Genomic DNA, 144,179 nt, shown 5'->3' with positions numbered 1-144,179 from the left:
ACATCTTATGGAAATCAGGGTCTCTTTGGATAATGGGGATGAACACATCTTCCAAAACCTTCACATACCATTTGGTAGTCACTGTGCCATCAAGGAATATCACACTGATTATTCCATGACTGTACATTGCACAACACACAGTAATCTTTTGAGGGTGAAGAGACTTCTCGATTGCAAAATTCTGATTCTCAGTTCCCCAAATGGGCCAATTTTTCTTATTGACAAACACATCCACATGAAAGTGGGCTTCATCACTTAACCAAACCATACAGCGCATACTAATTCCCATCATGTCCCACAGCCAACTGTGCAGTTTGAATGTCCTAACGCAAACCGTGCAGAAGTTATGAGAATATTATTTCACATAGTTCAATAATTCCCTGTACTAATGGAACAAATGGTAAGGTACATTCCTTGGATCCTGTTGCCTGGTGTCTGCCACAGTCTCTACATGTATGGTTGCTCCCCGCGTCCTTGTATTCATAGTCCCTGTCATTTAAGTTCAATGAAGATGTCAAGAACTCAGAACACCTGTCAATATTTATGTAATGCATCCGATTGCCACACACTCCAGTGGAGCAGACTGTAAGGTGGCGTGGTCTCCTGACCTTCATTTTTCACATATTATGACCTCACCATCGTATTCTGCGTATGAAGACGTTTAATTCGAGCCCAAACTCGATAGGATAGAGTCAGTTTTACACACTGCCATTTCACCGATATGCAAATCTAATAAATAAATCGCAAGTGCTCACTGAGATTAAAAAGTCAAAGCTGACGTACACAAACACGATGGCTAGAGGAGGTTTTGTTTGGTGGAGGCAACAAGCCCGCTGGAAAGTCCGTAGGAGGGTGAGTGAGCATGCAGCTGCGCCAGCCGGCCGACCACCCAGGGACTAAAATAGTTTTTGCCAGAGAAAAGGGATAATGGCCTGCGTGTTCACCTTAAAAGCAAACCCTGCTGTATTGTTTGGGATAGCCCCAGCATACGCGTTTTTTGATGGACCTACTGCGCAGTTTCAGGGTTCTCAAAGATGGACAGTAAATGCCTAACGCAGATGCTATATATTTCCGGATTGGTCGGCTTAAACGGAGCGTCATTCTCCCATTTGTAAGAGTAAAGCTGATTGGCGGACTGTTTCTGATGCAATGAGCCGGAGGAGTGAGGGTAAGACAGCGGATAATATACCCTTTCGCTTTTTGGGTGGAGAGGGGTTATTCCGGTAATGCTCTTGAAGCGGGAACACGTAGTGGGAGCGAGTGCGCTCGTGCGTGTAGGCAGAGAGCAAGGAACAAAGTCTATACTCAGTACTGCACTGAGAGAGCACCTCTGTCGCTAGCGAATCGGAGTGATATCTATATTGAATCGCTTGTGAATAAGCATTTGTTCACTGTGTTGGCCGTGACACTTAATGCGCGGTGTGAACACAGACAGAGTATTAGTTAGCACCTCATCTGCATCTACATCTACGTGATTACTCTGCTATTCACAGTAAAGTGCCTGACAGAGGGCTCAATGAACCACCTTCAAACTGTCTCTCTACTGTTCCACTCTCGAACTGCACACAGGAAAAACGAGCACTTAAATTTTTCTGTGCGAGCCCTGATTTCTCTTATTTTATCGTGATGATCAATTCTCCCTAAGTAGGTGGGTGCCAACAGAATGTTTCTGCAATTGGAGGAGAAAACTCGTGATTGAAATTTCATGAGAAGATCCCGTTGCAACGAAGAATGCCTTTGTTTTAATGATTCCCACTCCAATTCATGTATTGTGACTGTGACACTATCTCCCCTATTTCGCGATAATACAAAACGAGCTGCCCTTCTTTGTACTTTTTCGATGTCACCCGTCAGTCCCGCCTGATGCAGATCCCACACGCACAGCAATACTCCAGAATAGGGAGGACAAGCGTGGTGTATGCAGTCTCTTTAGTATACCTGTTGCACCTTCTAAGTGTTCTGCCAATAAATTGCAGTCTTTGGTTTGCTCTACCCACAATATTATCTATGTGATCGTTCCAATTTAGGTTATTTGTAATTGTAATCCCTAAATATTTAGTTGAATTTACAGCCTTCAGATTAGTGTGACTTATCGCGAAATCGAAATTTAGCTGATTTCTTTTCGTACTCATGTGAATAACTTCACACTTTTCCTTATTCAGGTCAATTGCCACTTTTCGCACCATACCGATATCTTATGTAAATCATTTTGCAAGTCGTTTTGGTCATCTGATCTGCAAATAATCAGGAACAATAGAGGGCCTATAACACTTCCTTGAGGAACGCCGGATATTACTTCTATTTTACTCGATGACTTTATGTCTATTACTACGAACTGTGAGCTTTCTGACAGGAAATCACGAATCCAGCCACTGAGGCAATACTCCGTAGGCACGCAGTTTGGTTAGAAGACGCTTGTGAGTAACGGTGTCGAAAGCCTTCTGGAAATCTAAAAATATGGAATGAATTTGACATCCAGTGTCGATAGCACTTAGTACTTCATGAGTGTAAAGAGCTAGTTGTGTTTCACAAGAACAATACTTTCTGACACCGTGCTGACTATGTGTTCTTCATAATGTTCGAATACAGTATATGTTCCAAAACCCTACTGCAAATCGACGTTAGCGATATAGGCCTGTACTTCACAGGATTACTCCTACTTCCCTTTTTGGGTATTGGTGTGACTTGAGCAATTTTCCAGTCTTTAGGTAAGGATCTTTCTGTGAGCGAGTGTATATAATTGCTAAATAGGGCGCTATTTTATCAGCATACTCTGAGAGAATCCTGACTGATATACAATCTGGACCGAAGCCTTGCCTTTATTAAGTGATTTAAGCTGCTTTGTTACTCCGAGGATATCTACTTCTATGTTTCTCATCTTGGCAGTTGTTCTTGATTGGAATTCAGAAATATTTACTTCGTTTTCTTTGGTGAAGGAGTTTGGGAAAACCGTGTTTAATAACTCTGCTTTAGTGGCGCTGTCATCTGTGACTTCACCGTTGTTATCGCGCAGTGAGGGTATTGATTGGGTCTTGCCACTGGTGTGCTTTATGTATGACCAAAATCTCTTTGGGTTTTCTGCCATATTTCGAGACAGAATTTCGTTGTGAAAATTATTATTGAAGTAAGCGTCATATTTCGAGCTTCTGTAAAACTTTGCCAATCTTGGGGATTTTGCGTTCTTTTAAATTGGGCATGCTTTTTTCGTTCCGTCTGCAACAACGATCTGACAAGTTTTGTGTACCTGTGGTGGACTGGTTATCTGACCGGTGTACCTCGCCAATAGTTAGACTAAGGGCAGATAGGAGTCCTTGACTTCATCAAGGTGTAGTGAGAGTTCGATTGGCGAAGGTCAATCCAGATAGAAAGAGATAGTTTTATTATTTTTCAGCGGCAAACGACGCAGGCAGCAGTCGTCGCAGCTCATGGTATTGTGCGCTACAGCGTAGGCGAGCTCCATCTTTCCTCCATAAGAAATAACATACTTCATTCACGTCATTCCATTACATTTCACACGCGACAGCTTCGACCGTACTTAGAAAATTGAGTAGGCGCGGCTCTCAGCCATTCTGCTGAGTAAAACATTCTTAAAGATAAGGGATAAAAGAGCTTTCCCACACTTTCTGTATAAATTTCATTAACAGAAATCATATCCATAAGAGGTAACCTCCTGTTCCGAAAAGAACCTGGAAATTTGTGTATCAGTTTATAAATAAAAGATTCACTTGATTTTCTCAGATTTTGCAATAAATAATATTTTCCGTTCGTTTAATGTTTTTCTCAAACTAACTAGCAATACTTCAGTACCCAAGTATCCCACTAGTTACGCAAGAAAATAGAATATTTCTGTGTCTTTTCCTTACAGCGGACGACTTCAGAAGATATTTATTGCTGAAAGTTTTTCAGGCATTTTTGGTACGTTAGGAGTGTCTGTCTGACTTCTGTAGTATTGTGTGGTGGAAATTGCTTCTTGCAGGAGCCAGAGGGTACTTGTGAGATCAATCCGTTGCGCAACTCGTCAACATTAACACCCACATACTGACAAGACAGGGAAGGTTGCCGTGGAGGCCGACATTCGCCCCAGTAATTTCGACGCTGTCGTTCTCTGTCTGTTACACCCTGAACACTATGCCGCAAAACATTGGAAATTGGATAGAGGATTCCGAGAGACAATACACCGCAGATAGAAGCCCATGTCCAACGCTGTCAGCCACCATGGCAATAGAGCATTCCACTCATAGTAGACAAGGGCTGTCTGTCCACCAAATAGCTGCTACAATAGTGAGTGCGGCAATCAGTCATCAATTAATATCAAAAACGAAAGGTCTCAAATTGCATGCCGTCTGTTCTCATACAAAGCGATAGGTGCCAGCGACTGTAACTTAGACGCTCTGCAGTGTCACTGGATCACACTTCCAGAGACAGGTTGCTACCCTCATTTTGTTCCTCAAGGCAGTTCTGCATCCCTCTAGGAGCTTGTGTGCGTAGCTTTGGTCACCCTGTATGTATATCTGAAACCAAAGGTGATATACATATAGTTTTTCTTCGTGTTTTGAATCCTGCATACGCTGCTACGAGTGCTATACAGAGAGTTTTTTTTAAAAAAAGAATGACCTAATTTCAAAACTCCATTTTTATTGATAACAATATATTACAAATATGAGATAAATTGTAAAATAAGCACAAAATTTTTAAAGTTTTAACTTTGCTATTACGAATGCTATAAGTGTCCACCACCAGCAGCACAAACAACCTCTAGACGAGAGCTAAGTTCGTCATAAACTTTACACAACGTATCTGCTTTTGCAGAAGTTATGGCAGCTGTTATTCTGTTCTTCACTTCTCCTATGTCATGACTCACAGGGGAGATGAACACACTTTTCTACGCATATCCGTCCACCCCCCACCGCCTAAAAAAATGAAATGATCGTGTGGCATTGACGACCGGGAGGCCCCATCCGGGGAAGTTCAGCCGCCGAGTTGCAAGTCTTATTTCAGGTGACGCGACACTGGGCGATTTTCGTGTCGGTGCTGACGAGATAATGATGAGGGCAACACAACACTCAGTCCACGAGAGGAGTAAATCTCCAGTTCAGCCTGGAATCTAATCCGGGACTGCTGCGTGGTAGGCAAACACGTTACCACGCAGCTAAGCTGGCGGACATATCTCCACAAAAAAAGATCGCGTGGGGTCACGCCTGGCGATCTTGGGCAGCTAAGAATGCAGGGCTGCGTCTCAAGGTCCTATGCGCCTTATCCAGCGTTGAGGCAGAGCGTCATTGAGAAACTTATGTACGTAGGTTAAACTTAAATAGTGGCAACACTGCTGTGTCGCTGATAGCACACGTTGTTGACATATCTACCTTACCTCCGAGCGAATGGACTCGCCCGTCCCACGTTACCGGCGTGCGCACAGTCGAGGAAAACAGTCACTTATGAGCGAGCAGTTGAACGTAACGGTGTCACTATGTTTTCGAAACAGGAACAAGGGAGTTGGATCAAGACTGAATATGCCAGAGGTCGTGCAGCACGACAGCACGGGGAATCGGCATTGCCGTACAGAACAGTGGCGCGACATGCGCGGGCGTCTACAGCGCAGACTGTGCCTGTTCTGTTGGGTCGATGGGACTGGGAAGTACTGCACAATCCACCATACTCCCCGGACTTACGTCCTTGTGACTTTGATTTGAGTCCGAAGATGAAGGAACCACTTCGTGGCATTCGCATTTGCTTCAGAACTGTTCAACAGATTCGACAGTCAGCAGACTGCTCCATTCGCACCATCAACAGAACAGGCTCTGCCTTCCACACCGCTGGCAACGGGTTCTACACAACGCCGTTGACTACTTGAACGACAATAGCAGGTGCAAACATGTAAATCTTTAGTATCGGTTGTGAATAAATAGTTGCCAGTATTTAAGTTCCAACCCTCGAATATTGTTGTGCCAGTTGGAGGGAGTTCCAATCTGTTGGAAAATGCCATCACAGCCATTTCTGCATTCCAGCCACTGTGTTTTCTCAAAAAAAAAAAAAAAAAAAAAAAAAAAAGAAGGAGGGGGACCATACTCTTTACCATTAGAAATGGAGCAAAAAACGTTCACTTTAGGAGAGTCTCTTTCGCACTCAATAATGTCCTAAGGGTTCTGGAGTCTCCAATGTGCACATTATATCGATTTACTTCACCATAAAATGTAATGTTCCTTCATCGCTGTAAATTAACCGTGGAAAAAATTTCTTATCTTCCATGTCCTCTAGCAAAGCATTGCTAATATCATCTCGTTTTCTTTTATCACCAACCCGACAATTTCCACTAATTGTAGTCTCTATGGTTTATAGGCCAAACGATACCTCAACTTTCACCAGACAATCGTATGAGGTACTGTCAGTTCTGTATTTGCATGGTAAGTAGAATGTAATGGAGTCCACTCATATGTTTGCTGAATTCTTTCCAATGTGTCAACAGAAGTGCAGAGTCGACCTAGACTCTGTCTTTGCGCAAGCATCCAGTCTCTTCAAATTGCTGATACCAATGACGAATGTTTTTGGGCGCAATGCCAAAATGCTGATGAAAACTACGCTGGACCGGAATTGCTGACTCACTCTTTGCAAATTGCAGCAAACAAAACGCATTCTTACTTATGACTAACTGCAAATTGAGAAGACGCATTGACTGGCATCTGATGGCGATTTTCTGAAGCACTGGGCCACGTCCACTCAAACAACACACATTCCCTTGAAGGCACATCCCATGTTTCGTAGTTATTCCCATCCAAAACTAGGTCATTCTCTTTTAAATAGTCTGTACATTAACGACAGTTTAAAATAGCTCTGTATCAGTCGAATAAAAACACTTGCAAGATGAACATAATAAACTGCACATCTTATCTCACCTCCTCCTCAAGGCATGTGGAAAGTAAATATTAGTAGTGGTAGTTATTGGAAGTATGTGACCATACATGTGTATCTAACACATTTCTTCATTTTCCTGCAGGACAGGGAAAGCAATCACAACAGCCATCAGATTTTAGAATTATGTTATATAGTACAACATGAAGTTTGAACATCAGTGATAGCAATTGTTTTAGTGTAGGGATGACGTCGGACTGTGGTTTCTACTTAGTGCTGGCTTTCGAAAATCCTCGACACAGTGACACCAAAGTCGAAATATCTACGTATAAATGACTGGATTTGCTATCAGGAACTTCAGTGGAGACTACCCCTATGTTTAATGGCATTGGCCAAGCTTCCTTAGTGATACTAGGTGACTATACAACTGGCTCAGGAGAGTTCCCATGCACGATTACAATTTATAACGAAAAGTAGTACATATGTTTGTAGAAGAAGACATTTAAAAGCTTAATGTATGTCAGTTACACAATTCAGCATACTACAGACAGGCAGCGAAGCTTACAGTCATACATGTACAGATTCTAATGTGGACAGATTCTAATGTGGACCAATCTGAGTTGGAGCACCACAATCCTAATCTGTTCGAAGAAATCATCGCACAACAGTATGATGCATGCCGTGTATCGGTACATAGGCATATGTATGAACCAACCATGCCTGATGTGGGAACCCTACTACAAGCCTATTTAAGCATGTATATTTATCCTTGCATATGTAAGAATTTATAAAGGAATAAAAGTGTAAGAGTGGTATGTGTTTTCTTTCTCTATAAAATCCACTGTATGCTAGTGTGAACCTGTAGTCATCTCCGTGGCTGAGTGGATGAAACATCCTTGTCACAAGGACTTCGCAGTAACTCACTGGTCCTGCAATGACACTGATACCAAAAAGATGAAAAATGGATCACTGCTTCATGATAACATATGTGCTTTGATTATTGAGCCTTCTGACTGTGTGAAGACTAATATTGTTCAACCAATGTTAACACATCCTATGGGGGTCTGCTTGGAGCATGTACATATATTTTCAAAAACATTATTTCATCCAAGTATCAACTGTTGCAGGAGATTCTACATGTCACTGATAGTGTACCGCATTAAGCTTTCAGCGAAAGCAGCGATGTTCCATCACCTGGAAAAGTAAAGCAAACAGTGTATTCATATTTGACGAAGTTGCAGATGAAAATCAGGATGACATCTGGAAATATACGTGCTCTGGCCATCACATGAAAGTTGATACAGACAAAACGTCCAGGAGTTTCTGTTTAAAAGATTCTGTTCCAGCAGGTAGCTACGTCAGTACATTGTTTGCTATGGCTAAGTTTGCAATGATGTCATGTACTAATTCCGAGAGTTTGATGCTTGGGTAAAGCATCCATCTTCATCTCAATACAAAGTCGAAAGTCTTAATTCCTCTATTGAAAATATCACTGCAACTCTTAAACGTAATACAACAGGAATTCAAACATCGGGAGGTCCTCAAAACGGTAACTGTAAACGTCCACAAAATTGAAAAAACATTAGAGGATATAAAAAATACCTTGTTTAAATGTTGAGAAAAGAAATGCATAGGAAGAAAGCATTACAACTATTCTAATGTTAATCAATATATAAAGTGCAGAGATTGAAAAGAATGAATGAGTTTTTTATAAATGAAAAAAAGATTTCCATGCATTAACATGTACAGAAGTTGTGCACTATCTTGAAGTTAGTTTAGTACGCAGTAGCACCTCAACAAAATGCAGTCTTCAAGGCACGTAAGGCTATTCGTCGTAATTTACGACTGTTATAATTAGGACAGTTGGAGTGAGGTCATTTTCTCACAGTGACGTTTAGCCAGTAACTGGAAGCCTTTAACTGTCTCACACAAGAATGAAGGCGGAAGAGGAGGAGAAAGAGAGGGATATACTACTACCGATTACATTAGCCATCACAGAGCAAGTAAAATACATAGATCATTAGGAGTTACCATGTATTAACTGTGTTTGTTGGAAAAGCATCCTATATGCTTAACAGGGCATTTAATACATGTTGCAGAGAAGGAGTTTGAATGAACGCCTGGATTAGTGGGTCTGACACTCTTGAAAATTTCGAATCCTAGAACGTATTTCCTGAAAGAAATACGAGCATATGCTGAAATATTACGTATAACTAATTCACACAGGCTAAACAACACTGAAGACTGAAATGAAATATTTGAATATTATTTAACCTACATTAGAAACTGTACATAGCGAAGGTAAAGGCATCGATATCCAGCAGAAGAGAATGAGCAGTAGATGTCTGCACTAAAAATGCTGTGGTGGCCCTAAAAAAATCATAGAATGGTTACTGCTGTAATCGCATGGCCCAGTATAGGGAATACTGCTCACACGAATGAAATCATACCAATCATTTAAGGGCTTCGAGAGAGAAGTATTACTGAGTAATTGTGGAGTCGGTCACCCTAGAGCTCCATGAAACAGTGCGGAATACATTCACATACAGGCGTGTTATTACACTGAAGTGCCAAAGAAACTGGTGTAGCCATGCGTATTCAAATACTGAGATATGTAAACAGGTAGAATATGGTGTTCCGGTCGGCAACGCCTATATAAGACAAACGTCTGGCGCAGTTGTTGATCTGTTACTGTTGCTATAATCGCAGGTTATCAAATTTAAGTCAGTTTGAAAGTGTTGTTGAAGTTTGCGCACGAGCGATGCGACACAGCGTCTGTGAGGTAGCGATGAAGTGGGGATTTTCCCGAACGACCATTCCAAGAGTGTACCGTGAATATCAGGAATCTGGTAAAACATCAAATCTCTGACAACGACGACTGAAGAGAACAGTTCAACGTGACAGAAACGCAACCCTACCGCATATTGCTGCAGATTTCAATGCAGGGCCTTCAACAAGTGTCAGAATGCGAACATTTCAACGAAACATTATTGGTATGGGCTTTCGGGACCGAAGGCCCCCACTCGTGTACCCTGCATGACTGCATGACACAAAGCTTTATGCCTCGCCTGGCCCCTTCAACACCGACATTGGACTGTTGATGACTGGAAACGTGTTGTCTGGTCGGACGACTCTCGTTTCAAATTGCATCTAGCAGCTGGGTGTGTACGGGTATGGATACAACTTCATGAGTCAATGGACCCTGCACGTCGGCAGGGGACTGTTCAAGCTGGTGGAAGCTCTGTAATAGTGTAGGGCGTGTGCAGTGTGAGTGATATGGGGCCCCGGATATTTCCAGATACGACCCTGACAGGCGACTCGTACGTAAGCATCCTGTCTGATCTTTTGCATCCATTGTGCATTCCGACGAGCTTGGGCAATTCCAGCAGGACAATGCGACACTCCAGACGTCCAGAATTGCTACAGAGTGACTCCAGAGGCACTCTTCTGCGTTTAAACACTTCAGCTGCCCACCAAACTCATCAGACATGAACATTATTGAGCATATCTGGGCTACCTTGCAACGTGCTGTTCCGAAGAGATCTCCATCCCCTCGTATTCTTACGGATTTATGGGCGGCCCTGCAGGATTCATGGTGTCAATTCCCTCTAATACTCCTTCAGACATTAGTCAGTCCATGCCACGTCGTGTTGTGGCACTTCTGCGTGCTCGCGGGGGCCCTGCGCTATATTAGGCAGGTGTACCAGTTTCTTTGGATCTTCAGTGTATAAATGGTTAGTACGATTTATGGCATAAACATCTCGTAGATGTGAGGCAACATTCATGAGTAAATAAAGGTATCAAATATATTTTAATAGTTATGTACACATGTAGGAAATTCATAATGGATATATCTGCGATAATGAAAAGGTAGGTATCGATATATGAAAAAACTGTCAGTTGTTGAACAGTAGAAGTTTGTTCAAGGAAGTAGCTCCTTCCCTTTAATCACTCTCGTTTGTCCGTCCTCACCAAACAGACGCAATACGAGTAACTGGCTTGTTTTTGAAAGGTGTCTACCGTTGACGTGGTCACATATATACCCGTCACGTACGTTTTCGCGAGTCGTTTTTTTCTGTCGGATTGGTTTCGAACAATGTATGTTGCCCTTCCTGACGCACCGTCTTTAGAGACGGTGCATCGGGAAGGGCAACATCCATTGTTCGAAACCAGTCCGACTGATTGCGGATCGCGTCTTAGTGTTTGAGCACTGTATTCCGAATAGAACCTGTATCTTCAAATCTTAAGTCCAATTCAGTTTTGCCACCGCCATTTACGGTAGAAATTAAAGTAAGACTTTTCACTGTCAATCTGTTTATCGAACAACGATATGTTCACCAGGATCCACGGCCTGATACACTCACGAATCAGAAAACCACAGCGGTTTCATTTTTTTTGCTAACAGAATTCACATTAATACCCAACGAGATAATTAATATATTTGCATGTTAATCCAATACGTCGTGCTATCGCCTCTGTGGTGTGTGTTTTCGGCGGCACAACTGTAATTCATGCACTGCGCACTATCGAGCAATTTCAGTTAACTCTATCATTTTCATATTTGCACATTGCTACCCAATGAAGGATACATTACGCTGGCGACCGCAACAGACGATTTCAGGTATTGCTACACGTTTTGTGAATTGTAATTACTGAATGTACATGTATGACACATTATTTCTTTGTTGCATCTTATACATCGATGCCACGCCTGATGAGAGGAAAAATAATATAAAAGGCAGGGAAAAAAAGGGAAGAAAGTATAAAATTATACTTGCCACAATTAGAGAGGAAAACATTCAGCTCATCAAAGAACAGTTTATCTGTTAAGGGCATTTTTGGTTTGCTTCTTAACATCGGATGTCATGAATCCTGAAATCTGTCGGAAAATCGTCTTATCTCATCATTAATTACATCAGCCAGCAAATTGCAAGAAATTGAGTTCAGAATTTGTGACTTCAAGATGGCTGCAGGCGCGCGTAATGTAGTTGAGATGTCGATGTGAAGCTAATTTGTTTGAAGTTCTAGTGCGCTTCTTCTAGCAAGCTGAGTGGAGTGAGGTAATTTAATATTGCCAACTGTAGTATTTATAACACTAGTGCAGGAAAAGCGACTGAATCATATCCTAGAATATATTTTGCAGCATGACTATAATTCAGCAAATACAAATCATGGAAGCTACAAATAAATAAAGTTCACTCCGTCTTCAGTCCATGAGTGACCTACCGGGACCATCCGACCGCCGTGTCATCCTCAGAGGAGGATGCGGATAGGAGGGGCGTGAGACAGCACAACGCTCTCCCGGTCGTAAGATGGTATTCTTGACCGAAGACGCTACTATTCGGTCGAGTAGCTCCTCAATTGGCATCACGAGGCTGAGTGCACCCCGAAAAATGGCAACAGCGCATGGCGACCTGGATAGTCACCCATCCAAGTGCCGACCACGCACGACACCCCTTAACTTCGGTGATCTCACGGGAACCGGTGTATCCACTGCAGAAAGGCCATTGCCCAAATAAAGTTCAACGCCTAATAAGTGTCGAAAACGACAATTTGGAGAAGCCGGACGCCGAAATTGTAGGCGCGGCTACCATTGAGATCGAGGCAGAAACTCATGCAGATCCTGTAGAAACAGTTCCGTAACAACCGCCTGTAGAGCCAGATTCTTTGATTTCGTTATTTCAAAAAATAGAAAATACAATAAAAAACAATTTCGCGCTTATGGCACAGAATCTTGACAATAAAACAGAAGTCCGAATAAAAACAGAATTTTGAGAAAGTAACAAAAGAACCATCTGAACAAATAAAGAGCCACATTTCACCGCGACTCAAAAGGACAGTCGGAACAAATCACCCCAAATTTCACAGCAATTAGTACTGACATATATGCATTACAATAAGCATACGCTGAATAACGCAGACATTAAAGAAATTGTTGGGTGAAGTAGACATAATGAAAATAGAGCAGACAAGTATGGAAACTTCAACACAGCATCATACAAAGCGGTTCCGAACTTTAGCTATGAAACATGAAAACAAAATCGAAGAAAGTTTTGAAAGACAGCGTCAGGAACTGGCAAATGATGTTTCCACATGGTTGAAGGCACAGGAAAAGCATATAAATGATTCCCTTAATACAGAACTACGTGTGGCAGCACAAAATGTAGCTCATGAAGCAGTACGCGAATGTAGTACCCCTAGTAATCGTGTGACACATGAACTGGAACAAGTCAAAACACAAGTCAGCTACTTACTGTAAGAAATAGCCGCCATAAGAAACATTTAATACGAACCAACAATAGACCATGTAGGTAATGCACCCTGAAACGAAAGAGGAAGGGTGGGAGCAGGAACAATTAGCCCATGCACAGTCAATTCATTTTAGTGTAAAGTAAAAGTGCAAGACTAAAAGTGCAATACTGCATAGCAGTAGATTTATTGTGGGACGTGTATGTGAAAACGTCAAAGGAATTATTTTCGTTACGAGAAGAGAAGGGCCAGTCAAAACGGCATCCATGTTAAATCCTTCATTGCAGTGTAAGTTCATCTATTAATTGCCATAAATTCAGAGTTAAATGGAACTGATGTATGGACTATTTATTTATTATAGAATCTATGTCTCACTCTTTCATGAAGTTATTTAATTTTCTTTATGTTTCTGCCAAATAGATAGTTCACAGTCACGAATTCTTTCGTCGAGATCGGACGGAAGTTGCATGCAGCGAAATATTTTCTCCGCGCCATATTCTACTGGTAAATGGATGATAAACTACGGTCCCTTAGGAATTTCATGTTGAGCTATCCAAAAATAATTATATTTTGAATAGGCATTTACTCTCCTCTGCAATACAACTTCCGACTGATCAGACGATCCAACAAGAAACAGCCGCACACGGTCGGCGTTCGCAAATATATTTCCGCCGCTGATTATAGCTAGATGTTACAGCACAAAAGTAAACATAGTAAACATATTGTTATAATTAGCGACTACGAACGGGGACATTTATAACTATATGTTTATGTATACACATTACGTAAACATATCGTTATAAATGGTAATGGGAATCCACAGGGAAATAGTAATCAAAACTGGCAAAATCAGCGAGGGAGCGCCTGGGAACAGAATAGACAAATAAGTAATGCTTCTCCCCACGCGAATCCAACAAATAACGACAGAAGCAGGCAAAACAGCAGCCCGAACTAGTCACAGTAAAGTAATCCGGATGGGCTATCACAACAAAACCAATTACCCAAACTGGTCACAGCAAAATAATCTGGACTGGGTATCACGACAAAACCATTCAGTAAGATCAGCAGCCTTCACTAAACCAAGGAGAATCGACAATCCAAAGACGGCACAGTGTAGCCTTCCAGTACTTTTAGAGGAATGGTGTGAGTGATTTATACAAGACGACAAAATAAAAATGCTGCGGTTTAGGGATGACCAGAATATTCGAAATGAATCGTGTGATGACACAGGCAAGGAAAAAACGAAAGATCTGGTAAACACAGCTCCGAATGCAAACATAGAAGGATTTTCCACTGTCCTGTAACTGATGCTGGAGTTACGAAGAATGTTATGAGTAGCAACTTTAATGATAAGCTCATTGACAAAAAATGTATACCAACTTTACCCGCGCAAAACTGCAAGATTTCAGGTGCTATTGGTGCTAAATAGCAGACTGTAAAATGGTTGATAGATAACGCAGCCATATGTTTCACGTACCTAATAGTAAAGGGTCTAGCTGGGAGCTGCGTAACTGGGGCAAAATTCTTGAGAATAAGTGACCTTTCTCGTGGTGTATGGGTTTTAAACGCTGATGGCGAAGAAATCGTTGTAGAACTATTAAGGACGAAAGCACATGGCAGATACTGCCAAAGGAGAAGGCTAAAGTTAATACAGAAGAAATTATTGTATGTTAACGAAATATGGTCTCACTACATGGATGGCCGGAATCATGCTAAGATAACAGTACCGATGTGGGAACAAAAAAGAGTGGCGTTTGGAGTAAGGTATCGCAGCCCAGTGCCTCAACGTGTCACAGCAAGCAAATCTAATCAGTTTATTTAATAAATATACGCAAGTATTTTCGGAAAAAACAGGTATTCCAGTATAATACCACACAAGGTCGATTGTTCCTCAACATACCCCTTTCCATGGATGAAGTGCGAGGCTGTGAAAAGAGAATTAATGAAAATATATTAACTGGGCGATTATAGAATTGTAGATCTTGCCATACTACATTCTCTTACTAATATTAGCAGTAATATTTTTTGTAATTAATTAGTTACATATGTAATGTTATGTACATATTACTGTGAACTAGTAGTAATAATGAACATGCACGCTTCTAATATCTGAAGTATGTTATGTACGAACTGACAATAATAATCTGTATATAGTTTTTTATAGTGTAAGAAACATTTTATTTCAGTGGAAATGTTTTATGTCTAATTTCAGCAGAAATATGTATGTTTAGTGTATAAGTGTGTGAGGAGCATGTGTAACCACCGTAACAACTGATGCGTACAAGAACTCTTAAGCAAAAATATGTAAGTTTATTGTTTTATAAAGTGGGCTACTGATTCAAGCATATAGCAACCAATACTGGAATAATGACAAACATTTTTATCCGCTACCTGTGTGAAAGGAATAATAGCAATAAAATTAAGGCTGTAGTTAGTATCTATGAGCTAGTGACTGTAAGTTGTCAAGGAAGCTGAAGCAGTCAAAGGGCAAAGTGATCTTCACTATAGAGTAAGAGAAAAACAAAGGTTACATGTATATACATGGTAGCTTGTAAATATGTAGGATAAAAGAAATTTCAGCTAGTAGATAACTAACACTTTTATGAATGTCTTTCAAGCTACTAATAGGTAAAACTACATACAGATGGGCTACAATAGCTTTCCTCTGGAATTAAGGATTAACTCACTTAGAGCTAGTAGGATTTGGCATTTTTGTGCTACCATGAGATCTCTTTCGTCCATACTGTAGTATGCTACTATCCTTGAACACTATTTTTGTGGAGGGAAAGGTTTTTTGAGACTAACCAAAAATTTCTTGCCTAAAGAAAAGTTTTTTTCGCTATATATTTTAAAATATTTAAAAACTATTGTAAATGAAATGGAAAGAACTCTTATCTGTGGAAGATAATAAGATTAACAGGTATTTATATTCCAGTGCAAAGATCAGTGAAGAATGCAAATCAATGTTCACTTACCTTTGGTGAATAGCGAGCTGTGATGTATGAAGTTAATTCAAATCAGATTCTACAAAGGACGAACTCCTCAAACAAATGTGATATACTTCTCACAATGGTAATGCTGAACAGGTCCAAACTATGAACACTATGTACTATTGTGAACAATGTGCAACTAGGCTAACACTGTATGCTCTTAACAATGGAACTGATAATACTCGGCAGCTGTCACATTCAAAATGCAAAAGTGTGTAAACATGGTGGCAACTAAAAAAAACTATCATGCAAGGACAACTGTAAATAGTGCTTGTGACAGTGAATTCAACATGTGTGGGCACAAATCCACAACAGGCATCTACATAAAGAGTTGCATAATTTTGCTGTGAAAGTCAAAGAGAATAAACTTTTAATGAAAGTAGTAATAATAACCATTATATAATGAAATTTTCCAATGCCAAAACATGGCTCAAAAAAGAATAAAAGTATGCATGTAAAACAGATATATTACAATATTGTGAACTACCAAAGGGATGTACTAATGATATAGTCATTCTTTCCACAATATAACTCATGTTTTGTAGAAAACTGATTTGTCATGTATTTAACTACACGGAATGGCATCTCAACATGAAGCAGAACTGCCCATCGCTCTGGCACCTGAGCTGACATTTGACTGTGTTTCGAGGCAAGCCAGCTCGTGATCACTCCCTGTGAATGAGTGGCATGACATCATAGCGGCACATCGACATGTGATGCCGACACTCAGTGATGCTTTGTTCCTGCTGACAAGGAAATATTGTTTGTATAATATTAGTTAAAACTGAACTGAATATCAAAACTGTGTTAATCAATGCTATCAAATGTAACATTATATGTGAACTATTTCGTTCTAATATGAAAGATTTCAAGAATACAGTGAACTCTTTGGTCTTGAAGCAAAGAATATAAATTCACTGTGTACTCCCGAACAAATGGTAATCACTGTTATAACAAAAAAGTGATCAAAGACTTTTGCTATTAAATATCTAATAAAGGAGGTTCACTACTCCAGCAGCAACTAAAGAAACATTTTATTGAGTTATTATTGTATGTAAATATATCTGTGACATATATTTTTATTCAAAAAATTAGTGTAATTCTGGGAGCCTGAGCGCTCACACTGAAGTTTTGTTCTCTGTTTCTCTTCGTACCACGCCCGAATGGATGAATTCATTAACAGCAAATGTTATTGGGCCATAGCTAAATGTATATACATTTCTGACTTCCTGAGCACATCAGTTAAATATTCAAACATATGCTCCAAAGTGACAACTTGTCAATTTATAAAATAAGTACACAAAAAATAAATGTGATCAGTTCAACTGAACAAGCCCCATTTAATTAGTTCTCTTGGCTGAACCCTGTAAATAACCATAACTTCCAAGTTTCAGGGGGGGGGGGCAATAAATTGTAAGAAATAAAATATAATGACATTCGTTGTTATTTATCCATACTGTCATAATAAAATGTACACCCATCCAAGTCTAAGATAAACAGGGAATAAATGATTCAGTAATGCTAAGAAGACAAGATATCGATATATGGAAAAACTATCAGTTATTAAATAGTAGACGTTTGTTGAAGGAAGAAGTTCCATCCAATCAATCACACTTGCTTGTCCATCATCAAGGAGAAGTTGCAGGTATGAGTAACTGGCAACTCTTGTACTTTATATTATTCTGATTATAAATTGGCATGTTTGTCAAAAGTGTCTACCGTTAATGTTGTCACCTATAGATACCTCACATATGTTTTTATATTGTGTACTTTTTGTTTTAGAGACAGTGTGTCAGGAAGGGCAACGTACACTGTTTGAAAGCAATCACATGGAACGCAGATCGCATCTTGCTGCTTGAGCATTGTATTTTGAATAGAACGTGCGTCTTTAAATAAAAGGTCTGATTCAGTTTTGCTGCTACTATTTATGGCAGACATTAAAGTACGGCTTTTCACAGTCAATCTTCATATCGAAAAATGGTATGTTCATCAGCCTGATGCACTCACCAATCAGTAAGCTATGGAGATTTATTTTTTGTGTACAGGAATTCACGTAAATACTCAAGGAGATAATTAATATGTCTGGATGTAAATCGAACACGTCGCGTTATCGCTTCTGTGATGTGTCCTTCTGATGGCAAACGTTTGATTCAGGCATGGCATACTGTTGAGTTATCTTTTTCATAATTTTCTCACTGCAACCCCATGAAGGATACAGCACACTGCGTTTGAACAACTGGTGCACGCAGGGAAGAATCACTGCCCAGACAAACTTCAAGTCGATCAGGGGGGCTAGTTCTGCAATCAGTACGTTCGGGCAGTAATGAATCGATATAAAGTACAGCACTCCGCGACGTTTTCCATTGACTGAAACTCGTTACCAACAAAGCATCAGTCAGACGACGGTAGAGAAATGTCCTACGAGTACTTAGGCATCTGGAGCCTTCGACACCACCTCGGTGGATGCACTGTGTGTGTTGTTCAGAATATGCTCCATAGATATCACGATCAAATAAAGGGCTGCACGATACTGCTTAATGATTGAGAGATTAGATAAGGTACACTCAATAACTGATGTACAGACGCAAACGAAGCATCATCTTAAAAGTAGGCATTTGGACACAAGGCAGGGTGCGAGAGATGTAAGGGATAAGGAATGTAGACTGCACGACTTCCTCCCTGACATGAGCAACTGATAGTGAAACATATCGATCTTAGCCATGGTGGTATGCAAGGCGCAGATATAGTTTTGCATCACCTAGGTTCCGAGAGTTCCGGAACCTGTACAGAAAATTGGAATGGAGATCAACACAAACATCATTTCCGCCCTTTTTATTGCTCATGAAAACCACACATTGCACGTTGTACTATCATACAGCGAGACCTTCAGCGGTGGTGGTCCAGATTGCTGTACACACCAGTACCTCTAATATCCAATAGCATGTCCTCTTGCATACATGCATGGCTGTATTCGTCGTGGCATATTACCCACAAGTTCATAAAGGCACTGTTGGTCCAGATTGTCCCACTCCTCAACGGCGATTCGGCGTGGATCCCTCAGTGTGGTTGGTGGGTCACGTCGTCCATAAACAGCCCTTTTCAATCTATCCCAGGCATGTTTGATAGGGTTAATGTCTGGAGAACAAGTTGGCCTCTTTAGTCGAGAGATGTCGTTATCCTGAAGGAAAGTCATTCACAAATTGTACACGATGGGGGCGGGAAATGTCTTCCATGAAGACGAATGCCTCACCAATATGCTGCCGATATTGGTTGCACTATCGGTCGGAGAATGGCATTCACGTATCGTACAGCCATTACGACGCCTTCCATAACCACCAGCAGCGTACGTCGGTCCCACATAATGTCACCCCAAAACAGCAGGGAACCTAAACCCTGCTGCACTGGGTGGACAGTGTGTCTAAGGCGTTCAGCCTGACCAGGTTGCCTCCAAACACGTCTCCAACGATTGTCTGGTTGAAGGCATATGCGACACTCATCGGTGAAGAGAACATGATGAGCAGTCCATTTGGCATGTTGTTGGGCTCATCTGTACTGTGCTGCATGCTGTCATGGCTACAAAGATGGACCTCTCCATGGAAGTCAGGGGTGAAGTTGTGCATCTTACAGCCTATTGTGCATAGTCTGAGTCGTAACACGATGTCCTGTGGCTGCACGAAAAGCATTATTCAGCATGGTGGCGTTGCTGTCAGCGTTCCTCCCTGCCATAATTCGTATGTAGCGGTCATCCACTGCAGTAGTAGCCCTTGGGAGGCCTGAGCGAGGAATGTCGTCGACAGTTGCAGTCTCTCTCTATCTCCTCCATGTCTGAACAACAAGGGACCGATGACCTCAGCAGTTTGGTCCCATGAGATCTTACCACAAATTTCCAAATTCCGAACAACATCGCTTTGGTCCACTCCGAGACGCCTGGACACTTCCTTTGTTGAGAGCCCTTCCTGGCACAAAGTAACAATGCGGACGCGATCGAACCGCGGTATTGACTATCTATGCATGGATGAACTACAGACAACACGAGCCATCTACCTCCTTCCTGGTGGAATGACTGGAACTGAACGGCTGTCGGACCCCCTCCGTCTAATAGACGCTGCTTGCTCATGCATGGTTGTTTGCATCTTTGGGCGGGTTTAGTGACAACTCTGAACAGTCAAAGGGACTGTGTCTGTGAAACAATATCCATAGTCAAAGTCCATCTTCAGGAGTTCTGTGAACTGGAGTAATTCAAAACCTTTTTTGATGTGTGTTTATATAAAAAGGGATGTTACCTCTTACGTGACTCCTGACGCACATATGAGTCACATAAGATGTAACACCCCTTTTGTTTCGTGAAAGGTTACTCATATTGCAATGCGGTTTTCGACAAATGTTAGAGCGTCGAGGGGCACGTATTTTTTTCTTTGGTTAATGTATTTAGCGCTAGTATCAAAGGAGATATTGAAGTAAGTAGGTTTTATTTTAATGGAACTGTATACTTCTTATAACTGCATCCAATCACTCTTGAGAAGACGATTAATGTGATATAGCGTTTTTGATGTTGACGTTAAAACCTGTCGCAAAAAAATCCGAGAAATGTATTAGAATTTGAGAGCACGATGACTGGAATCAGCATTAGCGATGCGAACACCACTAAGCAGACCTCTAGTGTTACACTGTGTCAGAATGTCAGCACATTTTCCTGTTTACTTGTCTGCACTGCAAGCCGCTCATTTCTGCTCCAACGTTACTTGCGTACAGACATGTACAACAATGGGAAGAAGTTGGATATACTACTTCTACACTGAAAAGCCAAAGAAACTGATACACCTGCCTGATATCGTGTAGAGCCCCCACGAGCACGCAGATGTGTCACAATATGACGTGGCATGGACTCGACTAATGTCTAAAGGCATCACAGACATGCTCAATAATTTTCACGTCTGGGGAGTTTGATGGTCACCGCACGTGTTTAAACTTAGCAGAGTGTTTCCAGAGCCACTCTGTAGCAATTCTGGACACTTGGTGTGTCCCATTGTCCTTGAATTGTCCGTCGGAATGCACAATGGGCATTAATGGATGCAGGTGATCAGACAGGAAGTTCACGTACAAGTTAACTGTCAGAGTTGATGTATCAGGGGTCCCATATCACTCCATCTGCACACGCCCCACTCTATTACGGAGCCTCCACCATTTTGAACAGTCCCCTGCCGACATGCAGGGTCCATGGATTCACGAGGTTGTCTCCATACCTGTACACGCCCAACTGCTCGATAAAATTTGAAATGAGGCTCGTCTGACCAGGCAACACGTTTCCAGTCATCAATAGTCCAATATCGGTGTAAATGGGCCCACGCGAGGGGTAAAGCTTTGTGTCGTGCAGTCATCAAGGGCACACAAGTGGGCCTTCAGTCCCAAAAGCCCATATCGATGTTTCGATGAATGGTTCGCACGCCGACACTTGCTGATGGCCTAGCATTGAAAGCTACCGTAATTTGCGGAGGGTTGCACTTCTGACACGTTCAACGATTCTCATCAGTCGTCGTTGGTCCCTTTCTTTCGGGATCCTTTTCCGGCAGCAGTGATATCGGAGATTTGATGTTTTATCGGATTCCTGATATTCACGGTACACTTGTGAAATGGTCGTACAGGAAAATCCCCACTTCATCGCTACCTTGGAAATGCTGTGTCCCATTCGAACTCACTTAAATCATGATAACCTGCCATTGTAGCAGCAGTAACGGATCTAACAACTGCGCCAGATACTTGTCATATATATGCGCTGCCGACCGCAGCGCCGTATTCTGCCGTTTTACATGTCTCTGTATATGAATACGCTTGCCTGTACCAGTTTTTTTGGCGCTTCAGTGCATACGGTGAACATAAAAGAAATGCCGTAAAAACAGTACAGCGGTATAGGGAAATCTATACAGATCCCAGGTAGTTGCACCAATTATCAAGACGCTAGTGCGGACAGACTGCTTGAACTTCTAAAAAGAGCAAGAAAGAAAACTGCAACTGACAGAGAACATGTAACGCCGGAAATGCATATCCTCCTATTTACATCTATTGTACTATAAATTTTTTCCTTATTTTGTTACCTGAAGATATGACATTTCTGTGTATTTATATATTGTAATTATTTTACTATTTGTATATATATATTTATGCATTTATGTCGATTTATAATTGGTTTGTTTTGTAATTACTATTTGCATTTTTACACTGGGTCTTGTGTGGGGAAAACTATGCTATCGAACGATTACATCGATCGGTCGTGTGGAGAACCAAAGTGTTTAGGATCTTTGGTAGTGTTAACTCTGTCGCATGGAGTGCGGGCAGAGAGAGTCTGGCTGGAGTAGGGCGGTGGAGCAGGTGTGTTGTGTGACGCTCCCGCGAGTTGCCGCGCTTTCGGGGTTTGGCAGCATGTAATTGCGCTCAACTTACTATGATAGTTTCTGATACAGTGTCGCGGACGGGAAGCATTAGCTGGCGCACATCAAGAGCCCGTTTCGCCTGGTGACCGTGTCGAGAAGAAGGCGCGCCAACATCCAGCTTCTGCAACAGTGACGGCCGACAACGAGTGACTGTCGCCACCTCCCCGATCGACGACTGCAAACCTTCAATCAACCAACAACGAAGACTAAAAGCACGTAAAGTTTTAGAACTGTATGGCAGACCTCAGCTTTTAAAACTGTTGCATCACAAAAATACAGCAACTCACCATGAACCTTTGTTGCTCATTGCCCCAATTGCGTTACCAAGCAGGGTCCCTTCCTTTTCTGGAATGAACCCGAGTGTCGTTGAAATTCAAATGCCAGCATTAAAGTAATATCATTCCATTTCACTGTTTTAATTTCAAAATTCAGTTAAAGTATTCATAGCTGGCTACAATATTTAGATTACACAAGCGCAAATTAAGAGTGCGAGTTTTGTTACCGTATTTTAGCTTACCTGTGACTGCAGCTCAGCTTGGTATGTACTAAATTTTACTATTGTTAATTGTTCAGAATCATTTAATTCAAGTTCAAGGTTAAATCCCTTATTTCTAATATGCGTAGATTCAAGTAGCTTTTGAAATGATTGTTGGGGTAGCCCAAGACTAACCTTATTTTATTGAATTTCGTAGTGCTTCAGAAAAAAAGTTCACTATTAATTTAAGTCACTAAATTAACTTTCAATTTTCCGATCTTATTAATTCTTTTGCTAAATTAAGTCAGAGTGTAGCGAAATTTATTACTTCTGGCAAACATTCAGTTTCCACACAACACGTGTCAACCTTCAGTTGCCATGCTTGTAGTGCTAATTATATGTGCATTAATCTTTCATTTTCAGTTATTATAGTAGTTGTCCATAGGACTGGCGACTGTAATTTTCCCCAAATCTTAAATATCTAGTTAACGCCAATTAATTGTTAGCGTAACGACCGCACATTTACTTTCTTTATTAATTTTACCCTTTTCTCAAAATTAATTTCCACTAATTTCATTTGCATTTTTCCTTTCATTTAAATGTAACCCTTTCCTCCCTCTTTACCAACAAATTAACTTCGATGACGATTGCTTTTCCCAAATTTCCATTAGGTGCACGTGGTTTAATTTTTCACTGTCATTAAGGTCGATAAGTGAGGGGGAGGTTACAAACACGAAGAAGTTGTTCTGGTTACGAAGCTAATGAATCCGCACAATGGTAAGAGACATATTGCCAAGGAGTGTGGAATCAACCAGACGAGTGTCATTCGCATCCTGCATCGACAGAATTTCTATCCATATTATCTGTCACAGCATCAGGCTCTCGACGACCGTGATTTTGGACATGTTTGTACGGGTGCACGATAGGAAGGTATCTAGGAACCGCGCGAAAACAGAAAGAGACGAGTGTGAGTAAAATACACAAAATAGGAAGATAAAACAGTATATAAAACACAGGTAACAAAAGTTGGAACACTATGTGCGTATCTGCACAGAACCCTGGAACGAAGTATTTCGTCAGTAGTAAAACATTAACGACACAGGAAGAAAGTTGTACAAGGAGCTAAAACAATATAGCAGATGGACGTGGCTGGGTGATCACAAGAATAAAAAATTTAGAAGTCAGCCAGTCCACAACACACTAAAACCTCCAGCCTAAAAGTTTAGGCCAGAGTCCACACACATCACAAAACTTTAAAACCTTAGTCACACTTGTCTCATTAAAATACAGGGCCGATCCCCACCAATATTTGGTTCTGCCCTTGCATCACGATATAAAATGCAATCTGTTAAAATATTGCGGATAGAGATGTACACGCCACAAGCATCACAAAACGGGGGATCCTTTCGCCGTTGTAAAAAGCTATGTGTGAGAGGGCAGTGCCCAGTTCTAAGACAAGTGAGGGTCACTTCATCCCATCTGAGCAACTGGCTGGAGGAAGGCCACGGCCAGGTTGTCAACTTCGCCAACTGCAGCTTATTGGCCGTCACCGCCAGCCATTCCTCATCCCACAACGGGATGCACTTTCAGTGTTGTGCAGAAACGACAGCCTGCAAGGGAATAGGTCACTGTGCCGCATTCTGTCCTCTGCAGGCCTCCTTGGCTGCCTGATCAGCCTGTTCATTTCCCCATATCCCTACATGTCCTGGCACCCAACAACATGACATCTGCTTAACCTGCCGTTGGAGCAAGTGCAGTTGGTCATATATCAGCCAGATCAACTCCTCACCTTGGTACAGGTTTTGTAACGATTGTAAGGCACTAAGGAAATCGTAGCAAATGAGAAACCACTTGCCCCGAATACGACACATGTGCTCCATTGCCTTCAAGGTCGTGTGGAGCTCTGCTGCGAAAACGGTATACTCATCAGGAAGGCCAATCCTGGTGACATGGTCGGGGAACACGACAGAGCAGCCAAGGAAATTCCCTTGTTTGGAGCCATCAGTGTACTCTGATGTGAAACCGTGATGCACATCTAAAATGTTAAACAGAGGTTGAAATGTAAAATCTGACGTATGATCTTTCTTAAAATTCGTCAAGTCTAAAAAAATCTGGGCCTCCGGAGAAAGCAAGGTGGAAATCTGCTCCCATCGCGATGTAAGACATGAAGACCAGCCACACCCACCTCTAGAAGGCAATCCTGTGCATGAATCCCATATGGTCTTGTTGCCTGTTGCCAGTTACGAAAAAGCCTTTCCAGTGGAGACTGAGCAACGGTACGGTAGGCGGTTATGTATGGTGCAGACAGTGTTTTATACGCCTGGCGCACCATAAGTAACTGTAGCCCGATGTGAAGTAGCGGTTCACTAGTCTCTGCACAGAGGCTTGGTACAGGGCCTGTTCTGAATGCCCCAGTGACTAACCGAATCCCTTCATGATACACCACGTCCAACATCTTTAAATAAGAGGGTCTCACAGACCCATACACCATGCACCCATAATCGAGCCGAGGTCGCACAGATGCCCTGTAAAACCGGAGCAAACAAGTCCTTTCTGCTGCCCATGTACTGTGGCGAAGGCATTTTAAAATACTTAAAGCCTTTAGTGACCGTTTTTTCAGGTCCTTCAAATGTGGTAACCACGTAAGCTTAGAGCCAAATATGAGGCTCAGAAACCTCACTGCGTCTCTTTAAAAGTAAGGACAGTGTCCCTCATCGTCAACTCAAGTAAGTTTAAAATGGAACGAGAAAGGTTAGAAAAAACACGCACAGACTTTTCGGTGGAAAACTTAAAACCACTCTTCTGCGGCCATTCATCCAAACGTTGGAGAGTTAGTTGCAATTGACGTGTTGTCATTATGAGGCTTGAAGAAGAGCAAAACACAGAGACGTCATCCACAAACAAAGAACCCTGGACAGGACATTTCACTATGGACATAATGCTATTAATAGCTATGGCAAAGACCGTCACACTGAAAACGCTACCTTGAGGTACACCGTTCTTCTGCTCAAAGTGATCAGACAGGACGTCACCCACTCGGTATGAAATATCGTGGCCAGAAGAAGGACAGAATAAAAATGGGAAGACAACCACGAAAACCCCATTCGTGGAGCTCCTCCAGGATAAGATGCCTCCAAGTGGTATCATAGGCATTCTCGATGTCAAAAAAGAAAAAAAAGACCTAGAAGTTGATGCCGACGTAGGAAAGCCTGTTGTATAGCCAACTCCAGGAGGGCAAGGTTATCAAAGGTGGAGTGGTATCATCTGAACCCACACTAAAAGCGACTAAGGAGTTGCCTGGATTCTAAGATCCAGACAAGACAGCAGTTGACCATCAGCTCCAAGGTCTTCACCATACAGCTAGTGAGGGCAACATTGCAGTAACTACTTGCTCATGTTCGGTCTTTCCCAGGTTTTAAAAGAGGTGTTAAGCGGAGGCAGTGGCAGTCTTGCACTGATATTTTTTGTAAATCCATATCTTTGCCATTTTTTGTTCTATCTCATTGAAATTTTGCACTCTTATGTATAGAGAGACCTAATATGATTTTTTTTTTAAATTCAGAGTTTTTAATAACAATCTAATGCAGTGAGATAATTTAGAATTTTTTATTGCATTATTATTTTAAGGTACACTTTCTCATAATTTCGAGGCAAATTTGGCAAATTTTTTTAATGGTAAAATAATCTACACTAATAGTTCTACAATTAAGTGCAGTAATCTTTTGGTACATTAATGCTATTATTTTCTGTGATATTTTGGATTCGAACAATTTTTACAAGCAAACTTTTCAGTATATTATCAACCACAAAACTGTGAATAATATCTCGAAAAAAAATTTTGTTCCACTTAAATATTGCTTCAAAGTAAAAGAATAGGTGTGCCACATTTCATTGTGATCCTTCCAGTAGTTTCTGATATATGTGTTCCTAAAGCAGAAAACCTTAAGTTGCAGAAAAACCATTTTAAAGTTTGGATGAAATGTAAAAACAAAACAAAAAAATCTATCATACCTTAGCTAAAACTGCCATTATCCATATTCCTCATCATCCTCTACAGCTCTTTTAGCTTCTGTGCTCCTTTGCCTAGCAATTTTTTGTGTGTTCTGGACTGAAGTCTCCGCCTTCGCGATTCTTTGTTTATCGATGATCCGCAGTATCTGCTCAGTGAAGACTCCAGGTGTAAAGCCCAACTTGCTGAGGGTCATTAAACACTGCTGCAGCTTCCAAAGCCGAAATCTTCACCACCAAATTGGAAATAAACACAGTCTTTGGACATCCTTTCCAAATAAGAGCATTGAAACTTTCTTTTTGGTTCTGTGTTTTCCCATGCAAACATTTTTCTAGCAGTTCTGGGGAAGCCAGTGCTCTAAAAGTTGGTTTAATGACCATTTAAACTTCATAAGGAAGGCTATTTTTATGAGTATAAGCTTCCCCACTTTCCCTACTTTTCAAAAATTTGCACCATTCATTAGAACAGAGGCCATGTTGAGGTGTAGTGTCTGTCGACAAATAATGAAACAAAATGGCCCACACTGTCCAAGCATGTGAGGTTACTTCTAATCGCAGCACCATAATAGACTTGTAGGCTGTCAATTCTCTTCTTTGTTAGTCTGTTTTTACCTCCCAGTGGCTTCCCATCCTCTAGTAGCTTGCCTTTATTGTCTGCAACAAGTCTTCAGAGTCGTCCACCCATCCTCTTCTGAATATGGCCTAAGCACTCCAATTTCTCAATAGTGCAATCTTTTCCATAGGGCTGACTTTCAACTACATTCTTGAAAGCACTAGAGTCTCCACTCCTAAATACTGTACATATCTTACGCCATACTTTTGCAAAGATCTATGGAAAATGAATTTCATACCTGCAGCTTCCATCCCACCACTCGAGTCTGCATAATTTCTGCTACAAACAGCTTTATGGGCTTCTTGCCATTCTGTTTATTTACCTGCATCAATATATTTCTTGTGCAAGGAACATGCAGAACAACATTTCGACCTCACCTCTAAGTCTAACACTTTTCGAGTGTCAACACTAATGGTTGTTGAAACTCCATGCAGTGAAGTACACCCCCTCTTCATCCAGGAACTGTCACAGGAAACTGCTATATCGTTGCTATTAGTTGCTTCACAATTTTCTTGAATTGCCCCCAGGACTGCCATTTTCATGCTCTCTTCACTTATTTCTGCAACTGCATTGAGGAGAAAAGTATTCATTGCAGAAAATTTTTGGGGAGGACCAGGCGTGTTCATAATACCACATAAAAGGTTTCCGACATCTCTTCCAATCCTTATATATCTTAGTCCATAAGCAAATCTCATATTGGTTTCATAGATTCTATTACTGACCTTTCATGTCTTGAATGGTCTGTTAGCATGACAGTTTTGACACAAAATGTGCAATGTGTAAACCAAATCTTCTCTCTTTCCATCATCAACCAAATCCACATTTCCTCCACAAACAGAGCACTTGCAGGCTTTTCTAAGTGCTTCTGCCACCATTTCCAGATCCACAATTCTGAAACCTGAATTTCTGTCATGATTTGTTTTTTCTGACACAATCCCTGTCTCAAGTTTTATTTTAGATGCACTTGGAGACAAGCTAATGTTTGCATCTGCAGGCCTGACCCTAACCTCAATGTCAGTTTTTCGCTTTATATTGGAAATATGGGACTCACTATATTTTTTAAATACTTTACCTGGCCTAGGCATTGTAAAAAGGGATCAACAGATTCAACCTTGCGCAAAGAATGGCACAATAAATCAAGCATCACTCGAATTACACTGAACAGCACAAAACTTGTTTACAACACTCCACAGCCTTCTATACCACATTGATTGAACCAGAAAATGTCTCCACAGTCTTCTTTACAACACTGTTGTTAAGTATACAAAAAATCACAGCCTTCTAAAGCTATATTTTCTAGGTTCACAGGCCAAATTCTGCAATAAAATGTTTCCTCCATTTGGTACATTGAAAAGCGGTCTTGGCGCATTACACTGCTTAGGTTTTTAATTTTTTATGCCATTTGTAGTTAGAATTTCAAGGAAAACTTTTGGGATGATAATCTCAATTATATTTACTATCAAATAAGCAAATAAAAATATTTTGTGAATTTTTCATTATTTCTGCCACCGTCTCCCCTTAAAATTGCCTCACACCACAAGTTGGGAAAGTGAGCTGACGCCCAAATGGCATTAAAAAGTGGAGGAGGATATCTTTGTTTCACCCTGTGAGGTGCCACAGCATACTGTAATGGATCCTGTCGTAACGAGGGGATGTCACGAGACACAGACAATGCGGAATCCAACTCCCACACGGAAAATGGGCAGCTGTAATCTTCATCAGAATCCTGACTGGCTGTTACAATAATTGTGCCAAAATATGCCACCACAGTCTGGGCAACATCTTGCGGATTGGTTTGAAGAGTGCCACTCCACATTACAGCAGCCATGGGGCACCTACCTCCTCTCCCAAAAATTCTCGTGATGGTCTCCCATACAACAGAACTTTTGGTGGTATGATTAATGGTGTTCAGGAACTATTGCCACGACCTCTTATAGCTCTCGAATAATTCATCTGCACCTACATCTACATACATACTCCGCAATCCACCATACGGTACGTGGCTAAGGGTACCTCATACCACAACTAGCATCTTCTCTCCCTGTTCCACTCCCAAACAGAACGAGGGAAAAATGACTGCCTATATGCCTCTGGACGAGCCCTAATCTCTCTTATCTTATCTTTGTGGTCTTTCCGCAAAATGTAAGTTGGCGGCAGTAAAATTGTACTGCAGTCAGCCTCAAATGCTGGTTCTCTAAATTTCTCCAGTAGCGATTCACGAAAAGAACGCCTCCTTTTCTCCTGAGACTCCCACCCGAGTTCCTGAAGCATTTCCGTAACACTCGCGTGATGATCAAACCTACCAGTAACAAATCTAGCAGCCTGTCTCTGAATTGCTTCTATGTCCTCCCTTAATCCGACCTGATAGGGATCCCAAACGCTCGAGCAGTACTCAAGAATAGGTCGTATTAGTGTTTTATAAGCCGTCACCTTTACAGATGAACCACATCTTCCCAAAATTCTACCAATGAACCGAAGACGACTATCCGCCTTCCCCACAACTGCCATTACATGCTTGTCCCACTTCATATCGCTCTGCAATGTTATGCCCAAATATTTAATCGACGTGACTGTGTCAAGCACTGCACTACTAATGGAGTATTCAAACATTATGGGATTCTTTTCCTATTCATCTGCATTAATTTACATTTATCTATATTTAGAGTTAGCTGTCATTTTTTACACCAATTACAAATCCTGTCCAAGTCATTTTGTATCCTCCTACAGTCACTCAACGACGACACCTTCCCATACACCACAGCATCATCAGCAAATAGCCGCACATTGCTATCCACCCCATCCAAAAGATCATTTTGTAGATAGAAAACAACAGGGGACCTACCACACTTCCCTGGGGCACTCCAGATGATACCCTCACCTCCGATGAACACTCACCATCGAGGACAATGTACTGGGTTCTATTACTTAAGAAGTCTTCGAGCCACTCACATACTTGGGAACCAATCCCATATGCTTGTACCTTAGTTAGGAGTCCGCAGTGGGGCACCAAGTCAAAAGCTTTCCGGAAGTCAAGGAATATGGCATCCGTATGATACCCTTCATCCATGGTTCGCAAGATACCATGTGAAAAAAGGGCGAGTTGCGTTTCGCAGGAGCGATGCTTTCTAAAGCCGTGCTGATGCATGGACAGCAACTTCTCTGTCTCAAGAAAATTCATTATATTTGAACTGAGAATATGTTCGAGAATCCTGCAAGAAACCGATGTTAAGGATATTGGTCTGTAATTTTGAGACTCCATCCTTCTACACTTCTTATATACAGGTGCCACCTGAGCTTTTTTCCAGTCGCTCAGGCCTTTATGTTGGGCAAGAGATTCGCGATAAATGCAAGCTAAGTAAGGAGTCAATGCGGTAGAGTACTCTCTGTAAAGCCAAATTGGAATCCCATCAGGACCTAGCGATTTATTTATTTTCAACCCATTCAGCTGCTTCACAACCCCAGGAATGTCTATCACTATGAGTAGTGGGGCAAGGGGGACATCACCCCACAGGTTGCCCTGAAAATTCCGTCACGATGACGTCATTCAACCCCAAGGGGGTGTAACCCCACTCTCCATTGTTGCCAAATTTATTCAAGATGGCGGCGATGACGTCATCCAAGATGGCGGCATGTAGACTTGGCAACATTGCATGACGTCATCCGAGATGGCGGATTTTGGCAGGAGAATAGTCCAATTGTGCTACGTCCACTAACCTAACCTCAAGAAAAAATGGCGGGAAGTTGAATTTTGGCGGGAAAATAGGCCAATTGTGCTATGTCCACTAACCTAAGCCTCCAGAAGAAAAAAAAAGGCGGCAAGTTTGAATTCCAACAGGATAATGCATGCAAAGACCGTACTTGTCTTTTTATTACTATTGATTATCATTCATTAACATTCATTATTATTTATTATTTTTTATTATTATTTATTATCATTTATTATTATTTATTATCATTTATTATTATTTATTATCATTTATTATTATTTATTATCATTTATTATTATTTATTATTATTGACCTGCCTCCACTAGAAAATTACCTCCAAATTCAAATTCCAACATGATAATGGCTGCAAAACCTTACTTTTGTTTACTATTCATTGTCATTCATTATCATTTATTAACATTCATTAAAATTCATTATCATTCATTATCATTCATTATCATTTATTATCATTCATTATCATTTATTATTATAGGCCTACCTCCACTAGAAAATTGCGCCAAATTCAAATTCCAACACGATATTCTCTCGAAAACTGTACTTCTATGTATTATTATTATTTATTATTTAACCAGGATGTCCAATTTTCTCGGTGAGAAAGCCATTCTCCTTACATCCATAACAAAAATCTATCACAAGTTCAAATCCCAACACCATAATTGATCACATGTACGAGCTTTCTTCCTCACTTAACTTTTTTTCACTGGTAGCCTATCATAATTGCGTCAAATAACAAACTGCACTTATAGTAACGCAATTCATGTCCTTTGATTTTGCAGGGGGAAGGGACTGAAGACTTTATTTCAAGCAGTACGCTCATCACTTGTTCTCCAACACAGTCAGCACACACATCTTTGATATCGCAGTGCAGTCACCACGACGTCCGTGCTCCAACTGAATTAGTTCAAATCCTCGCCACCCCCTGGTCAGCGCACAGAGACACTGCCTACGCATGTCACGTGAGGCGGCCGGCCACTAGCGCGGGGGGCGAGCCCAGCGATCGCTCTCACATCGTAAACATGTTTTCGCTGGACACGTTGGAACTTGTCGAGTTTGACTTCACAGCGGCTCCTTGTCCGCTCACCACGTGCATTCGTCGCCTCCGCACGTTTCCCGCCAAAATTGTCTGCCTCGGAGCTGAATCACACAACGGTCGGCCGTTTCCCTGCAACACTTTCGGCGCCACGTTCAAACCTGTCGATGCCGACCGCTCACCGTCCACCACGTGTCCCTGTGCGAGCGAGAATGCAGTGCTACACTTTTGGCGGCAAAGTTTGCTCGACAGTGGAATCCGCCATGACTATATAACAGCACGTTTGGACCGCACTAGAACGCCCGCTAATTGACTCGCTCTCGCGCGCGCGTAGTAACTGTATAATCCCTGGCCGCCGCCCCGCTTACGTCACATACCCTCCATACACGCGACGGACATAGCCTTCTGTAAATACGTGGAAAATGACTCTTTATTTCAGACATTGCGGTCATGCAGGTGTGTCCCAACTGACTTCTCCATGCTCACACAGTGAAACTCCAGAGCGCAACTGACGTACGCGCGGCTGGCCGAGCCTGCTCCATCAACAGCTCCCTGGCCGGCTGACGTCAAGCGATCAGTGGTGCCCGCACACCCCCACGGCCAGCGCAACAGGTAGCCGGTGAGTGGCACCTCAGAGTCCGACTACGTAAACATCTATCGGCGCCCGCGAGCACTTAACGCTGGACACGATTGAACCTGTCGTCCACGTGCCGGACAAAGGATGCATTTGGCGCTAGAGTTTGACCGACAGTGGAATTCACCATGACCGTGTAACAGCGCGTTTGCTCGTCGCGAGAACGCTCGCTAATTCACTCTCACCACCCCGCTATATTAAATAATTGAATTTACAATTTCATATACGTATGCAAACGCGTTCATCTCCCTAATTTGAACCACTTTTCGATTACCAGACCACCACCTCCTCCTCCTGGGAACCAGCGCCAAGTTTGAAATCTGCCAGTAAACAAAGCTCACTTGCGCTTCCGCCAGCAACCTAAGAAAATTGTTTCAAACTAAGCCACCAGCACTCAACCTCTTCCTACACGTTTCTGGTAAAGGGACTCACCCTGCACTAGGTCCATGGACCGAGGAACGAATTTACTTTATTTAGGAATGGAGTATATGTATCACACAGACATGTCCCACATCGTACAGACCTGCATAACTCATTTATAATGTTCTAGACACACGCTTGCTAATTGTAAATAGTTAAAAATAACTCATAGCGAAGCGTACAGACATGCGAACCGCTCGTAAATAATGCAAAACATTTACCTCTAAATAGCAAAATAACTGCTAATTTTCGCAAATAATTTCAGTGCATAGGCTGATGGAAGGAAGAACGAGTGTACTTTATTTATTTGGGAGATATCTTTTTGAAACTTTTGCTTCTCATAGGTTTCGGTATGTAAGGCTGGCATAAGGCAGTTTCTGAACTCTAGTAGTGCACTACACTTGGCAACACAACCACACCCATCAAGATATTCATTCCAGACTTGTAACTCGTCTACAGATAAATTTGTCCAGTTATTTCTCTACTCACTCACATTCTGACCAGATTGCCGTTATTGCGCAAAAGCAGCTCAGACTGCGCTGTGCTGCTCGGGGAAGTAAGGAAGGGCTGCACTCTATTTATCTGGAGCCCTTTCATTTAGTCGTGGAGTATATTTGTCACAAAACACCCGCACTGGTCCGACTGTGGTCATCTGACACAGGCCACAAACACGTAAATAACTCCTAATTTCACCACACAATAGCAAACAGCTCTTAAATAATGCAGTACACAATATCAGCAGACGAGCTCTGTACTCTTAAACTCTCCAAATACAGCACTGCACAGTGCACAGACATGCTCGCAAAATAGTCCAACAGACGCGCCCAAACACCACCAGCTACCAAACCGACCAAAAGTCTTTGCTCGGCCTCGCCCAAACATGACCTCAACACAGTCGCATTCGCACCTATCACCGGAGAAATTGATATCGCCTATGTGCCTTAGATTACGTTCCAAGGTAGGCCGCGCGCGCATGCGGTTGGCGGGGATGGGGATTCCAGAGTCTCCAGCCAAGTTCAGCTTCCGAGAGCTCGTGACAACCGATACATGTGAAAGTTGCATTGTTCTTCTCATGTATACCGCCGGCATCTCAGGTCTGGACCTCCTTCACGTCTATTCTCAGAATAGCTCATAGCTCGTTGACACACTCGATTAACGCGGCCGGGAAAACTTTTACTACTCGCATGCAACCGAGATGGTGACGGAAAAACCAAATCACTCTGATCTCCGCTGCAGGCGCGTGTAATCATTGAGAACACTCTATTTATTTTTTTCGAACAACTTATTTAACCATACAGTATATCTATCACGCTATCACAAAACACCAATCCCAGATGTGCCCTGAGCCATGTTGAACAGCCCACAGACACGCACCCAATCATAATTTCAGTACACACTATAGCAAAATGCTACTAAATAATACATCACACAGATGTGTAGATACGCTCAGTACTCGTAAACTATCCTAATAACGAATAGCAGAGCCTGCAGATCCGCTCGCATAATAACTCAGCAGACGTGCGCACGTACCCCCACTCTGCAACCTGCCCACAGGATCGTCAAGTCACCCATCCGTCTGATTTCAGACCTCGCACAGCCCCTGCTCGGCTTCCGCAAGCGTGAGTTGGCGCGGTCAATGCGCTCGTCAGCGGTCAAAGCACACACATACGTCCGTCCAGGACCGCGATCCCGAGCCGCGACCACCAAACGCAGGTGAAAGTCAACTTTATATCAACGTAGCATAATTCCAAAGCGCAGCCTCCATACGCTAGACACATCATATCAGCACGCGTCTTTACCTCCTATGACACTGTAGCACACTACACATTGCTCCTCACAAGACATTACACGGCCCTTTAACTAAACATAACTACACATCCCTGCTCTCGCCTCGTCGCGTGACCAGCCATCTAAAAACCTTCTCAAAATTATTCCTACTTTGCAACATTAAAAAAAAAGATCTAATTTACACCTCCCAGCGCACCTAACCTCACACCCATCCCACCATCAACATACGCAAACGTCCTCAACCCTATCTTGACACTCATATATCACCCCACAAACCATTCCCATCAATCAATTTACCGTTCTCATCCCCTCTTTTAGAATTACAAACGTAGCCTCCATCTAAACACCATTCAACTCATCTTTCTCGCACTTTCAACAGTAAAATTAATTTTACGCACACCCAGAAATACCCAACGCAATTAAGGAGTCAAACTTTTATACAGAGCATCTAGCACATATTTACCACCCCACCTTCAATTAAATATTATTACCATTGCCACAACATTCTGCCAGCGCTCGATTTGTACGTACTTTTCCGCTCTTAACTGTTGTCACTAGCGATCGAATATCATTATCTATAGATTGCAAAAATTTCCACATAAGAAAAATCTCGCCCCACCGTTTAGAGACTCCTATATGCAAACACATAGCATCATTCAACTATCACTTGCTCTTATCTAATAACACATCCATCAGGTCTGGGAGCAAGGTCATCCCTTTCTTTCTTTCTTTCTTCCTTTCTTTCTTTCAGCAGCAGACAGCTATTTTTTTTTCTTTTTTTTTACAGTGGTAGCTAAACTGCGCCATCAACTTAACATCACCATTTGTGAAACATATCTTCAAATACGTAAACACACTTACTCAATTACACAGCGGTCCCGCTGAGGACGTGACCTTCAATATTACAGTTCTTAATCCAATAACCACCGAAACAAGTACTAAATGCTCAAACTAATCCCATAGTGCCTTACAAAGCGAGTGTCCGAGCGCCGCCGGGGGCATGTCAGAGCCACATAGCTGTCCATCTAAACAGCTGTCCACTCAGCCCAAGGACCAGAATGCTGAAGTGGGCTCTCCCTATACCTGCTCTCTATCTATTGTCTAACGACATACAGTGTACAAATGGATTCCTGAACAGCGCGGATCTCTATCTCCCCCTTGCATCTCCAACAGGACATGTAAACAGTGTCTCGCCCAGCCAGCGAACCTGATGTCATTCACCCTTCACTGATAATTTCCACTCGCATATATAAAACCATATTCACTCCTGCCAAAACTCACTTAATAATAAAAAAGCATTCTCCCTTTCTAAGTATAGATGAGTATGCATTTATCTTCACCCATCTGATCTCTGCAATTTAAGTCGGTAAAAGACATATCTATTACCTTCTGCAACCTGTCTATAAACAGAACGATCTCAGTTACTACAACAGGACCTTGTTTTGACCATTCGCCGGAAATGCGCATAATGTTGTACGCTTCAAACTAGGTACAAGTACAACAGATCCTCAACACCCTATCATCTTTATCCTCTACCATCAAACAGTGAAAAAGTCACGAAGACACCAATGCGATCCTCCTCCAGCACGGACAAACGGAATTCACAATACTCGCCCCGAATAACTCAGAGTGCAACCATCCAAGAATTACTAACAGTTCACCAAATCTAACACCTCAAACTAGAAATGCCTATACGAACAAGATCATATTAAATATACACACACGCTGCAGAGAGCCCTTTAAAGTTTGATCACCCATACTCTAATCGAATGAGAAGCTGCCTCTGGCCCTTGTTCAAACAGTGTTTTCTAACACGCTTTTGCACACTGCCGAGCATTTAGTCTTTCTGCCGCGACTTCGAAGTCATTGTCCAATTCCAAACAGACATTAACACGGACTGATGCATGGTCCCTCACAGGAAACTATACCTTGTACCTTATAAATCATATTCTTTCAGTCGATAGCATAACATTGAATGATTTTAAATAAAGGACACTCACAACACAAGGAAAATAGAAGAGCCTGCTGGCGTTGTAGCCAGTTCCCTCGAAAGTGATTGACCACCTCTACATTTAAACTCATATGTCGCAGTGACCGAATAGTTCATAACTCTGCATTCAATTTCTAGTGATTGGTCATTTTTGCACACAAGTACAGGATCACCGTTTTCGTTGCTAGCAACCCTGGAAGTTGCGGTCCGTCAACCAAAATTTCTCCCCCAACTCAAGCAAGCATTGTCAGTCAATCATTACGTCGTACCCAATGCACAGATGCGATGGATAAGACACCACCCATCTACTGTAATATTATCCATCACAGCTGATATGGTGAAAAATTTTACAGTAAGTCCAACACTGGCCAATCATGTGACAGCTTGTTTTCTTAATTTCAGTATCATAGCTAAACCATACATCCTCTACTTTGCAAGTATCATTGCAACCATTCATAGATGACTGCTCAGCACGTTCACTTAATTCTCGAACACATAAAGACGATCAAATTATACCAGACAAAGCTATTTTGTGGAGGTGCCTGGATACGTCTTGGTTAGATTTAGAGACAATTTTAGAACACAGAACGATAACTTATGTCGCGGTCGCATGGATGAATCTGACATAAAATCGAAAGAAATGCGAAAACTGATTAGCGCATAGATATAAACTAACCTAATATACACCGAAATGCGGTGAAAATGAGAACGTATTTGATTATCTTCTGGTTCGCAGTGGGGAGGGGTGGGTGGGGGGGGGGGGGAATTTGTACGTGGAGTCATGGAGTCAAGTATGCGGCGACAAGAGTAATGCAGGAAAACGATGACTTCGAAGCGAGCCGAATAAGGAAGGCAGTCAATTTTTTCTCGTTGAGTTCGTATTATAGTGTATGTCTACTGAGGTAGCAGTGATACACGCGAGTTGAATACTGTATTTGATGCTTTTCAGGAGGACAGAGAATCATTCACGTCTAAACTTACTCACATCTGTGTTAAATCATAACAGAGGGTGTACGGGATGATCGATTGAGACAGAGCTGCAACAAGGTACGATTCAAAGGTTGACTCATTTATTCTAGAGGAGGACAAGTTGCTGAAGGTAGATTTTTTTTCCCGTATTCTATTTGGATGCTTTAGTCACGTGCTGTAGCCAGTCGTATGCGGCTACGCGTTCGGTATGTGGTTTAAAGCGCTGTCTACTTGCGATCGTTAACTGTGAACCCGTCGGTCATCAGAGGACTTCTATCTCATGTGTGATGAAGGTTGACGCATTCTTCTAAATGCACATTGATTTACGCGATCCCCACCCTGTCGCATGCTTGGTGTTAAATCGAGACTTGAGCGTCGTAACTAAGTTAGCTGTGGGTATTTGTGAGGGGCTGTAATCATTGTGTACACACTTACCCGACAAACGGGTGTTTACAGAGTCGGTGATGGGATGACTTTTAATTTTCACATGTTGGACGCAGCTGTTTACGTATCTGTTTGCTTGTAGGATGTACCGGCTGCTAATAACTATCATTTTTATATAGACCTGATGGAGTAATAGTATTATTTCTGACTCGTGATCTGGTGTGATCATTGGGCACTAGACGTGTCCGCAGGGCTATATTGGGTTCGTATCATAGAAAGGAAAAGTTTTACGATTGGGGTAGAAATAGCTCAGCGTAAGGTGACCGGGGAGAAGGATGTATGTCTGGCAGGACGGAAGAGTAAGCGATCTAAGGGTATTGGCCGTTTTTAAGTGCTGAACGTTATAGTCTTGGGACTGTGTGTGTGTGTTTATGTTCTCTCTCTGTCTCTCTCTCTCTCCTACTGGAACCTTCGATGCACCGATCATGGACTCTAGAACAATACTTTACACATGATAGATTGGATGAATTGCTTAAAAATCTATCGAACTACGTTGTGTATAAATATCGCTCCGTTCTTGTTCTTCTTAACTGTATGCTATTAAATTAAGGCACTTTGAGATCTGTTACGATAGATCGATATGGTGTGCTAAGCTTCAAGACTTGGTTACATTTCGAGAAATGTGGTGCACTTGGATGGATTAGGACTAGGAAAGCTCTATTCAGTCAAGAGAGGTGGAGTGTAGCTGTATTCGTCTGCTCAGTTGAGGAATAATTGGGTAGCGATGTTACGGGGTAGGTAGGTCAATGTCGAGGTGAGGATGGTCTTTTAACGTAAGAGGACTAGATAGCTCTGTGACCACCATACACAGAGAGATTGATCGAGTACTATGCGACATAAATTGCAGAGATCAGATGGGTGAGGATAAATGCGTACTCATCTATGCTTAGAAAGGGAGAATACTTTTTTATTATTGAGTTTTGGCAGGAGTGAATATGGTTTTATATATGCGAGTGGAAATTATCAGCGAAGGGTGAATGACGTCGGGTTCGCTGGCTGGGCGAGACACTGTTTACATGTCCTGTTGGAGATGCAAGGGGGAGATAGAGATCCGCGCTGTTCAGGAATCCATTTGTACACTATATGTCGTTAGACAATAGATGGAGAGCAGGTATAGGGAGAGCCCACTTCAGCATTCTGGTCCAGGGGCTGAGTGGACGGCTGTGTAGATGGACAGCTGTGTGGCTTTGACATGCCGCCGCCGCTCGGACACTCGCTTTGTAAGGCACTATGGGATTAGTTTGAGCATTTAGTACTTGTTTGGGTGGTTATTGGATTAAGAACAGTAATATTGCAGGTCATGTCCTCAGCGGGACCGCTGTTAATTGAGTAAGTGTGTTTACGTATTTGAAGATATATTTTTCACGAATGGTGATGTTAAGTTGATGGCGCAGTTTAGCTACCACTGTAAAAAAAAAAAATTGCTGTCTGCTGCTGAAAGAAAGAAAGAAAGAAAGAAAGAAAGAAAGGGATGACCTTGCCCCCAGACCTGATGGATGAGTTTTTAGATAAGAGCAAGTGATAGTTGAATGATGCTATGTGTTCGGATATAGGAGTTTCTAAACGGTGGGGCGACATTTTTTTTATGTGGAAATTTATGCAATCTATAGATAGTGATATTCGACCGCTAGTGACAACAGTTAAGATCGGAAAAATAGGTACACATCGAGCGCTGGCAGAATGTTGCGGCAATGGTAATAATATTTAATTGAAGGTGGAGGTGGTAAATATGGACCAGGCTTTGAGTATTGTCATATGTGCTTGATGCTCTGTATAAAAGTTTGACTCTTTAATTGCGTTTGGTATTTCTTGGTGTGTGTAAAATTAATTTTACTGTTGACAGTGCGAGAAAGATGAGTTGATTGGTGTTTAGATGGAGGCTACGTTTGTAATTCTAAAAGAGGGGATGAGAATGGTAAATTGATTGGTGGGCATGGTTTGTGGGGTGATATATGAGTGTCAAGATAGGGTTGAGGACGTTTGCGTATGTTGATGGTGGGATGGGTGTGAGGTTAGGTGCGCTGGGAGGTGTAAATTAGATCTTTTTTTTTAATGTTGCAAAGTAGGAATAATTTTGAGAAGGTTTTTAGATGGCTGGTCACGCGACGAGGCGAGAGCAGGGATGTGTAGTTATGTTTAGTTAAAGGGCCGTGTAATGTCTTGTGAGGAGCAATGTGTAGTGTGCTACAGTGTCATAGGAGGTAAAGACATGTGCTGCTACGATGTTTCTAGCGTGTGGAGGCTGCGCTTTGGAATTATGCTACGTTGATATAACGCCACTCACCGGCTACCTGCTGCGCTGGCCGCGGGGGTGTGCGGGCACCACTGATCGCTTGACGTCAGCCGGCCAGGGAGCTGTTGATGGAGCAGGCTCGGCCGGCCGCGCGTACGTCAGTTGCGCTCTGGAGTTTTGCTGTGTGAGCATGGAGAAGTTGGGACACACCTGCATGACCGTAATGTCTGAAATAAAGAGTCATTCTCCAGGTATTTACAGAAGGCTATGTCCGTCGCGTGTATGGAAGGTGTGTGACGTAAGCGGGGCGGCGGCCAGGGATTATACAGATATTACGCGCGCGCGAGAGCGAGTCAATTAGCGGGCGTTCTAGTGCGGTCCAAACGTGCTGTTATATAGTCATGGCGGATTCCACTGTCGAGCAAACTTTGCCGCCAAAAGTGTAGCACTGCGTTATCGCTCGCACATGGACACGTGGTGGACGGTGAGCGGTCGGCATCGACAGGTTTGAACGTGCCGCCGAAAGTGTTGCAGGGAAACGGCCGACCGTTGTGTGATTCAGCTCCGAGGCAGACAATATTGGCGGGAAACGTGCGGAGGCGACGAATGCACGTGGTGAGCGGACAAGGGGCCGCTGTGAAGTCAAACTCGACAAGTTCCAACGTGTCCAGCGAAAACATGTTTACGATGTGAGAGCGATCGCTGGGCTCGCCCCCCGCGCTAGTGGCCGGCCGCCTCACGTGACATGCGTAGGCAGTGTCTTCGCGCGCTGGCCAGGGGGTGGCGAGGATTTGAACTAATTCAGTTGGAGCACGGACGTCGTGGTGACTGCACTGCGATATCAAAGATGTGTGTGCTGACTGTGTTGGAGAACAAGTGATGACCGTACTGCTTGAAATAAAGTCTTCAGTCCCTTTCCCCCTGCAACATCAAAGGACGTGCATTACGTTACTGTAAGTGCAGTTTATTATTTGACGTGATTAGGCTACCAGTGAAAAAAAGGTAAGTGAGGGAGAAAGCTCGTACATGTGATCAATTATGGTGTTGGGATTTGAACTTGTGATAGATTTTTGTTATGGATGTAAGGAGAATGGCTTTCTCACCGAGAAAATTGCACATCCTAAATAAATAATAAATAATAATAATACATAGAAGTACAGTTTTCGAGAAAATATCGTGTTGGAATTTGAATTTGGCGCAATTTTCTATTGGAGGTAGGCCTATAATAATAAATGATAATGAATGATAATTAATTATAATAAATGGCAATGAATGATAATGAATGTTAATAAATGATAATGAATGACAATGAATAATAAACAAAAGTAAGGTTTTGCAGTCATTATCATGTTGGAATTTGAATTTGAAGGGAATTTTCTAGTGGAGGCAGGTCAATAATAATAATAAATAATAAATGATAATAAATAATAATAAATGACAATAAATAATAATAAATGATAATGAATGTTAATGAATGATAATCAATAGTAATAAAAAGACAAGTACGGTCTTTTCATGCATTATCCTGTTGGAATTCAAACTTGCCGCCTTTTTTTTCTTCTGGAGGCTTAGGTTAGTAGACGTAGCACAATTGGCCTATTTTCCCGCCAAAATTCAACTTCCTGCCATCTTTTCTTGAGGTTAGGTTAGTGGATGTAGCACAATTGGGTTGTTCTCCCGCCAAAATCCGCCATCTTGGATGACGTCATCGCCGCGATCTTGAATAAATTTGGCAACAATGGAGAGTGGGGTGACACTCCCCTTGGGGTTGAATGATGTCATCGTGACGGATCTTTGAGGGTACCGTGTGAGGTGATGCCCCTCTTGCCCTAGTACTACTATGTCCTCCATACGGGAATCTGTACAAGACTCAAACGGCGGTATGTTTGTACGATCCTCCCGCGTGAAAGATTTCTCAAATGCTAAATTTAAAATTTCAGCTTTCGTTTTGCTGTCTTCCATTGTCAGGCCAGACCGATCAGTGAGTGACTGGATGGAAGCCTTCGACCCGCTTACCGATTTGATGTAAGACCAGAATTTCCTTGGGTTTTCAGCAAGATCTTTTTCTAAGGTATGACGGTGGTAGTGGTTGTATGCTTCGCTCATCGCTCTTTTTACAGCAGGACGAATCTCTAGTTACTTTTGCCTGTCCTCATTCTCCCCACCTTTCTTGTACCGCGAGTGCAACTGCCTTTGCTTCCCGAGCAATCTCTGAATTGCGCTGTTAAACCATGGTGGGTCTTTTCCATCCGTAACCCACTTTTTCAGCATATACTTGTCCAATGCGTGATTTACAATGTGTTTAAAATTAGCCCATAATTCTTCCACGTCCATCGTACCGGAAGTAAATGAAGTCGATTCAAGTACTAAGTGGGATGCTAACAACTTCTTATCTGCTCTTTCTTGTAAGAATACTCTCCTAGCCTTCATGCCGACTTTTTAACTTTCGTAACCATAGTCGTAATGACAACATCATGATCACTAAACCCTGTCTCAACACTGACACTGTCGATGAGGTCTGGTCTGTTCGTGGCAACCAGATCTAAAATATTTCCATTACGCGTTGGCTGTCGATTTAGCTGCTCAAGACAGTTTTTGGATAATGTGTTCAAAAGTAATTCACACGACGGCTTGTCTGTACCACCTGTAATGAATCCATAGACATCCCAGTCTATACTAGGTAGGTTGAAGTCGCCACCGACTAATATAGCATAATCCGGGTACTTCTGTGATACAGAATGTAGACTCCTTTTGAATGATTCTAGAACTGTCACGGTGGAACCTGGTGGCCGGTAATAACACCCCACAATTAACTTTATTTCCCCTAGCCCTGTTAAACGTGTCCAGATAACTTCACAATCACACTCTACTTCGACCTCAGTAGACACAATATTTTTGTCAACTGCAATGAAGACACCACCTCCTAGGTTGTCTAATCTGTCTTTCCGATACACGTTCCAACCCTCACTAAATATTTCCGAACTTCCTATCTCAGGGTTCAGCCAGGACTCTGTCCCGAGAATAATTTGCGCGCCACGCGCTTCCTGGAGGGCAGTAAATTCAGGAACTTTATTCCGAACATTCTGAAAATTTACTGCTAATATCTTGATAGCTGAAGTGTCTTTACACTGAGCGCGTCTTGATTTCCCTGCCTGCACGTTGACTGGTGAGTGTTCATTAGGACACCTTGCACTACTGCCTAGCCTAAAAAAAAACCCATATGCACCCCACAAGTACTCTGCTACCTGAGTAACCGCTTCCTTTGTGTAGTGCAGCCCTGGGCTATCTAGGGGCGTCCTACAATTCCCCACCCAATAGCGCAAGTCTAGAAATCTGCAGCCACGACCGTCACAGAGTCGACGAAGCCTTTGGTTGAGACCCTCCACTCGGCTCCAAACCAAAGGACCCCACTCCACTCTGGGAACGATGCTGCAAATAGAGAGCTCTGCTTGCACCCCACGTGCGAGGCCAGCAGTCTTCACTAAATCCGCCAGCTGCCTGCACGAACTGAGGATCACCTCAGAACCCAAGCGACAGGCATCATTGGTGCCGATGTGAGCAACTACTTGCAGACAACAGCACCCCGTATGCTCGATAGCCACAGGCAAGGCCGCCTCCACATCTTGGATGAGGCCGCCCGGCAGACATTTTGCCCTCACCACCCAAAAGGCTGCAAGATTCTCTGCAGTTGGCCGACACTTGAAACTACGCAGAGCTGCATGCTTGGTCCTAATTTTAGAGTGGCATTCGGCACTCCACCAAGGGACAGGCTGCCTATTATGTTCTCCCAAGGTCTATGGAATGGATGTTGCAGCGGTGTGGTGGTTCATTTTGGTAATACGATCCACCTATGGCTTGACAATCGCATAATGTTCAAATTCGGCTACTTGGCTATAAAGTATCCAGTCGGCTCTACTGAGCACCCATCATGGCAGTTTGCTTTCAGGTTCCACCCCATCGGGCAGGTAAATCCAGATCGAGAAGTGATCACTTCCGTGCAAATCATCGACCACTTCCCGTCGAGCAGTGTGAGTAAGAGCTGGAGAGCAAAGCGAGAGATCAATGGCAGAGAACGACCCAGTTGCCATGCAGAAGTGAGTGTTCTGTCTCGCATTTAGCAAGTATGCACATGATGACACGAGAAGCCTCTGAATTGCTGTACCCCTGGGGTAGGCAGTTGCAGAGGCCCAAAGTACATTGTGTGCATTTAAATCACCACAGAGGATGAAGGGGCGGGGGAGCTGTCTAATAAGGTCGGTTAGGGCCTATTCATCAAGTGTATCATGTGGGGCAACTAAAGGGAATATATTGTCAATGGATGACGCACATGCACTGGTACAGCAACTGCTTGCAAAGTCGTGAGAGAGGCGAGGAATGGTATTCGGTACTGACGAAAATACCTAGGCCTTCTCTAGCTGTCTTTCCACTCAGGTCATCCTTTTTGAGGAGTACATAGCCTCGTAGCTCAGGGGTGTAGGATTGAAGGAGATGAGTCTGCTGGAGACACAGACACATTGGTCTACCCTGAGATAAGAGACGGAGTTCCTCCACATGCGTCCTGAACCCCTGTAAGTTCTACTGTAGGATGGGAGCCATTTCACCGACGTCGTTTTAATTTACCCCTATCTTTGCACTGCAAAGGTGAAGCACTTGTAGAGTGAGGGGGAGTGGAGGGGCTGCCTGGATGCAAGGCATATTCTCCGCATCAGTCACACGTGAAAGAGTGATGTCTGACGGCGCTCAGGACAGCTTTTGACCCAAACGTAATGGACCTTGAACCTTTCCCTGTACTCGGTCCCTTCCAGGATGAGGGGGAATGTGGGCTTATCGTGTGCCTTCTTGACACCCACTACGGAACTATTTCTGGTCTTTTCTGTGGCGGCTGCTTGGATTGACTTATTCTTACTCGTTTTGTCTTGGCATGTACACATGCAAGTACAGGTGCTGGTGGTGGATGGTTGTACACTGGACGACGTCTGCGTCGAGGCCTCGACCTTAGGAACAAGTTTATTCACCATGGAAGCATAAGAAGTGGTAAAGACAGAATGTTTCGTCACCTTATAAAAACTTAGGGAATCCGCTTGCTGACTTTTAGCTCCTGAATTTTTCGCTCCTCTGCAAAAACAGGGCAGTGTCAGCTCCAGACTTGGTGACTCCCAGAGCAGTTAACGCAGACTGCTGGAGACAGACATCGCTTCACTCCCGCAACTCAGCGCTGTGTGATCAAAGCGCTGGCTTTTGTAGCACGGCATAGGGTTAGGTACGTAAGGCCTAAGTATAAGTCAGAGGAAACCTGCCATGATGTGGTCAGGCAACGCTGGAGAATTAAACGTCACAATGGAGGTGGCAGCCTTCTAGATTTCTCCATTATTCCTATGCATCCTTTGCTCTACATCCACTATCTCCTTTAAGGCCCACTCCTATTTAAGTTCAGCTATGTCGATGTCCATAATGTCATGGCATGTAACCACACTATTGCTAGAGTTAAGGGAGTTATGCAGTTCAACAGTTACATCATATTCGTACAATTTTTCGGTCTTCATAAGTAGTTCCACCTACTTTGCCTGTTAGTCTCTATCAGTAGGGAACCATTCCGCAGCCGCTTGATAGTCTTCAGGCTTCCAGCAAGTCCTTCCAAGCCTTTATGTAATAGAAGGAGGACACTTTTTCAAACGTCCCCTCCTTCCTCTTAATGACCAAAAACACATTTTGAGCCCTGTCACCATAATTGAACTGACGCAGATTTCCAGGAGGGCTAGCCTCTCTCATTCGTTTGGAGGATAGAGTGTGTGAATACTCCCAAGCGGTACACTCTTCCCACTGGGAGAAGAAGAAGATTTCGAGGGTTCCATCTCTGTCCCAGGAGCAGCTAGGGAAACAAGAGTCTACTCAGACAGAGCCCTGCATGCCTGAGTAAGCCTTATAATACTGAGGTGCGACAGGTTCCCCAGAGGTTGCCCGCTAATGACTGTCCCACCTGAACAGCCATGTATCTCATCAATGTGCAGCATACCTTGAGATTGAAAGGTTTTTATAGAGGCTTTTACCATCCTCGCGATCCAGGTGGTGAAGCCAAGATCTCCATTCCATGCAGAACACAGCCCTCCACTGCCGCGCCATACAATGGTCGTTGAAGCATTCCCAGAGCTTACAGTAACAGGAGACTGGCCGCACTTACCAAGCTCCAGCTCAGGAATCCTGCGGTCGCCATGTCTGTACTCAGCAAACGAATGCTGAGTCCCTGAGGGTGGATAAAACGAAATTCTCTTGTCAAATGGCTTGCGAGGTTTCCCGATTTGACTTCTCTTGATTTCTTCCTTTGGGGAGCACTCAAAGAAACAGTCTATGACTAAGCCCCAACTACGCCAGACGATATGTGCTGCACCATATCATCCACTGTAATTACATTTGTTCATCTTTCTTTCGAACGGCGACTGAAAATGTGCCTTTCAGTTCATGGTCAACAGTTGGAACACATGCTTAAATAAAGGATAAAGTTACTTTTTTGGACGACAAAATTTCTGTTATGTGATTTGGATGGTTACCAAGTCATTGTTAGTAAATTGTTTCTTTCATTTACGTGTGTACTAAATTGTATTGTAATGTCACATAAGTCAACAGCGTGTACTGCATGTAGCTGGTAACACTGCCGTTACGCCCTTACCTTCAGTATGAAACAACGTTTCGTTAAGAACAATATTTATGTTGCGGTGTATAGGTGATCACCAAAGTATTTTTAATGAAATGTTTCTTTCAACGAATGTATCACGTATGTTATAATTTTGAGCAGTGTAGGTAGAAAAAAAAAATGGCTCTGAGCACTATAGGACTCAACATCTATGGTCATCAGTCCCCTAGAACTTAGAACTACTTAAACCTAACTAACCTAAGGACATCACACAACACCCAGCCATCACGAGGCAGAGAAAATCCCTGACCCCGCCGGGAATCGAACCCGGGAACCCGGGAGTGTAGGTAGAGACAGTTGTCTGACAGCACATATTTTACCTCTAAGAAGCACACAGGCACGTACAGGAAAAGATAAGTCAAACCTTCCTTCTAACGTTTAGATATTCGACATAGTAGTTGCTTTTTGCAGCGTATAAGAATCAGCAGTTCATTTCTCTGTTTCAGCTTGCTCAAATCTGGGAGGAGATAAAAATGTGAAATGCTTTTCCTAAGCCCTTTGTGATACGCTAGACTCTAGCCTAGATCGCATTACCATATACAACATTCGGAGGTGAACCTGCATCTAGGTCGTAAATTGATTCAAGGGGAAATAAAGCTTTATTCTCGTAGAGCAGGCCTACCTTAACGGTATACCCCCACGCAGCCTGGTCCAAGACGCCTGCTTGGCAGTATTTACACCGACATACTGTTTCCGACCATTGTGCTCTCACATTTTAGGTCATCTGTCCAATTTTTTATGACAGGTTTCACCGTCAACATCAACAAATGTTGTATCACTGTAATTGTCTTCTCAAGAGGTGTTGAATGCAGTTGTAAAAAGTATGCGGTTCCATTTAAAAAGACGTACTTACTTCAACATCTCGACTGGTACCAGCGCTAAAAACGTTAACCAGACAGAAACATACGCGCCCCTCGACGCTCTAAGGGGTGTTGCATATTGCGTGAAATTAATTTTTCTGCAGTCATTGTCACGCATTAGAAATATAATTTTATCACAATCACTATTACATATGATCCGATGAAAGCTTCCTCTTGCGTTCCCTACAGAAGACATCCAACACTTCCTCAGTGTTCATCGTAGATGCTACGTCTATGCATTCTGTTTAACCGATATTCTATCATCCTGCTGAAAAGAAATGTCTTCAGGCGGTGAAATATTGAGAAAGATCTCTCTGCAGTGCTGGTTGTTACAGAAAATGTGCACCATAACTGACACAAAATTAATACTTAGCACGATCGTTGCTCTTTTATAAGGCTCTACAAAGTACTGGAGACTATTTCATATTTTCGTCACTTATTGCCAAATTTGTCGCTCGTCCTTCAAAGCCACAAAACAAGGGAGATTTTCTTTGTATGGTTCAAATGGGGTTCAAATGGCTCTGAGCACTATGGGACTCAACTGCTGAGGTCATTAGTCCCCTAGAACTTAGAACTAGTTAAACCTAACTAACCTAAGGACATCACACACATCCATGCCCGAGGCAGGATTCGAACCTGCGACCGTAGCGGTCTTGCGGTTCCAGACTGCAGCGCTTTTAACCGCACGGCCACTTCGGCCGGCTGTCATACTACAATATGGATCACAAAAATCTCTAACGAAGTTCCACGAGAACATATGTTTATCTTTTATTTTTCACCATAATCACCATTTTTGTGATGTCTTTCGGTTTCGCTACACCAGGTGTAATCAAAAGACAAAAAAGCTAAGCATAGCTCTCGTGAACTGTCGTGTAGACATTTTTGAAATCTACAGTTTCATACACGCCAATTTGGCGTAGCTCTTATTGCCTGCACAACGTATTGTAAAAGAGTGCATTGACAACAAAGATTTTTCAGCCTTGATTCACTGTTATCGACTATTATCAACTCTGCCTACTGATTTAATTTTTTAAAAGTAGCCTATGTTCTTTCTCAGGGTTCAAAGTATCTCCATACCAAACGTAATCAAATTCAGTTTATTTATATAAATGTGTGGTGTCTGTTCCGGGAGAAAAAGGGTCACCAGGTACAATTCGCAGCTGTGATACATATTATGTAATTGAAGAGTGATGGAGGTGAAAGGAAAGGAAAGGGAAGGAACTAATGATGTTAATTGCATCGGTACTTTATGCCGAATGAGTCGCGACAAGTCAAAACGTGTGCTGGACTGAGTCTCGAACCGGGGTCCCCTACTTACTAGGCAGTTGCGTTCAGCTTTTTTTTTCTTTTTCTTTTTTTTTTTTTTTTTTTTTTTTGTTAATATCATTTTGCTTGTTTTCGTTCGTTGTATCTGCTCGGGGCGGACGTCGCATGACACCTGATTCAGTTCGTTGTTGATACATTAACTCAGTTCTTTTATTACAGAGGGCAGCTAACCCTCTGACCGAACACGCTGGGTTACCGTGCAGGCAAGCTTTGAGCCACCCAGTCACATTAGTGATCGCACATACGCAGACTATCTCGATACGCTCGCCGTTTGATCCACGTTCCAATATAGTGTTAGGTGTTCACAATCCCCGACTATTCCTCCATGTTCACTAATTTAAGATTCCCGCTAGAAGTTGTTCATCGAGGCGAATTAAATATATGAACGTGCGGTGTATTTTCTTTTGGAAGAGCAACTGCCTAATTGATAGGAGATTCCGGGTTTGAGTCCATATTTTCACTCGTCGTCGCTGAGTCTACATAAAGTCCCGATGCAGCTCATATCATTAGTTCCTTACCTTTCATTTCCTTTCTCCGCTCTCCAAATTCAGTTACGTACCTTTCATTTCCTTTCTCCGCCCTCCAAATTCAGTTACGTAATAAATTCTATTCAGTGGTCCTGCCTTGAAAAGGTGACAGATAGAGTTACTTTCATATTTATACTATTGGTGTCTTATGGATTACTTATTTTGCCTTTCAACAAGACGTGAAGTGCCAGTCATGACTGAAATACGCTAGTTCCTGATAAAAACTTCAAACAGGACACAAGGCACTATTTACCAACCAGAGAACATTGGCGAAACCGAGCATGGTGGGGCAGTGGTTAGTACAATGGACTCACATTTCGGAGGACGACTGTTCGAACGCGCATCCATCCATTCTGGTTTAGGTTTCCCGTGATTTTCCTAAATCGCCTCTGGCAAATGCCGGGATTGTTCTTTTAAAAGGTTACGGTCGACTTCCTTCTCCATCCTTCCCTAATCAGATGGGACCGATGATCTCGCTGTTTGGTCCTCACCCCAAAATCAACCAATCAATCAACTTTGGCGATGTCAAGGCGCACAGAATAACAAATGTACTGATTGTAAGAACTCTGACTACGATGGAAATCGAAACGCGTAGCTTGAGATAAAGGTGCTTGTAATAGTAACTCGTGGCAGTACTATTTCTTACTAACCAGGAAAAGAACCCCGACAGATCAAATATTTACTGAAAATATCTGAATGTGTGAGCCTGAATGCACAAAGTAAAATATTTAACTGTACTTCCATAGCGAGTAAAATCGACACAATAGCTCATTTATCTGCTACACAATTACGATACGATATACGATGTCATGTTTCCTTGTACTTTTATCGTAAAAATTAGCAATTGCGCATAAGTACTACCGACAGCTATAGAATGAAATTACGACAATGAAAATTTGTGCCACACCGGGACTCAAACCTGGATTTCCCGCTTACCAAGAGCGGTCGCCTCACTTTTTTTATTATTCCACAAAAACAGTAACAAAAATGGCTAGCTTACAATGAAATGACGTAAATTAGGTGGCAGATAATTGTAGTCATAAATTACAGCATTCATAGAATGAGGAATGATATTCAGTTTTTAGCAGTAGCACACATTTAGCACCTTCAATGTAACCTTCAACTGGTGGCAGTTCAGCATGCTCATTTTCTTCTTTTGTAGCCTAAGGTTCCTCATCATCATTTCTCAGACCCAAATTAATCATTCAGTAAATCCTTGATGTATGTTCCTTTCAGGGTAAATTACGTGGACCGAAGAGCAGTCCCGAACAGCGACATCGCAAAGTCCTTCACTGTCTCGTTATTTTTTGTCAGTTTCAGCCTTCTAAACGCATCCTTAGGGAGTTCAAGATCTTCCTTCATAACAGACACCAGATGTTTGCCTTCATATTCTTGTATCTGCTGTACTACTGATTTATTTTTCATATGTGACTTGCAGTTGAGGTAAGGGTCGGGTACGTGACCCAACCCATTACCTCTCCGCGAGGAATCCACGTGTTCCTACCCTATACCCATTCTGCCGAAGACAATTCGGAGTAAGTTACCATATTTATAATTGTGATTCTGATACTGAAGTGTTTTCTCGAATTCATTTTCCAGATGCATATTGTATTCAATATGTTCATTGCTCCCAGTATGGTTAAAAATGTAACTTGTATATTTGCCGATTAACCAAATCACTATGTTATGTTTTGCCTGAGGGTAGTAACTTTCTTCTGGTCTGGAGAAAATGTTAGTCGGTACATTGTTTGCTGAAGTTCTTGTTATTTGAGCAGTTTTCTTCCTGGTCCACCTCCAGTTGATAATCCTATCTCCACATGTGTACCGACGAGGCACACTATCAACGAGGTTGCATTTGCTGCACAGGTTAGTGTCACTTAAAAAGAGACTCTGATTAGTGCTGATGATGTTATTGATTACCTTGTACCACGCTGTTCTACATCAGACGAAAGAACATCACTACTGATGTTTTTCCAGGCCACATTTCATGCTATTCCAACATAATTATTTTCTATGTTATTTTTCCTTTCATGTTTCTGTCTTTCAGCTAAAGCTGCCTTTGCTGTAACGTTTTTGAAGTTTAAAAGCTTTTTGCTCAGATAGCTTAGTTCAAGATAAAACTCCCTAATATGTTTTAGTTTAAAACTTATTTATTTATGTATTTATCGGCGGTTCTACACTTTCTGGCCTGACAATGTCGTATAATTTTGCTGTAATGCACCCTGGATCGTTACACATTATGCTCCATGTTCGTTTGACATACAGTGCCTTCACTTTAGACTTGATGTCGGTTAGTCTCATTCCTCCATTGCTTGAATCCAACACTGCTGTTCTCACCGGCACTTGAAACAATTCCCCTTTCCACAAAAACTTTGCTAAGGTGGACATGACCGTCTTCGCCACCAATGATTGGATGGGGAAAACCTGTGCTATGTAGTAGGCCTTGCATAAAATATAAAAGTCGATAAACAGTATTCTCTGGAACTGATCTATGCTACGTTGACAGTTTTCAATCAAAGCTCCCTTGACTTTTCTTGCCACCTCCCGCCAATTTATTGCTATAATTTTTAAAAGGAAAGTTGTCAATGCTATTCCAAGGGCCTTGTGTTCATTAACATGGTTCGCCCACTCAATGCACAAGTTAGGAAGCCGCTTTATATTTAGAAATTTACTTTTCTTTTCATTTACCCTCGCACCTGATACAGAACAATATTTTGCAAGTACAATCTCTAGTTGTGTCACATCTGCTTGGTCTGATTACGCCTACATCGTCCCATAAACACCTACTATGGTCTTTGTTCCTTGAATGGTAATGCCTGTCAGCCTGTGCTGTAGCTGTCTCAGGAAAGGTTCCAGCGATATAACGAACAGGAGCATAGATAAGGGGCTTCCTTGGGTAACACCCCTCTTTATTTCAATTTGTATTGTTAGTTGACAGTTAACGGAGAATTATGCAGTAACACCCATTGCCATGTTTTTGATGAGGTTGATGGTTTTTGGCAGGAACTGCATTCGGCGCATTGTCTGTCTCAGGTACTTGTGATTAATTTGATCAAATGCCTTATGGAAGTCTACGAAAAGCAGTCCAGATTTTATATTACTTGTCTCTTAGCGCAATGACATCACAATACAAAACCGCAGTTTGCACAATCGTCCTTCTAAAAGCACAAGTCTGCTGTTGGCCTATGATGTCAGCGGTGCATGGTGTAAAGCACTTATTAATTACTTGTGCTATAATTTTATAATCCGAATTTAAAAGTGAAATCGGCAGTAGGTTCTTTCTTTTTTTGCAACCTCTGTTCTTAGGGATCAACACGATTTTGCATTGTTTGAACTCTACAGGCACTGGATTTCCCTGTAAGACTTCATTGACAATTTCGGTGAACTTTTCTCCTATTAGGCCTTTTGGCTGTCCGTGCACGACCCAGGGTCACACTCAAACTTCCATATGTCGTCAACCATGCGTCTACCATGTTTCGTAACGGCTGCAGCCACCACAGGGCGTATATCCTTTGGACACGCAAATCGTATTTTATAGTAGTCAGGAAAAAGAGAAACGAGAACGCATGACACAAGTCACACTTGGTCCCATTAATAGCAGGCTTCCTGCGTTTTTTGAACTCACAATTACCTGATGCCTGCAAAAAAATTTTTTGTTATGCCGAGATTCACAGTCTCTTCTCTCTTCAGGACTGTCTGGAGGCCACATGTCTCCACCCCCCCTCCCCCCCCCCCCCCCCGCCCCCACTGAATCCACCCTTGGTGGAATGGTACATTTATTAAACACAGATCTCATCTCACACATTCAAACCACATGAGTCTGAGACTGACACCTACTTGCACATGTAAGGAAGATGGTTCCCCAGAACACACTGTCATCTTCTGTAGGCATTACCCAAACAGTAGAATTACGCTAAGACTACCCAGAAACATAAGTATAGAAGTAATGAATTGATATCTGTGCCACAGCCAGGAGCTGAATCCGAGTCTGCTGATTACTAGGCACATGATCTAACCAGTACACCATCATATCATCGTGGCTGTCCATTGCCCTCCTGAGCATAAACTTCAGTTCACACCTTCACCCCATTTTCCCCTTGTTTCATCGTCAGTATTGCTGAGGCTCTCCAACATTAGAGTAGCACCCAGCTTTGTACATAATGGAAAAATCCAGAGGTACACTCTGGCATAGGTGATCTATTGATTTGATGGAATTACATCTTCCTAGAGACGTATGAGTCTCATCTTTATCATCAATAAGGATTGAAGCTGAAGCAACGAATTAAAATCTCTTCCACAGCCAGTACTTAAACCCCAGTCTCCTTAATAGGGAGACATGCTAAACACTACAGCACTGTAGCGTTGTGGCTATCACATCTGTGCAGACTACCTTCTTCCAATGCCCTGCCTAACATAAACTTCAGTTCATTCCTTCAGCCCATTTTCCCCTCCTGAAATCGTCAGTATTGCCGAAGTTCTGCAACACTGGAATATTACCCCAGCATTATACATAATGGGGAAATCATGCCCGTGCCTCAGGTGTGTGACTTGAAGTTGTCTTAGGGAGGGCACTGGGCTGGGGTGGTCCATGCAACAGTGGTAGCCACAGTGCTATGGTGGTGTGGTGGTTAGTACATCCGCACCTGCTTTCAAGTCTCGCTATAGCATAATTTTTAATTTATTGCTTCAGCTTCTATTGTCATTGAAGATAAAGTTGCGACTCGTATGTCTCCAGGAAAATGTAATTCCATCAGATCAATACATAGAAACAAACATACGCAGAAATAAGAGACAAAGAAGAATGGGCACAACTAAATGCATTAAAAACAGTATTTCAAAAACAACAATGCCTGTAGACACGATGTAACAGACATGCCTATAAGCAATGTAACAACATCTCTGGAGGATGGAGAGCCACACCCACAGTGACAGCGAAAACATTGACACTGAAGATGTAACGGTAAATAAGACACTTAGAACTATCAAACAGTTATATGAATGTGTGGTGTCTGTTGTTTCACACATATGCAAAAGAACAGACACCCCATGAATCCTATCGAACATTTATGGGACATATTCGACAGGTCAATTCATACACATAATCCTGGACTTGCAGCACTTTTGCAGTTATGAACGGATGTAGAGGCAGAATGGCTCAATATTTATGCAGGGGACATCCAATGACTTGTTGTGTCCATGATAGGTCGAGTTGCAGGCCAGTGGTGGCAAAAGGAGGTCCGATATGATATTAGGAGGTAGCTCAGGACTTTTGTTACCTCAGTGTATAATGCAAGTATGCAGGATGCCATGGCAGCTCGTATTAAATTACAGTTTACAGTGAGAAACACTGAGGTGACAAAATTCATGGGATACCTCCTAATACTGTGTTGAAATAAAATGAAATGTCGTGTGGCTAGGACCTCCTATCAGGCAGGCCAGTCGCCTGGTGTAAGTCTTTTGAGTTGACGCCACTTCGCCGACTTGCGTGTCGATGAGGATGAAATGACGATGAAGGCAACACAACACCCGGTCCCCGAGCAGAGACAATGTCCGACCCAGCCAGGAATCAAACCTGGGCATGGCATTCTGCCATGCTGACCACTCAGCCATGGAGGCAGACAATACTGTGTCGGATCTCGACTTGTGTGGTGTAGTACAGCAACTCGATATGGCATGTACTCTAGAAGTTGTTGGAAGCCCTGCAGAAATATTGAACCATGCTGCCTCTTTAACCACCCATAATTCCGAAAGTATTGCTGGTGCAGGACTTTATGCCTGAACTGACCTCATGGTTATGTTCTATAAATGTTCGATGGCTGTCATGTTGGGTGCTTGGATTGTCCAGAATGTTCATGAAACCAGTCGCGAACAACTGTGGCCCGTTGACATGGTGTATTGTCATTCATCTACATATACATCTACATGATTACTCTGCAATTCACATTTAAGTGCTTGGCAGAGGGTTCATCGAACCACAACCATACTATCTCCCTACCATTCCACTCCCGAACAGCGCGCGGGGAAAACGAACACCTAAACCTTTCCGTTCGAGCTCTGATTTCTTTTTTTTTTTTTTTTGATGATCATTCCTACCTATGGAGGTTGGGCTCAACAAAATATTTTCGCATTCGGAAGAAAAAGTTGGTGACTGAAATTTCGTAAATAGATCTCTCCGCAACGAAAAACGTCTTTGCTTTAATGACTTCCATCCCAACTCGCGTGTCATATCTGCCACACTCTCTCCCCTGTTACGTGATAATACAAAACGAGCTGCCCTTTTTTGCACCCTTTCGATGTCCTCCGTCAGTCCCACCTGGTAAGGACCCCATACCGCGCAGCAATATTCTAACAGAGGACGAACGAGTGTAGTGTAAGCTATCTCTTTAGTGGACTTGTTGCATCTTCTAAGTGTCCTGCCAATGAAACGCAATCTTTGGCTCGCCTTCCCCACAATATTATCTATGTGGTATTTCCAACTGAAGTTGTTCGTAATTTTAACACCCAGGTACTTAGTTGAATTGACAGCCTAGAGAATTGTACTATTTATCGAGTAATCGAATTTCTTTTGGAACACATGCGTATCACCTCACACTTTTCGTTATTTAGCGTCAACTCCCGCCTACCACACCATACAGCAATCTTTTCTAAATCGCTTTGCAACTGATACTGGTCTTCGGATGACCTTACTATATGGTAAATTACAGCATCATCTGCGAACAACCTAAGAGAACTGCTCAGATTATCACCTAGGTCATTTATATAGATCAGGAACAGCAGAGGTCCCAGGACGCTTCCCTGGGGAACACTTGATATCACTATAGTTTTACTCGATGATTTGCCGTCTATTACTACGAACTGCGACCTTCCTGACAGCAAATCACGAATCCAGTTGCACAACTGAGACGATGCCCCATAGGTCCGCAGCTTGATTAGAAGTCGCTTGTGAGGAACGGTGTCAAAAGCTTTCCGGAAATCTAGAAATACGGAATCAACTTGAGATCCCCTGTCGATAGTGGCCATTACTTCGTGCGAATAAAGAGCTAGCGGCGTTGCACAAGAACGATGTTTTCTACAACCATGCTGATTGCATATCAATAGATCGTTCCCTTCGAGGTGATTCATAATGTTTGAATACAGTATATGCTCCAAAACCCTACTGCAAACCGACGTCAGTGTTCGATGGATTACTCCTACTACCCTTCTTAAACAATGGTGTGACCTGCGCAATTTTCCAATCTACAGGTACAGATCTATCTGTGAGCGAGTGGTTGTATGTGACTGCTAAGTAGGGAGCTATTGTATCAGTGTAATCTGAAAGGAACCTAATCGGTATACAATCTGGACCTGAAGACTTGCCCGTATCAAGCGATTTGAGTTGCTTCGCAACCCCTAAGGTATCTACTTCTAAGAAACTCATGCTAGCAGATGTTCGCGTTTCAAATTCTGGAATATTCCATTCATCTTCCCCGGTGAAGGAATTTCGGAAAACTGCGTTCAATAACTCCGCTTTAGCGGCACAGTCGTCGGTAACAGTGCCATCGGCACTGCACAGCGAAGGTATTGACGTGCGTCTTGCCGCTTGTGTACTTTACATACGACCAGAATTTCTTCGGATTTTCTACCAAATTTCGAGACAATGTTTCGTTGTGGAACCTATTAAAGGCATCTCGCATTGAAGTCTGTGCCAAATTTCGCGCGTCTGTAAATTTTAGCCAATCTTCGGGATTTCGCGTTCTTCTGAACTTCGCATGCTTTTTCCGTTGCCCTCTGCCTCATAAAAATCCCGTTGTTGTTTGGAAACATGAAGTCCATGAATGGCTGCAAATGGCCTCTATGTAGCTGAACATAATCATTCCAGTCAATGATCCGTTCATTTGGACAAGAGGACCCAGTCCATTCCGTGTAAACATAGCCCACACAATTATGGAGCAACCACCAGCTTGCATAGTATCTTGTTGACAACCTGGGTCCATAGATTCGCGGGGTCAGCTCTTACAAACTGAAATCGAGACTCATCTAACCACACCAAGGTCCTGTAATCACTATGCTCCAACTGATATGGTCACAAGCCCAGAGGACGCATTGCAGATGATGTCGTGCAGTCAGCAAAGGCACTAATGTTGGTCGTCTCCTACCATAGCCCATTAACGCCGCACTGTCCTAACAGATATGTTCATCATATGTTTTACATTGATTTCTGCGGTTGTTTCACCCAGTGTTGTTGTCTGTAAGCACTGACAACGCTACACAAAAGCTGCTGCTCTCGCTCGTTAAGTCAACGCCGTTGATCACTGTGTTGTCTGTGGTGAGAGGTAACGGCTGATGTTTGGTATTCTCGGCACACTCTTGACACTGTGCATTTTTGAATATTGAACTCCCTAATAGTTTACGAAATGGTATGTCCCATGCGGAATTATAGTGACAAAACTAACTCTGTTATATTTATGTGGGAATTTAACAAGGACAACAGTAACTTTAAATCCCCAACGCCACAAATAAATTTCCATTTCACTTTAATATTTTTTCTGAAATACCACATCTACATGATTACTCTGCAGTTCACAATGAAGTGTGGCAGAGAGCTCACCGAACCACCCTGTAAGCTACTTCTCTACCATTCTAAACAAACAGTTTTTATCATTACACTGAAATAAAAAATACTTGCATAGTATTGTCTGTTCTGCTGAAATGCAAAAATCAGAAAGATAATACTATACATTTCAATTCGTCTTAACACTAGGACCGCCGAGTGGTCAATTTGACCACTTTTTATATTTTAACATGTTATTATTCTGTCAATTTCTAATCTATGCTGTTGTGAGTTAATGACTTTTCCTAAATGTTTATGTAGATCATATAAATAGTCCAATATTTATTTTATCTTCATTAGTTTTTTTGAATGAGTACTTATACTTAAAACCACTGAGTGGTCACTTTGACCACATTACATGTATATTTGAAAACAGATTATTTAAAGATTGTTGTGCGTCACTCCCCGGATTTATTCTTAGCAACAATGCTATTATTGTTGAATTACTAAATATGTTGGTTACTAACGTTTATTCGCATTGTTTGAATTTAAAAGCTCAACAATGCAATATGTCATTTATTGTTCGCTATTGGGTTTCGCATAAACAAGACTGATTATTTGAGTACTGGTCTCAGAGCAGTAGACATGGCTCAGATGTCACAGCGATACAAACCACGGCCACGGCCACTTTCAGATGAAGAAATTGTCACACTTTTGTATGATTCGGATGCTGAAAATGATCCTGAAGTTGAGGATCTTGTGGAAGATTCTACAGATGAAGATTACCAACCTGTCGCTAATGTGGAGAATGACAGCTCCGAGACTGAAGATGAAGGTAATTTACATTCACTTATATTATTATTATTATTATTGTTACTATATAAATAATGATCACTATCATAATAGAGCTGACACTTCTACTGCTACTTCTGTTACTGCTGTTTTATTATGTGGTATGTTATCTTTATAATGAGTTGTAGCTTTCTAATTGTCTCTTTCCTCAGGCAGTTGCTGAACCAGAACCAAGCAGTAATATAAACAATGCTAGAGAAGGACTTATCCTGGGTAAAAAAAGAACTGCACCTCCTGTAAGTGGACCAATACAGAATCGACGTAGAAGAGGAGAACAAAGTGAGGGTTCACTTCCAGAACCTGACTCAAAGCTCCTAGGGAAGGACGGGATCACGGAGTGGACTGTAGCAGACTTCGGTGTTACTACTCCAGGTAGGATAGGTCAACAGAATATATTGAAAGAAACGCTAGGACTTACTCCACACGCAAAGTGGCACGTCTCAAATGATAATGTTTCGAGTGCCTGGCGCCTTTTAGTAGATCAATCAATGTTGAAACACATAAAGAAATGCACAGAAGAAGAGGCACAACGGCTTCTTGGAAATGATTTCTGGAGTTTGCATTTAGAAGTATTAGATGCATTTCTTGCTTTATTATACGAGGGCCGTTCAGAAAGTAACCTCCGGTTGATTTAAAAAAATACACCAAGTTAAATAAAAATATTTTAATATATACATCTTACAACTACATCTTTGCACTATTTTTCTACATAGTCTCCATAGCGACTATCGTATCTCTTCACAAGCTTTGAAATTCCTTCTGCATAAAAATCACCCGCTTGTGCCTGGAGCCAGCCTGTGACCGCATCTTTGAGCTCTTCGTCGCCATCAAACCGCTGTGACCCGAGCCATTTCTTCAAATGCATGAAGAGGTGATAATCACTTGGCGCCAGGTCTGAGCTGTAAGGTGGATGGTTGATAACGCCCCACTTGAAGGACTCAAGAAGGGCCGTTGTTCTGCGAGCAGAGTGAGGACGGGCGTTATCGTGCAAAAAAACGATACTGGAAGTCAGCATACCACGGCGTTTGTTCTGTATAGCCCGTCGTAACTTTTTTATTGTTTCACAGTACACGTCTTGATTAATGGTCGTACCACGTTCCATGAATTCAACCAACAACACCCCTTTGGCATCCCAAAACACCGTTGCCATCAGTTTTCTGGCAGAAAAATCTTGCGAGGCTTTTCTTGGTTTGGTAGGCGAATTTGAATGTGCCCACATCTTTGATTGTTCTTTTGTCTCAGGGTTCACGTACTTAATCCAGGTTTCGTCACCGGTCACGATTCTGTTTAACAATGGTTCTCCTTCGTCCTCATAACGTGACAGAAAGTCTAATGCAGAGGCCATTCTTTGAGTTTTGTGGTGGTCGGTAAGAATTTTGGGCACCCATCGTGCACAGAACTTACGGTAACCCAATCTTGCTGTCACTATCTCGTACAAGAGAGTCTTAGAAATCTGTGGAAAACCAGTAGACAACTCAGACATTGAGAAACGTCGATTTTCACGAACTTTTGCATCAACTGTCTGAACGAGTTCGTCAGTCACCAATGATGGTCTACCACTCCTCTCTTCATCATGAACGTTTTCTCGTCCACTTTTAAATAAACGTACCCATTCACGGACAACTCCTTCACTCATAACTCTTGGTCCGTACACGGCACAAAGCTCATGATGAATAGCTGCTGCAGAATATCCTTTGGCTGTAAAAAACCTTATGACAGCACGCACTTCACATTTGGCGGGGTTTTCTATTGCAGCACACATTTCAAACTGCCACAAAAACTAAACTAGCGCAGGTACGACGTTCACTCGACCACGGCTTGATGCCGACTGACCTGTTGAGTGCGTGAACGCATAGATGGCGACGCTACTCCCCCCACAACCCGCAATGTGACCAATCGGAGGTTACTTTCTGAACCGCCCTCGTATGTTCGTGGTGCACTAGGTGCCAGATGTATTGAAGTAGATGAGTTGTGGTCGAAAAAGTGGGGAGCCCCATTTTTCACTGACACAATGAGCAGAAACAGGTTTCGACAAATTTTGAAATATCTGCGTTTTGATGAAAAAAATACACGGTCGGGACGTTTGAAAAGTGACAAATTTGCACTTATATCAACTACTTGGAACCATTTTATAGAAAATTGTCAGTTGAAATACATACCTGGATCAAATGTCACTGTGGACGAACAACTTTTCCCCAGCAGAACCAAGTGTCCGTATTTGCAATATACTCCGAATAAGCCTGATAAATTCGGAATCAAATTCTGGCTTCTAGCGGATGTAAAAACAAAATAGCTTTGTAATGGGTTCCCTTACGTAGGAAAAAACGAACAAGGGCACCTAATGGGAAACTTCCAGAACAAGTAGTAATGAAGTTGGTAGCTCCATATCGCAATAAGGGGCGAAATGTGACAACTGAAAATTTTTTCACTACGGTCACACTTGGAGAGAGACTGGAAAAAGAGAAAACTAGTCTTGTCGGCACTATCAGTCGTGCAAGAAAAGAAATTCCGAACACTATAAAAAATGAAAACTTCTCTTTATACGTCTGTTCTCTTGAAAAGGGAAGGTAGTACTCTGACTGTTTACCAAGGGAAAAAGAACAAAAATGTTCTTTTGTATAGCACCATGCACACACATGTTGAAATACAAAATAATTCGAAACACCTTCCCGAAACAGTGAGCTTCTACAATAGCACAAAATTTGCTGTAGATGTCTTGGACCAGATGACGAGGAAATATTCTGTCCGCTCTGGTACTCGTCGATGGCCTGTACACGTATTTCACAATATCCTTGATGTAGTAGCCATCAACGCATGGATCATTTTCAAGCTAGTGACAGGGATCAAAATAAGTACGAGGAATTTCATCCTAAATCTAGCAGAAGAATTACGTAGAGCCTATATGGAAACCAGAAATCAAGAAAGGATGCCAAGCGATGAAAAAGAAAAGCAAGAAAAGGCCGATGGTGATGAAGAAAGAGAAGAAGCGGAAATTCCTGCGAAAGTAAGAAAACTATGCCAAACGAGGAAATGCAGAAACAAGACAAATGAAGTATGCAGTAAATGCAAGAGATATGTTTGTGGGCCGTACACATAGAAAGCAATAAAGACAGTAGTTTGTAATGCTTGTAAGTAGGATTAGGTACTATACACGGTCATATTTTATGATTGGTCTTTCTCTTAACATATTCATGGGTACTTAGTTTCTCCAGTAAGATTAATTTCTATTAATTTTAAAACTACTACAGTACAATTAGTATGGTTGCAGATAAATATTGTGAACAATGTTCTTTAATATTAGTAATATTATGTCCCCATTGTTGTTGTAAAATACAACGATACTGCTTTAAACGTAATTAAAGTGATACATTGTTATCAAGGTCATTAATATTTACATTCACATTAAACAGCACAGCATGTACTTACAAAGAAAGTGGTCACTCTGACCACATCGGCGATTGTAAGTATAGTACTAGTTCCGGCGGTTCTACTGTTAATCCATTTCGTCACTTCAAACGATGGTGTGCTACCTGTTGCAATTGAGTAATTATAAGGAGTTCCTGAATGCTAGAACGACATTTCAGTCGGACTGTTTCAGAATTTTATAAAGTATTTATTTACTTAGTAGAAGACTAAGCCTATTGTTCTGGCATGACGCTAACTTTTCACGTACATAAACGAACGATTCTAGATCTATGCTGTCGGACTAAACGGCGCAGAGCCATCTATCAGCTGTTGCTGAAGCGATGGTGGGGAAGCGACGTCGTGCAAAAATATCTTTCAACTTTCGTAGCTTACACTTACGTTGTCACGACAGTGCGCAAGTAGAGTGTTTCCACAACATTTAAGTTGATTAACGCGAGTGGTGGTGGGAGAATGCTCGTGTGTAAGAAGACCATGCGTGGGAACCCGGCTTGACACATGTCCTTCGGTGCCTCAGGTGAGACTCGACATCGATGGCACTACGTGTCGATAGATCGATGTATCGATGCATAGATACGTTTGTTGGTATAGTTTTGTAGTAGTTTGTGTAATGCTGTTTATTAAAAATAAGGAAATCCATAACAGCAAAGACATAGAATGAAATGCAATGCCTCGGATTCTAATATTCGCCGACGGAGAACTTTGTTTAGGTAATAACATTTCTTTGTTGGCTTGTTGATGCTCTTATCCGTCAGCGGAACCTCGTAAGTATAATACAAACTTATTGTTTGCAGGTTACAAATGGTTTAAACACAAACATAAACCAAAAAGCCGCACTACAAGCCATGGCACATACTCAGCGAGTTCCAATTTATGGAACCAGACCACCATGCGCAACACCTACTCGCTTGGAAGAGTGGCATTCTCGTCTGCGGACGATACGACTTGAAAGAGCACGTAAACCGGACAAGCCAGAGGATTTCGTCGTCTATGAAGGTTCAGATGAGGAGGATAACGCTGTTGCCGAGAAAGAAATTCTTCGAACTTCGTACAATTTTGTGGACTTTGTGAGAGGCCGTGAGCTGGGTGGGAATGACACCAGATGTGTGCGTGCTGAATATGCTTCACGTCACATACTTACACATGAAATGTTTAAAGAATATTCTGTATCTCTTAATAACATGAACAAGGTGTTTTGTTCGCAGTGGCTGAGCGACAGACAAGTTGTCTTTGGCACGAAATGCAACAAGGTAAAACGGAATGTGTACTTTAAGATGAGTCGGTAGAACTTCCTTTCTTATATCATATTAAACATTAATTAATATAATGCTGCAGTATGTAGTATGAAAGATTATAACATGACCATGAAATGAACGATAGTAACACGCGACTATTCTGGATCTTCAAGAAGAGTTCTAATTGTTATTGAATACAATGCAACAGTGTGTTGTGCTTCTGATATTATAGCAGACAACTGATATTAAATTCTAAAGGAGGCTGATTGATTGATTTACGGAGGGAATTCGAACAACAGTGGTCTTAGCCCACTGTTACCAGCACTGAAACTGAGTTTATTGTGTGGTTTCTCTCCCCGTAGCTAATGTGGTGTGGTTTCACCCCCCTCCCCCTCCTGTCAGTATGTAGTATGAAAGATTATAACATGACCATGAAATGAACGATAGTAACACGCGACTATTCTGGATCTTCAAGAAGAGTTCTAATTGTTATTGAATACAATGCAACAGTGTGTTGTGCTTCTGATATTATAGCAGACAACTGATATTAAATTCTAAAGGAGGCTGATTGATTGATTTACGGAGGGAATTCGAACAACAGTGGTCTTAGCCCACTGTTACCAGCACTGAAACTGAGTTTATTGTGTGGTTTCTCTCCCCGTAGCTAATGTGGTGTGGTTTCACCCCCCTCCCCCTCCTGTCACCCCTTTGGTTCTGCCATGAGTTCAGTCTCTCTCTTGATCGAGCCCAGGATCCAGAACTTGTCATGAAACGTGACTTCGACATAATTTGATTGCCATGTTTATTAAAGGATATTAATGAGTATTTGTAAAATATAGAGCATTTTTGTTATTATCCTGTAAAATAAGTTGAATGTTTGCAAATAATTCATTAGTTTCATAATTATTAGTGTGAAACTGTTGACTCTTGACCATCATCCTTTGGGTTGGGATAGGCTATTTAAAGTAAATGTGTTTTCTATGAGGTGATAGAACGGTGCCCGACCTATTTCTATAAGTGACAGTTTCAAAAACCTTGTTTACCATTATCTACTTTTTACGTTACTTGAAAATAATGCTAAATAGCATGTTGTGCTTGTTTTAAGAACATGCATGTATTTCAACTAGTGTGATATTATAGTGTAAGTCTGTGAACACACTTTATCTTGAACTCCCAAGTTCCGAACTGACGGAGGTTAGAAGGCTTCAGACAAATAGTTTTTTTTATTGGCTCGAACTTTAGCTGTCAGTGGTGTGGTGTGTAGTAGTGTTTTAGTGGGCATGGCTGAAAGCACTTCCATTTAGTCATTGTGTGATTTGTACCATTAAATATGATTATTGAAATGTTGTTATCAGACACATTGCTATGTTATACCAGTTTCATATTGGAATACACAAAATGTTTAAATGTATGTTAGCATGGTGTTTCTCACCTGTATTTGTAGTCAGTCACTGTGAAGAGCAAAGTAGAGGGTCTGCACTGTGTGAGGGAGGTGGTGCTTGCCTGTAAGGGAGGTGCCCCGTCTCCAAACTGCTTCTCGCACTGTGAGGGTCAGTGTATGGGATGGGGCCTACTTGAATCGTACTGTCAGCACCCTTCCTCTCCTCTTTCTAAGTCACATCACTTTTATGATAATCATCTGAGATGTGTGAGCATTTGTCATGCTTTCAACAAGTAATATGTAGTAATACAGAAGAACATTGATAGTCAAGTACAACAGGGATTATGAATAAAACAACAGTTGCTGATAATGCTTCAACTTAAACTAAGGCTTTTGTATAAGTAATATAAAAGTAAGGGACAAATTATGCTCCTAATTTAGTTGTCTTCCCTGCAGATGTGATCTGTGCTTCAATTTTGTTTAATATAGCTTGTTTATTCAGTTCTTCACATCAGACTACTCGCAAAAGCTCAGAAAAAAATGGTTTAGCCATCCATTCTGTTGTTTTACATGTCTGTGGCTAAGTAGCAGAGTTGCCATTGCCTGTTTATATGGTATTTCAACTACTGTCTGTGCAGTTTACATTGATGCCCCATTGGCAGAATTCCTTACAGCTGCTCCTACACGGAGTATCGTGTTAGGTGGTGCATATACACTACTGGCCATTAAAATTGCTACACCAAGAAGAAATGCAGATCATAAAAGGGTATTCATTGGACAAATATATTATACTAGAACTGACATGTGATTACATTTTCACACAATTTGGGTACATAGATCCTGAGAGATCAGTACCCAGAACAACCACCTCTGGCCGTAATAATAACGGTCTTGATACGCATGGGCATTGAGTCAAACAGAGCTTGGATGGCGTGTACAGGTACTGCTGTCCATGCACTTCATCAGGAGTAGTGACTGGCTTTGCTCGGCCACCATTGACCAGACGTTTTCAATAGTGAGAGATCTGGAGAATGTGCTGTCCAGGGCAGCAGTCGAACATTTTCTGTATCCAGAAAGACCCATACAGGACCTGCAACATGCGGTTGTGCTTTATCCTGCTGAAATGTAGGGTTTTGCAGGGATCAAATGAAGGGTAGAGCCAGGGGTCGTAACACATCTGAAATGTAACATCCACTGTTCAGAGTGCCGTCAATGCGAACAAGAGGTGACCGAGAAGTGTAACCAGTGGCACCCCATACCACCACGCCGGGTGATACGCCAGTATGGCGATGACGAATACACGCTTCCAATGTACGTTCACCACGATGTCACCAAACACGGATGTGACCATCTTGATGCTGTAAACAGAACCTGGATTCATCCGAAAAAATGACATTTTGCCATTCGTGCACCCAGGTTCGCCATTGAGTACACCATCGCAGGTGCTCCTGTCTCCGATGCAGTGTCAAGGGTAACCGCAGCCATGGTCTCAGAGTTGATAGTCTATGCTGCTGTTGGTGTTGTTGTCTTGCAAACGTCCCCATCTGTTGACTCAGGGATCGAGACGTGGCTGCACGATCATTACAGCCATGCGGATAAGGTGCCTGTCATCTCGACTGCTAGTCATACGAGGCCGTTGGGATCCAGCATGGCGTTCCGTATTACCCTCCTGAACCCACCGATTCCTTATTCTGCTAACAGTCATTGGATCCCGACCAATGCGGGCAGCAATGTCGCGATATGATAAACCGCAGTCGCGATAGGCTACAATCCGACCTTTATCATAGTCGGAAACGTGATGGTTCGCATTTCTCCTCCTTACACGAGGTATCACAACAATGTTTCACCAGGCAACGCCGGTCAACTGCTGTTTGTGTGTGAGAAATCGGTTGGAAACTTTCCTCATGTCAGCACGTTTTAGGTGTCGTCACCGGCGTCAACCTTGTGTGAATGCTCTGAAAAGCTAATCATTTGCGTATCACAGCATCTTCTTCCTGTCGGTTAAATTTCGTGCATGTAGCACGTCATCTTCATGGTGTAGCAGTTTTAATGGCCAGTAGTGTAGTACTGAAGAAACTGCAAAAGGGTGGGAATTTAAGGAGATGGGACATGGATAAACTGACTAAACCAGAGGTTGCACAGAGTTTCAGGGAGAGCATAAGGGAACAATTAACAGGAATGGGGGAAAGAAATACAGTAGAAGAAGAATGGGTAGCTCTGAGGGATGAAGTAGTGAAGGCACCAAAGGATCAAGTAGGTAAAAAGACGAGGGCTAGTAGAAATCCTTGGGTAACAGAAGAAATATTGAATTTAACTGATGTAAGGAGAAAATACAAAAACACAGTAAATGAAGCAGGCAAAAGGGAATACAAACGTCTCAAAAATGAGATCGACAGGAAGTGCAAAATGGCTAAGCAGGGATGGCTAGAGGACAAATGTAAGGATGTAGAGGCTTATCTCACTAGGGGTAAGATAGATACTGCCTACAGGAAAATTAAAGAGGCCTTTGGAGAAAAGAGAGCCACTTGTATGAATATCAAGAGCTCAGATGGAAACCCAGTTCTAAGCAAAGAAGGGAAAGGTGGAAGGAGTATATAGAGGGTCTATACAAGAGTGATGTACTTGAGGACAATATTATGGAAATGGAAGAGGATGTAGATGAAGATGAAATGGGAGATAGAATACTGTGTGAAGAGTTTGACAGAGCACTGAAAGACCTGAGTCGAAACAAGGCCCCGGGAGTAGACAACATTCCATTGGAACTACTGATGGCCTTGGGAGAGCCAGTCCTGACAAAACTCTACCATCTGGTGAGCAAGATGTATGAGACACAGGCGAAATTCCCTCAGACTTCAAGAAGAATATAATAATTCCAATCCCAAAGAAAGCAGGTGTTGACAGATGTGAAAATTACCAAACTATCAGTTTAATAAGTCACAGCTGCAAAATACTAACGCAAATTCTTTACAGACGAATGGAAAAACTGGTAGAAGCCCCGATTCCGCAGAAATGTTGGAACACGTGAGGCAATACTGACCCTACGACTTATCTTAGAAAATAGATTAAGGAAAGGCAAACCTACATTTCTAGCATTTGTAGACTTAGAGAAAGCTTTTGACAATGTTGACTGGAATACTCTCTTTCAAAGTCTGAAGGTGGCAGGAGTAAAATACAGGGAGCGAAAAGCTATTTACAATTTGTACAGAAACCAGATGGCAGTTATAAGAGTCGAGGGGCATGAAAGGGAAGCAGCAATTGGGAAGGGAGTGAGACAGGGTTGTAGCCTGTCCCTGATGTTATTCAATCTGTATATTGAGCAAGCAGTAAAGGAAACAAAAGTAGAATTCGGAGTAGGTATTTAAGTCCATGGAGAAGAAATAAAAACGTTGAGGTTCGCCGATGACATTGTAATTCTGTCAGAGACAGCAAAGGACTGGGAAGAGCAGTTGAACGGAATGGACAGTGTCTTGAAAGGCGGATATAAGATGAACATCAACAACAGCAAAACGAGGATAATGGAATGTGGTCGAATTAAGTCGGGTGATGCTGAGGGAATTAGCTTAGGAAATGAGACACTTGAAGTAGTAAAGGAGTTTTGCTATTTGAGGAGCAAAATAACTGATGATGGTCGAAGTAGAGAGGATATAAAATGTAGACTGGCAATGGCAAGGAAAGCGTTTCTGAAGAAGAGAAATTTGTTAACATCGATTATAGATTTAAGTGTCAGGAAGTCATTTCCGAAAGTATTTGTATGGAGTGTAGCCATGTATGGAAGTGAAACATGGGCGATAAATAGTTTAGACAAGAAGAGAATAGAAGCTTTCGAAATGTGGTGCTACAGAAGAATGCTGAAGATTAGATGGGGAGGTTACATAACTAATGAGGAGGTATTGAATAGAATTGGGGAGAAGAGGAGTTTGTGGCACAACTTGACAAGAAGAAGGGACCGGTTGGTAGGACATGTTCTGAGGCATCAAGGGATCACAAATTTAGCATTAGAGGGCAGCGTGGAGGGTAAAAATCGTAGAGGGAGACCAGGAGATGAATACACTAAGCAGATTCAGAAGGATGTAGGTTGCAGTAAGTACTGGGAGATGAAGAAGCTTGCACAGGATAGAGTAGCATGGAGAGCTGCATCAAACAAGTCTCATGATTGAAGACAACAACAACAACAACAGTGTAGTACTTCATCAGATGTATTAATCGTATGTCAAGTGCATATTTCATTGTTTGCTGTGTGGACTCTAACTAAGCTATGACTGGAAGAAGCTGTGCACTGCCCTAGTGATTGTTTCTTGCTGATATTTGACAGTCAACAGAAATTCACAATCATCTAAAAAGCTATGCCAGAACATAAAATAATTATAAGTGAGGAAAATGACGTAAGACATACCCTGTACGAAAACCAACTGAATAGCTATATATTGGGGGGGGGGGGGGGGGGGGGAAGGAGCATTGATATTTTTTCCAATGCAATTTTAGCAACCTAAATGCTGGTTCCCATGATTTACCTAAGTTAAAGACTCTGTCTCCATTAGTTAAATTTTCCTGTCACTTGAATCTAAATTGCCATTTTTATTACACTGTCTGAGAAACTTTGTTACTTTAACCAGACCCTTGTATCTTCATATTTTTGTTTCATGCTCATAGGCAAGTTGCATTTCTGTGACAGTTGATTTAGTTGGCTTTTTGAGCTAAGTTTAATGTTGATGCTCTTTAAATCTTTGTTCAACACTTATTGTGGTTTGTTCCAACATACAACATTCCACATGCTGTGTGAATTTTAGTTTGTTATTTCAAATAAGGAATGAAAAATCAGATTTTTGCATTCATTCAATGTCTTCTCCCTCAGTGATCTATCCAGGATTTTGCAGATTGTGCGTATTTTTCAATATGGTCCCTTGCCTCCTTCATGACTTTGCCGTGGCTGTATTGTATTATAAATACTTTATTCAGACAGTTTTTGTAGTATAGATAATTCCTGAAAGTATGCTGTTCAAAACTCATTGTTTTGTACTTCAATTTCTTGTACACAAATAAAAATGTAGAGAAGGAAAGAAATGATTACCATAATAGTAAAAACAAACATGATGCTAGATACCTTATCTGTTTCATGGCAGGAACCCTTGCTAAACAGTATTCTTTTGTGGCCATGCCTTTAGGAAAATCCACTTCCATTGAAAATATATCCATGCTTGACAGCTTTTTGCTGTTAGACAACATCTGTGCTTTGCATCTTTCCACTATTCCTCCAGAGTTTAGATGCCCCTAACAACATAAACTTATAATTTATATACCCTCTATACCATTACTCTCCTGCTGAGCAATTTTTAAATAAAAGCTATAAGTAATATTAACTCTTACATCTCCAAGAGGAATAGCAGTTTCCCTACATGGGTATCACATTCTTTATCTGTTTTCTGTATCAGTTTTGTCTGCATTGGTAAGAACAGTGGCTACTTCACCACCTGCACAATTTAATAATACACCTTTTTCTTCTTACAGAACTAGTTGATGCAGTGATAAGAAAATGGATTCTTAGCTGTCTGGCCACCCAGATTTAGACATGCCGTGGTTTCTGTTGCCAGGATAGATCCTTTTAGAAGGACATGGTTGATTTCCTTTCCCATAGTTTTCTAATCTGAACACGTCTTCTTTCTCTGACAGCCTCAGTGTTGATGGCATGTTAGGCTCCCTTCTTTTTGCCTCACACACCCCTGTTGATGCAGAAACTAATTTTAGTCTTGTAAATACGTTCACTGTTTTAAAATAAACATCACCCCAAAGGAGTCATAGTAATTAATGCAGCTAGGAAAGTCACATGCCTGTACAGTGATTGTAAGTGATATTCTGGAGACATGGAACTGGCATGTGGATACTTCAGGTCTTGCGTAAGAGAGACATGGCATCCTTGCGGGTGCAGATAAGTGCATAAGTTCATTTCTAAAGGTAGTCATTATATCTTTGATTGTCTGCCTCAATAGCTGAGTGGTCAGTGTAATGAAATGCCATGCAAAGAAGCCTGGATTCGATTCCCGGCTGGGTTGGAGATTTTCTCCGCTCAGGGACTGGGTGTTGTGTTGTCCTCATCACCAGCTCATTCCCATCGACATGCAAGTCACCAAGAGTTGCGTCAGCTAAAAAGACTTGCACCAGGCAACTGTCTACTTGACGGGAGGCCCTAGCCACGCGACATTTCATTTCATATCTTTGATTCATATAAACTTTTACCTACAGTCTAAATAATTTCAGTCCCAGCTGAGGGATAGAAATTATAGTACTTAATCTATCATTGACAATAAACATAACATTGGAGCTTCAGTAACTTCAGCCACAGAAGTTAGTGCAACAGATAACAACAGTTGCTGTTTCTACATAGCATTTTAATTTAGTCTTTTTCTCACATGCTTCTGCATAGAAGTGAATAGTAGTGGATTGATACCCAGAAGTAATAGTACTAAGGTTGCATCTAGTGATTGCTTAGGTTAGTGTTGTATTCCTTGTTGCATAGACAAAATGCAGGTTAAAGGTTAAATTGGCCGCTGTTCAGAAACAGTGGGAAGCTGCACATGTCATGTTAATTGGGTTTCACACTGCTACAATGGACTATGGTAGCGTTGAGGCAAAAGCTATGGCATGTTTTGTTTGTATAGTATTGTCTGGGATCTCTGAGGCCTCAGCACCTTCTTATACCCTCACCTGGCTAGTCTACATTCACCTTAGTGTGAACGGCAAATAGTAATGGGTTCTTGAACCTCTTGGAGGAAGGCAAAAATTGGCACTGGCCACTTGGCTTTATGCTTTGAAAAGAGATTTGTGATCTTGCCCACTGCTGAAAGTACATCTAAGCGGTGTGGGGCACCTCAGCTGTTGGGATTGGGAGACAGACTTTCTGAAAGGTCTGGGCAAGTGAAGAGGGTGAGATTGCTCATCAGTGGGAGCTTCAACATTAGGAAAGTGATTGGGCTGCGTAGGTCAAGCAGGTCAGGAAGAAAGCCCAGTGTCCACAGATATGGAGGAGGCTTTGCTGGCAATGATTGAGTACCTTGGGTGTAGCCAGCTGCGAATCGTGGGTCACGTTGGCACAAATTATGCGTGGTGCCTGGGTTCAGAGGCCATCATCAGCTCTTAAACATTGCTAGTTGTGTTATTAAGTGGGGTAGAAACATTGTTCTGTGAACAGAGAAATCCCTCATTTCTTCAAAGGCCTGATAAATTGTGTTATAAATTCAAAGGAGGAGAATATCAGCCCCATTAATAACAGCAAGTAGCATTTGTCACGGCAGATTTGACAAATAGAATTTTAATATAGTATTAGTTCATTGCAGAAGTGTCCATGGAAAGCTCACAGAGCTAGTTGTTGTTGTAATGGTAATAATGTCTGCAAAGTTTCAGTGTCAGGTAACTGACTGAAACCAGATGTTATCAGTAATGAAATTGTAAATTTCTAATGGAATCTTTATTGCAGAGATTGTTTGATGTTGGAGTTGGAGACGTGTCTGTAACCATAAACAATACAATAATATGTATTGAGATTAGTACAGTATGAGTAAGGTTTCATGTAAATTTCATGGTCATGTTAATGAACTATAGAATGGGAGACTCAAGTGTTAGGGCAAGTAGATGGCACGGGTAATCATGTGAAAGCTACATCTTCATGGCTACTCTGCAATTCACACGTAAGTACCTGGCAGAGGATTCATCGAACCATTTTCATACTACTTCTCTACCTTTCCACTCTTGAATGGTGCGTGGGAAAAAGGAACACCTAAATCTTTCTGTTTGAGCTCTGATTTCTCTTACTTTATTATGATGATCCTTTCTCCCTACATAGGTGTATGTCAACAAAATATTTTTACATTTGGAAGAGAAAGTTGGTGATTGAAATTTCATAAATAGATCTCGCCGCGAAGAAAACCGCCTTTGTTTCAGTGACTGCCACCCCAACTCGAATCATATCAGTAACACTCTGACCCATATTGCGCGATAACACGAAACGAGCTGCCCTTCTTTGCACTTTTTAGATGCTCTCCGTCAATCCTACCTGGTAAGGATCCCACACCACGCAGCACTATTCCAGCAGAGGATGGACAAGTGTAATGTAAGCTGTCTCTTTAGTGTGTGTCACATCTTCTAAGTGTTCTGCTAACAAAGCGCAGTCTTTGTTTTGCTTTTCCCACAATATTATCTGTGTGGTCTTTCCAATCGTAATTGTATTTCCTAGGTATTTAGTTGAATTGACAGCCCTTAGATTTGTGCGATTTATCATATACCCGAAATTTATCGGATTTCATTTAGTGCCCGTGTGGATGACTTCGCGCTTTCCTTTGTTTAGTGCAACTGGCACTTTTCACACCATACAGAAATTCTCTCTAGATCATTTTGTAATTGGAATAGATCGTCTGATGATTTTACTAGATGGAGAATTACAGCGCCATCTGCAAACAATCTAAGGGAGCTGCTCAGATTATCACCTAGGTCATTTATGTAAATCAGGAACAGCAGAGGGCCTATGACACTACCTTGCGGAACGCCAGATATCACTGCTGTTCTACTCGATGATTTACCATCTATCACTACGAACTGTGACCTCTCTGAGAGGAAGTCATGAATCCAGTCACACAACTGAGACGATACTCCATATGCACGCAATTTGATTCATAGTCACTTGTGAGGAACGGTATCAAAAGCCTTCTGGAAATATAGGAATATGGAATTGATCTGAGATCCCTTGTCGACAGCACTCATTACTTCATGGGGATAAAGAACTAGCTGTGTCGCACAAGAACAAAATTTTCTGAATCCGTGTTGGTTATGCATCAATAATTTATTTTCTTCAAGGTGATTCATAATGTTAGAGTACAGTGTATGCTCCAAAATCCTACTGCAAATTGAGGTCAGCGATGTGGGACTGTAATTCAGTTGGTTACTCCTATTTCCTTTCTTGAATATTGGTGTGACCCGTGCTACTTTCCAGTCTTTAGGAACAGACCTTTCGTCAAGTGAGCAGTTGTATATGATTGCTAATAAAGGTGCTATTGTGTCTGCATACTCTGAAAGGAACCTGATTGGTATACCATCTGGACCGGAAGACTTGCTTTTCTTAAGTGATTTGAGTTGTTTCGCAACACCTAAGATACCTACTTTTATGTCACTCATTCTAACAGCTATTCTGGTTTCGAATTCTGGAATATTTACTTTGTCTTCTTTCGTGAAGGAATTACGGAAAACTTTAATTAGTAACTCCGCTTTAGTGGCACCATCATCGGTAACATTTCCATCGCTGTTGCGCAGTGGCGGTATTGACTGTTTTGTGTCACTGGTGTCCTTTACATATGACCAGAATCTCTTTGCGTTTTCTACCATATTTTGAGACAATGTTTCATTGTGGAAACTAGTAAAAGCATCTCGCATTGATGTTCACACTAAATTTTGAGCTTCCGTGAAATTGTTCTAAATGCCTTATCCGAAAATTACCTTGAGCTGTTAATCAGAGAACCAGCTCATAAGGGTAACATTTTACACATCCTGGTCACAAACAGGCTCAAACATTTTGACTTGATTAATGTAGAACAGGGAATCGGTGAGCATAAGACCATCACTACAATTGTAAATAAAGGGGATGGATAAAAAATATGGAAACCCTGCGAGAAATGACTGCTTCAACATAAATGAAGGTTTCAACCAATCCTGTGGGCTGCATTGCTCTATTTGATCAAGAACAGCAACTGTGCAAGGTCCACAATACGTTGCAAGAGTCAGTCATGGTCAGAACAGTGTTCACTGTAGTTGTGAATGCGTTATACTGGAGTTAACTATGGTGGGTGCATCTGCAGCCAAGATAGCCAAGGTGTTCGGTTTTTCAGGAGGCACCATATTGAAGATTTGCGTTGCATATAGGAAAAGCGGTAAACATCTGCTAAGTCACATATGGAACAAAAGTATGTGTTGAGCAATTGTGATGGATGGTCACTGAAGAGAATTGTGAAGAAAAATAAGTGGGCAACAGCTGCAAAAGTCATTGCAGAACTGAAAGCTGCACTCACAAACCCCGTCGGCCCAAAACAACATGAAGGGATCTCCATAAGCTCAGAGCTCAAGGGTGAACTAGAATTCTAAAATTGCTCATTAGTGATGCAATTGCCCGTAGCAAAATGTGGTGTCTAAGTCGTAAAACCTGGTCTGCGGAGCAAAGGAAAAAAGTCACTTGATTGGATGAGTTTTACACTGTTTCCAACTTGTGGCCTAGTTTACATGCCAAGAGTAAAACATGATGGGGGTTTGAAGATGACTTGGACAGCCATATTGTGGTATTCTATGGGTCCCATGTTTACTTACATTACTGCTGTAGGTTATGTGACCATCTTGGCTGATCAGGCCCATCAAGTGGTATGTTTGTTCCCGAATGGTGACACTGTGTTCCAAGATGACAGGGCCACTGTTCACACTGCTTGCATCATCCAGGACAGATTTTATGAGCTCGAGGATTGAATTGTTGCATCTCACCTGGCCACTATAGTCATCAAATCTCAATATTATTGACACTTCATATTGTATTTTGGAAAGAAGGACTACATCAGGGAGATTCCATGGTGATGACTCATGTTACATTTTGAAATCAGTGTCTTAAATTGACTTTTTATCAGCCTATAAACCCATATTTTCTTTTGTAAATCATCATCATAAATTGTGTTATTCAGGCAAAGATCTTGAAGTGTTATTTAAGTAGGGCAGAGCATCAAATTTAAGGAACAAGAATATAATTTATGCTGTGAATCATGTTACAAATTTGGGACATCCTATTGCTTATGTGCATTTTAGATCAAAAGCATTCTCAAACTATTGGGAGTACGGATCTGATTTTTATCACAGAAAATGCATACTAGGTTTCTATTCAATTGACACTGTTACATATTTCTAAAAAATATTCATTCATGTGAAATATTGTAATATATTGAAAAAGGTGCATGACTCAAGGTTCGTTTGAGCAGTTGCCAGCGGGCTCGTGCGCATGAGCAGAGCTGAATTCACGTATGAGCAGTGCCTTCCTCCCGCTTCTGGCTACTTGAAGCGTGGCTGTTTGCTGTATGAGCAGTAGCAGCAAGTAGGCAGATGCTACCCGGAAAAATTTTTCTGGCGCACCCAAGCGGCCAGTTCCGCGCATGCACAGAGCAAGCTGAGCTATAGTGGGGGGGGGGGGGGCTCCTTCCCCATATGACCTGTGTATATGTTTCGTGTCTTTGTAATATTGCTGGTCTCTTCGTTTACAGTTCCTATGTCAAATTAAATCAAAACAGATTTTTGTGGCTGGGAACCATCAAGTGAATTAATATACATTCTCATAACCATGAAAGAACGAAAATAAGTTAGTGGTTTCAATTTTCTGATTTTATATTATTTCCACGTTATTAGCAATCAACCATTAATGTCTTAATGAAGCTATTTCTGTCTGTTTTATAGAGAAATTTGGTTCTATTAATGTTTTTCCACTGAGGCAGTTAGTTTATTTGAAACGAAGTGTTTCATTCCACACTATTTGCACTTTCAACTTCGTTCAATTTCAAGGGCAAATTTTCATTTTCTGGAACGAATGACATTTATACCATAATAAAGAACCAAACATGAAAATACAGTACTGGACCTCCAAGAGAATTGGTATCATGAAAACCACATGAAAAACCGAATATCAGGTACTTCAGAGTGCATCTGGACATAGAAATGTGCAATTAGAGCGGAATGAAGCATTTTAGTATGGTTTATGAAATTCTGATGCTGCTAGAGTAGTCTCTGATGTCCTGTTCCTTTTATGACATTGTAAGATCTGTTAATGCTATATACTTACGAACATATGTAAATATTTACTTGAAGCTAAGTAGGCAAATTTGGTCAGTTTTGAACTAAATATTTTGTTTCAAATATAATTACAGCTGTAGCAGAATTGTACAAATCTGCTTTCTGTGAAAGTGTTTTTCAATCACAATGCACTTGTCTAGTTATTTCTTAATTTTTGTTTACATCTGAAATTTATAGAATGCCATTCTATGCTAAATTGTAGACTGGCAGCATACTGTGTTTTATTGTTTTAATTCCCCCCCATGGCTTCATATTTATTTCTTGAATGGAATATAAACTGCCAGCTGCACAGTTTCTTTGCTTCACAAATAACCCTGTTAATTTTTTACACATTTTGAAACAGTCATGAAATTTATTTTCCTCTGTTCCGGTGTAAGCTACACTAGAAACTGTTTTTTTGCAAGAAATTTGTAAAAAAAATCTGTCAGTCACCCCATAGCAAAATGTTATGGTACTCCGAGCTGTGGAGTCTAATTTTGAAATGATATTTTGCCACGAACTGCTTTCTTGTTTGCATCCTTTATCTGAGTGGGATATGATAAAACAATTGCTGTAAGTATAACTCTGTATGTCCTCTCAACAACATACTGCAGGGCTACAAATGGTCACTTGATGCCCCACCACGCATGAAATTCCACCAGAAATGTGACGAAAAGTGTTTGAGCAAAGCAAGCACCAAGCACAGGCTGCCTACATCATCGTAGCTGCGCATGCGCAGTACAGCCTGTTGCCTGGTGCTGTCTGGGAACTATTCAAACGAATCTTCAATATTACGTGTCTCATGTTGCATGCTACTTCTTGTTGGAAAAACTTCTTTGTTGCAAACAGAGAAATGAAAATATGACATTGTATGCCAAATAAGATAAACTTAACATTAACATTTCACTTTTCAAACACTATGAAAAATTATAAGAGCATGACATCTGGGAAAATGAACTGTAAATCCATTTAAAAGTCAGATAACGGAAAATATCCTTTTGCATTGACAACATTAAGTGGATTAATTTTCTTTATAATTTTATCATGTTTTACAGGCCATTTCCAATAGTGACCAGCAAGCTCCATTGCACTGATCAGGGAAGAATTTCCAAAAACTGCACATACTTCTCCAGCATTGAATTTACTGTCATATTCTACTTTCTTCCAGTCTCCAATTTTCACACTTTCTGCAGTTTCTTCAGTATGATGATCTGCAGCAGCAAAATTCTTTGGAGACAGCAGATACGGTTTTAGTACTCCTTTCTTGTAGTGAAAGCAGTGAATGCTTTTTTATGTTTGGCACTGATGGTGCTGAAGAAAATATTTGAACCAGATTAAGTTTCACATTGATCCCATGAATTTCCTCAATAGACATAGGAAAAACTTGCATAGTTGTGGCACTTGCAGCTACCTGAGTGAAAGTTGAAGCATCACATACTATGAATTTTTGCTTTTTTACTGCATTCCACACTAGCCGTTCCACAACTGCACCAATTCCTTCTACGGCTCCTTTACCATGGGATGTAGCAAATATGTTCCAGTACAGTTCCACATTATTAAATGATTGAAATTGAGGTACAGCAGCAGTAATGTATTTGTTTTTAAATTGCGAGGCAGGTCCAGCTGAACAGATTGAAACTACCTTCACATTTTCAGGTATAGTTGACAGTACCTTACTAATGTAAGCAATTGCAGCACTCAAGCCATGGCTTTATCCAGAGCATTATGTGACTTATACGATGACAAACCTGTTTTACTAGATTGCTAATCTTGCATCTTACATTGCCTATGTTCTCTCTCTCTCTTTCTCTCCTCCCCCCCCTCCCCCCCCCCCCCCCCCCCAGATTTAGCTCTTCTTTCTTCTGACAACAGTCATTGCTTATGTTGACTCAGCTGTAGAAACTTTCGTTTCTGCTTCTGCTGGCTTTTTCTAGCTTCTTCCAAATGCTGCTTCTTAAATTCTTCATATTTTACTTCATTCTTTAACTTTTCCATCCTCCTACTCTGTCATTCTGCTGCTGCTAAGGGCATCCTCTTCTTCTAAGCTTAAAATAATGCAACTGTGACTCATATTACGTGACTCACGTTACACATTTAATTTTCTCTTTTTGCAACTTTGGTTGAAATTGGGAAATTTTTAGTAGTGATATTAGTTACACATTAACACTAAGAAGCAAATTATGGAACAAGGTACAGTTATTTCTAATATATCTCTTGGTATAAAAACTTAATTCGATGAAAGTGACTCATGTTACATGAATGTTCATGCTGTTGTATAATTTACCTACTTCAGTTTTATACTCTCTATGCAATACATTAGGGTATGTAACAGTAATATAAATAATGATATGCTAATTCTCACCTGCCAATTAGTTGAAATGAAGGTCCAAAATCTCCAGTAGTTGACACTCTCATCACATGAAAAACATATGGTGTTATGAAAATGGCTACAAATTATGGAGGGAAAGCTATAATGGGCCACAAACCATTGTTGCAAAACAGTAAAAAGTCCAGCCTTTTCAAAAAATATGTGAAAAGTACCAAATTTTAAACTTTTAAATATTGTGTGTTTTACTTTACATGGAATATCCCATCATCACTACAGGAAAATGGTAAAAGATTGTCTTTAAAATGATACAGGACCTGTATTTATCCATTCAAAAATGAAGAGAGACTGTTTTTAATGTGTTCCTACACCTTATTAGGCATAGTAATCTGTTGTGTTCGTGATGTTTCCATTTTTGTCTAACCCCTGTAGGACCTGCAAATGAAGGTGTGAAGATATTTCTGCAGAATAACTATGACAAGAACACCTTTCAAATAACCTGAGCATTCATTGTAAAACATTCCTCCCTGAGACTAAAAATCTTGCTTATAGATGGACAAAATTCAAAAGTATTGGACAGAATTCAAAAGTATTGGACAACAAACCTAAGAAATCTATAAGCTAAGTAAAGTTGTAAAGAGTGGGAGAGACTTGTTGTGGTTTGAGAGCCGTGTTAGACAGCTGCTCTGACAGCAGAGAGAGCTTCACTACAGGTTTAAATGCAGCCAAAATCTTATAGACAAACAAAAAACTAAACAAAGCCAAAATTAGTGTTCATCGATTTTGAAAGTAAAATTCTGCCCACTGATCTGACGGAAAATCCTAAGCAATTTTGATCTTACTTTAAAGCAGTAGATGGCTCAAAGCCATCTGGCATTGCTCATATCCTGAGGTGACCAAGTCATGGGATAGCTGTATGCACATATAAGGGTGGCAATAGTATTGCATGCACAAGGTAAAAAAGGGTGGTGCACTGGTGGAACTGTCATTTGTATTCAGGTAATTCATGTGATTAGGTTTCTGGTATGATTATGGCCATATGACGGGAATTAACAGACTTTGAACACGGAATGGTACTTGGAGCTAAGCAAATGGGGCATTCCATTTCTGAAATTGTTAGGGAATTCAGTATTCAGAGAGCCACAGTGTCTAAAGTGTGCTGAGAATACTATTTCAGCTGTTACCTCTCATGACGGAAAGCACAGTGGCCAACGCCATGCACCTAATGATTGAGAGTAGTGACATGATTCTTGAGTTTCTCCCGGCGTATTTGATAATCAAAATATCCACGCGTGTACTGCCGATCTACAGTGTCCAACGGGCACAATATTTCGGCAATCATACATGTCGCCATCATCAGGTGAACTGACGGACTGAGCTCCTGTGAATGTGCCGGCATGGAGATCTGTACGCTATGGCTGCTCAGGGGGAACTGGGTTCGGTCGCGGCGGCGGCCGATTTAAATATCCTCCGCCCGCGGCGCGCTCGCTCCGCCGTCCGCGCCTCGCACCCCGCACCACGGTCATGCGGTGGAACATATTGCGACGGCGTCTGAGATGACGTCGATGCGATGGCTCTGTCCGCTGTGCTCAATTTACTCTTGATTTAATCAAGAGTAAATCGAGCAAACGTATAGTTGTGTCGACCACGGCGGAGAGAGCCATCACACCAACATCATCTCAGACGCCGTCGCAATCTGTTCCACCGCACGACCGTGGCGCGGGGCACGGACAGCGGAGTGAGCGCGCCGCGGGCGGAGGTTATTTAAATCGGCCGCCGCGGCGACCGAACCCAGTTCCCCCTGAGCAGCCATAGCGTACGGATCTCCGTGCCGGCACGTTCACAGAAGCTCAGTCCGTCAGTTCACCTGATGATGGCGACATGTATGATCGCCGAAATATTGTGCCCGTTGGACACTGTAGACCGAGAGTAGTGACATTTGCATAGAGTTGTTAGTGCTAACAGGCCAATAGCACTGCGTGAAATAACTGAAGAAATCAATGTGGGATGTACAGTGATCATATCTGTTAGGTCATTGCAGTGAAATTTGTCATTTGGCAGCAGATGACCGATGTGAATGTCTTTGCTGACAGCACGATATCATCTGCAGTGCCTCTCATGTGCTCTTGACCACATCAGTTGGACCCTAAGTGACTGGAAGACTGTTGCGTTGTGATATGAGTCTCAATTTCAGTTGGTAAGAGCTGACATCACGAAGCCATGGACGCAGCTGACATAGCTGACGTTCATAATGGTGTGGGCTGTGTTTACAGGGAATGGACTGGGTCCAACGGAATGGATCGTTGACCAGACAGGGTTATCCTCAGCTGCTTGGAGACCATATGCAACCATTCATGGACTTCTGTGCCCAAACAACAATGGAATTTTATGGATGACAGTGTGCCATGTGTTCGGGCCACAGTTGTTCATGATAGCTTTGAAGAACATTCTGGACAATTTGAGTGGACAATTTGGCCACCCAGATTGCCCGACATGAATCCCATCAGACCCAAGAGGTCAGTTAGTACACAACATCCTGTATTGGCAACACTTTCACATTTACGGATGGTAATTGGGGCAGCATGGCTCAGTATTTCTTTAGGGGACTGCCAACATATTGTGAGTCCATGCCACATGAAGTTTCTGCACTATACCTGGTTAAAGGAAGTCCAACTCAATATTAGGAGGTACCCCACCACTTCTGTCACCTCAATGTAATGCCATTGGAATGGAGCGTGATAGGAAGCTTAAATAATAAATTCCTTTTTCTGAAATTGTTTAAGGAAAACAACTTGCTCCTTCTCTAGCACCAGTCTGCTGTAGGGCGCTGGATGAGCAAAACATTCTTAGTGATGGGAAAAATACACAGGCAATTCTTGCTTTAGAGAGAAACACTTTATGGTATTTTTTGACTTATTCCAGGGATTTAAGTGTGTAAAACTTCGTGTTAAAAGGAAACAACATTTATAAAAATAATGATTTCACATTGTATTTAACAAGATATTGTGCTAAGTGAAAATTCTCTGAGTTGAGCCCATGTTGACCTATAAGGTTGCAGCTCTTTATTAGTTTGTCAGTGATAAGACTGGAGGGAAAATAGTTGGAAAATGAAACTTTGAGTTTGTTTGTGAAATGTGTCCCAGTTAAGGAAGGAAGTTCTGTGTTCAATATATCATTGATGATGAAATCATCAGACTTGGATCACAACAATGACCTGCTTCTCAATTTCATTCAAGAATTGATCCAACTGCAGTTCAGAGGACAGAATTTTTGTGCCAGTATGTCAGGAAAAAATAATTTTTGTAGGCAATCCTTATTTCATCATGTAATTTGGAATTATGATAAATGGTCAGATAACAAAAATGAGGGAGTGCTGTGTGCAACAACCAGTTCTCACTGTTGTTTCAAGAGAGCAAAAGCCTGTTTTCATGTTTTGTGTGTTTGTAATGGTAGAGTATTGTTTATTCAAAAAATTATTCAGAAATATGCTTCATTTTTCAGTTGATGGTCTATGATGTCGTTAAACGTCAGTTGGATCAGATTCCATCCTTGCAAGGTGTTCGAAGTTCAGCAAACCAGCAGCAAGATCAACAATGTGGAATCCATGCTGTGCAGATAAATCCATCAAGAACATTGCTTGCAACTGGAGCCCACAGCTCAAGTGAAATAGCCATATATAAGCTGCCCACACTAGATCCTGTTTGTGTGGGAGAGGTTTGTATACATATGCTGCGGAAATACCTCTTATTCCCCAAAACCAGAATGCATGAGAGTACTTGTGGGGAGGGGCTGGGGGGGGATTCCAAAATAACAGGAATTTTCTTACAAAAAGCATTTCCTTTATTTTTTTTCCAAATACAACTTTAATTTCTTTCCAAGCCATTAGTGCTTATGCACTTGTCAAAACATTCACTCCAGTGTGAAAGCACCTTTTAAGCTGTGCCCTCTGCCTCTTTGGTACCTGCTAGCAATGTAATGACATTGTGGGTTTTTTGTAATCAGCAGCAAAACTCTTTTGATTTGAAGCCCCAGTGAACACTAAAAGCCATGTGCATGGGAGTAATACATTTTGCAAGAACCACTCATCAGAATTCTCCAAAGATCAGATAGAATTGTTAGTTTACTGTTTTGAATTCTGAGGGTATGATCCCTTTGACATAAAAAAAGAAAGAGGATCAGCATCTTCACATTCAATTTCACCTCATGAGCTTTCCTCGGATGAAGGGAACCAGCTGTTCACTTTGTGGATCGTACCATAGCACTTTGTCATTCACTGTGATGATTTTGTTGGAAAAAAATTAGACTCATCTTTAAATGTGTCCATTGTTTCACAACAGCCTTGAAAGTGCTGATCCCTTTAATACTGGTGAGAAGTTTGGCTAGAAACTTTGCTACCACTCTCCACATTTCTAAATCAGTGTTGAAAGTGAACTGAACTATGCAGTGGACAACCTGGATAAATGCTAGAATTTGTCGATTGTCATGTGTTGATCTTCACTAATGTGACTGTGAATTTCCTGATAAGTTTCCCGAATTTGCATAGTCGAAGGATGTCTGGAATGGGGATGATCTTCAGTGGCCACAAGAAAAACATTTGTACACTTCAATTATACTAAGAGCCTGTTCTTTGTGTGCTGTTTGTATCATCACAACAGTTTACACTATGTTCTTGCCGATTAAAAAAACAAAACTTCACAGCTGCACATTGTTCTTGAGTTAGCCATTTCTTTGTCATGACTACACTACACAGCCATAATACAAAAAATTACCACAGAAACTATACTTGTCATTATTGGGTGATGCCACTTGGCATACTGAGCCAGGAGGGGTCCTTCAATAGATTGCTAGTGTCACAACCTCGTATTACAAGTATATGATGGACAGTGTTTAGATTCCAGTTACTTTTGGTCCCCCCCCCCCCCCCCCCTCCCCACATTTCCTTTGTTTGTGTGTGTGTGTGTGTGTTCATGTGGTTTTCAGTATAAAATAGTCATCTGTTTCATTTTGTAACTCATCAGCTTATGTTTGGCAAAATTCTCTGAAATTTGCCAAAGACAAAAAATGTAAGATGCATCCAGAAAATTAACACATCCACTTCCAAGTGCATTTGGGTTTTGATTTTGACATACTACTCTGAGAACTGTTCTTCCTGTCTGCTTTAGATGTTTTAGCTATGGTAATACAGAAGTATGAGATTTTTTGTGAAAAGAAAAGCACATTCATGCACCAAGCACATTATCCACAGGAAATAAACTTGCACAGGTCTCTACTTCTACAGCTTGTTATCCTCCTCACAGAAGAGAGATGCACTGCTTGTCCAAAAACTGCCTGAACAAACTGTAACACATGCATAATGTTACACATAAAAATTGTATATGGATTTAAAAACAGTGCAGTAAAACATACCTGGTTGTAGGAGGAGATCAAAAGTGAGGAAAACAAACAAAAGTCATATAACTTTGTCGCACTACAAATATGCGCAATCCAATGTACATTTTGCCAGTCATTAAAATTAAAGCATCACTTTGCAGTGTTAAAGATTGTTTAGACCTTCAGGAGCTCCATGTTTATTTCATAGCACCCCAGAATCTCTTTCCATGTGCCAGACAGACAATGAGAGACAGACAGAAATCTGATACTGATTCAAGGAACATAAGCATCACATCCAGCTCAAGGATTCAAGTAAATTAATGCTTACAAAGTTTTGCTTTACATGTAATTACAGTGTGGCAGTTTGTGTGAAAAACCTGGAATTCTCAGATTAGTGGATATTACCTCCAAAAACAGCAAAATTCTTAAAGACTCCAGGGATTCAGGATGACAGTTCATTGATCAAAGAAGAGGTATGGAGTCGTTTTGTTACAAATCACTATGTGGTATCCTGCATTGAGGGAAATTGGTTCTGAAGTTATCATGTAAAGATACTTGTAGCAGTGGAGTAAGTTGTAATAATACAAAGGTGGTTTGAAAAGTTCTACAAAGGTGGTTTGAAAAGTTCTGAGAATCACCATGAGAGAGTGCCATGTCAGTGCCCTTGGAAGAGAGCTGTGGCAGTGACATGGTTCTGTTGTTCCTGTGTAGTGATTGCGAAGGTGGAAAAAATCGAGATTCGAGCAGATATTAAGTACTTCATGAAGAAAGGTTTGAAAGCAAAGGACACTCATGCCAATTTCCAGAATACACTGGGGGACTCTGCTCCTTTATATTCAACTGTTGCCAAGTGGACAAATGAATTTAAATTTGGTCGGTAGAACTTAGATGATGATCCGCGGAGTGGTCGGCCAAGATGTGTCAAAAACTCATGTATCAAAAACGCATGAGAATGGACATATCGGAACAATGTGTGGCCCATTTTTGGAGAAACTAACAAGATTTTTTGCACCAGTTTGTGACCACAGATGTAACTTGGGTACACTGATATACCCCAGAGACAAACAACCGTCACAGCAGTGGAAACTTGCTGATTCTCCACCACCAAAGAAAGCAAAGCCAATTCCATCGGCAGTAAAGGTCATGGCATTAGTGTTCTGGGATGCGAAGGGGATTCTGTTCGTAGATTATCTCCCCAGTGGGCAAAACAATTACTGGAGAATACTATGCTAACCTCCTGGACAAATTGCAACTAACAGTACGAGAAAAACAGCCAGGTTTAGCAAGGAAGAAAATCATCTTACATCAAGACAATGCGCGCCCACACAAATGTGCCGTTGCCTAGGCAAAATTATACAAACTAAGGTATGAATTGTCCCATGCCTGCCTTATTCACCTGATGTGGCTCAGTCAGACTTCCATCTCTTCCCAAAACTGAAAATTTTTCTTGGTGGACGAAGATTCATGTCAAATGAAGAATTGATAGCTGGAGTTGACCACTATTTTGCAGGCCTGGAGGAAACTCATTTTTGAGATGAGATCAGACACTGGAACATCATTGGACCAAGTACATTAGTCTACAAAGAGACTACATGGAAAAATAAAAAAAGTTTCAGTGATGTAAGTACTTTTTTTCTATTCCGTTGTGAGAACTTTTCAAACCATCCTCACAGTAAAAGCTGTTGTGTGTATTGAGAAATAAAGAATAATAATACGGGGTCTAACCACACAGTGTCCATTCCATGGTTGTTTGCAAAGCCAGTTGTTATAGGCTTGATGTGTGATGGATCAAAGAGAGTACTGTGAGTAACAGTAGGCTGATTAAAATTATTTGATGTCTGTTACTTCCCACTACATTGTTGCCCCATAGTCTGCCAGATGCTGCTTGGTTGTGGGTAACACACAATGTGTCATTTCACAAGTGCTGTTAAGGGATGTGCGCAAATTCAGTATTTATTGACAATAATAGTTTGAAATGCCTTCAATTTGTTGAAGCAACCCTCACTCTATCAATAACATTGTCAATTGGAAACACGATTTTGCAAGTTAAAGATACCAACTGCCCAAAAGAAAGCATATGCTACAGTTATTTTAGTGATAGCTGGCCAACAGCAGGAAAGAACGAGAAAGAAGAAACAAGTCTGAGAATGACAGAAAAAAGAAGCAACTTCTTTTATATTAATTCACTGACTAAATTCATAACTATGGCAACGAAATATGCCGTAAACTATTTTTGAATGAGTTCTGCATATTACAACAACTTATTAATGTTAATGTGGCAAAAACAGAGCAACAAAATTCGTTAACGAGAGAGGCAATTGCAGTCAACAAGAGGTTGAGTGTAACAGATTTCTAGGAACAGATAGGTCATTCAAATTCTTGAAGTTTAGTGATGTAATATGAGCTAACACAATTATCATTAATGTTCTTGAAACCTGTAAAGTGATTACATCTGTCCCACAATGATATACTCAGGTAATTAACACATTTTTTTCCATCTTGTGGTAATTTGGCAAGGCTGACATGTATTTTGAAGCCTTTGCGTATATGTATGGTGAAGCCCAATTAAGTAAGCAATGCCATAATGTCTGATCCTTTGACCACCTTAAAGTGATAGACATGAATACTACTCAGAGTTCTAATAAAACTGTTCTGCATTAAAAAGGCTACTTGAGAAATTGAATCTGAGAAGTGTTATGCTCAGAGGTGAACTGGAAACATAAACAGTGCACGCTAACAGTTTGTGGCCAGTTCATGATAACACTTTGTGGCTGGTTCATGAAGCTCTGCTGGCATTGAATGGCAAATATTGTCAAACTGTCAACACTTGACCTCATAATCTCATTATTATTGACATTACTGAGAATATATTTGGGGCCATCACTGCTTGTCAATATTTCTAGTATTTACAATATGTAAATGCTCAGTCACAGGTGGTCAATACATTGACAGATTGACATTGTTTAATGTGTGTGGGCTCATTTACTTATTTCTAATGTAGAGCAATGTTGGCAGCGGCCACCATGGAGTATGACGGTAACACAAGATACTTTGTCGACATCTGATTTAAAGTGACTTACGATTGAACTGCTAACCTAACCACAATGATGTACAATATATCTAAGAAATGGCGGTCAACAACTTGTAGTCAAACTACTCATCATGCTCACTTTGTTCATGGCGATTAAAGCTAACATCTATTAGCAAACTTAAGACAATGCTAAAAGCACACTGTAGTTTAACTGATGGGTTACATATTATAGGTGACATAGGCAGAGCATATAGAAATAAACTATACTGTTTAAAAGTAAGGAAACATTTTTTCGTGTAAATACCTCCACCGATTTCTGTCTTCAGGAAACTGTGGAGTCCTAAAGAGGGTAGGTACCGCTCATTTGAGTTTGGCCTAAGCCAGTGAGGTGTGTGCATTGCTGCCGCTGCATGCTACACTTTCTCGGCCGAGGAGAGCTTTAGAAGAAGTTCTGAGTTGTGGGTGCCACGAGAAGCAAATTGTCATGTGTTGTTTTCACAATGCCAGTAAATTGTTGTGTTCTGCACCCCACAGCATAGGAAAGAAGGACTAGCAGAAGAAACCTGCTGCCACGAGGGGGCCTTCGGTTGTGTGACTCACTGAGTCTGCCGACCAAGCAAGGAAGACCCGAGAAGACGAATCACAGTCTGTTCCCCTTTGTACGTCAAGTGGACAGTGCTGTTCAACTTGATGACGACCTGTGCCAAGAATGAGGTGGTCTACAAGTCTGTCAACACAGACTCGCTGATCTGCGTTCTGGCGGCAAACCTGGCCGATCAGAAGGCGATCAGGAGCGCTGTGGCCACCCACATCATCAACGCGCCGCCGTCACGTGAGAAGCTGCCTTCCACAGGGAAGAAGAAGATAACCAAGGCACTCTTAAAGGGGCTGCCTTGTGCTGTGACGAAGCAGTGGTCCTGGATGGGCTGCTGTGTGCTGGGTTCGGTAATGCAACCGCAAGGTTGCACACTGGACGAGCAAGAAGAGGGCACTGCTGTATGCTGTTATCGTGCAAACGGCCGACGGCGAGGGTGACATCTTTGGCTTGTGGAAGCTGCTGGGCCAGAGGCTCTCCCGACTGTCATGGACCCCCCAGTCCTGGCGCTTAAAGTGCCAGGGCAAAGGCCATGTCACGAAGTACTGCTGGTGCGTCAAGTGCTCTGGCAAGCACAGCTGCCACGCCTGCGACTGCGGCAGAGAAGCTTATCTGATTTGTGCCCAGTGTGGTGGCCGGCACGTCACCAGCTGGCACGGCTGCCCGGCTGTTTCAAGCCACAGTCGCGCCGAAGGCAGCAAGGCAGCTGCATTGACACAGTGGAAGAGACGTCGACGTTGGCGACAACAGTGGGTGCAGACCAGCCCAACTCAGCTAAGGGAGAGCGCAGAGACAGCTCCCCCAACCCCCCACCCCCCCGCCAGGAGTGGGGACGACTGACTGAGGCAGACGTTCGGGATGCAGCTCACGCCTCTGAGAAGAGCAGTGGCATCAAATCAGCACCACTGTGGAGGAAGCTACAGCAGCTCACAAAGCTGTCATGGCAGCAGAGAGGGCTACTTTCGCAACCGCCATGGCTGCAGAGAAGGAAGAGCCCTTGAGGCAGCTGCGTGCAGTCCTTGCCCGAGGCCTGCATCCAGCAGAAGGGGTTCAAACCCCTGCGAACACTCTTGCAACCTCGCAGAAGGGTGTTCGGGTGCCTGCGCCATCGGCTGCCCCAACAGCACTGCAGGGGAAGGGTGGCAAGAAGACAACCGTCGCCCCAACGGTATCGGCGGCGATGCCGACCTCCGTGGGAGCAGCCTCTGCAAGGGATTGAGAACTCAAAAGGGCAGTCTACACCGCACATGTGTGAGAGAATGGCCTGGAGCTGTCCGATGAAGCATGCTGAGCAAGCAGAGCTGCTCAAGGAGCAGCTGCGGCAGAACTGCGCCACACAGTAACAGGGGATGCTGACCAACCACGAGCTGCTACCATTGAGCACCAGCCTGATGATGCTGTGCCAAGTCACTGATGACATGGCACAGCAGAGGGCGCAAGGCAACGCACCATTGCCGCACCGGACTCCTTTTATTAAAACGACCAATGGCACTGATGCTGTATCTTCTTGCATCATACCTGCTATTAACATAACCTACCCTTGCATGAACTGTCACAGTCAGCAAGTCATCCGCTGCTGCTTTCACTACCCAACCTAACTTTTGCAGAGTTTTTTTTCCCTTGGCTCTTGCCTTGGTACTTTTTTCCCTCTGCTCTTCAAACCGCTACCCTTCATTAGACTTTCAGCCCAATCTATCTCCAGATGAGTGTGTGGTGTCACCGCCAGACACCACACTTGCTAGGTGGTAGCCTTTAAATCGGCCGCGGTCCGTTAGTATACGTCGGAACCGCGTGTGACCACTGTCAGTGATTGCAGACCGAGCGCCGCCACATGGCAGGTCTAGAGAGACTTTCTAGCACTCGCCCCAGTTGTACAGCCGACTTTGCTAGCGATGGTTCACTGACAAATTACGCTCTCATTTGCCGAGACGATAGTTAGCATAGCCTTCAGCTACGTCATTTGCTACGACCTAGCAAGGCGCCATTGTCATTTGCTATTTATCTTGTGATACATGTACCGTCAGACGGATGTTCACCAATTATGAATTAAAGTTAAGTATTCCAGTAGTGACATACATTCTTTGCTACTATAAATTCCCTTACCTGTTCCAGACCTCACGGCAGCCTGCGTGAGCTTAAACGCGTGCCTTTCGGCTTCCTCTCCTGGTGGCTTGGCTGTCTTGCCAAGTCACAACAGAGCGCATATAAATGGTTAACCTTAACCAGATGTACGCAGACATTGCAGTACCCACATCCTGCAACACCTCACTTTAGTGAAAACTAACTCCTATGCAGAGATGGCAGCAGACCTTTTGAGTTGGCCATCATGCCAGTGTGGGTGTGGAGGGGCTCAACCTTTTTCTTAAAAAAAATTCAAAATCGCTGGAACTTTGTGAAGTAGATGAGCAGCTGGAAGCAGTAATAAGTTTCCTCATTCCGTCAACATTGTACAGCCTGAAATGTTTTAGTATTTAAAACTGATACTTTGCAGGACCAGTTGCAGTGGCGATTTGTTGCCTTAAAAAAATTTGGCATCACCTACTGTTGTGTGAAGCTCATATATTGTAGGTCGATCTCTGTTACGATAATAATTGTTGTATCTGTAATGCCAAATCACTTATGTGAAGGTATCCAGATTTTTACACATTTCTGAATACTTCTCTTCCTGTCTGGTGTATAAGACAGGAGGGCCGTGCTTCGCTTTTCTCTCTCTCTCTCTCTCTCTCTCTCTCTCTCTCTCTCTCTCTCTCTCTCTTTTTACCAGTACCGAACATGGCCAGCTCACTAACCATAACTGTGGCTGCAGTACTTCTTTGGAAACTTAAGAGATATGTCCCCCATTTTCTGCCTCCCTCTCAAGACATCCTCAAACGTTGCTCATGAGTTGTCACAATTGTCTTTTAAACACATATCCATGCTCAGCTTTCTTTCTTGTTATGTTTGTGTCCTAAATCCTGGGACTGTCCCTTTTCTTTCGCTTTTCATCAGACATGACAACCACATCAGGAACAACACACACTACAATGGTAATGAAATACACAGTGGAAGTGAACTGACCATTTGTTGTGACAGTTGGCAATGGTGAGCAGTTCGGACATGATGTTGAGCACTCTGATTGGAGGAAGACAAGCTTCAATCCATGAAGTTCCAACTATCACGTAATTTTAATCAGACTATAGAAGTCTATAAAACCACACAACCAAAGAGTACATTCCACTATGTGGCTCTGCAGCTTGTATGGCCTTGTTACAACTGGAGTATTCAAGATGACAGTAGTGCCTCCCAGTTAAGGTAACCCAGCTCTGTGGTACTAGTTCTTGCCTTTTAGATTACACCTACAAATGGTAACATCTAACCCAAGATTCAGACTTCACTTCTCAGAAGTATAGGCACTGTAAGTCTTTAAGCTGGCGAACTCCACTAGGAGAAGCTTCATAGGTGCTGGTCAAGATTCAAGAAATACTGTAGGCTTCGATGGACATCTGTTGACTTCCTACCTAATTTACTGACTGCTCTGGTTGCAACAACATACCAGCTCCTTACCTCAGAAGAAATGACAGTTTGTCACTCAGTATGCCTGTTGACTGTCTCTGGCATCAGTTCTCAGACCCCGCATGTGAGTACATGAGTACATGTATGGCAAACACAGGGCTATAGTTCTTGCAATACTACTACTTTTTCTGTGTTGGAAGTCTGTCTTTCTAATATTATTCCAATCCTATCAATTGATTTCTTATGTTTTTCCTCTGCTTCAGTGTTTGAGGTGTTCCATCTTGCATCTCTTCCTCCCTGTCTATTCCTGAAGGTCACTCACAGTTTGACACACAAAGGTTGATTAGGTAATGCGTAATTACCACCACGGATGGCTGGTAACGATCACAAGTACTCCTGGTAAAGGCCAGAGGCCAGGAAAGGTGATAACCTGAGTTGGTACCTCTAGTGGTCCCTCTACCTGGAGTTTGGATCATGTGACCTGAGATGTGAACAGTCGCCTAACATCTTGCTCCCTTAAGCTGAATGTTTGTTGTGACGTATCCCAGCAGAAAGTTTATGGGTCTTTCTTTTTTCTGTGAAGTAATTGTAAATGTTGTTTCTTATCTTGATGTGCTAGAACTAGCCAGCCCTTTCCTCAATTGGAAGAACCTGAACCACAGAACGTTATTTGGCAACGAGATGGTGCGCCCCCTCAGTGGCACAACTCGGTATGGGATTGGTTAAGCAACGCTATGCCTGACCTCTGGGTTGGTCACAGTGGGCCAGAAGACAGAGCTTGTTTCACATTCACCCAATCTGACCTCGTGATTTTTTCCCTTTTGGGAGCTTCATAAGGGATCATGTGTATGTGCTTCTGCCACCTGCTGATCTACCTGACTTAAGAAACAGTATTGAAGCAGCTGTTGCAACAATTATTCCAGATGCACTGATAGATATTTGTGAGGAACTTGCCTATCGATTTGATGTGTGCCATGTGATGAATTGTGCTCTCACTGAACACTAAGAAAAATTGTTGGAGCTGCTCTTCCATTTGATTTATTTTGTGTAATTGTAAGTTGAATGCAATAAATTCCACAAAGCTGTAAGATCTCGATATTCCTCATCTAGAACTACCCTGCTTTCACAACATACTATGAAACCTCCACCTAAACACAGAAGTTCTTTTGTGACTGATGCAGAAGAAAGGAAATTTAGGAGGGAATACTCCTGAGAAGATTTGCTGTGTACTTCTGGTCAGCAATGGTCCAGATCCTGATCCAACAAATGAAAAGTTATGAAGAAGACAAGTAAAGAGAAATGTAAAAAGAAAACTGAAGAATCCTAATCAATAACAATACTGCAAAAACATCATTCAGCCAGCCTTTACTTCACCTGCCTGAATCACCAACTGACCCTCTACCTTAGCAAAAGCTGATCAATCTGGAGAGAAAAATCATACTTCTGAAGAAAAGAAATAATAGACAAGAATCCTACAGCTTCTGAAACCTGTATTGAAACACACACGAAAACAGATACTCCTTAGCTGCTAAGGTGATTACAGCTACTACAGCTGCCATCTCCCATCCTTAAACATGGCTATACTTGAACGGAATGTAAGTGGCATCAGATCACATACGGCAGAACTGCAGCTGCCTATTATGTTTACAATTTCCAGCTGTTATATGCCTGCAAGAAATTAAAATACAGCTTGAAGAGTGCTTTGACTTCCACGCTTGACCCAATACATTATGACCTTACTCCCGAAGAGGGAAATCCAGCTGTGTTGATGTAATGGCACTCATCCAAGACATTGTTCATAACCTGGTCAATGTGTTGAACACTCTTTTACAAGTTGCTGCGTTTTGTATTTACCTTTACAGAATTACATTTTCTCTTTGCAGCCTCTACATACCCTTGTCACTTATTCTCACCAGTACAGAACACTACAGCTTACCACTCAACTCTCAGTTTCTTCCATGCTGCTCAGTGACTGCAATGCCCACTTCCTCATTTGGGGCTCTACCAGAGTCTGTGCGAGGGGCATGCTCCTGGCTGTTAGTCTGACCAACTTGATATTGTTTCAGCTACTGGTAAATCTGTATTGTATGGTCGTGGTACGTGAAACTTTTCTATTCTTGATGTTTCATCCAGAGCTGCACTGGAGATCTTTGCAAAAGTGTTTGACAGAGAGAATCTTTGTCAGACATACAACTTAACTGTCTACTGTAAAGAAATGAAACTATCGATTCTGGACAGTTACTGTCGATAAATACCAAGTTTCATGGCTTCTTATGTTCTGTTAAAATTATTCCCATGTTTATATGTTTCCATTGCTTCTCTATATAGTCATTGATTTTGGAAAACTTGATGATATCTTGACAGAAGTGTCTGCTCTGCTGCAGCTGGTTTTTGTATTTTCTTCTGTAGTCTGCAAAGATGTACATTCCATATAGTCATGTTTCTCCTGAGATTTCCAATGGAACTTTATATACCCAGTGTGGTGACACTGGAGAGCATTTACTCTTTATGGATCAGAGTGCTTGACATATTTTCATTGCTGATCTAAAAACTTATCTAATGGTATGTTCCTGTAAAATCTTTTCAACCTAATTGGTTAATTTTTTAGTAAAAGGAAGACAAACTGTGTTTTCCCATCAATGTGTTTTATCCTTAGCCTTTAAAGCATTCTTTAGGTATTAGCATTAGAACATCTTAACAGATGTTCTAATGTACAAATCCTGGTGGCTCTGCCAAGAAGACTTTTAATGACACTTCTCTTTTGTTGTAGGTGGTGATGGAGTTCTTATGCAAATATCCATATGCACATCTCTCAAACCCTTCATGTTCGAACCTTCCATTGGTCTGTCTCATAACTAAAACATCTAAGAAGGATATTCCATTGACATTTTTACACAGTCCAGTGATATTAATGTGATCACCACTTACATTTGACATCAGCGTCCAATAACCACTCATAGACAGCAGATCGCAGCACGAACAATGGAGGATATATAAAGCACGTGAGGGGGAGAGGGTTGGTAACAGTGCTTTCATTGTGTTGTGATTATCATAATGGGGAAATGGAGTGATTTATTTGATGCTCAAAAGAGTATCATCATTGGCTTTTGGGTCAAGGGTGGGAGCATTTCTGAAACGGCTAAGTTTGTAAACAGTTTGCATGCTGCCATGGTTAAAGTACACTGTGGATCGCACAGTGGTGGTATCCAAAACTGGCCCCCAAGGCAACTGTGATGCAACGTGGACCATAGTGAGAGGGGTGAACGACTGCTGCAGAGATGTGTACAGGTGAATAGACATGCAACTGTTAAGCAATTAACCACCCAGCTGAACCAAGGGGTTACTAGTGGCGTCTCCTCAACGACTGTTCAGTGATTGTTGCTGCTTGTGGGCCTCTGCAGCAGGTGCCTAGTTCATGCACCTGTGATGGCTGCTGTTCATCGGGACAAAGTGGAATTTGCACGCCAGTACCACAAGTGAATGTCCACCGAGTGGCAGCAGGTGGCCTTTTCAGATGAATCATGTTTTATGCTCCAGCAGACAGATGGCATTTGGCATGTATGGAGTGAAATGTCTGAAAGCAAACAACCTGCGGCAATTTCAGAAGGATCCAGGGTGGAGAAGGGATATTATGGTCTGGGGAATTTTTGTGGCATTGCCAGGTGATCTCGTCATTCAGGAAGGCACAGTGAGTCAACACAAGTATGCATCTATCCTTGGGGACCATGTCTGCCCCTACATGCAGTTTTGTTTTTCCTCGTCATTATGGTACCTAACAATCACATAGCTCCCAGGGTATGTGTGTGGTTCTAAGAGCACCAAAATAAGTTCTCTGTACTTACCTTGCCACCAAACTCTCCAGATTTAAAAACAATCAAGAATCTATGGGACCACCTCATTCTGGCTGTTCAAGCTAAGAATCCTCAGCTGAGGAACTTAACACAGCTGGCCACAGCACTGGAGTTGGCATGGCTCCACGTCCCTGTCAGTACCTTCCAGAACATCACTGAATCTCTTCCTGCACATCTCGCAGCAGTCTGAGCTGCGAAAGGTAGTTATTCAGGCTTTTGACAGGTGATCACTTTAATGTGAATGGGTAGTATATTTCCATGGTAAACTGCATTTTTGGATTTATATTATTTGGCTATTTTACCATGTGACCAAAGCACAAACGTATCATCCACCAACTGATGCCCTCGAGATGGCTTCTTATTTGCTTTTTCTAGAGCTGATTGTTGGAATTTTTTCATATAGAAATTAGCAATCACAGAATGCAATGGGTTACGACATCAACAACTTGTCTAGAAGTAAGGCTGTGTCTAAAAAGAGCGGTCAGATCACATGGTAAAATATCCATTATACAGGGTGTTACAAAAAGGTACAGCCAAACTTTCAGGAAACATTCCTCACACACAAATAAATAAAAGATGTTATGTGGACATGTGTCCGGAAACGCTTACTTTCCATGTTAGAGCTCATTTTATTGCTACTCTTCAAATCACATTAATCATGGAATGGAAACACACAGCAACAGAACATACCAGCACAACTTCAAACACTTTATTACAGGAAATGTTCAAAACGTCCTCCGTTAGCGAGGATACATGCATCCACACTCCGTCGCATGGAATCTCTGATGCCCTGATGCAGCCCTGGAGAATGGCGTATTGTATCACAGCTGTCCACAATACGAGCACGAAGAGTCTCTACATTTGGTACTGGGGTTGCGTAGACAAGAGCTTTCAAATGCCCCCATAAATGAAAGTCAAGAGGGTTGAGGTCAGGAGAGCGTGGAGGCCATGGAATTGGTCCGCCTCTACCAAGCGTAAGCGTATGAACACTTCAAGTGGAATGTGCAGGAGCTCCGTCGTGCATGAACCACATGTTGTGTCGTACTTGTAAAGGCACATGTTCTAGCAGCACAGGTAGAGTATCCTGTATGAAATCATGATAACGTGCTCCATTGAGCGTAGGTGGAAGAACATGGGGCCCAATCAAGACATCACCAACAATGCCTGCCCAAACGTTCACAGAAAATCTGTGTTGATGACGTGATTGCACAATTGCGTGCGGATTCGGTGAATCGAGGCGGTGAATCGAGGAAGTACAGTACATACTGATGAAACTAAAATGAGCTCTAACATGGAAATTAAGCGTTTCCGGACACATGTCCACATAACATCTTTTATTTATTTGTGTGTGAGGAATGTTTCCTGAAAGTTTGGCCGTATCTTTTTGTAACACCCTGTATAAATCACAGCTTTGTTAATTGGAATCATAATGATCTAAGGCGCCATGTTAAAACTTACGTAAATATCTTCAGGAGTCAAAGTTAGCTTGTAAACTTTCTCAATGAAATGATGCGAGTCTTTTATGTATGAGTTAGTTTTTCCAAATTGGTAGTTGCAAACGAGTGGCCAGATATGGTGCTACTTGGTATGTGGGAGAATTGATAACATTAAGGGGAGCCGGAGGTGCCTATGCTGCCCATGTTAAAATCACTAAGTTTGAGGAACATTTATGAATAAACTACCAAATACAAAAATTTTGATTTTTTTTTTTTTTTACATTTAGAGTGGTTTAGTATTGCAGTTATGACAGAGGGATTTTGGAGTATCTTTTCTAGTTTCCTTCCAATTATTTTTTTTATTAATGACCCAATTTTTTTTACAAATAATTGCTTTATAATTAAACTGAAATGAAACTACTGAACATATTGCCAAATGGCTGTGTTACAATGTAAGTTTGACCACTAGGATTGCTGTATAAAAATTTCATCTCTCTAGCTTGAGTGGATTTTGAGAAAATATTCCTTATATTCGAAAAATTCTAATTTTCGAGAAATGGCTATCAAAGTTTCTCAATACAGTCCTGCACTATAGGATGGATTATCAGGGTCTTCTTCTTCATCCTCCAAAAGCTTCCTCTTCTGTCTTCTTTTCTGGCCTGTTGTTCCATCATACTTCATATGCCTTTCTCTTCTTTCTGCTCCTCTTATCCTTTCTCTGTCAGTATTTCTTAGTGCTCGTACAGTGTTCACCCCAGCTGTAAATCCTAATGCCTTCAGAACTTCACACTTCACACTGTTCCCTTGGTTGTAGGTTGCTATTGCATCATAAATGCCAAAGTTCAGCATTTTTATGCTTACAAACACCCTTTTAGGAATCACTTTCCAAATCTAATTGTTAACGCTCTCATTAGGATTCTGCATCTTTCCGTGTAGACATTTGTGTAACAATTCTGGCTGTGCTAAGTCATGAAAAATTGATTTTATTGTTCCCTCTTGATTCTTGTACATACTGCATATTACCCGCTTTACACAAGAAGTATAATACTACCAACAACAGGCGCAACACTGAACTAATTCAAAACAGTAAACAGCAAAGAGACGATGTTCCGCGCTCTTATTCATTGTAGTATCGCAACTTGGTATTAGTGTTAATTTTCTTTTCCCTACGTTCTTCCTCTTCTTATATACACGGTTACTAAAACGTGGCATCGTAACCAGAACAAAAGTGTACGACAATATTAAATGGAGCAAGCTGTTCGAAATTCTGAGGAAAGTAGGAGTAAGCTGTAAGGAAATATGGGTAATATTTGTCACAGAAAACAATGTAGCCAACCCTTGCACACTCACTGTATGCATAACATAATGCGCTGTATGTGTAACAGGCCGAGAAAATCCCAAGCAGTTCGCCGGGAAGTCACGAGAGGGTGTTAGATGCATTCAGCGGCCGCCCATTTCCTCTGCAGGCGTGGGGGAAAATGGTAATAACTCCACTTCTAGGGCGAGTAGAACAATAATTCAAAGTTTTCATTAAAGAGGTATGTTCCAATTAATTTTCGGTAGCAAAAAAAAAAAAAAAAAAAAAAAAAAATCGTAATTTTTGGGATTTGACCACCTCCGGCTCCTTTTAGCACTGTGTCTCACAGGAAGATCAAATTTATGAATTTTTCCTGAGACCCATTGTTAGTGCTATCAGTTTCCCTACATACCAAGCAGCAAGATATCTGGCAACTCATTTACGACCAGATTTTGGGAAAACTGGCATGTATGTAAAAGACTCGTGTCAGTTTATTGAGAAACTTGAAGGGCTAATTTTGGTTCCTAAAGATAATCTTGTAAGTTTTGACTTAGTACTTTTGTTCATTATGGTTACCATTAATGAAGTTGTTATGTATATATTGGTTTTTTTCCCAGGGAATTTGAAAGCTCTTTTTAGACTTTACCTTACTCCTAGCCAGTTTCAATGTGGCGATGAATTTTATGAGCTAATTGTTGGTGTCGCAATGAGTAGCCCATTGGGTCCTGCGATTGCTAATTTGTATTGGGAAAATTCCAACAATCATCTCTAGAAAAAGCAAATAAGAAGCCGTCTTGGTGGTATCAGTTTGTGGATAGTAAATTATTTTGTACTCTGGTCACATGGTAAAATAGCTAAATAACATCCAAAATGCAAGTTACCATGGAAATAGAAAATGACAACAGGATACCCTTCTTAGATGTTTTAGTTCTGAGACAGATCGATGGAGGGTTGGAAAGTTTTTGGGAAAACCGCGCGTACAGACAGATATTTGCATAAGACCTGCAACCATCATACACAACAAAAGAGTGGTGTCATTAAAATTCTTCTCAACAGAGGCAAAAGAATTGGCACACCAGAACATCTGGATGCCCAATTAAAACATCTGAAGCAGGATTTTGAGAAAAATGGCTATTCAGCTAAAGAAGGAAATGAAGTTCTATGACCAAATAATAATAGGACAAAGGACAAAGATGAAACATGTAAGACCACTGTTTCTCTCCTTTTTATTAAAAAAAGTAACTGATCAGACTTGAAAGATTTTACAGAAACACAACATCAGACCAGTTTTAGATCAACAAAGAAAATGTCAAGTACTCTGATCTGCAAAGGATAAAAGTGCTCCTACATCAACAAGCAGGATACATTATGTTCCATGTACATGTGGCAAAGTCTACACTGGAACAATCGAAACTGAATACATGACTGAAGGAACAAAAAAGTCTTTACTGACTAGAGAAAATGAATAATCAACTGTAGCGGAGCATGCTCTTCAGTCACGAAATCATACTGTGGAGTTTTCTGAAATCAAAATTTTAGCTACAGCAACAAACTATATCCAGAAGCCATGGAAATACATAAACACGGGGATAATTTTAAGAGAAAAGCCATGAAACTTAGTATATATGGGCAGTAGGTCTACACAGTTTTATTTGTGAGAGATGGCAATAGATAATTAAGTTTTGTCACTGACGAGGAATATCTCTGCCAGTCACGTGTAAACTTCTACCATAACCATTTTTCACAGTATGTATATCGCTCTCTGATGCCAGATACGTCAGCTGGCAAGACTCAACAGAAGGAGTAGTACCTCTGATGATGTTACTGCAGCTCTGAATGAAACGTTAGGAACAGAAAAGTTACAAGGACCGCAGCCAGTAACCATAGAACCTGGGAGACTCACCAGCAACTATGACATCCAGTCGTGAAAGCTTTCATTATTATTGTTTACCTCAACACACGTGAAGCAACATTTCTTTCAGGCTCTTGTCATCCATCATATTGAACACACAATCGAGTGACCTTTTCTTGTGAGTAATTTTGCGCTAAATCACGTACAATCCGTGGGTAGGTAAGATGACGTGGCACCTTTCTAAAGCTTATGGTCAGATAGAATACTTTACGAATGTTATCCCTCTGCTGCTGAATATTCCATATCTCAATCATCTTCCCTCCTGCAATGATCCTCAGTTCCCTAGTGGACTGAGAAATGCCAAGATGTGGTTTGTGCATGAAGATATGCTTTGTGTTTTTTAACAGTAGAATAACTGGATTGTTTTAACCCATTAAAACTTCTGGTGAGACAAAAATGTTCCATCTCTAGTTGATACATGTACAGCTTGTTCTTTGTCTTTTTATTTTAGGATTTGAGTTTTTCTGTAACAAATAGTCATGCTAAAGGGCCTGTTTTTTGTTTTAATACTAAACATTAAGTACTGCTGTAGGTCTAAACTTTGATACACATTTTTTAAAGGTAAACATTATAGTCTGCGTAAGTAAATATGTTATATTAGATACCAACAGATCACTTTGTCTGTAGACTAAGCAGATACCAACATATCATCTTTGTAGACTGAGCTGTGCAATCTGGAAACTGGTGTCTCTCTTCTCAAACAATGCACATTTATATGACTTTTCCCTTGTTTGCAAGGTTTATGCACCTGACAGTGGTGGGAGCTTCCATCTATCTCTAATAATTCAACTCGGACCCTGCTTTGGATGTAATCTATGGCAAGTTCCTCCCCAAGTTTGAAAAGGAAATCTCGTTATTTTGATGTTGGTCACTTCTTTGTAGATTACCCAAGCATTGATGCCTCCTACATCTAGATTATTATAAAAAAATATGAAGAGGTCACCATCTTCCACCAGCTTTCATCGAGTATGTGGGGGACATTTGTTCAACATCTACTCTTCACTTAGTTTCGTTATAACATGTAACCACAGCAAATGGCTAAAAGTTTTAACTGTACGTTCTTTAGACATTCATCTAGAAATGACATTTTCTTGTTTTTGAAAATCTGTATCTGTAATAAATAGACACCCAAAAGATCACTGTTTTTGGGTACTTTTGTGTTGTCATTGACACTGTAGAGTCTTGTACCGTGGGAAGCAAAGAGAGGATGTTGTATGGTGGCTGGTATCCTCTTTCTGTAATGCAACTGCACACATGTATTAACTGAGTTCTTTATTAACAAGAACAGGAAGCTACTTATCTTTAAGAACATTGTTATGGTACAAGCTTATCCGCAATAGTCCATGTTAGCCTCCTGCTGGTGAAATACAAGTCTTGCTATAAACACTACGTTCTCATATTTGATGACATGAACTGACAGACGCCAACTAGAATAGTGACTGACTGTTTCTCCCGGTACACGATGGTGATTTAAATACTTGCGGTCGAGAGGGCGTTGGCGGTGCGTTGCTTGTGAGTCTTTTGGTCTTTGGCCTCTCTCCTGATAGGTGTGCTTGATTCTGTGCCTATTATCAATCTTCTTGCAACCTCTTTGCCAACTGGTGTGCTGGCGACACCTTACGCCAGCACAGGTACCATGGTACCAATTGTGAGTATGGCTACTTCTTTAATTTCAATTTGTGGAAAATCGTCAAAATTTTTACCATATGTTCTTAAGGTAATGTTCTTGGGGAACTGAGGTCCAGAGGTTCAAATTATTGTAGTTATGCATGTAAAATGTGCATTAATATCTGGTCTGAGGCATAAATGTAGTTTTAACTGATGTAGTGAACACATGACAAAGTTTTTAGGGACATCACTTGTGTTCTGAGATCACCAAGCTGTTTTAGTCAGCATTTTTTTCATCAATAAAACTTTGTGATGCACTTTCTCTGAATAATGGGCACTTAACACCTATACGAATATACCCGAAAGTAATACTGCTGTGGAAAAAAAGGGGTTGAAACTTATCTTAACATGTCTGAAAAGAGCTTAAACAGATTGCCAAAAATTATGTAAAACTGGGAAGAGTGCAAATTCAATAAAATATTTATAACAATATTTCTACTCTTTTAAGATACAAATCATAATCTGGGCATTTTTGATGAATTGCAATCAGTGAGTGAAATACCCAGAAAATATGTAAAGCAAATGATTTTGTGTTCACTTACATTGTGGATACTTATTCCTTGTTTATACCTGTCAAAGCATATAATTATTCAAAGTACATAAAACTTTACTGATGTACAACAGAATTTATATAAGCAGCACATCCTACTGTAGCAGGGGAGTGAAGGAAACCAGCAGAAAATTGCTCCTACCAGAACACAGAAAGGCAAATATGCTTTTATTTAAAAGACTCTGACAGAAAAGTGGGAAACCAGCTGCCACAAACCTCATTCTGTCTTCCTCACCAAACATTTTAGCATGCAGATATGTTTGCATTATCTTGTGTTGACAGCAGCAGAGAGAAAGTGATGGTGGAAGACAGAGAGAAAGAGGGAGGAAACAGTGGTGGTGGGAGAGAGAAAGTGGCAGTGAAAGAGAGAGATGGATGAAGACAATATCATTGAGCTTCAAAGAGGAGTTGTTGATGGTCAGTTGCACACAGTGGCAGTAAAAGAGAAAGACAGGTGGATGGAGATCAAAGCAGTGGGAGGAAAAGAAGAAGAGGCAGCGAAAATTAAAAATACAGATGAGTGGAGACCACATGTAGACTTTGAGTGGTGTGTAGCATCCCAAACAAACATACTTTAACCTGTAGGTGTAGGGGAGAGTACATTTTGGACTGAAATTTTAAACATGTGGGTATAGGGGAAACATAAGTTGGTCGCCACAGAATTTTTGAGCTGCTTAGGTATTGTGTAGACAGTGATGGAGTGTAAGTGAGAGAGGATGCATTGGCAATGGGATATACTGTAAAGCAATGAGAGAAAATGGAGACATTGTGAGAGAGACGTATATAGAAAGTGGCAGTGGATGGGGGTGCTGAATATAAAGATTTAATTACAAAGAGAAACTGGGTAAAAGGATCTAGGCTGATTGTCATTATCATGTGGTCTTGCCGTAATGGCATATTTCTAATGTTCATTTTTAAAGCCCATCAAATTCAACTTCTTGATATTCTTTCATCTCTCTCTCTCTCTCTCTCTCTCTCTCTCTCTCTCTCTCTCTCTCTCTCTCTCTCTCTCTACACACACGTTTTTTTCTTTCTCTAAATTTTGTATATGCTGTGCTGTGCAAATCTTGACCCTAGCCCCCTTTGTCTCTCTGTGTGGGGCTCTATACTTAAGTCAGTAAAAACAGAACCCCTATCGGAGTCCTTTGTTTGCTGTCATCCGTGTGTCCATTTGTCTGCCCATCCAACTGCTAAGACCACTTTTTCTCATGAACATGTGGGGGTACGAAGTTTACATTTATGTCACATACTAAAGTCTACAGTCCCTTGGTGGTGTGAAAAATTTAAGCTTCTCAGTCTGTGCAGTCAAAAGTTATGTCCATTTACGTCATATTTTTCAATACTCACCAACTCGTTCATCAAAACCTATAGTGTGCTTCCTGTTGACCTAGACTCATGAAATTTGGCACAAACAAGGTTTTACAGTACAAGCAAATGAAAAAAATCCGAAAATTATTAATTTATAATTAAATCACATAAAAAATATTCTTTTTGCCATTTGTTTCTGTCTGTCCATTTCTCAGGAACGGGCGGAAGTATCTAGTTAGAATTTGTCAAATACTAAGATTTAAGGTCCCTCGCCAGTGCAAAACGTGTCGGTTTCTAAGTGAATGCAGTCAAAAGATATGGCCATGTATGTCACATATTTTGATACTCGCAGACAACAACCTATAGATGAACTATTTACGTAAATGTCAGCAGGGCTTGAATTGTGAAAAAAGAGATTCTGGTACTGTGACCTACTGGGGGCTGTATTGTTAAATTTAGATGTCTTAATGTTATTTTAATGCATTCTTTTTGTCAGAGGTACTGGTACCGACATGCACTATCACAAATCAAGCATTGGACTTCAGGCTTGGTGGTCTAGCTGTAAAGTGTGTGCCTGAGAACTTAGTGTTTGTAGGATCAAAACTCTGTCAGATATGTATTTTTCAGTCTTTGTTTTATCCTAGCCTTCGCGTCTCAACGATGTGAGGAGTTGCCAGAAACAACGCATGGTTCAGATTCCACATTAAACTGTAGGTCCGCTTTCCCTGATTGAGCTGCTGGGGTAGGTTAGAGACACACAAGTCACCAAAGTGGGATTCAGTAGAAAGACATGCATCAGGCCATTGAGCCACACAAAATTTTATTGTTGTCTATATCTGTAATTAAGTTTGTATGGAACCCTCAGAGTGCTTGTCCTACCCAGCAACTACCTCCCTCTCAGTTTTGCCTTCACTAGCTGCTGCCATCTGGCTCTGCAACTATGAAGTGAACTACAACCACATCTGCTGTTTGCCTGGACTGGATTGGACTTTTATTAGGATAGTGACTGCTGTGCTTTCCGATTACTGCATGACTAGAGTGATGGGCCTGTTGTCTGCACACTATGAGCTGGTATAACGTTTCCATATAGTTCTTCTATTTGATGACTGTGATTTCCACTCGAGTCTTATTTGGAACTGCGCTTAATATTATAATTGCAGAAGCGTGCACAATGATGGTGTCCTGCCTGGACTTACATTAATCTTAACGGGATCTATTATTGTTTACATTTTGTGGACTAATGGACAGTTTAATTTGTTGTTACAGAATGCTAATTTTGTGTTGAATAAATGTTTTTGGCCCTGAAGTGTGGGTTACATAATGACCTTGTTAGTTAACTGAACCTCACATGTTGCTTGTTACTATGTACTATATACTTTAAGAATACAGATTCTGAATACTTAGTGCTGCTGTTGTTGTGCTTTAGGATTCTTATGTGTTTTCTTTACTTGTTATCTGACAAAACAGCAGCCTTTAGCTTTACATGCTTGTGCCAAAGTATCATTCTTTTATGTTAGTGTTCACCCTGGTGGGAAGTATAGTCGCAGTAAGCACGGGCGCATTTGATTTACCTGAAATATAATTTGAAGCATTTATGTGATGCAGTACTATTTCAGGAAGAACAGTCTTCATTTTTATAAACTATACAGTAATTTAATTTATACTTTGCCACAGTCATTCACAATTTGTTAGCTTTGATTTAAAGACATTGACGGTTATAATATTTAAAATGTTGTCTTAATTTTTTAATGAGTGGTGGTTATCTGATTGCATTGAACACTATTTAAAATCAAAGTATTGTTTGGTTTTTGAAGTATTTATGCACTTTGAACAGATGTGTAGTGTGTTGTGAAAATGTAAAATTTCTCTGTTAGTTTAACACTGTTTTGTAGTAAATAACAGTTTGATGCAAGTTATGAATCACATCTCAACTGTTTTTATTCTTTGAAAGGGTGCGCATCAAGACTGGGTGTTTGACATGTGTTGGCTTGATGATCAGTTCCTTGTATCTGGATCACGAGACACTCGCATGGCCTTGTGGAGAGTGCAGTTGGACGAGCTTATGGATGGAGAAGATGGGCCATCTTATAAACATGTTCATGCTTTGGCTACAAAGGAATGCAGATCAGCACAAAAAGTTAGGGCTGTAGCTTTCAACAAGAATTTCCAGGAAATTGCTGCCTTGTCTCTTAATGGTTTCATTCATATATGGAATGCTGAAACATTTGAGCAGGTGAGTTGTTGATTTGTGAATTACTTATTTCAGTCAGCTGACATTCCTGGTTAGTTAATACAAAGGTGCACTAAAGATGATAATATAATCACTGTGGCCGCAAAGTGGAAGAAATATAAAGTTACTTTTAGTACTGGAATGCTGATTGAACACTTTTTTACAATGAAAGTTTCTTAAAATTTATGTTTTGTGTGGTGTTTCTTGCATTGAAATGATAACAGTAATACATTGAGCAGCAATCCGATGACAGAATTAATAGTTGATGTTACTGTTACTACACTGCCTGACAAAGAAACTGAAGCCCAGAAGACATGGTAGGATGTCAATGTAAGTTTGCACACATACACACAATCAGTGAGTACGTAAATGATTGTAGTTGCAATTCTCTGTGACTGGTAGAGTGGCCATCAGAGTGCATTAGTGTTGCTGGTGTTTTATTGTTGTTACCAGCCCTCATAGGATATATCAGGAGTTCAAACAGCTAAGATGTTGAGTGATCCCCGTGAAGGACTTGGAGACGCACCATACTTCTGTAGTTTGAAAGGAGCCTCATTGTGGGTCTCCATGGCAGGTTGAACCTTACAATATCCACATTTGTGGGGCCTTCGGAGGTGAAGTGACCCAATGTTGGACTGTATGAGAGTGTGAGGGCAGTCATACTCACCGCCAGTGTTCTGTTTGATCTCATCTGACCACCACAAGGAAGGATTGCCATATTGTGCACCAAGCACGCTCTAACCACCAGTCAGTGCACCATTTGAGACCTGTAAGCCCAATAAATGAAAAAAAGGACTGGGCAGTTGTAAAATGCAAGCTTAGCTAAATCAAGGAAGTATTACTTAAACCCTTTAGGTAAAATGGATATGACTGAGAGAGGTTGCATAAAAGAATCCATACATATTATAAAAATGTATGTATATATGTATGTTCCACATCTCTTTCTAAATCAATGGACTGATTTCAACCAAACTTGGTGTACATATCACTTATTGTCAGGAAAGAATTGCTGTAGGGCTAAGAATGACCAACATATGAAAGGGTTGGGGGCAGGGGCAAAAAAGCTGTGTAACCCACAACATACGAATACCCTTACTTTGTTCCTCCAATATTTGAGAATGAGAACACATAGTGACTTGCAACAGACTTTACGTGTAACTTCAAACCTTCATGAAGCTTTTTCTCGCCGACAACCCCCACAAAATGATGAAAGGAAAAAGTTTATCCCATATACATTTTTGCCGTTCATGCAATAAAACTGCTTCATTAAGCATGATGTTTAGTACTTCATTGCTGCTAACTGTATCCGTAACACATTTTTCAGGCAGTATTCACATATACTACTGCATGTACCAGCAAAATTATAGCACCACACGACACATATTTCAGGAAATATTATGTCACAGACATTGAGATGCATGAAAAACTGCCGCATCATGCATGATGCTTAAATTTATTGCTTCTTTACTACTTCTCTATTCCTAACACTTCTTGCAGACAGTACCCACACATGTTGCTGAATGAACCTACAAAAACATATCATTGTATAACACACAGCTGAGACAGTATGATGTCAAATACTGAGATGTGTGAAAAATTGCTGCATCATGCATGGCTTTTAATTTATTACTTCCTTACTGCAAACTCTATTCACAACACATTTCACAGGCAGTAACCAAATATTCAACTGGATGCACCTGTAAAATTATATCATGGTACGACATGTAGTTCAGGCCATATGTCGTCATAAACATTGAGCTGCACGAAAATGTAACTGAAGGGCAAAATTCATTAAAGATACAGAGAAAAATATGTACAAGCAAATGTGATATGTTCAATATGTGTGAAACATATATCTGGGCAAAGCAGTGGGTAAAAAGCTCACCTGAAACCCCTTGAAAGATTTCAGTCAAGTTTGATACACACATTAGCTACAAACTGGAAAAAAAGTACTGTGGGGGTAAGAATCACCAGCCTCCTATTGGGATGAGGGTCATAACATGGAAGGAGAAGGGGACAGTAGGAGATGGGCAGCCACAGAGGGGGGAAAAATAAGATAGACAGTCGGAGAGGGGAAGAGGAGGCGGACAAGGACAGGGGAGGGGGAAATGGAGAGAGAGGGAGAGGGGAGATGGACAGAGAAAGAAAAGAGGAGGAGATGGACAGAGAGAGGGGCAGAGGCAGATAGACAGAGAGTGGGGGTGGAGGAGAAGGACTAACAGAAGATTGGAATAAATACGTGGCATGATCAGAGAGTAAATGTAACTAGATTTGTATTTTTTTAAGTAAAAATGTATTTGAAAAGAAACTGCAGGAGGTTGTTGATACACTTATTGAACATTTTCCCACTTAATCCTCATCCTGTTCAGTGAATGTGGGAGCCAAGGCACAAGCTTCTTTATGCTCTCCTTAAAGAACACTCCCACCAGCTCTGTTCCCCACTTAAGAACCTCTCTCTGCACCTACTAAGTGGATGAAAAATTAATTCCACTTGTGTGTGCCTTCATGGAGGTGAAAAGATGATAATCTGAAGGTGCCAAGTCAGGGGAACATTGGGGGTCAAAACATCCTAAGGAAATGAGTCCAAGAGTGCCTTGGTAGCTGTGTGAGGACAGGCGTTATTGTGTAACAAGCACACTTGTACATTAGGTTAGATTCAGTTTTTGTTTCGTAGACCCAAAAATGAGAAGATTCTCCTGGGTGCGGAACAGGTCTGAAAGTATAACATAAAAACCATAAAACATTTGAATATAATTCCCACTTTAGTGATGATTTGTCAGGATATTGTCAAAATATGTGAATGCATTACAGTATACTGGAACTATTATAACTGCTAATATTTACACAACTAATACATCGTCAGAATGAAAAATAGTTTTGCACTTTCAATAAATAAAGCACAAAATACCGAATCTTAACTTGTGACCAAGTTTTGTCAAAACTGAAATCTACAAGACATTTGCAAGTGGTCTAATAGTCTCTGTTAAGATATTCACCTACAGAATAGGAGGAGTTGCGAACCAAAAAGTTTTTCAAACTCTGTTTAAACTGTGCTTTATCTAAAACCATATTTTTAATGGTTGTTGGCAATTTATTGAAAGTGTGTGTTTCTGGATATTGGACCCCTTTTTGGACCAAGGTAAGTGATTTTAGGTCTTTATGTAGATTGTTCTTATTTCTATTATTGAGACTACATATTCAGTTATTGGTTGAAAATAGAGATATAACATTCGCAACAGATTTAACTAAGGAATGAATTTACTGAAAAACAGTGGTTAGAATACCCAGTTCCTTGAACAGGTTTCTACATGATTCTCTTTAATTTACAACACTAATTAGTCTTATTACATGCTTTTTCAATCTAAAAACTTTTACTCGGTTTGACGAGTTACACCAGAATATGATCCCATATGACATATTAGAATGAAAGTAAGCAAAGTATGCAAGTTTTACATCTCATATCATTCATACGGCAAAAACAGACTTTTTTGGGCACTTCAGCAGTTTTGTGGTATGCCCTTCCAAGCTGAATTTCATTCTGACAGCATGTTAATTCTGTAAATATTAGCTGTTCCAATTTACTGCATTGTATTGACCTATTTTGACTATCTCCTGACAAATGATAAGGTTAGTAAGTATAAATGATTAGCGTAGTAAGTATTATATTCAAATGTTTTATGTTATATTTTCTGACATGTCCACACCCACGAGAATCATCTCATTTTTTGGGTCTATGGAATGGAAACTGAATCTAATCTAATCATATCGAGTTGTAATCCCAGAAGTTTAACACTGTCAACCTCTTCAATCTGCATGTCTTTATATGTTACACACATGGCGGAAGGAAATCTCTTACAGGTTCTGAAATGCATATAGTAGGTCTTTACAAAGTTTAATGACAGCCAGTTAGCTTTAAACCATTTTTTGATGTCAGTGACAATTTGATTAGCAGCTATTTCTAAATCTGTATTTGACTCTATATTTATTGCAATGTTTGTATCATACGCAAACAAAACAAACTTAGCCTCAGGCCATGTAACAGATGAGAGATCATTAATGTACACAAGAAAAAGCAATGGACACCAGATAGAACCTTGAGGAACAGCAGATGTAATTAATTTCCAATCAGAAGAATACTGACTGCTTACTCCATGGTATTTAACAACGTCACTGTTTGTTCCCTGTTAGTTAGGTAAGACTCAAACCATTTTGCAGCACTGCTGGTGACACCATAATATTCTAATTTACGTAACAGGAAGGTAGTGATTCACACAGTCCAAGGCTTTTGACAGGTCACAGAAAATGCCAGTAGCATCTAATTTGTTATGTAATGAATTATGTACATTCTCACTGTACATGTAAATAGCTTTCTTTATATCGGAACTCTTTAGAAACCCATACTGTGACTTGGACAATATGTTATTTGCAGTCAGATGCTTAAGGAGACCGTTGAACACAACCTTTTCAAATATTTTTGAAAAAGCTGGTACAAGTGGAAGTAGTCGATAGTTTGGTGGTATCTCTTTATCCCCCTTCTAATAAAGAGGCTTAACTTCAGCATATTTTAGCCAGTCCGGAAATGTTCCAATGATGAGATTGATTACACAAACAACTTAACATACAACTCAACTCACATGAGCACTGTTTGATTAACTTCATTGATATCTCGTAATGACTACTAGAATACTTTGATTTTAAGGATTTTATGATGAACATGTCTGATCATTTCCTTCCTGGTGTTCACATCTGTATTCTGCTTTCCTTTCTTTTCTTTCCATCTATGTTGAGTTTCTCTTGACAGTTTGTGCATATCTCATCTGCTCTGTTGCCAAATGTTTTTCCATTAATATCCCAGAAACCCTCATTTTGACTGTTGCAGTTCATTGTTTTTTCTCTCCTTGTGTATCTTTTGATCTTGAGAGCCGAGTGTATCATGTTCTATCTTTCATGACATTAAACACCTTTTACTTACTTTCTTTTTCTTTTCTCTTTTTTTCTCTCACTCTTCAGTCAGCTGTTTGAGGTGCAATGTATGCTCTCAGAGTTCGGGATTTCTTTCACAATTTAGTATCTCAGTTACACTTTTACAGTTTCTTTTGGTAAGTAGGACATTTCTGACTTGGATGGTTTCATTACTGATGTAAACAAAAATATGTTAACACATTAGATCTACGAGGATAATGGCCACTCACATACAGGTTCCAGGCAGCTGTGATTCAATGCACTACATTAAATATTGTTCCTAGTACTTCTGTGCAAAAATAACTTCATTTTTATTATTTTGTTCTGTATCATTTCACAGAAGTTTTCAAGAAAGCTGCCATCATGTCAAGAAAATGTCTGTCTCGCAGTGCAAGATACTGGAATGTATGCTGTTGGCTGTCGTTCCTACACTCTGCTTTTAGATGCTCGAACTTTACAAGCTGTGAAAAAAATATCAACACGTTATAGTGGCTGTGGTATGTATTGAAAACTATTTGTTGCTAAGCGTGATACAATTCCTCAGATTTACTAACATTCCTCAGATTAGTAAGTATGGTGCTACATGTAGGTAGTTGTAGCATTATGTATTCATAGGATGAAAAATTGCACTCTTATCATAGTATATTTGATTAGTATGCAATTTGAATCATTGAAATTAATCATATTCCTCTGAGTGCTGATGGTAGTGATACAAAGGGATATGCTGTAACAGTACCAGAGAAGGAAAGTTGCTACTCACCATATAGCGGAGATTCTGAGTCGCGATAGGCACAACAAAAAGATTCACACAATTATAGCTTTTGGCCATTAAGGCCTTTGTCAGCAACACACACACACACACACACACACTCACACACACACACACACACACACGCACACACACGTCTGCAGTCTCAGAGAACTGAGACCACACTGAGGAGCAGCACCAGTGCATGATGGCTGTGTCAACTGGGTGGGGGCAAGGAGGAGGCTGGGAAGGGGAGGGGGAGGGGATAGTATGGTGGGAGTGGCGGACAGTGAAGCGTTGCAGTTTAGACGGTGGGCAGGAGAGAAGGTGTAGAGGGGGGAGGGGGGTAAGTAGTGGAAAGGAGAGAAATAAAAAGAAGAGAAATTAAAAGACTGGATGTGGCAGTGAAATGACGGCTGTGTAGTGCTGGAATGGGAACAGGGAGGGGGCTGGATGGGTGAGGACAGTGACTAACGAAGGTTGAGGCCCGTAGGATTATGGGAACCTAGGATGTATTGGAAGGAAAGTTCCCACCTGCGCAATTTAGAAAAGCTGGCGTTGGTGGGAAGGATCCATATGGCACAGGCTGTGAAGCAGTCATTGAGATGAGGGATATCATGTTTGACAGCATGTTTAGCAACAGGGTGGTCCACTTGTTTTTTGGCCACAGTTTGTCGGTGGCAGTTTATACGGACAGACAACTTGTTGGTTGTCACGCCTACATAGAATGCAGCACAGTGGTTGCAGCTTAAGGGATTGGGAACAGGGGCTGTGTAAGGATGGACGAATATATTGTGTAGGTTCGGCAGAATACCACTGTAGGAGGGGTGGAAAGGATAGTGGGTAGGACATTTCTCATTTCAGGGCACGACAAGAGGTAATCGAAACCCTGGCAGAGAATGTAATTTAGTTGCTCCAGTCCCAGATGGTACTGAGTTACGAGAGGAATGCTCCTCTGTGGCCGGACTGTGGGACTTTGGGAGTTGGTGGGAGACTGGAAAGTTGTACAAGGATGGGAGGATAATTACGGTCAGTGAAGGCTTCAGTGAGACCCTCGGTATATTTTGAGACGGACTGCTCGTCACTGCAGATGCGACAATCACCGGTGGCTAGACTGTACGGAAGGGACTTCTCGGTATGGAAAGGGTGGCAGCTGTCGAAGTGGAAGTATTGCTGATGATTAGCAGGTTTGATATGGACAGAGTTACTGATGTAGCCATCTCTGAGGTGGAGGTCAACATCTAGCAAGGTGGCTTGTTGGGTTGAGTAGGACTAGGTGAAGTAAATGAGGGAGAAGTTGTTGAGATTCTGGAGGAATGTGAATAAGGTGTTCTCACCTTCAGTCCAGATAGCAAAGATGTCATCAATGAATCTGTGCCATATGGATCCTTCCCACCAACAACCAGCTTTTCTGAGTTGCGCAGGTGGGAACCTTCCGTGCAATACATCCTACATTCCCGTAACCCTCCTGGCCTCAACCTTCGTTAGTCACTGTCCTCACCCATCCAGCCCCCTTCCTGTTCCCATTCCAGTACTACACAGCTGTCATTTGACCGCCACACCCAGTCTTTTAATTTCCTTTTATTTCTCTCCTTTCCGCTACTTACCCCTTCCCCCTCCACACCTTCTCTCCTGCCCTCCGTCTAAACTGCAACACTTCACTGCCCACCACTCCCACCATACTATCCCTCCTCCTCGCCGCCCCAGTCTCCTCCTTACCCCCACCCAGTTGCCACTCCCATCATGCACTGGTGCTGCTGCTCACAGTGTGGTTTCAATTCTCTGAGACTGTAGACGTGTGTGCAAGTTGTGTGTGTGTGTGTGTGTGTGTGTGTGTGTGTGTGTGTGTGTGTACTGCTGACAAAGGCCCTAATGGCCAAAAGCTATAATTGTGTGAATCTTTTTGTTGTGCCTGTCGCGACTCAGCATCTCTGTTATGTGGTGAGTAGCAACTTTCCTTCTCTGGTATTGTTACATTCCATCCTGGATTTTCTATTGTTTGAAAAGGATATGGTGACTTGATATGTGTAAAGATAAAATGAAAATTCCTCGTTCAGGTGTGAATAATATGTTTCTTGGATAAAAAATGCACTTGTTTTACAAAATTGTCGTTTTGGCTTCATGAGATCTGGTGAACATGGTGGATTTTTCAACAGTTGGTATTTCAAATCTATTGTTGACCTTGTTGTCCTGAATAAAGATTAATTTTATTCTTCAGAATTCTTGGTTTCTCATCTCTCGTTTCTCATACAGTCAGTCCAGAAGATTATGTAGTATTTGCCCAGTTATTGATTTAACATTTTCCAGGTAATCAGTTAGAAGAATTACTTTTGCAACTCAAATAACACTAGCTGTAATCTTTCTGTTAGATGCAGTAGAATTTGCCTATTTGTTGTAGAACCACTATCTTTCAACACTATGGTTGTTGTTTCATTTCTGATGTGGAAGCAGTGCACCCATACCTCATGTACAAGTATTGCAAAACATTGTGGTATACAGTCTGTGAGTTCTTTCTGAAGCAGTCCAAACATTGCTGAAAAATCCGTTTCTACATTAACATTTGATAATTATTCAAAACATGCTGCACCCATTTGGTACAAAGCTTTCTGTTAGTTGTTGCTTCATGTAAAGTCTGCTGGAGTCTTTCTTCTGCTCTATGTTTACATCTGTACTTACAATTCTACTATAGCATTTCTGAGAAGTATAGTGATTTACATTCAATTACCAATTTCTTAACTGTAGAAAATGAAGGCACAAGTTTCTTATAAACTTTCATTTGATTTACGCTGTTGTGCAATGTGTACCAAAGGAACTTCATTGATATCCAACAAAAGCTTCATTGATATTTTTGTGCCAGATGAAGAATTTTCAGCTTGCTCTCATAAATTCGTACAGAAAGTCATCATAAGAATTCTGTGGAAACAGAGTGATGTGTAAATCCAGTTAAAAAGAATCTGCACTAATTTCTACTTGAGTGGGTGTTGTTTGTAGTACATGTGCAAGTTTAAAATTACTGAGAGAAATTGGGGACGTACAAGTAACAGTGGGGACTGTAATGAAATGTGCAGGAAGAGTCCTCCTTGGCATGTAATAACAAAGTAATAACTACATTCCAAGACTGATGTGGCCAGATAATATTTGCTATTTCTTTTTGTGGTCAGAGAGGGAGTGATAAAGTGAAATGGTTCTTAAAGGCTTCTCTTCGTCATGTAAATACCAATATTTACTTTATGTTGGATTAGAAACATTTAATTCATAATTCAGCAGGCTGAACTGGAAATATTTCTGTTTAGAGTGATTAATGTTTCATGAAATACTGGGAAAGAATTCTTTTCTGGGATGCAATATTACCTGTTAATGAGGTGCATAAATTCATAACTAAAAATTAGAACTCGCAGAATTTAGTTGACTACAATCAATTAAATCCCCACCTTGTCTTATAGCTCACCACATGAGTCGTCATTTCCTATGCACTTTTTGTAGATACTGAAGTGTGGAATGCAATGTAAACAAAGCTGAAATATGCTTGTTAAAAAGGCTTAAAGGGTGATGTAACATGGTTGCCATCCTACTGTGGTGGCAATTCCACACAGTTAGATGGCGGGCAGATGTACGGGTGTTCTATCGACAATGGTTGATAACCCCATTTTGTTTGTTGCTTAGGGCTGGTGATGGTCAGAGAATGGTTCTCCAAAAAGTGCCAATTACTGTTTATGTAAATCATCTCACCAATTCTGTGAAATATGATGTACTATGGAAGACAGAACTCTGGCAATAGGCTGCTGTGAGATGTACAACTTACATAGCTGCCATTATAGTATCAGGGTGGAAACATAATTCAAATCGCTCCTCATCCAAATTTTCCCGTATCTTACAAAATCACTTTCCCCTGCCCAGTGAAGCAGATGACTTAATTCTTCTCTGACTGATGTAGGAAGATTTTTACAGTTTCCACTAATAGTTGAAGTTAAAGACTATTCTTCAGACTCTTTCAGCAGTTGTTTGTTAGGCTTCGTTGTCTCCTATTAACTATTTGCATATAGTTATCCTACTTTGAGTGACAGGCCATCCTTTAGTTTTTTTTATTACGATGTCTTGGTAGGTTCATTAGAATGACATTTTGTGCAGTGAAAATTCTGGTCTGTCCTCAATAGGATGTTTTGCTGTAAGGTCACAGGTTTTGTCTTTTGTGAAAGTGTCAGCTGCCCTACAGAGTATAGAACATCCATTCTTGAGTGAAAACGGGTCTCACTAGTGAATGTGCATTAAACAACAATTACTATCATTATTTCCTATCAAAAGGGGACAGTAGTTTAAGAGTGTGTTGCCCCACTCTCTTAAATTTCAGTTTGCTTAAGACAGAAGAAAAGAATAATAGATATTTATCAGCTACTGCGGAAGATTATCTTTCAAAAAAACATATTATTGCATTAAATAAATTGGTATATTTTGGAAAAGAAACCATTTTAGTACAATACTGTAAGAAAATTATTTACCGTAAGTTCTTTTACAAGTGTAGTGCTACACTGTATTGTCATATCTTTAGGATTTTATATGGAGACACCACACTGATTTAGGCTCATGAAAGAAAATTAAGGATGGGAAAATAGTAATAAACTAAACTTAACAAAGAACTTACTCTTCCAAACTCCAATAAATAGTCTGCAGGGAGTATTCTAACAAAATGTGGTTGTGGCACATGCAATGTCTCACTTGAGGATAAAGTATTGAAATTGAGAATTTGGAACAAAGAAGAGGGACTTTTTAGAGTCATGTTTGTATTGAATCATATTTTTTTGTCTTCTCTTTTCTTATATACAAGTTATATGTAAACTGAATGAGTTATAGACACCACCAAAGGTAAATTATTCAAGCAATTATTAATCAATTCTGCATTCCATTCCCTCTTCCGTATTCGTGTTGCATGGCACCTGTTGATTATTGGAATAATATAGCAGACAACTGTGGTAGAACTTCCACTGCCTGCATACATTGATGGAGATAAATTGACTCTCATTAAGCTCTTCTATATTGTCATTTGTCGTTGAAGAATTACGCTACACAGTCTGTTCTGGAAACTCCCCTACAGTTGTGAAATTCTACAAGTAATTTATGTTCTGGTACAGATTCTGACAGATTGTAATATTATGTGCATCTTTACAAGGTGAACTACCGTTGTTTTCCAAATTGCATTATCCATCTAAGCAATCTGGTCATCATTGTGACGACTCTGAGACATCTTAAGCAAACATACAGTTGACTGATGCTGGCCTAATGTGATCTTTTGTTAGGAAAGTTCAGGTAGAATGTAAATAATTTGGGAGTAAAGGAGACCACTCATCAAATAGTAGACATGTTGAAATGTTGGAAGGCACAGAAAAAAGGTAGCTGCATTGTGTTATCTGAAAGCATAATGCCAGGATATTATGTTCTTGCTTCCTATTTAGCCATTTCCAACATTTAATGAACCAATCAGAATTAAATAAAAGAATTGGCATTTTTATGTATGAGTTGTGATCAAAAAGCAACAGGAATTTTTTTATTTTGCGGACTTTATATGCCTGATTGTCAAATATTTCAATGTTTCTGATACATGTTTGCATTTTCAGCCATTTTGAATATTTAATTTATTGTTGACAGTTGAAAAGGTTATGTTTGTTTTCAAGTGCTTGGTAAATTTTTACTTTCAGAAAAGGTGAGTCAAAGAATTTGCATTAAATTTTGCTTGAAAAATAAAATAGAATGCAGCACCGCATTCAAAATGTTGACTGTGGCTTTTGACAAATGTACTGTAAATAAGACAAAGATTTTATGAGTGGTATAAACATTGTAAAGAGGGTCAATAATATGTTGAAGACAATGACAGCCCTGGACACCCTAGCACATCAGTTACTGACGACAGTGTGAAAGATGTAAAGAAAATACTGCTGAAAAATCGCCGAATGTTGCTGATGATGTCGGCATATCCTTTGCCTCATGCCAAGCAATTCTTCCTGTTGTTGTGTGCATGAAACTTGTAGCAGCAAAGTTTGTTCGAAACTTGTTGAATTACAACCAGAATTGACATTACTCGGGAATTGCTGAATGAAGTAGACAGTGAGCCAGAACTTTAAGGCTGTATCCAGTGACATACATGGGTATACGGGTATGATGTCAAAACCAAGACCCAATCACCCAATGGAAACTGCCTGAAGAGCAAAGACCAAAAAAATATTGACAATTTTGATCACGTGAAAGTGCTTCTCACTGCTTTCTTTGATTACATTGGGATAGTGCATCATGAGTTCCAGCTATATGGTCGTACAGTCAATAAGGAATACTACCTGGAAGTTTTGTGCCGTTTGCGTGAAGCAACCCGAAGAAAATGACAAGAACTGTGGCAGAACCACTTGTGGAAATTTCATCATGATAATGCTCGCACCTCAATGCTTGTTCCTGATTTTTGGGCTAAAAATAAAACCATTGCAACTTCTTTCTATTCCCGAGGCTGAAGAGAACCATAAAAGGATGTCAATTAGCCACCATTGATGAGATCAGAATGGAATCGCTGAAGGAGCTGAACACCATAACAAGTGAGTTGCAGAAGTGCTTCCAAGATTGGAAAAAGTGCTGGCACAAGTGTATTGTATCTGTGGGGTATTACTTTGAAAGGCAACGGCCTTGCCGCAGTGGGTACACCGGTTCCCGTCAGATCACCGAAGTTAAGCGCTGTCGGGCGTGGCCGGCACTTGGATGGGTGACCATCCGGGCTGCCAGGAGCTGTTGCCATTTTTCGGGGTGCACTCAGCCTCGTGATGCCAATTGAGGAGCTACTCGACCGAATAGTAGCGGCTCCGGTCAAAGAAAACCATCGTAACGACCGGGAGAACGGTGTGCTGACCATACGCACCTCCTATCCGCATCCTCATCAGAGGATGATACGGCGGTCGAATGGTCCCGATGGGCCACTTGTGGCCTGAAGATGGAGTGCTGTATTACTTTGAAGGGGACAAAGTTGATTTTGGTGAATAAATAAAGATACTGTAAGAAAAGCAAAAATGTCTGTTACTTTTTGATCACACTTCATATGTTAGCATGGCCTTGAATGTTCTTTGTTTTGTTTGTAAGTACATAGTTTGTTTCATATTGCACATTTTAATGCTCTGTTGTGACTTTCATTATTAAGAGCTGAAAAATATGTGTGGAAGTATGACGTGTGTGTGTGTGTGTGTGTGTGTGTGTGTGTGTGTGTGTGTGCAGGTGAGGGGAGGAGGTTTAGAGGAAGAAAGAATAACAATTTTATTTTTAATAAATTGTGTGAAAAATGGTTTCAGAGCTAGTGTACACAAAATTGTGTTTTTTCAACTCGTCTGTCACAATTTGTGTAACCTCATTATGCCCTGAAAAATCCAACTTAAGTACTCCATAAGTTTGAGAAACAAATTAACTCACTGGGAGTGAACTGTGTCTCATGAGATCGCTACTGTTGTCACTTGTGAAGTCGGAACACATTGCTTCATATTTACAGGGTATGTTATTGTGACTTGTATCACCCCATTTGTTTATTATTTTGTAAAAGAAGTTTCTAGGATTGTTATTGTTATGTGAACAGTAAAAAGAAAACACAGAATACTTTTTTCCCCTCATGTGTAATAGCAACACATAACAGCTCACAAAAGAGAAGTGGGAAATAACGGTTATCACCACATTTGAACAACTCTCAAAACGGTTGTGGGAGATGTACTTTCATCCCCAGGACACTAATCATGTGGTATTGGAATACTGTGTGCCATGATGGGCACTGTTCTCTGGAGTTTAGTTGAGCTGGAGTGCTAGTCAGTGGAACATTGCATTCCAGCAGTGAGAAGTTTATAAAGACAGAGTCTATCACAGTTGCACGATGCAACTTTTGACACAGGTTTGGTCGATGTGATGCCCTTAGTCATGATACTTTGTTGCTATGAGCATTGAAATGGTGTCGAGATTTAACTGTAAAGAACAGTAAACCTACAGGACACCTTTATTTGGTTCATGCACCATAAAACACGCATCATATATGGGATGCAGTCTTGTGTACTTCTCAATGGTCAGTTCAGTAGCAAAGTGTCACTCTTGGGTGGACGGATGCCAGCGTTCACTGTGTGCTGCACGGAGATCTTCACTATTGTGCGTACAAGACCCAAACTGTCTATAAGCTTACTGAAAGGGGCAAGGTGATGAGACTTCAATTTTGCAATGAGTTCTTAGAGCTTGTGCAATTTGAAGAGGACATTGTGAACAGATTACTGATGTCAGACGACACTTGTTTCCACTCTCTGGGCATGTAAACAAACACAACTGTCAGTTTTGATCTGCGCACGCCCTATGTGAATAGCTATAGCATCCTGTGCATAGTGCAAAAGCAGCAGTATGGTTCACCATTTCCTATGAGTGTATTATTGATCAATATTTTTTTGAAAATGAGAGCTATATTGTAACAGTAAATTCTGAGTGCTACACAGCCATGTTGCAAACATTTCTGTGTCATTAAGTCAATCCACATCAACACTTACATTTCAAACAAGATGGAGCAACAGCCCATACTGCATTTTTTTCCTTGGGAGTCCTGAATGAAATGTTTCTGGGCAGAGTCATTTCTCCCTTTCAGGACATCAACTGGTCTGCTAGTTTGCCCAACCTGACAGCAACTGATTATTTTTTGTGATGCTGCTTTAAACAAAAAGTTTCTGAGTAATGCCCAGCCCACATCAACGAGCTGAAAGATCATATTTGTGAATGCATTCGGGAGACTCCAAACAACATGTTGCAGTGAGTTATATTACCTCTTCCAGACTGACCACGTGAATGTTATTCAGCATGTGCACACTTACCAAATATTATTTTCAAGAAATAGCAATACACACTAATTCTCCATAAAAAAATAGAGAATGCGTCTTTATACAAAATAAAAAAATTCCCTGAATTGTTGTTTTGTTTTCAAAATGGCCAGGTATTTCTGCCACACCCTGTACATACTACCATAGTTTGTGGCCCAAAGCAAGTAAAATAAAATCACCAAAAAATAAATATTGTCAATTGATCACAATTCTAATAAGATATCAAAAAATTAATGTTGCTCAGGGACTGCAAAAAATGCATCAACGAAAGAGTTAAAAGGAGTATTCCACAATTTTTTGCATTTGCTGTCTCAGAAGTAAGTAAACGCTAGGAAGAACTATATACAACATTACTTTTTGTGGTAAAAGCTGGTCTAGTCACTTTTGATCATAAAATATACTGGTTTTTGACATTTAGTTTAACTTCTGGATTACAAGTGTTCGCTTTTGGGTCAAAAAGAGTTGTGTTGTGGGTTGAAGAAATAGAACAACTGAAGAATTGTACATTTTGACTTTTTGTGACCGTAAGATGTTAACAATGTTAACTGGTTGGTAGATACGAACTCTGGCATGGCATGTTACTGGAATAATTACTAGGTGTGGACTGCACAAGATAACTGTAAAATTAGCAAAGTAAGATACTTTATGTTGTTATACCATGTGTAACTCCATGGGGATTTACCAAACTTTATGTAAGTTTTATGTATTATGAATTTTCCTATTTAGCTTAATTTCTTAATTAGCAGATTTTCCTGTAACCAAAGGCACTTCCTAGGTCAGAAAAAGTGGGGCAACAAAATTGTAATATTAGTTCTTGAAACTGAACATGCTTAAAGGTCAAAATAACAAAAGTAATTTGTAGATATTAGAAACTTTAAGTACAAATAACTTAAAGTTAACAACTTTTCAGAGAAAGTAAAACTTTTACTTGAAAAAGGAAAATTAGGGCTTTCAAATGAGTGAGCTCAAAGAACCAAATGAATAATAAATTGTGATGGAATATCAAGTAGGTGAGAATTTTGATATTTGAAGTAAATGTGACATATTTACTGCCAGTATACTGAAGGAGATGAAAAAAATAGTTATCTATGGAGTAGAAGTATAGCAAATGGAGTTATTCCACTTTGTCATGTTTCACCAAGGATTCCTGAGTAAATGAAGAAAAAAAGGGCTATGTCCATATTCTGACTTTAGAGAAAACCACACTTATTTACTTTCCTTTAAATTTTTCAAATAATACAAATAGCATAGGTGAAAACATCATTTTATTATATTTTAAATACCATGTAAAGGGCAGATTGCTATCAACCGTAAAGATTACACATTGAGTTGCAGACAGGCACAATGAAAAGATGGTTGCACATTTTTCTTCCAGCCGAATCCTTCTTCAGAAAGGAGAGGAAAATGCACCCATTCATGCAACAGGCACAACTCATGCTCAAATGACCACTATCTCCAGCCACTTTGTGAGTCTTGCAGTATGGCCAGAGCGGATTGAGATAGCAGTTGTGTGTGCATCAGGTATATCTGCTTGTGTGGATGTGTATGTGTTTTCTTTTCTTTTCTTTTCTGAAGAATGCTTTGACCAAAAGCTAACTGTGTAACACTTTTTTGTTGTGCCTGTCCGCAACTCAACATGTCATCCTTACAATGAGTAGGAACTATGTTTTTCATAATATTGTTAATATTCCACCTTGGACTTTCCGTTGTTTGATTTTGTTATATTTGTTAGAATAACATTAAAATTAGGATGTTACAATTACAGTGGAATTTGCGTTCCAGCTATTGCTTGGAGGGTGGGGATGAATGTGACCCCCATTGTTGTAGAGCAGTTGGGGTTTTTATGAAGTGGACCATGTGCACATTATAAATTTTGAGATAAAATACCTTGTATTGACAGCGGTTTTTGAAGAAAAATATATGGGCAGCATAGTCAAAAATTTACAAACTACAGCTTTCCTTCGTTAGCATTACAAGAGCTTGTGGTTTACTCATATTCATATTCAGCAATGTCTCTCTTATCATCTTTATTAACTCCATCCTCTGTTATTAGATTCAAGTAGAAGGATACTCAGGGGATTCTTTAGCTTTGCTGACATTTTCTCTTTTTGTCTCTGCCCTCAGCATATGTAGCTCATGAGCATTTTTCAGTACTTCCCTTCATCCCCCATATGTAATATGGCTATCAGTTTTAAATTCATCACATATTTGACAAGTTTCTTTTTTTTTAAAAATATGGAAATTGAGATTAAAAAGTCAGATAAAGTATTGTCTGTCAACCCATTCCTAAATGGGCTGCAGTTCTTTTTCTCAGCAAAAACTTCTAAATACAGATCATTTCAATATGAAGCAATACGCTGAAATTATCCTCCTATCTTGTATTCTACCACACATAATTTTAATGTACAAATATGTAATGTACTTTGTGTTTTTATTTACTTTTTTGTTATTGAAGTATCCGTATGAAGAAGCATTATAAAATTGTGTGTTATACAGATTTAAATTGCTCAGGAAAACAAGGCAAAGATTGCACTAGTAAAAAGTCTTTCAGAATCTTTCCATTTTGTCACATTTATGTATGTTTGTCTTTCTAGGAAGAAAAAATTATAGTTTTTGATAAACCTTCATTGTAAGAATGAGTATTAACAAATACAGACCATGAAAATTGTAGAAGATTGAGCAACTTAAGAATGTGTACATGTTTTAAGCCCTTGATTTTTTAGTGTCATTATTTCAGTCTTTGTCTGTCAAAATAATCATTCTTCTTCTTCTTCCCTTGTAATTATTGAAGAAAGAATAATGTTTTACAGGTATTCGATCTGCAAGTTTTCAAGACAACATTCTCACAATAGGAACTGGTGTTGGTATTCTGATGTTTTATGATTTAAGAGCAGGAAAATATCTGGAATCCAACATTAATTCAAGCAGAACAGTCGTGCTGAAAGCGTCGAAAGGTTGGGTGGTAAGTTGCTAAATTTATTTTATACAGAAAATGTAGGTTTGCAAAATACCTCATCCTCTGTGGTAAGTCCTGACCCAGGGTTCTGAGTGGCTTTTCCTAACTCTCGATTTCACCCCTCTTCCTTCACTTTCAACCTTCTGCCTGGAGAAGGAGCCACTGACTCCGAAAGCATGCAAATGTGTGTTTTCTTGCTGCTGCTTGGTGAGTGGATTTTTTACCTATACAGTTACATTATATTTTCAAAAATTGATTATTTTTGTTAAAATAAATGAAGTGACATATTTGATTCACTATGCATGGTGTTAGGGGTATAACTACAAATCTTTTTTATTGGCCACTAAAGGCAGTGCACTAAACAACATTACATCAGCATTTATTTCATTTGCAGACTAATAATTATAGCTCTTAGGAGCAGCATGTTTTTAGGTTGGAGTAGTGCCTCCAAGTACATGTGGCAAGAGCAAACCGTCAGTGATTGTTTTCCCTTGGGCAGCAGATCAGGTGTTGTAGAGTGTTAGCAAAACATTTAGTCTACACTGATAGGAGCAGTCCACTTTGTGGTGCAGCTACGACCATGCAGAAAACATCAGGTAGTAAATTATGTGACGTGTTTATGGGATAACTGTTAGATACAAAGAAGGGGGGGAAAAAAAACAACTGACACACTGAACTGTGTGAATATTAAGGTACCAATGATCACAGTATTTGCACTTATACCCCTGACCCCCACAGTATTTGTTGAGCAATAGAGGAGAGAGTAGTCCTTTCATGTGCCACAAAAACGAATAAACCTCTGCACTTAGTTGTGACTCAACAATTTGATGTTTGTGCACATACATTTGTCAACGGTAATGGGTATTGGTAATTGGGTTATGAGATGCCAAGAGCTATGCAATGTGTCCATGCACAGTGCTTTGATGAAAGGCATAGAAGCAAGAGTTGGTCATAATTTGTCCAGCCTGCCTTTTCACCTTTTCGGACCTTCATTTACTGTAATTTATTGATTGTTTCCCTTCCTTTTCTCACGGTCGGTATGTTTTGTAAGTTTGTTTGTTTACTGATTTCCTGTATTGATTTTAGTGTTTGGATCTTATTTATCATTGCTTGAAGAATGTCAATTACATACGCCTCCTTTGCTTTCGTTATTTGTGTTTATAGTTTTCATACACAACAAAATGGGAGGAAGAAGAAATGGAAACACTGAAAAGACATTGCCATGCCTATGTCTAATATGAAGTAAGAAAACTGTTGGCATTCATCTAGATCTACATGGGTTCTTTGCAAATCACATTTAATTACCTGGGAAAATCCTCCAGTCAAATCAATATTGCAAATTTTCTTTATTGATTACTGGTTTCAGCTCATTGCTGAGTCATCTTCAGAGCAATGTAAAATGTTGCTCAGTGTGTGACACTCATTACACATTGTTATATTTTATATAGCTAAGTTGCCCTAGTTAAATAAAAAATTGTAATTTAACTAGGTCAATTAGCTCTAAAAAATATGATGATGTGTAATGAGTGTCACACACTGAACAGCATTTCAGATTGATCTGAAGACTGCTCAGTAATGAGCTGAAACTGCTAATCAATAAAGAAAATTTGTTATCTTGGCGTAGAACTTTTATCCACACATATAAATGTTGACTGACTGACAACCTCAGCTGCCGACAGGTGTTGTTGATATACCTCGATGTGGACAGCTGAAAATGTGTGCCCCGACCAGGACTCGAACCCGGGATCTCCTGCTTACATGGCAGATGCTCTATCCATCTGAGCCACCGAGGACACAGATGAATAGCGCGACTGCAGGGACTTATCCCTTGCACGCTTCCCGTGAGACTCACATTCCCAACTGTCCACAATTCTACATATGTATTGTACCTTATAGACATTTGCCCACCCACTCATTACTCGCGCATGCTTTGGCGATTCCCGTAAGAGTTTGGGCAACCTGTGCGCGTTCGCACAGACGAAGGTCAATGGCTGGATAAGTCCCTGCAGTCGCGCTATTCATCTGTGTCTACGGTGGCTCAGATGGATAGAGCGTCTGCCATGTAAGCAGGAGATCCCGGGTTCGAGTCCCGGTCGGGGCACACATTTTCAGCTGTCCACATCGACGTATATCAACAACACCTGTCGGCAGCTGAGGTTGTCAGTCAGTCATCATTTATTCCAGGAAAAGCTGCACGGTCATCAACAGTAACTGTTCTTTCGAGAACAAGTTACTGTCTTCGTATATATTTTATCCACACAGTTTTAAATCAACAGATCGTGGATCTCGCCTTTGACAATGTAATAGAATAAGATAAATACAAGTCCTGTATGGTTTTCTATGGAATCTTCTACCACTCCTCCCAAAAAATAGTTGCAAGTTCAGATAACGATGATGGAAATGGATAGCTATCACACACTTCTCTCTCCAAAGTAGACAACAAAGCCTCAATAATATCAAGGTCCGATGACTGTGGTGGCCAAGCAGGTGTGACAATTCATCCTCAAGCTCACAAAACCAGTCCTGGATGATTTGAGCTATGTGAACATGGGTCTTGTCATCTTGGAACACAGTATCGCCATTGGGGAACAAACATTGTTCCATGGGATGGACCTGATTAGCCATAATGTTCACACAACCCTTGGCAATAATGTTACATTTCAGTGTACACATGCGGCCCTTGGAATATGACGATGTGGCTCCCCAAATCATCACCAAATCCCTGCCTTGTTCACTCATGGGCCGTAAACTCAGTTAGAAGTTGGACACAGTGTGCAACAAGACTCATCTGATCAAATTACTTTCTTCCATTGCTCCATTGTTGAGTTTTTGTAGCTTCTGCACCACATTTTCCTTTTATTGACATTGGCATCATTGAGAAGTTTCAGAATTCCACCTCACCATGCAATTCCCTGTTTATGGAGCTTCATTTATGTTGTTTTGGTGCTGACAGGTTTTGCGGGCATTATGTTCAGTTCTGCAATGCCTTTTACATTTGTCATCCTCTAATTTTTTGTAACAGTCCTCTTCAATGACTGTCTTTCATGATTGCTCAATGCACACTTTCATCGATGTTTGGACTTGGTGGATGATGTTTTTCCACTCTTTCCCCTAATTTGAATTCACTTAGCTCTGACAGGCAATTCATGGTCAGATACAACAGTGCAACCTGCAGTCTTCCCTAGCATATGTGTTTATATTCAGGCATGTGTTTTTTGTGGTGTTTGTGTCATTTTGTCCAGCCCTTGAACATGTCTTATGTAAATTGGTAGAGGACAAAGATACCTGTCCAGTTAATGGCAATGTTTTTGAAAGGCCGAAAAAATGGTAATGCACCAAGTTCAAAACTAAATGTAAAGAGACTGACAGATAAAAGTTAATCTTACAGACCCAAAAATCTGAGTGATGCTTATGTGAAGACTGTTTTTAAGAGGCTGCAGGTACAAATTTTAAGTACCTTTACTGCTGTATTACTTATTATTTTCGCTGTATCCATATCAGATTAAAAACCCCATTGTCACTGGAACTTAGATAAATCATCACAAATATAACAGCTTTATTGGTGAAACCAAAAAAAGATCAAAATATGAGATGCTATCCAAAATTTTCTGGACTGGTGCTGCCATCTGTTGAGAACCTTACCTTTGGACTAATGGTCACCATCACCCTCGAAGTAGTTCCCATTCGCACATACACACCCGTCCTAGCGCTTCTGCCACTGGTCAAACGTTTTCTGGAAGTCCTATTCTTTGAGGGTGTTTATCACAGCCAGTGATGCTCCTTGAACCCTCTCTAGAGTGCCTTTCAACTTGATTTACAGTTTTGGGAATAGTGGGAAATCGCAAGGTGCCAAATCTGGCGAGTACGGTGGGTGGGGTACAACCACCGTCCAGCTGTCGTCACTGGTGATAACCCGTGGCAAGGACTGTGACAGGGCGCGTTGCTGTGATGCAGCAGTAAGTTCCCTTGATGCCAAAGTTCGAGCTGTGATCGCCGCACGTTTTCACGGAGCCGTTGCAAAACGTCACAGTAGTACGTGGAATTCACTGTTTGGTTGGGTGGGAAAAATTTTTTTTCTGCACAGTTCCCTTGGTATCAAAGAAAATGATGATCATGCTCTTCACATGGCTCTTCAGCTATTTGCTTTTTTGGGTCTTGGAGAGCCCTGGCTCTTCCACTGAGATGATTGTTGCTTTGTCTCTGGGTCATAACCATAAATCCAGCTCTCGTCACTGGTGGTAACTTGTGACAAGACGGTTGAATCATCAGATGCGGTCTGACGAAGGTCCGTGCACACTTCAACACGCTGTGCCTTCTGATCTGCAGTCAAGATCCTTGGCACAAATTTTGCAGCGACATGATGCATGCCCAATTTATCAGTCAATATTCATTGACGTGTCCCATAACCAATACCCACTTCATCTGCAAGGTCTTGAATGGTTCGATGTCGATCTGCATGAACCAATTATTGAAGTTTGGCAACAATGTCTGGTGTTGTGTGGCTAATGGGTCTTCCAGTGTGAGCATCATCTTCGACATCTGTACGGCCAGCCCTGAATCGAGCATGCCACCCAAACACACGCGTAAGGCTCATGCTCTGTCCCTCAAACACTTATTGAATCATTGCAAGGGTCTCCATAGCACTTTTCCCAAGATTCACACAGACTTTGATACACATGTGCTGTTCGCAGATGCATCTTAAAATATCCACACACCAAACGCAGAGTATTATGGAAATCACTGTGGACACGCAACACATCCTCCCAGCTGAATTCCTCTCTGCACACTTACTCATCAGATATGCAGCTTTCACCACCCAATGGTGCAAAGAACTCCTACTTTCCAGATGGCAGCACCAGTCCCGAAAATTTTGGATTCCACCTTCTATACATCATTGCATATGTGCAACTAGACACACTGTTTTTAGTTTTTTAGAACTGTTATAAATATTGCATTTTGTTATTAAAATGGAATCAAGCGATAAATGACAAGCTTTGGAAGTCAGCAGAAGCTGAGTGCTGCTGTGTTCCATATAACACTACTCTCCAATGTCGCAAACACTGAAATATGAGGTGTGTTTACTTCAGTTGTGTTGCTGTTGTTGTTATGGTCTTCAGTCCGCAGATTGACTTGACAGAACTCTTCATGCCAGTCTTATCTTGTGCAAGTTGCTCTATCCCTTCATAAGCACTGCAGCCTATAGCAACTTGATTTTTTTTTTTTTTTTTTTTACTTTAGTAAAATCTTGGTCTCCCTTTATAATTTTTATCTTGTCTTCCTACCACACTTCTTTGTGTTACCTATTTTACTATTCCACGATGCCTTAGCTATTGCCACCATGGTCACTTTTCTGAAAATATTGTCAAAGGTGATTAAATTTAGGTCTTTCAGGTTTATCGGTGGACACACATAGTTGCCAAACAGTGAAATGAACGCGTTATATTTTTATCAAGTTAATCTTACTGAAGAGTGAAAGCAGAGATGTCCCTATTCAGGACTCTCATATGTTTATATTATGTGAATACATTGTGCAATTCACAACAGCCATCTCTCTGAACTGATCATGTAAGATCTTTGTAAAATTACAAGGAGACAGATTGGCGAGCCATCACTTTTCTTCAGGAGATGAACTTCCAATACCTCCCCCCCCCCCCCTCCTCCCCATACACACGCTAACATACAAATATTAGGGAAAAAACTGTTACTAGCTTTTGGAACAATTATTCCCTTTCTTAGGGAGGAAATAGGGGCAGTTTGGCCTCACAGTGAGTGGGACCCACATGTTATGGATTCTGGAATTTCATGTCCTGAAGGTAAGTATGGACCAGACTTTCTACCTCCTCGTAATTTTACAGTTTTCTCAAGTCAATTCCTGTGATGCAATTTAAGATCTTCGTAGCACTTTAACTTTGACTAGTATATGTAAAAACATTTGAAGTGCTAATGATGTCCATGATACTTTTTTGTTCACTTTGTGTATATTTGCAGCAAGGGATGGTAATTCCCAAATGTTTTCATCAGCCTACCATTCTGGCTTACAAAACTGAATCTTGGTCTGTGAACAATTACTGTGAACATTCCACAAAGATTGGTAAATGTCACTATGAAGTTCTAGTACAGTTTTTAAATAATAACTTTTAAATGTTTGAAAATTTGTCATGCTACATTTGTAACTACATTGGACTTGAGGCTGCGACTCACATTGTCACACTACTGCACTACGATTACTAACACTTGTAAAGTTGTATTTTAGTTCACAATAAATTTCCTTTTATTACTTGCAAAAAGGTACTCAGCAGAGAAAATTATACAAACAGTTCAAGATAACCTTCTCCTTTAGCAGCAAGGGAAGCAGGTATCATTCTGCTGGACACCAGGGTAGCTGAGAATCTGAGGAAACTAGCAAGCATACCAAGCAGCCAAGGAGGTGTGAGGGGAACATGATGTGACACTATATATTATTCCACAGCAAGCTGTCATTTTGCTGTTGAGTCAGACTCCCAAGCAACTGTGGATAGATGGGTGGCTCGAACTGAGGACAATAAACTGCGGTTGATGAAGTCAACTGTCTGGCTGTGGCATACCTCAAACTGGCCACTCTGATGGGATGAAATAACCCTGACCCACCTCCGAATAGGCACTGTCCCCTAATACATGGCTTCATATTCTTACAAAGCATCTCCCTAGTCTGTGGTACCTGTGGTGCAAAAATCGCTTTACACAGTTTTAATTGGGGGCATTTTATATTGCGATGTGATCACAGAAGCAAATATAGGCCTTTATTTTAGCTGATAATGTAACGATGTTTTCGTGTTATGTCTGGACTTCAGCCCGGGGTTTTAGGCTGGAGATTTTAGTTTATTGCAGAGGGACCGGCTTATTTTTCGTTTTCCAGTGATCACCCAGTCACAGCTATCTTATGTGTTATTTTAATGCTTTTCACTGCTTACTCCTTTTTCAGTGGTATATTAATGTGTGTCAGAACAGTTTTGGAGTAGCTGGTGTTGTACATAATACAACTTCTGGTAAACTGATAAATTTAGCAATTATAATTGTTCTTGAAGCAGATTTTAGCTCTTTTTTCCATTATGACACAGATGAATCTTTCTACACCCAACAGCTCAATGTAGTATCCAAAAACTAGAACACAGCACTGTATAATCATGTGAAGATACACAAAAATTGTAGAGGAAGTTGCATAAACTGTTGTAGAATATGTGGGACATAATACCTATTATCAGCTTTGTGATTATATGTAAACATGGTAAGAACAGGAGGGAAGCGCATTGGAGGACTTCTGCTCTGCTAGTATGTGGGGATGTGAAATGATCTGTACAGAAAAAATATTTCAGTAGTAATAGCTGTTCTTGGAATTGCAGTTTCTAGTAACTGTAAATTTTCATGAAAACATTGTTTCATGTTAAACTGCAAATTATGATGTTGTAACCAACTGTTAATAATTATTTTCTACTCTCAGTTTCCAGATGACGAGTACGTAGATGGTTTTCAAAATATCAAGTACACTCCAGCAATATATACCCATTGCTATGATCCATCAGGGACACGACTTTTCACAGCAGGTGGTCCATTACCAGCAAATCTAGATGGAAACTATGCTGGATTGTGGCAGTGATGTTTGGCTATTGTAGGTTATTGTTCATAAATGAGACTTTGAAGGAAATTAATTGACACAAGTGTACTGCAACATGTGAAGTGTGTAAAGTGCACTTGCATTGACTGTTCTCCGCAGTTCCTGAAATAAATATGCAAGAAATTGGCACTGATAAACTGAAATTTACCAAAGATGAGTTTCATTTATTTTTGTGGAGATACAATCTGTGGAGCTATAGATATCTGCATGTGCATCTTTTGTTCTTTTACTTCAGCTCAGAATTTTTTAATATTTATTTGTGTTGTAAAAGTATTTCCTTTTAATTTTGGAATTCTGTTGTCGCAATACTTTTGTATTGAAAGAGTGTTGTTTTATTTATGGTGTATCATTTACAATTTTGTTATCTTAAAATTGAAATGTTTACAGCTTCATAGACTGATTAATAATGGAAGGAAAAGAGAGTAACATTGTTGTGGGTTGTATAGCTGATCATAATGACACAAGAAGTAGTAATGATTTTTAGTCAGTAGTGGTTTCAGGATAGGGGCAACCAAATTGAAAAATGATAGTGTATTGAAAAGAGAACTTTATCATAGGTCTATCTTTCATCTGCTATTCTGCCATGTTTTTATTCTCAGCGATGAAATGTTTTCCCTTGATTGTTTCCATTTTCCTACCAATCTGTTCACTTTATTGTTTGCAGTTGGTATATAATTATCGTATGCCATGTTATTTTGTGAAATAATAACACTCCATATGAGAGCAGATAGTTAACTTTCCAGTAAGTATTCCATAAGCCCTGAGGGGAAAAACGAAAACTCATTTGTCAACAGAAAAAGATATGCTGTTAGCTCACTGATAAGCTGAGGTTGGCACAATTATATTGTACTTTAAGTAGACATACTTGAAGTTAAATTTATTATTCTGACGATATCCACAAATTGTGGTTATTTAATTGTGATTATTTCTTCTAAAATAGATGACATTGTTGTGCTGCATCCTACATAAAGATCTTCAACAATTCTAAAAAAAACTCATATTGCTGCTTGTCTAACAGAATTTTTAAATCAGTTTGACTGTTTAACAGTTATTTATTTAAAAAGTGATCATATACTGAATTGCATGTTTAAAAATTTTTTTTTCGCTATTCTCTCATACTGTACTGTAGCAAGTTACGGAGTGGTTTTCAATAATAGAGTAGATCAGTTTAAGTTGTTTAATATAAGAAACAGTATTGTACTGTATTTTTATTACTAATGTGGAAGTAAAATTAATCCCCAAGTTACAAACATTCTGGTGTATTCGGAATAAGACTTGTTGAATGATAAGACAGAATCATTTTGTACAAGAGAAAACCCAGTTTTCTTTGTATGATTTAAGCTTCGATATGTGGAAAAAAGTGATGGCATGACAAGAAAAAAGTACTTTTAAATAATTTACATATTTATATTATGCTCAGTGTTTCATAAACCACCATATGCTGGGTTAGTGCCATATTTCAGCAGCAGAGGAACAACAGCTATTAGTACATTCTGTTGTAGATTCTGACAGTGGCAAGTACCTACAAATATAACTATCTATTATCAGTATCACTTCAAAAGAAACGAACTTTTGTGAATAGCAAAGATGTAGATGATACCTTTTCACATATTTATTAGTGCCATCTTTTAAGTTTACATACAGCATTATTATGGGAAGGTACATCTGCAACATTTAATGCAATCTCTTTTTACTATCTTTCTTTGGAAAACACAACAGTATGTCTGTAAAAGACTAAAGAGAAGTTTACTCTTTTAACCAGAAGAACCATCAGACACATTACAATTTCAATCAGTGAACATTGACTAGAATGTGTCAAGTTGGTCTGAGTTAGGGGGTGTAGTGGATAAAGTACCAAAATCAAATTTGAGAGGAGCAGAGTTAAAATTCTCACCCAGATGTAGGTTTTTCATGATTTTTCTAAATCTGTTAAGTCAAATGCTGAGTGTGTTCGTGTTAGGACATGGCAGATTTTCTTATTGTCTGAGCTTGAGCTCCAGATAATGACCTAGTCATCAGTGAGGCATTAATCCCTATCTCCCTTCTTTCCTCTTTTTACCCTTACACATTAAGATTTTCGGTAAATGCTAAAATTGACAGGCATAATACGTGTCATGTAACAGATTGAAGTTGTTTTTTAAGAATTTGTTATTGCAAAGTATTTCAGATCCATTTATAATTTCTTTGAAGATTTTCTGTTGTGAATCAAGAAGATGGGATGCCAAAAATTAAAGCATCTGGAAGGTTCTTTTAGCTTGCTGTCTATACAATCACTGTAAGAAATAGGTCTCTGAAATTGCAAATGCAAAACTTATAAACCTTGGCCCTATTAGGTCAAATATTGAACTGGTAAGAGCAGTGCAAACGAAACAGGTATTATCCACTACTAAATGTATATATACAAAGTACAAAAGAGAACGGAAGAGTACTACAGTTTTGTTTTTTAAAATAATGTTTACTAAACTTTGTTTGTGGAAACGATTGTATGTTAGATTAATTTATTTTTTGTAAGATCACTTCACATTCATGAAGTCTAACTCCATGGAGTTTTGTAATGTATGTTTGAAGAGTGATTTAATTCTACTGTTGTTTAAATTGTGGGAATTTATTGTTCAGTCACAGAAGACTTTTTCACAATTCATCAGAGAAATTAATTAAAAGGGAACCAGTTAATATTTTTATGATTACTTCACTCATTTTTATATAAATCATTTTCGAATTACGTTACTTGTATTTAGTAATTTTGATCCAGTAGGAGAGGTTTGTATTTCAATTTTAATATTATAGCTTACAATGCCTTTCATGTGTAATCACTTTTGTGCACAATTCCTTTCACATCACTGTAATAGCTGGCATTCATATTTGTCGTGGTACTAAATATATGTGAATGAAGAACTGTACTTTATTTTCACAGTCTGCTATTCATACTTACTTCGTAAAGAGCTGTCATAGTGTAGTGTCATATTAATAATCCTTACACATAGTAAAAAAAAAAGTTTAAAATGTTATGTAGAAATTGCAAATAACATAAACCTATGCCAGGAATACAGTGGCACCTTGTGACATTCAAATTAGTGTAAACATTTTTGTTGATTATACTTTATGTGTATCCCTGTAAGAATGGAAAGTATAGACAATAATGTTGTGCCATTTTTTTATCTGTATTCTGTTACAAGCTATAAACAGTCTCTTTCTCTCTAAATCTTTTTTTAAAAATTAGTACACATGTTTTATTAGGGAAATATAAGTAATTGGGGAAACCGGCTCACATGGAATAACTAAATAATAAAAACTGTGGCAAACTTGATAGTTACAGTATGTCCACAATGAGTATTCAGTAATTGTTCAACATATATGTATATCTATTACCAGTTATATTTCCTGAACAAATATTGTAAGTTGGGTTCATTTAAACAAGTGCAAAGGAGCATTTATATATGTTCAGTTACATATTAAATAATAATAATAGTAGTAAGTAGATATACTTCATATCAATCTTCAGAATGCATTTTTAAGACAATATTAATTTCATTATTGTATAGATGCCCCTTCCTTGACTCAGTCCACTTAAATTTCACTGGCAGATGCAGTAATTTTTCCATTGCTAGTGTTATGTGACTTAACATCAAGGTAAGACTATTACATGATTCTGGCAGACCACACACTCTGTCTATATTGGGGTGGGTTCTTCATCATAATAGCAGAATTCAGGCACTGAAATTAAGCAATAATCAAGGAATGTAGTGAAAAGGAGTATGATTAGTGTAAAATCAGCACTCTCTGATGTACCAGTAAAAAGAAAATTAAGACTATTTTTACTATGGAAAGGAACATTCTTTCTTCAGACTCATTTGTTCCTATGAAATTTTCTCATTTATTACTAATCCATGCAAAATACGTGCTCTACTTTTGTAACATCTCTCAGTAATTGTGGTGTCATTGTAGCTAATTTATTATGTATACATTTCAAAAGTTTGATTAATAGAGCCATCACATTTCTGTAAATTCTACATGCCTCATGCTAGTTTTTGTATAAACTTGTAAACACATTCTAGCAAGTGTTTCTCATTGGCAAAAAATGGTTCAAATGGCTCTGAGCACTATGGGACTTAACATCTGTGGTCATCAGTCCCCTAGAACTTAGAACTACTTAAACCTAACTAACCTAAGGACATCACACACATCCATGCCCGAGGCAGGATTCGAACCTGCGACCGTAGCAGTCGCGCGGTTCCGGACTGCGCGCATAGAACCGCTAGACCACCGCGGCCGGCGTTTCTCATTGGCCCTCTCTTAAAGACAATGTAAGAAAACTGATGATGTGTACATCATATGGAATGGAACGTGTGTGCAAGGTGGTGCAAGAAAAATGCTTGTTTTTGCAATAGGGTTCAACGAAATCAGTTATTAGGTGTGTTCATTTTTGTAGTGATGATTGAGTGGAATAATACATTTTTGCTGTTGATAAGCAAAAATAATGCTTCTGTTGTTACCGCTGTCACCTAAAAACCACAATCGGGCCTAAATCTGAAAGCTGAATCATCTATACAACAGGTAGCAGTGAAGCATATTTATTACAAACACCAACATACAATCAGAAAAGAACTGACCTGAATGGAAAATGTAGCTATTTATACAAACATAAAATATTTTGGAATATACAAACATAAGATATTTCAAGAAACGTCCAGAAATGATAAATAGTAAATAACTGCCGGTGGTCAGGTTTGAACTGTGGACTCGCAACAAGTCAGCTAGTGTTGCCAACCGCTGTGCTACTGTGCATGCTCCACAGCTTGTGGCACTATTGTATCATTAGAAAATAAATAGACTGGTACTCTTTGAGTAGAAGACCTGCTGTATAGTAGACAGACAGGCATGTAAAAAATAAATTAATTAATAAGACATCACTCTCTTATGTTGTATGCTCCCCTAATTGCCGATATGTGATTGACATTTAATTAGTTAGTATTTGTTTGACATTTAATTATAACAGATTGTACCAAGTATGGTACATTTTTGATAGATCTTGAATGTGCAGTTGCCTTGAAACAGCAGTCTTTCATATAAAAATTCTTTAATCACCTATAAGACTTTTCCTGTCCTTTCATACAACAGATCATACCAATAATGACGCACATCTTTGACAGATCATCAATGTTCTGAGCTTTGAAACAGCATAGGTTAAATGGACATAAGTTACAATATAAAGCCCACCAAATACAGGCTACAGTTGATCAGGTCAAAATCCAATAGGGTATCTCTCAAGTTCCGCTTGTGACACAGGATGACCACGCTGAAGGAACTAAGCCTTTGGGAGGCCCATAAGACCTTTACTCTGTAGAAGCCATGTCCCCAGCACTCTGCTATATAGAGCTTAACCAGCTACTACCTGTTCAAAAAATAAGCCTCTATCAACAATTCAAGAATGTTGACTGTCTTTATGTCCTTATAATATAAATTCTTTAATCTTTTTATTGAGACCTGTATTTTTAATATATATTGAGGGGCAGCTCTACCTCAGATTCTTTAACTATGAGATGTGCCTTGCAGTGCTGACTGAAGTGGATGGTGGGGAGACAGCAAAAAGTGGGTGTGTAACATGTAGGAATGCGCAGTGGTGGCAGGCACTTACACTAAGGTTAGTGAACAACTAGGAGAAATGTCCAAAAATAGTATAGAGAAAAGGTGGAGGGTCCAGAGTAAAGAGAGGTAAGGCAAAGATGATACGTGTGCGTAATACGGGGTTGAGTGGAAAGTATCAGGTAAAGTTAGAACTGATAAGAACTTCAGCAACAGTGTGCAGGACTGCTTATTGTTGCTGATGTGCTGTCTAGTGGTGACCTCTTGTATGGGAGTGACATTTTTTGTAAAATGAGTGGCAACTTCCCTGCAAACAAACATTCCCATTGCAGCTGTCAGTAGGGTTGAAGGTCTGGAGACACTAATCCCCAAAAACAGATAACCTGCTACACCCTTCCAAACCTTGTACTTTGGCTGACTAGTCATAAAGCAGCATCCCCTGTGTTGCACATATCGTGCAATTGTAGAACAACCTTGAACCATACCAATATACTCCTTCAGCGCTTCAGTCACCTCTCGTCATGCCGTGAAGTGATGGATATCCTTGCTACTATCCTTCCACCCCTCTCAAAGTGGTACTTTGTCTGGCACACAACTTATTTAATACTTTTGTCCATTCCTATGGCCCTTCTGCTCCAAACCACTTGTACCATGAATAATGTGCTAGAACTATTTAAATCTATGAACCACCATGTATTCCAGCTGTGTCACCTGTATTTCCTATTCTATGAGAGGCAAGAGTACCTGTAAAGTAGCTGTGTCTTCTACATTTGCTGCAACCAATTTACAGCTTATGTGTAGTTATTACCACAAATAAATTAATTACCCAGATGAGTGGTCACTGACAAAATGTGACAGGCAGATAACTACACCATCTATGGATGTAGCATGTAGCTAGGCATATTGTGATTCACATCAATGACTGCATCATGGCCTGTATCATCATAACCTACCCCACTCCCCCTACCCAACTGCCTAAACTTTTCTGAATTGTGCTAGCAGTAACTCTCCCTGCAAGATATATTTTATACATGAAAACACACTGGCTCTGCCAGTCAGGATCATCCACCAGGTCATACCCCCCCCCCCCTTTCTACCTCCTTACTTCTCTCATTCCTCCATTTCCTTTCTACTCCCAACCCCAAAACTACATTTACATCCTCATTTCCATACATCTTTCTCTTAGTCCAAAGGCATCATTTTATGCATGTACTGTTTTCTTGTCCTGCTAATGTCCCCATCCCCTTCAATACCTTGGTCCTGCTTCCCTTCATAGCTGGCAAACACATATCCTGCACACGCACACATACATGTTCCAAAACAGGTATGATATGTCCAAATACCCTCCCTTACTGCTGTTCGTCTCTCCACCCCAGCCAAGACCAGTTCTTGCCTCATTTGGCTTATAGTGTGCAGAGACAAGAGTGACTTTTACAAAATACAGTTGTCAGTCTCTTGGTATCCAACATTCTGCACCATTGATCATATCCTTGTAGAAAATCATTTGCATATTCCAGTGATCATTTTTATGATCTGTTGCTGTGGCATGGTTGTCAATGGATTTGCAAAGAATTTTCTTCCCTTTGACTATGGCTATTCTAACAGTTCATGTTGATTGTGATTCCAGCAGGATGGAACCACCATCCTTTTGGTAGGCTAGCAGAATGCCATAGGTGAAATGAAGTTATGGGGTCAATGTTGGTTTTACTGTTAAGTGCTATGTTAGTGATCTACATGACCCGTACTGTAGACAGGATCATTTTCCATTCACTTTGCCAGACTGTGTTAGTGCCCAGTAGTTTTCTGTACTTCTGCCTGTTTTCAGCTTGTATTGCCACTGTAACGTTTTACCTGAAGAACCTTGTAGAATTTATTCTTCATTTCTGAGTTAACATATGAAACTCCCAAATCTTATATAGATATTTATGTTTTCTCCTGTCAAGTATACAAGGTGTACAGAAATTCCAGTTACAAACTTCTAGGATTCATACAGGGGACTGGTACACATAACATTATGAATGTGAACCCATCTATTGAAACATATAATTTCTGTTCTACAACTATTTCAAATTGGGTATTTAATTCAGCTACTTCTGCTGAGAAAAGAGCAATGTCTTGGATTTGCATGTTATGATATGGAGCAGGCCAGACAAGATGAAGGGTACTGGGTCAGACGGTCACCTGTTGATGCATGGTGTTTGTATGTATGGTGGGTGTTTGTTGCATAGCAACTGGTTTGTTTATTCTGTATAATGTTTATGAGGTTCAACAATGTCTACTCTTCATCTGATGTCACTCAGATTTGCACCTTCAATAATCATTCATAAGTACATGTTTGCCAAATACACAGAAATGACCTTCATGTATAGCAGAGTTCAAGATAACAAAAGATCTGCTTTTCAACTGTGTAAGAGTAGTCTGCACCATGCAAATCCATTGCAAAAACTTTTTGCCAAACATATACAATGGGTCTGAGAAACATACCTTCCTTGTGTTCCAAGGAAATGCAGCACTCCTGAAAGTGAAGAGAACTCATCAACAAGAAAAAGAACAATTGTGCTTGCTACAGGTGTTAAGTGTCAGCACTGTCTGAGAAGTTCTGCGTGAGCAGCAACCATATCTCTACCACCTAAAAAGGGTATAGGCTGTGGGTCATGCCAATTATGCACCACACACTGTATTCTACATTTGGTTTTTGCAGCACTGCATAAAGTGATAAATGGACAAACTTCTTTATTTTTCCCCTTGGAATTGGTAATTAATTGAGTTTGACTATTAGAAACTTAATATGCTGAATCATGCCTAACTAAATGCCTTAAATGGAAGTGGCTGAGTTAAACTTATGATTTGAAATGGCTGTAGAATGGACATGGTATGTTCCAAATATATGTTAGTATTCAGAATATTGTGTACTCATTGTCAGACCCCTTAGTAAGTTCTAGACATTTTTACTGGAATTTCCGGACACACATATTTCTCTGTTGGTTATAGATGCATTAGTAATACGTGCACTATATTTTTGTTAAAGGTAACACTGTGTTCAATGTAAGGAAGTCCTAATTGATGGTACTGTCTTTCAAAAAATGTGTGTGAATTCCTAAGGGACCAAACTGTGTCCTGTCTTTATAAGAACATTTGTGTGTATCTTGTAACAGAGTTATGTAAATATGGAATGCAATAGTGTCAGATTATTTGAAAAAAATGTATCATAAATTAACACCTTGTCAGGTTGGCTTTGTTAACAGGGACTTTAAAGCACTCCAAGTGTCATAATTTCAAATAGGTTTGTAATGTGTGAGTTTGGCAGTTGAACCACTGGGGACAAATGCCCCAAGAGTCTTAATGTTAACTATAGCTATGTGTACTTCTAGCTGCGTACAATTAGTTAATAAATATTGGTGCTCCAAAAGACGGGAGGGAACATACAACAATTCTGATCCTCCCCCCGGTAGAAAAGAAAAAGAAAAGAAAAAAGTGTGACAGGAATAGTTATCATACTCTAAAATTAATTAAGCACACTAAAAGCATGCAGCAACAAATCTGGTAGGTTGGCATATGTTGGAAGTGGTGAATTGGAGGGGTATTCAGAAAGTGAAAGTGGCAGTCATTCTTTAAATATAAAGGGCAGTAATGATAGTAACTTTCAGACACAATTCAAAAGTAAAAAGGGAGAAAACTGATTCTGTAGCAGGGATTCTTTCAGTGTCAAAGTAAAAGGAGAGCCTTCATTTGGTTGATGACTAGCGAGTCTGTAGATTAACAATCTACGAAAAAGACAGATTTGTATTTACCATAAAGAATGCTAAGTTGCAGACAGGCACAATTATAAGACACACATAAGCTTTCGGCCTCAGCCTTCATCAGAAAAGTGATACACACACACACCATTTATTTACACAAGGAAGCACACCTCACACACATGACTACCAATTCCAGCAGCTCTGGCCAGAATGTATTTTGGCCTGAGCTGCCCTATTTGGCCGACATTGTGCTTTTGAGATGTGCTTTTTGTACGAATGAATGGTGTGTGTTTCTCTTTTTTGATGAAGGCTAAAGCCGAAAGCTTATGTGTAAGTGCCTGTTAATTTTACCTGTATGCAAGTGAGTGTGTTACATTTACAGTAAGTAACAACCTACCTTTTCTTACCATGTTGATATTCCAATTGGAGTTTCCATTGTTTGATTCAACCTGTAGATTTCTTTTATCTTGTGAGAGAAACAGATTTCTACACTAAGTTGTAATTCAATCTATGGATAGGAACCAGTAAAAGAGACTGTCATTCCTCAACATGTTTGTCCGTAACAAGATACTTATTCACTAAAATAGTCTTTACAATTAATCTATAGGCCATAGTTATAGTAGTATTTACTTCATGAAAGAGTTACATTGCTAGCTACCTTAAAACATCACCCTGCACTCATCTAGACCTCTAGTGCCACAGCCATATTCTTCAGTAAATAGTGAAGTTGCAACTTATAATTTACTCACTGGTGGCTTAACAAACTGGTTTTTTAAAATACATTTTGTCAAACTTGGTCAAAGTTGACAATATAAAAAGTTGCATTGAAAACTTTCGCCAGATGTTGCTAACAAATATGTTCAAATAATGCCATCTGAGGCATAAGAATAATGAGAGCAGCCTACCTTTAATGACTTTGTCAGAATGTTATGATAAGCTTCTGTACTATCAAGAATTTAGGATGTATTGGGGCTTGGGGTGTGGACTAGTCGTAAATCAGAATATGGCTGTTATATCTTTGATTCATGACATTTCTTGAAATTTAGTACAGATGTAATGATAAATGTGTTGTGGTTCACAATTCCACATACATTCCATATAAACAAATTGGAGAACAACACAGAATTTCAGCCTAACAGGGTTTAAATTGTGTAGACTGGAGACCAAGAACTAACGCAAAATGCTTACTGCATGCCACATCAGAAGATTAGCCATCTGTAACAGATCACACCATGTTTTTAAAAAAGGACTAGGATCATTGGTTGATGATTCATGTACATTCAGAGCTCTCATAAAGATAAGTGGGTAATTGAGCAATAACAGTTAATTAAGGCAATATTATATCATAAATAAGTAAATCAGTACTTACTGTAAGTTGGCAATTGAAGGTTTCACATTTATTCATGTATTTTTCAGAAAAATAAAACGTTTCTTAGGTGCGAATTTTGGACTGGGTTTTGTTTACCTTATCATATTAAGTCACATGATATTGAAATAAATTACAGTTTGTGTTGTTTAATGTATTCTTATATGCTATCCATTTGATTCTGTAGTAAGTAGCCAAAGTGAAAAGTTCAGAAATAAGTGAAAAGTTCATATAGTGTAGACTCAGTTCTTTGTTTACTTTTGTTTTGTCACATAAACAAGACAGATTTAATCATTTCTATTTCTCTGGAAGTTTTGAATATTAATTGAGTAGTCTACGAAGTTATTCTTGTTTGATTTAGACTAAAGTTAAAATTTGTTTGCTATGAGTGAAAAATATATGACTTGCCACAGGATTGTTAGTTCCGGGATGTTGTGCCAGGGAGTTGCAATTGCTTTCATGTAGGTGGCTGTAGCAGTGTGGGAATAAGGGGAAATAAACAAGGCTCATTGGTTGTGTAGTATTTGCTACAGAGATAGGAACAAAAGGAACTACATTAGGCAAAGCAAGATCAGGAAACATTGAGGGGGGAGAAGGAAAAAGGGAGGTGGGAAGTGACAACAGGTTACAGGAGAAGTAGGAATAGGACTTTCTCAGGCAGTTTTGTTGTTAATGTAGAAAACAGGTTTGATCTATTGTCGCAGTTGGAAACTGATGGGCCACAAGTAAATGTAGGAGTAGACAGGACACAACAAACTTTCAATAACTGTTTGAGAAGTATGAAACAGAAAAAGTTGTGAAGAAGTTTTGTTGTTAGATAGTTCCGTGCTAGAGGTATGGGCCAACTGTTGCAGGATGAACTAGGGTCAGGTTACCAGGTCACAAGATTTTTAAACTTAGAGCAAGTCTGGGTCAGGTAATCCAAGATGTAGGTTCACTTTGTGAAGACTTCACAAAGAAAGACACCATGGTAATCGTGGGTGGAGTGTGCAACAGTATAGACAAGGATGTTAATTATTCAATTGAAGGTGATCTGGAAATGATAGCATCAGCAGTGGGACATACTGGTGTTTGGCTTGTATCTGTTCTGAGACATCATGACCAGCCTCATTTAAACTCGTCTGATAGGAGAGTTAGTTTTGAGGTGGAACGGCTGCTTGGATAAGGTATGGGGTCTCAAATCGGTGTAGTTCCTCTTGACTCTATCAAGAAGTGGGACTATTCTAGGCATGGTCTTCACCTCAATAGGAAAGGGAAGGAAAACTGTCTGGGCCAGTAGCAAATAATTGAAGAGGGGGGGGGGGGGGGGGGGGCATTATCACAAATGGTGAAGTACCAGTGGTTACAAGTGTCAGAATAGCAATTTTTATACGGTAGGTAGGGCAGGAACAAAGAATGGTGATAGACAGGTTGAAAATGACATTTATACTCATAAAACAGGCAGCCAGAAAGTAAATTTTAATGCACACAAATCATGTAAACAGCTCGTGATTGGAACTGGATATATTCAAAAACTGACAGAAAAAATAGGTTCTTCCAGTTGTAATTCAGCCTGTGCACAAAATCATTTATTCTTATTACATCAGAATATCTGAGGGCTGAGGGGTAAGCTTAATGGGTTGCTTATTTGTGTTGAAGAAATAGAGTTGAGCAAATCAGTTGATATAATCTGTCTCTCTGAACATAATGTGACCCCTACATTTGTCAGAAACTGTTTTAATTTCAAGATTATTGATATTAATAAATTTTCCTC

General features: G+C 40.6%; 1 protein-coding gene, 1 non-coding gene and 1 pseudogene across 2 annotated transcripts; all 3 read left to right on the top strand.

The window, feature by feature from the left end:
* Positions 1 to 63,606: 63,606 nt before the first annotated feature.
* On the top strand, positions 63,607 to 134,890 carry LOC126412067 (DDB1- and CUL4-associated factor 12 homolog). Its single transcript, XM_050081459.1, has 7 exons — positions 63,607 to 63,761; positions 63,846 to 64,301; positions 83,327 to 83,539; positions 106,287 to 106,568; positions 111,868 to 112,024; positions 123,941 to 124,092; positions 131,564 to 134,890. Exons 2-7 carry the CDS (start codon positions 63,897 to 63,899, stop codon positions 131,717 to 131,719), a joined length of 1,365 nt encoding a protein of 454 aa, XP_049937416.1. The 5' UTR covers positions 63,607 to 63,761; positions 63,846 to 63,896; the 3' UTR covers positions 131,720 to 134,890.
* LOC126413376 (5S ribosomal RNA) lies at positions 118,926 to 119,043 on the top strand (annotated as a pseudogene).
* Positions 126,113 to 126,187, top strand: Trnat-ugu (transfer RNA threonine (anticodon UGU)). The gene has a single exon. It is a non-coding gene; the product is annotated as a tRNA-Thr (tRNA).
* Positions 134,891 to 144,179: the final 9,289 nt, after the last annotated feature.

This window comes from Schistocerca serialis, chromosome 7 (genome assembly GCF_023864345.2).
Source record: "Schistocerca serialis cubense isolate TAMUIC-IGC-003099 chromosome 7, iqSchSeri2.2, whole genome shotgun sequence".
NCBI classification, from domain to species: Eukaryota; Metazoa; Arthropoda; class Insecta; order Orthoptera; family Acrididae; genus Schistocerca; species Schistocerca serialis.
This window is presented reverse-complemented; position numbering and strand designations above follow the sequence as displayed.

What these genes read in the sequence shown, in the direction of transcription:
- LOC126412067 (XM_050081459.1), top strand. Translation starts at nt 63,897, where the DNA reads ATGGCACATACTCAGCGAGTTCCAATTTATGGAACCAGACCACCATGC. An exon ending in ATCCTGTTTGTGTGGGAGAG is followed by an intron (nt 83,540 to 106,286) that starts GTTTGTATACAT and finishes ATTCTTTGAAAG; the next exon opens with GGTGCGCATCAAGACTGGGT. An exon ending in ATGCTGAAACATTTGAGCAG is followed by an intron (nt 106,569 to 111,867) that starts GTGAGTTGTTGA and finishes ATCATTTCACAG; the next exon opens with AAGTTTTCAAGAAAGCTGCC.